The sequence below is a fragment of the Lepisma saccharinum genome, chromosome 23 (genome assembly GCF_977018435.1).
Source record: "Lepisma saccharinum chromosome 23, izLepSacc3.1, whole genome shotgun sequence".
NCBI lineage: Eukaryota > Metazoa > Arthropoda > Insecta > Zygentoma > Lepismatidae > Lepisma > Lepisma saccharinum.
In genome coordinates this window covers 55965533-56072939 of record NC_139251.1, presented here as the reverse complement: position 1 = coordinate 56072939, position 107407 = coordinate 55965533, and the positions used below count along the sequence as shown (strand labels likewise).

General features: G+C 37.8%; 1 long non-coding RNA gene across 2 annotated transcripts; it reads right to left on the bottom strand.

The window, feature by feature from the left end:
* Window positions 1–4115: 4115 nt before the first annotated feature.
* LOC146005386 (uncharacterized) lies at window positions 4116–79205 on the bottom strand. Of its 2 annotated transcripts, none has more exons than XR_014444015.1 (2): window positions 79108–79205; window positions 4116–5901 (listed from the first exon to the last, which is right to left on the bottom strand). It is a non-coding gene; the product is annotated as an uncharacterized LOC146005386 (long non-coding RNA). The 2 variants fall into 2 exon arrangements; XR_014444014.1 differs by lacking the exon at window positions 79108–79205 and adding an exon at window positions 15782–15848.
* Window positions 79206–107407: the final 28202 nt, after the last annotated feature.

Below are 107407 nucleotides of genomic sequence, written 5' to 3'. Positions count from 1 at the left end.
TACATACAGACCTTTACATTTCCAAATGTTTTCTTACAGTAAAGTACTCTACGGAAACGTGAGCTTGTATAGAGAATACCTGGCTACAGGTTACATATGAAGTCACCACCTGGGCCTGGGAAAGTACGTTAAATGTTTCAAAATTTAATTTGGAATTTTGCAAATGAGATAATTGAAGTTTTGCATATGATTTAATTTTTCCTTCCCGTCCTTTCATTCCCGGCGATAATTTGAATCCAGTACTATATTTGGTATGGAGTTATGAAGTGTTACCAATGGCCAGTAAAATCAATCTTAACGTGTTGTAAGAATTCACCTTTCTTGTGCAAGATAAAAGTTGCTGTTCACAAGCCCCAGAGAGAGAATTTTTCCGGTAGATGGGGCAATTAAGTTTAAATGGCCTCTGAACTGTCCATATCCTACTCCCCGTAACATTCTTTTGATAGTTGAAACAAAAATAAGAATCTTCACGCACCCTTCCACAAGTTGAAAACGATAATATATTTGATTCCTAAGAGATCTCCAAAAATGTCTAAATATGATATTCCCAATCTACGTATGTTGTATTTTAAAGGTTTCTATACTTGTGATTCTCTATCTGGTGATTGTCGTCGTTTTGTTGGCTCGCACCGGCAACTTAGCGATTTCTAGCCAAAGGTACCAAAATCTAGTATTATTAATTACATATGTTCCAACACATTGCACATTGAACTAATGAAGCTTATCTATAATTTATTCCATAGTTTCAATTTCAGTAAATATATGCAATGTATTACGAAAATACCTACCAGAAGTGATCAAAAGTAGTTTGCAGAAAGCGTTTCGGAAGTGTGCATGAGGGGTTTTATTTTTTATAGTCCGGAAATCTATCTAGAATATTGCCTTCAAGATTGGCAGCACTGATGTTATCTAGGGTGTAACAAAAGTACGGGGCAAGAATTCAGGAAAGGACGTGCAATCTCAACATTGGTCTAGACTTGTGTAATTTTTTGGCAACACAACACAACACACACATATCATAAATATCCAACTGTCTACTTATTAATAACCAGAACCATAGGCGTAGTTTCGTCCGTCCACTTGAAAGAGGGGGGGGGGCTAAATAGGGCTAACATTATTCATGCTTTTATCCATTATCCATTACGAAAATCATTATGGACATTCTCCTTGGGAAATAGGTGATTCCCACATGATCTTATCCAAAAGAAACGGAATTGTGTTTATGTCGAGTGTTACTTTTATGAAAGGAATATGTACACTATTATAGATGGTTCATAATTTTAAAAGAAGATATTTCTTCTTGAGGATAAAGAAGATATAATTTTAGTGTGTTCATGCTTTGAAGAAATTGTAATACTGCAAGACAAAGCACTGAGAAGCACTTGCGAATTAGTTCCGTGAAAAAAACTAAGCTATTACACAAATTGTCTTCTCTAAATGCTCTCTTTTTTTTGCCCTTCTGTATAAATTCCTTACGAATTATTTCCGATCCGCTACGGTTTCCTTTTCCTTTCTAAGTTCAATAATGTCTTGCCTCTTGTTTCATCTTGGCCATATTTTTAGACGTTTCATTGCAGAAAAAGACCGTTCAGCAGTGACCGAATACACTGACATACACTGTCGAATGTTCAACATTTTGTGCAACTAAAATGAAAATCTACCCAGGGTGCAATTTGTGGTCCCACCCCCTTGTCCCCGCCAAGTTACGCTTATGCTTCCAGATCTTAAGAAAATGTAAGAAAACGAAGAATTTCAGACATTCAGACTATTTCAAAATGTAGAACTTCGTTTTGAATTTTCGGCGACAAGTGCGCTATCCTTGGTCTCTACGTAGGCTTAAGGATAAATTTGATCATTTATTAAGAGAATTATCATTGGAGCCTAAAGAGAAGTTCTGACTTAAACAAAATATTAAAACATGCACGAATAACAATTAATAGCGTGAAGGATACAGAAATTTGGATTTTAGGTGATATATTATTCAATTATACTCTAAAACTAGACTTTTGATTGATAGATTGATTTGTTTGTTTTTTTACTTCGCTCTTCTGCCACTTTTGGCTAATCGCGAAGATATTTCAAAACGAGAATTCTCAACCAAACAACTTCTATATAATCCTGACCAGATGACTTGAAAGGACATCAAGAATGACAGTCAAAAAAGCAGGTTTTATACGATTATTTTCCACATGCATCCTTTCATTTTCTTTCCCAAATTAAATTGTCTAAATCTGTTCGCTCGACGCCTGACATCAAAGAATGATTTTCCAATAATTTCCAATCTCCATAAGATAATGAATTTGCTGTTATATAGTGTTTTCCAATAAGCATGATATGATTTTGAAATGAACTGGCAACTATGCTTCAAATGATATAACTGTCACTAGTTGTCATTTGTGTTTAGTATACTGTGAAAATTCATCATGGCTAAATACACGCTTCAAGAACGTTTGGTTATTATCCAAAAAGTTTATGAAAATAAGAGTTCTATTGTCAATACTCAACGTGCACTTTGCGAAAACTATGGTCCACATAATCGCCCTTCTGTGCTTGCTATTCGTCGTTAACAAACAAAATTGTCGTTTTTGGTGTGAAAACAATCCACAAGAGATTCACGAGAAGCCCTTGCATCCGCAAAAGGTCACTGTATGGTGTGGTTTATGGCATGGCGGCATCATCGGACCATTTTTATTTCCAAAACGAGGTAGGAGATGGAGTTACAGCGACTGGTGAGCGGTACCGATTGATGTTAACAGATGTTTGTGGCCAAATTTAGATGAAATTGATTTGGAGGGCATGTGGTTCCAACAAGACGGTGCCACACGTCACACTGCTAATGCCACTATCGACGTATTGCAAGAACAGTTTGGTGAAAGGATAATTTCAAGAAATTCAACTGTTAGTTGGCCTCCAAGAAGTTGTGATTTAACTCCTTTAGATTGCTTTTTGTGGGGTTATTTGAAATCTATAGCCTATGCAAACAGACCACGAACCCTTGATGCATTAAGATTGAACATCGAACGCTGCATTCGTGACATTAGGCCCGCGTTATTGCACAAAGTCGCCGAAAATTGGGTTCATCGAATTCACTCGTGTGCATGAAGTCGAGGTGGACACTTAAATGATGTGTTATTCAAAACATAATGTAATAAACTATGCTTCAAAATAATATAAAAAGTTTCATTGTATCTGAAATAGTTTTTATTTTATTTCATTGTAAAATCATACCGTTCTTATTGGAAAACCCTATATAACCAGCATAAGCAAATATCCTTCCACGTTAATCTTCTTCTTACCTCCATAAGAATGAATCTCTCCTGAGACTCTAAGAGATACACCTGAGATTCATAGTGCAGCATCATTAGAAGTGATCCAGAAAACTGACCCCCAGTGGGAGAGTTGAAGACAACTTTCAACTGCACCACCCTCGCACAGTGGAAAATTCAAAGTCCCGCGCATCTGCATACATATTCGTGACGTACACAAATTCCATTATCTTATAATGTTAAAAAACGTCAACTAGTCCATTTTCAGATAGGAACATTTGATTCAAGATACTGCAAAAAATATATATGGAGGAAAAAAAGTCCATCAATCAGGAAATGTAAAGGAAAGAGCTGGAAGGAAATTAACACTAAATGTCGTTACTAGTTCTTTGACCGAGTTAGTTACTAAATTCAAGAAGACACTCGTTAGTCGTTACAGTAACTGTTAGTCGAAAGAAGTAACTTCTGGATTACTTTCACAGTTCTTGAACTGAGTTAGAAGTAATTCCTTTCTTTCATCGACTGAATGACGTGTAGCATGAAACCACATGAAACTTAAGAAATAACGCATGCATGTTTCAAGAAACATCCACTGCATGACAACATAACGCCTTTGTATCAAAGTAAAGTAATTGTAACGAGTTACCATTTGAACTAAAGTAACTAGTAACTTCCTCAACTTTCTTCTGAAGTACAGCCCACTCTGTATAGTTGAATTAAACGTATTCATAAAATAGTACCTTCTGTAAGAAAATATTACATTGAACTTTAAATAACTACCCAAGATTATTTTTGTATATCCAATGCATATATTATCATCATCTTTAATATGTACAGTGCATATAAATATTTACATCTTAAAATTATATTTACAAAAGTGTTTAGTGAGGAGTAATATCAGGTACAGAGACAAAATATACATACAAAATAAATGTTTTCTTTTACAATTATCGTACAGTGAGATACATTTAAATTCATATAGTAGGGGACGAGCCAAGTTGCCATTGATTTTGTGCACTTGTATTGTACCCAGCTAAGAAGTCTGAAAATATAATGAATTCTGACTAGACTCAAAGTTATTGTTGTGGAAGTACTGTAGAACCATGTGTTAAATGTCATGAGTCCATTATGAACTTTAATTTCAACAAACAATTCCTTCCTGTGTTCAAATTGCAAGAGGTGAAAATATAATAATTATAGTTTCTGCATTAGTATTTATATTGTTCATATTTTAAATGTACTGATGAGTGTTTATCGTAGTCAGTGGTGTAGGGAGTTCAGAGGTATACTATAGAGTGGAAGGCATAAGTATTACCAAGCAAATTGCCCACTGCCATGTATATTTTCCTTGTTTTACGCACGAGAGCTTGAATCATTGGAACAAAGCACCAAAAAACCCGCTGAGAGACCTCGCACCTTCATACGTAAACATTCAGCCCTAAAAACATAATGATAAAAGTCAAGGGCAATCTGCGGTGCAATACTTGTGCATCCCACTGTACCCTCTCGAAGTTTTAGGAGTGTCATCAATCCTTCAAGCAGTGATTTTTTTTTTTTTAAAAAAAAAAAGATGAAACTTCAGAATGAAGTTTACAGGATTCTTGTTTGGGAACCTGATGATAAGAGAGCTGTAGGTTGGGAAACCTGATGGTAAGAGACGAGTAGAAAGACCAAGACGAAGATGAAGGGATAACGTTGAGATGGACCTAAAGGAAATCGGTAAGGATGGAAAAAATTGGATTGATCTTGCCCAGGATAGGGACAGATGGAAGGCATGTGTTGCTGCAGCCATAAACCTTCGGGTTTAAGAAGGCTAGAGAGTTAGTTAGAAACTTTAGAATGAGTAAAGCTGGCGATACGAAATGAATAAATAATCTATTAGCCTGTGTGGTATTTAGAGATATATTAATTGAGATTGTGTATCCTCCAGTAAATAAGCTCCCACCTCGGTCTCAAATCTTATTTTATATATGTTTGTATTTGTGTTTGTGTGTATGCTTGTATTCCTCAAATCAGAAATGTTCCTACACCACTGTCCAGACTTAAATCGTAACTGCATAAAGTACATTTTATTTTTTTCAAATTGTCTTTCTAAGTTTTCCATTGTTGTTTCATTATGTAAAACTAACATACAACATGCAGTTCGCTATTTCACAGCTGCTCTTATACAAGTGTGCTGTCTTTCTAGGCGTAAAAGAAGCGCTGCATTGTTGTATGGTAAACAATTGATTGTCTGCACGTTTATCTAAGAAATTCTTAATTGTAAAGACTAACAGGCATATAAGTATACTTGAAATTCACTTAATGAGACTAAATTAAACACTTTTTCTATATATTTTTTAGTCTTGAGCAAAAATTGAGACGGAAATGTACTTTTTCTTCTTCAAGTTCATTGAAACACATGAGGCCCTGTTAAGTTCTAATTTATGGCGGCCATTTTCCTCTCCACAGCCTCATTAAACAAGTTGTCGGCGGTCTCTTCGTCCACCCACGTCACCAAAGTGGTTACGCTTTTGTTGTCCTCTTCGCGTCCCAGCCTTCTGTCCTGCAGTGTCGCCCTCTGTGGCTCGTGTGCTGAAACTCTGGACGGAGTCACGTGATATGTCTGTCTCCTGTTCATCACTTTCTTCAAAGCCTGTGGAAGAAGAGAAGAGGCGTTAGGAAAGTAACATTATGCGCGCGTGCATACATTGTATACATGCATTGTTAGTTAGTTGATATCATTTTTCTACCTGCCTTGGTTAATAGAAAAGATGAATGATAAAAAAGACAGAGAAATATCCATGGCTTGTTCAGAATGCAATCATATGGATCCGATTTCGTCCGCACTTTTGCTCTGCTACAACGGTTTCAGCAGGTAGTGTGGAAATCGACTAGTTTGTGCGCTCTCCGGACGAGCAGCTAGCGACTGCCTTAGCAACTTAGCATATAGTTGAAGTCCTGATTCGAACGCTACTTTACTTCAAAGAAAGTTCCTAAAGATCACATCCCTCAAACAACCATATGTCAAGTCCCCTCAAACCTTTCCCGCCAATAGCGTCCGTTTTAGGAATCGACAGCAGTTGTCAAGTCCACGTGGAGTAAATGCGATGTTGCCAATTCAGTTTCTTTAAAGATTTCATAACGTGAGGTTCCGGTTATCTTTGTTCGGTTGTGTTGCGTTGTTTTTTTGTTTTTTCAAACAATGTGGAGACCTGGGGAGTTTAAAGTCGCCGCAGTTCGTGTTGGATGTCTAAACACTACAGTTAAGAGTGACAACAATGATTCTCAGAAAAACAAGTGCTGGCTCGAAACCAGATAGGCGTCCGGTCGGCTTCTTCTCGAGGTGTGTCAAAGATACCGAACTGGCGTTCGAATCAGGGCTTCAACTTTACACTGTCAGCAGTGACTGTTATGACGTCAAATATTTAATGTCTGCTGTGCAAAACACGCTAACAGCACTAAACTTAACCTGCCTAATCTATTCAAGCGTTTACTTCTGCTATTAGATGAATACATGAGTAGGTTAATGCTCCTAGTTTCTATGGCTGTCGCTATGAGACAGTCACACGGTTAACGCTTGACCAGAGGTGGCAGGATTGAACACTCACCGCCAATAAAAATGGGAGACCTAGATCCTTAAATACTCGCTTTCCTGCAAGACAACACACATAACGCATTGCAAGGAAGCGAGTATTTCAGGATCTAGGTCTCCCACTTTTATTGGCGCTGGCGGTGAGTGTACATATGACACGCTTCGATGCATGGGATATTCGATAACCGAGGTGCCTTGTTTCTTCCATCTTCTTTGGTCGCACATAAACGCAGCCTTGCAAAGAAGGGTAATTTTATGAGTCTCGTTTTCCACAAGTCTTTCTCGTTCTCGTATCCGTCTAAACAAGTCTGGAATGGTCTCCATCTGATCTTTTTTTTCTTTCAAGGTGTCGTCTCTATCGCGAAATTGTAAAACTAGACAAGATCCTTCGTTCTCCGTTCTAGGTACTTGAAACTTAATTTTGAACTTTTGTTTCAACACCAGTTTATGCACATAAAGGCTAATCGGGACTGGACATACAGTCTAAAGTGGGATCCGAACCACCATGTGCTTGCACCGGGTATCGATCGCGGGACCCCTTGATTACAAGGCGGCGACGTTACCACTACGCCATCGTGAGGCTCCTTTTATAGGTAATATCGGTGTAAAAATCCGTCCTTTCGCAACGGAGGGGCCATGAGGCAAACAGACAGCAACACGCACTCTTCTGATTCCGTGCGAGTTCCTTTGACGCAGGTGGAACCCGCTGAATCGTCCACTGACAGACGGAAATGTAGTCTCGCTAATTCCATCGTCACGCGAACCCACGTTTCGCTTAATGTGTGGAATTTTCACGCGCAGAGAAGAAATGTCCTTTTCTGCATAACTTGAACATGTTTCTCACGTACCTTGAAAGCATGTAATGACAAAGTTTGAAAGAAGACTAAGTCCTTACTACATAGAAAGGGAAAACAAGTTAGATTTATGCTCAGCCACGCATGGTGGTTTGATTTCATTTAGTTTATTTTACTTCACTTTTATGCAACTTTTGCCTAATCGCGAAGATGAGGTGAATGGTAAAAAGATGAAGGCACAATCACATAACACAAGTCCAACGGAGAATTAACAGTTGGGCTGAAAAGTTCGTTGGCTAACATAGTAAAAAATATTTTTTTGACAAAATTCGATTTTATTATTCAATATAGTTGCCTTTGAGGGCGATACAACGATTATAACGGTCATACAATTTTTCGATGCCATTTTTATAGTACGATTTCTCTTTAGCCTCAAAATAGGCCTCAGTTTCGGCGATTACCTCTTCATCAGTGCTAAATTTCTTTCCAGCGAGCATTCTTTTAAGGTCTGCAAACAGGAAAAAGTCACTGGGGGCCAGATATGGAGAATATGGTGGATGGGGAAGCAATTCGTAGTCTAATTCATATAATTTTGCCATCGTTTTCATTGATTTGTGACACGGTGCATTGTCTTGATGAAACAGCACTTTTTTCTTCTTCAAATGGGGCCGTTTTTTCGTGATTTCATCCTTTAAACGCTCCAACAACGCTATGTAATAATCGCTGTTGATGGTCTGGCCCTTTTTGAGGTAATCGATGAATATAATACCATGCGCATCCCAGAATACTGATGCCATAACCTTGCCAGCCGACTGTTGCGTCTTTCCACGCTTTGGATTCGGTTCATCACGTGCAGTCCACTCGGCTGACTGTCGATTGGACTCTGGAGTGTATTTATGGAGCCATGTTTCATCCATTGTAATATATCGACGGAAAAATTCGTGCTTATTACGGTTGAATATCGCTAAACATTGCTCCGAATCATCAAAACGTTGTTGCTTTTGATCGATTGTGAGCACGCGCGGCACCCATTTTGCACACAGCTTTCGCATGTTCAAATATTCATGCACAATATGTCCAACACGTTCCTTTGATATTTTTAAAGTCTCAGCTATCTCGATCAACTTCACTTTACGATCATTTAAAATTATTTTGTGGACTTTTTTGATGTTTTCGTCGGTAACAGCCTCTTTGGGGCGTCCACTGCGTGCATCGTCTTCGATGCTCATTTCGCCTCGTTTAAATTTAGCAAACCACTTCTCAACGGTTGATTTTCCTGGTGCAGAGTCCGAATAATGTTTATCAAGCCAAGCCTTGGCTTCAACAGTATTTTTTTTCGCCAAAAAGCAATGCTTTATTAACACACGAAATTCTTTTTTATCCATTTTTTCACAATAACAAAAGCTGCTTCACTCACAATGCTATATCTCACGAACTAATTATCCGGCAGCTGTGAAATTTATACACGTATCTTTTGAAGGTTAGTACTAAGTAAAAATCACATGGATTTAATTCTAGTAACGTTATCTATGAGTCAGCCTATGAACTTTTCAGCCCAACTGTTATACTGGTCTCGAGTCCAGACGCCAGGGCCTCGTTAGTATGTAAAAGACGAAATGCTGTTAGGCTATATATACATACTAGCTGATTACCAGGCGTTGCCCGGGTATTTATTCTCTCTCTCTCTCTCTCTCTCTCTCTCTCTCTCTCTCTCCCTCTCTCTCTCTCTCTCTCTCTCTCTCTCTCTCAAATGTCATCGTGAATGTCACCAATTAGCTTAGCGACTCCGAAAACTATGGATTCGACACTAATGAAGGTCATTTTTGACATTTTATTTTTCACCTCCTCTCATCCCCCCCCCCTGCCAATAGGTGATGAACTTGGAGTTGAACGGCATTGTGAGTGTCACTATTCATCTTAGCGATCCCTAAACCTATGGATTCCACACTAATATCGGTCGATTTCGATTATTTTTACATGTCACCCCCTTCCCACCCCCCATCCCTAGGGGTGAGAGGCGTCTTACCCGCCACAGTACTATTTCTTTCCAGATTGCAAGTGATATGTGTACCAAGTTTGGTTGAATTTGCTCCAGGCGTTCGAGAGTTATGCCGTAACAAACATACATACATACAACATTTATATATATATAGATGTTTCATAAAATGTTCAGAAAAAAATATTGAAACCGCGACAATCATTTTGATAACCCTGTGTACGGGCCAACCAAGAATATTAGTAAAGCATGAATATTATGTTCCCAAAATTGCATTATTTGTACATTTAGTTCTCTCAGAGATATCGAAGTGAAAATATCGAATATTGACTTGGATTCCTTGGTTATTAATACATATGCAGATGTACCGATCGACGTCATTTATGTCATAATATGTTATTCATATTCAACATCGGAAGAGTAAGTACAGGCCTCCCCGATGGCGTAGTGGTAACGTCGTCGCCTTGTAGTCAAGGCTTCCATGGTTCAATACCCGGTGGAGGTACATGGCACAGTGGTTCAGATACAACTTTAAACTGCAGGTCCAGTCCCTATTAGCCTTCCTGTGCATCAAGTGGACTTAAAATAACAAATCAAAGATTAAATGGCTACCGTAAATATGAGATGAATAGTTGAATCTAAACTTCATAAGAAGTCCTGTAGCGCCAAGTTTTCTTCATTTTCACTTTCTGTACAGATAGGCTAATCAGGCCTGGACCTACAGTTTAAACTCGGATCCAAACAACTATGTGCCTGCACCGGGGATAGAGCCCGGAACCCATTGATTAGAAGACAAATACGTTATTACGTCATCGCGGAGGCCCTCTCGCAGCGTTGAAACAAAGATACATGGAATGCTGTCAAAGTTTGTCGGTGGTATAGGGTAGGATCTTGTATATACTTGGATTAATCGTTAAGAGGTACAAAAGGGGCCGAACTGCATGACGGAGTGGTTAGCGCAGCGCGCTGCAACACCAGGGGCTCCGGGGTTCGAACCCCAGCTTGGGAATAGGTTCATCAATTTCATCATAACATCATTCATCGTCGCGTTTAGCCAGAATGTGGCAGAAAAGCGGCGTTAATGACAAAAATTAAAGAATCAATTAAATCAAATATAGAAAAAGGGCATTAAATAACCAGTACAGAAACAGGGAAACATTCCACACTACATAATTCAACGAGAACACGCTCCTTAGTGAGGGTACTTTCATTGTACTAGTAAGGTGAATCATCCTTTTTATGATTTCAAAAAAGAAAAGTGTTTTTTTTTACTCTCATTGAGGGACTCTAGTAACTACTCTTGAAGCACCCGGATAGTATATATATTACATATACAGCCCCCCCCCCAAATTCTCAAAATACATAAATAATTGTAGAAACCAATTGTTCATGTATACAAGTATGTATGGATATAATAACAGGTGGCGCAAAAGTCATCATCCTATTTGAAATGACCTTTATTCTGACATCTTGTTGTTTCTGTCAGTAGTGTTTTGTCAGTTAAATGGAAGATACTCACGAAATTTATTGTGTGCGAAAATGAATAAGTATACCCCACATACAGCCCGCGAGACATTAGATCTTTTGAATGACACTTTTCCGGACAGAGTAATATCCCGTTTTGATGATTTGCCATGGCCGGCCAGGTCCCCCGATTTGTCCGCTCCAGATTTTTTCCTTTGGGAATATTTGTAGTCATTGGTTTATGTGAATAAGCCAGACACGTTACAGCAACTAAAGGGCAATATCCAGCATGAAATTGAAAACATTTCCCCGCAGATTCTTTCCAACACCACCAACGCCATAAAAAAAGCCTGAATTTGCATCAGTTCGAATGGTGGTCATTTATTGCATGTTATCTTTAAAAATTAAGGACATAAAACTTCCAAGTATCAATAAAAGTTTAACACAAAAAAAAACTACTTTGTTTAGTTTAAAACCCAAGCTATAGGCTAAGAAAATCAGGTGAACTTTTGCGCCACCTTGTATTACGTCATATCAATTTAAATTGAGTTATGTGTTGCTTAGGGTAATTGTATATTTACCCTGGGAAAATTAGAATAATGGTGCTGTTAATATTTTTATCTATATGATTTCAATTTGCATTATTTCCTTTGTTATACCAACTAATGTGTAATTTATTCATAGGTATGTCTTGCAAATTAGTATTCAAATACTATAAACAGAGGTATCTGTAGTTCACTAAAATAAACATTAATATTTGACCCTAATAATGGAATAACCAAGGAGGAGTTTCTAGTGTTTAAATAACTTCTTAGATCAGGTGTTATTAATACAGAGCATGCAATTGGTGGAAGTGAAGTACCATAATAATAAAACTGTTAATAGCCTAATAATAACAATAATGGGGTCCAAAACAAAAGGTAGCCTAGGGGACCAATTTTTAACACCCCCCTTTGCCTTGTGGAAGTGTTAGCTGATAGAAATGGCGGCCAATCCAAGATGGCGGATGTTGACTTGTGAAGAAATTATTATAACTCTGACACCAATACTCCAATTTCAATGATCCCTTTTCTAAAATCAAGGCTTAAAATGTGGCCTAAGATATCTAAGGTTTTTCGATGCGTTTTTAACTGTTGAAACAATATTTCATTAGAGAGAACAGGTTACAGGCACAACCACTGACGTACGCAGGATTTTATTTCAGAGGGAGCTGGAATGGGAAAGGTGGATCCTTGGGGAAGGGGCGGAATGCGCAATGAAATCTCCGGGGTTTCGACGCAATGTTAACAATCAGAAAAAAAAAGTTAGGACAATCCGCTCAAATTTGTGCGGTTTTTGTTTTAGTTCGCGCGCGTCATGCTTTGCAGCGCTGTCGTCGCTTTTGTGAAAATGGCGTCTTCTCAAGAGAAAGCACACGCTGTGGTAAGGTTTGCGGAATCATAATCAATTGTTACGGCACAGCGTAAGTTTCGGCGTGTCTTTAAGAAAAAGCCGCCAACGGACAAGAGAATTAGGACATGTTACAGAAGTTTCCTGCAAACGGGGAGGGTGTTGAAGAAGCCAGGAGGAGGAACTCCACGCGTCTGCAGCGAGACAGTTGAGCAAGTTCGTGGCTATTCCCTGGCCACCAGTTAGCCCAGATATCACTTAGCAAAATAGTTTTTATAGGCACTATAAAACTTAATCAGTTGTTGCGTTTTTTAACGACATAACTTATTATTTGTTGCATACCCGTAAAGAAAAAAAAAGTTTAAAATCCTAAAATCCAACGTCTATTCATCACTTTGGTTTTTCACGAGTTCTCAATATTTTCTCAAAACTTATGGAGTGGCTGCAGCTCATCAACTCCCCCAGCGTACGCCATTTGACACAACGAGACATTATCAACATTCTGGCATGTTGATGTGGTACCTCTCCACCAACCTACTGTCATCTTACTGTTTCCCAAGAGATTCCGTTTTATTGAAATTTCAGAAAAAGATTCAAAGTAAATGTCTAATGTTATTGAACTTAGACGATACTTTATACAATTAAAATACCCATTCTTAACCATTAAGGAAACATTTAATTACATCTTAACTATACAAGGTGTCATTTTTAATGGCGCCCACGGACCACAGAAACGTGAAGATCACAATAAATGACAGTCTAAAAGCCAAAATCCGATATACAACTTCGTTTTGAATACGATGTTTTACCACCGTTCTTGTATAGTTGGTTTACTTCCAGTTTCCTCGCTTTGTTTCACGGTGCATAATGTGCTGGTTTCGGCCATGTAATTTTCATAGCATATATATATATGTTCCTGGCAAGCCTGGCACGCACCGCTTCAGGACAGGAAGTGACGTCACAGATGCGAGCAAATGTTGTGTTGGGTTGCCAGCATTCAGGCGGCAAAACTTTTTGTTGTTATTGTTTTTTTAACGACTGTAGCTTGTAAACGACGCACGAACGAGAAAAATGTTACTGAGAAAAGTTGTTTGTTTTGATGTCCTGTACACGTTTCTGTGGTGCGCCATTAAAAAGACACCCTGTATCATGTTGCTTTACGGTGGGGGTCGAGCTTGTTGAGTGGTCGAATTTCGATCTTCATCAATTGTCCTGTTCACTCATCCTCATCGTCGCGATTAGCCAACAGTGGCAGAGAACAATAATAAAGTGGCAACAATCGTCAAGATATTGCAAAAAAAAACGCAGCTAAATTACTAAGTATAGTGTTTAACGTAAAATTGATAGCATTAACTTGATATCTTCGGTGAAAAATAAACACAACGACGTTATAGTTACGTCATAGCGCAAAGGATAATAGTAAGTGTATAATAAGTAACGTTGTGTCTAGGCGTCCGAATTTGGGGCTCCAAATTTCATTCTAAGATTTATTTTCAGACTAATATTGCAAAAGAAAACCGTTCAGCTTTCGGAAAATTCTCGTCTGTTTTCATCTGGGCCTATTTTAGGAATGGGCCTAATGCTGCAGCATCAATAGCACCCACGTTAATCCGGCCCTGCTGATGGGGCTACAGCCCTCTCCGAAATTTTGAAAAAAATCAAAATTTTCAAATAAAATCAGCGATGTAGTAGGGAAAAACCAGAGTGGTACATGCACACCTCTCTTAAAATTGAGTTGATTTGATTTTAAAATTTTGGGTGCGTCAGCACTTAGGCTATTTTGCACCCGTCACATTATACGGGGTCCAGCCCCTTATCTTTAGAAAGAACAACTCTAACGTTGCATAAGTAAAAATCTTAAAAGCTTAAAATGTTCTGACTTTCGTTAAAAGCTGAGGCTGTAAAGGGGCACTCAGCACACACAAGGACAAAAGAACAGGACAAGACACACAAAATTATACTGGCCAGAGTGCCAGTCGCCAGAGCCTCGTTCGTCTGCAAAACGCAGTCCAGGGTGTACTAATGTGGAAGTGAGGTTGACAGTTGGGTGTACTACGTGGAAAATCACCCCTTACACCCCCTCTCTTAAAATGACACAGTTCTAATAATACGAAATATCATACAGTATATTCCTCCTCTTAAAAGGCATTTATGTACTTTCCACCTATACAATTCCAGTCCTCCCCGAAAAAAAACAACCTGGGTACGCCAGTGGCCTCAAAAAAAAATTGCATTATATTGATGTGAGAAAAGTAGATGTTAAAAACAAAATTTTGTGTGCGATAAAACTACAACATTTTGTTTTTATGCGGTTATAAATTCTAGTTAAATGTGCGCGTATTTAGAAGCCAAGCCGCTACAAATGAGCTATGAATAAGATATTTCTCGTTGTATCGAATCTGTGATTGTTCGTAGTTTTAATACCCAGTACTGGATTACCAAATATGCCCACTACGCCACCGTGGAGGCCCCTGAACTATTTTAAAATGTTAGTTAATGATTTTAATAAGCAAATATATTACAATAATAAATACAATAATAATAATCGAAATCCAACAAATTATTGGGTGGGCTGAGGCCCCACAGGCCCAAATAAGCAACCGAAAGCAACTGTGCGCTATCAAAGTATACAAAACCAATCCCTCCAGGCAGTGGCGTCGATTGTGTTCCAAAACCAGGGGGGGGGGGGCAGGTGCCAAAACTTGGGGGGCAAAGGCAGTAGATATATTTTCCTTTGTATATAATGTTTAACATAGTGCAATGGGCAAAAGTGGCGTAAAGTTGGGGGGCAATTGCCCCCCCCCTCGCCGCCACTGCTCCAGGAGAAAAATCCTGTTACAACTATCGTATTGTATTGGATATTACAAACATTGGCGTCCGGAAGGGGGCCAAGGGGGGGCCGTGCCCCCCCTGGAAAATGTAAGTCAATCAAAAATTATGTATTTCACACATAGAATTTCATTTCAGCCACAATAATATGCGTTAATTAATGCATGAACACCATAAATTCAAATTTAAGCAATTTGTTTTTAGGAAAGAACACTATTTTTGGGGAAAATGTGCCTTCCTTGCCCCTCCCTGGATAAAATCCTGCGGACGTCCATGATTACAAACCGACAATAATATTCGTAACACGTCACTGCGGCTTATTCATTGAAAAGGGTCACTGGTTACGTCTGTCAGAGCAAACAGCTGATCGGAGTCTAAAAAAAGAGAACTTGACGCAAGAAGAGGAAAAAATCGATAAGCAAAGGCCGAGACCGCATTACTAAATTAAGTGAAATTTCCAATCACTTACCCCAACGATTTTCTTGCTCGTCCTGCAGAACATCTTCTGGATGTGGGAGGCCGGTGCCATCTCGGAAACTGAACGCACGTGTGCGTGTATGCGTAGGGCGCAGGCGCTGGGAAGGAACGCACCGCTCTCTGGTCGGCAGACGAAATTGTGTGTCGTGTGCCTGGCGCGTGCCGCCTCTATATTTAAAAGCTCGCCTGCGCCTGCGCGTGGCCGCCATGTTAATCAGTGCAGGTGGTTGCGGACAGCGTTGCCAACTCACTATGTATATCACTGCTCTTGGGGATTTTTAAATCTCTTTCCTAATATGTTGGAAAATGTTCTGTTACTGCGGTAAGAGATGACTACGTCAATGGAGGCACAGTGGGCCATAGCCACTCAAACTCAAATTGGCCTTGTCAAAATATGTAAATTTCGCAATAAAATAACAACATTAAGTATGTGAATGAATGTGGAGAGACAGATAGATTTGAAGATTCGGACTCAATATATCTTATGTAGATTTTCAGCGAAAAATGCAGGCTCGACCAGGACTCGAACCCGGAAGTCTGGCAATCCGTGCCATTGCTCTACCACTGAGCCGGCCTGACTTCGCCTGACTTTTCGCTGGCGCTGTTTTACCTGTGTGAAACCCGGGTTCGAGTCCTGGTCGAGCCTGCATTTGTCGCTGAAAATCTTCATAGTACATCTCCTGTGTGTGCCTAATTTAATCAATATATCTTGTTTCGGACGTCTGTTGTATAACAGTACCTATGTTTCCGTCAACACATTATAATGTTGATGAAATTATAATTTTTAATTGTTACTGCCAGTGTTCGGAAAGTTACTATTTAAAGTGACTGAGTAACAGCAACAGTTACTTGTTGCAAGAGTAACTCAGTTCCAGTTACTGGTTCATGAAAAATATCTGTAAATTTATTTTACAGTTACTTTTGTGCTGGATATTTTCCACAATATCTTCTTTCTGGCTCAACAACCACGTTCCAAATGAATGCAGCAATCTACGAAATACAATGGCTAGACAATTATCTTACTGTTACGCTAGTTTCTTTCAAAAGTAACTACATGCAATTAGGATTAAAAAAGTAACTAGTTACTTGTATCTGAGTTAGACGTAGTTTGTTACTTCCAAACAATGATTACTAAATTATGTTGTGAAATGTAATGGAACGTAAAATTAAGACTTTTTAATATTTTCTTTATTCTAATATTTTAGCTTTGTATTGTTGGTTAATAAATCCTTGTTCGGGTCACAAAATAACAATATGTATATTAAAATACATATTTATCTAACCGAGCAACACAAGGATGTTTGGCTTAGACACAGAATTACTTGATTTCTTAAGGTACCTTAGAGGAAATGGACTTCTTTAACAATTAATATTCAAAAATATATTTATTTTCATAAAATACACAACTAGATTGAGTTCATTCCTAACGGAATTAGGCATAAGGTTAAATTTGGAATTTCACCACCTAAATATAACCTCTTCAAAGATATCAGAAATAACAATACTTACACGGACAAGTCCGATTGAAACTGTCCATTTTATATTTCTATTTTGGCTATTTCACGTCGGTTTTCTACCTCGCGGGTTAATCGCGGCGATGAGAATGAATGATAAACAGATTAAATGGATGGTCAGGTCATAAATCAAATGATTTATGTTTGATTGCCATTGATATGGCTTACTTGCCTTTCTGCCACCTTTAGCTAATCGCGAAGATGATATGATTAAATTTATGAATTAAAATTTTTAAAAAATTAAAAATGGGGTAAACCCCCGGAAAAAAATTATGAAGGGACATCCACAAAGCCATGCCCAGGCCGGGATTCGAACCCGGGACCACTGGTGTCGTAGCGTAATGTGATTTCATGTTGACAACCCGAGGAAACGGGAATACCCGTGTTGCGACATATAAAAGTTGAAAAGCTTCGTCACAGGAAAGCTATGGCTGCATATTTGAATTCAGCCTAAAAAATATATTTAACCCCCGCCCCCCTGAGCCGGGTTCTTCAGTGGCACAGTAGTGACATTTCTTGTATAAGGTTGGCAACCTTTGTTATGGCGCGTGCCCCGCGCGTGGGAAACAGCCTTGGAGCTACGTTCTCACATGAGGGTGCGCCAGCTGGGTGTACTCTTCCTGGGGGATGTGTAACATGCATTGTGGGCGAGGTTGATCCACCCCCTCCCCCTTTCAGAGGCTTTTGACTAATTCGTGTCAAGTGCCTCCCCTCCATCCGCGACTGTAATTTCACCGGCTCTGTGGAATATTGCAAATACAAAGCAATGGGAAAGCGTACTGGGTACGTTTTCCCACGCTGGCAGCAAAGAGGGTGAAGCTAAGATTGGTTCCGACCTCAAATGATTGACGTCCAAGGTTGTAGGAGTAAAGCAGCTTTCCAAACTCTCTTTTGGGGCGAGAAAGGGTTAGGTTTTTAATAAAAACGAACTCAAAAACGCAAAACTAGTGCTTTTGTATGCCAGCCAGCATTCCATGAACGATGACCATTATTTTGCCTGATGGACCACAATGCACTGGGGGACAGAGAGGTGACAAATGAATGGAAATGCGTGCTGCGGCGCTTTAAATATTTAAAAATCCCAACACGCTGACTGTCTTTTGTCTCCAAAGGGTTTAATTCCGGATTGAGACATTGTTTAAGTCTTGCGCAATACGCTCCAGTAGCGGTTTCGAATTGAAGCTTTTGTGGCGCCCGGGACAATTCAATTTGTCTCAATCAGTTGTTGGGGGGTTGTTGATGGAAGATATGTCCAATGCGTGCCAACAAGTTTTGCCTTGTCTTTGCATCATTCATTAGAGCTTAGGGGTTGGTTGACACTTGACATGACTCAACCCTTTCATTACGACTACTGATGGTTACAAATATTCTCCCGACATGTAGGTGTATTTGCAAACAATTGCCTCCCCTAGTGAAATCTAAGAAGTATTCAATGCAACCGTAGTGAATCAAGTTCTCATTCGGATCAAATTAGCAACGATTCTTTCTTATTGTCTTATGATCACTTTATTAATCAATTTCAGAGCGACATTGAGAGAACAAGTGAGAGATCTCAAGAGACCTTATCAGGCACAGTGAGAGTGGGCGCGAATGGGCAACCACCCACCCTAAAATTTGCCTCCCCACCCGATTTCACACTTCATAAAAAGTATCTTTCTCTCTGAACTCCGTGCATATTTTCCGATATATTTGTCTTTGGATTTACATTACTTTGCTGAGAAAGATGATGATGATAATAATAATAATAATAATAATTTATTTTAAGTACTGAGCACAGTAGGTATACAACCTATACAGCACTAAATAAGTCACATAGAACTCACAAAAGTAAGTACAGGGATTAAATATGCAACATGCAGAATAGTATTGCGAGAGTAAGATACCAGGTGTGCCGGTTAATAATTCTTAATTGATCCGAAAGAAAACAAGTGCATCTGGGGAGAAAGGTAACAAATGCTTTATTCAAAGTATGCGCCATCGCTAGCTATACATTTTGCCCATCTGTCCGTCAAATTGTGGATGCCCTACCAGAAAAATCGTTCACATTTTGAGGTGATCCAGTCAGCAAGCCATTGATCGACATCTTCGTAATTGTTGAAGTGTTGCTGGGAAGGTGAGCGAGACATCGATGAAAACAAGTGGTAGTCCGAAGTGGCTAAGTCTGGTGCGTATGGCGGGTGGGGCAAGAATTCCCAGTCAAGTGCAGAAATGGTGGCTCTGATGCCTTTTCGCTGTGTGTGATGAGGCGTTGTCGTGCTGCAAAATCACTTTTCCATGTCTTGTCGCCCAATCTGGATCTTTCGCATGGCATGAAGACGATCAGATATGGTTTGGCGACCAACATTTAACTTCTCTGCTAGTTGTCGTTGCGTTTGCGTATCCTTTTCGTCCAACAGTGCTTGCAATTCTGCGTTTTGGAATTATTTCGGTTGGCCCGGGCGATCTTTGTCTTTCAAGTCGAAATCACCACTTTTGAATCGTCGAAACCAACGCACACACGCGTCCTGCGTTAGGACATTGTCACCGTACGTTTCCACAAGGATACGATGGCTTACACTCGCGTTTTTCTTTTGATTGAACAAGAAAAGCAGGACGTGCCGCACATGTTCCTTATTTGGTTTGAAGGTCAACATGTTTACCACACAAACCCAATATCACGATCACTCGCACTCGGTTGCACATCCACAGCGTTTTGACAGGTACTGTCCTGGCAACACACTGACGTAACAGTTGAGACTGTGCACCAACCCTTGCTTCAGCGCCATCCAGCGACGAAATTAAGAATTATTAACCGGCACACATGGTATTTACATTTGTTATGGTCTTCGAAAAGATCCTCTACTATACCGCTAATAAATTAATAATACTGAACAGATCAATAGCCAGATTCACCACACTACAACGTCCAGTTACTACAATTTTAATTTAATGATTAAAATCATTAATAGGGCTCGAAAGTTGATAACAAATCGTCTTCTTTTCTGAATCTTGAAAACAAAGCTAAACCTGATGTCAGTCCGTTTCCCATAAGTTAGAAACAGAAAACATAACTTTTTTCTTTCATTTTTGGCCTTTTTTGGCTTTCAAGTCATTTTAAGTACTTTTTGCAGTTTTATTGCACTTTTATTCATTTTTGAGGTTTATTTTTCTCCTCCCTTCTTGTTTTGTGAATTGTAGCTATATGCATTTGCTGCATAACTTACATATTTAAATTTCCTGGCATGGCACTCTTAGCAAGTTCCCCATTAATCGAAAATCCGGTCAATGGGAAAGCACAATATTATTTCAACTGAAATGTTTGGCAATGCAGTAAATAATTTATTGTGGTAAATTTATTTTTCCTGCAGCAAACTTAAAATACTTTGGTGAAGTCTACATTGAGGTTTCCTTGGTGGTCTCTATTATCGCGTTAATATGTGGTTTTAAAGTAACATTAGTCACAATATTTAAGAAAATATTTAATCTGATATACACCAAACACAGCCGTATTTTCAGATACTGGCCGACTAGTGTATCGTGGAAGGTCACTCTCAAAGAAGATGAATGACTTACACAGAAAAACCTTGCAGTGTATTTTATGTAATCTTGAGGTAAACATAAAGAAATAAACATTAGCACATGATTGCTTTTATTCATTTGCTTCAGTAGTTTATAACAAGCGACTACGGGTTTTATCGAATTATTCAACTACTCTCTTGTCGTTTATGAAAAATCAAGCTTTCATTTTCAGAGAAAATTATTTTTAGTTTATTTTTTAAAAAATTAGGTCATTTAGGTGTTAAAGAATTTTAAGGTCATTCATTCATGACATTTTACAGGTCATCAACTTCCAAGCCCTAATCATAACACATCGTCATTCAAATGAGTGCACCACCATTGCTCCTATTCACTGAGATTATGGAATTTTGTCTAGTGTTATATTTGGGAACCTTGCATCCAGGGTGGATGATGATTTTTTTTAATTTACATCGATTTTTTTTAAAGAAACACGCTTGAAATTGCTTGTACTGTTTTGGGCACCATACATAAAGATATATCTCTTTTATAGAAAGGCTTTTCCTAGTAAACGGCTAGGTAAAATATTTGAATAATTTGATTAAAGCAAATAAAAATTACATGTAAATGTAATTTTTTTCTGTTCTGATACTGTATATATGAACCTACTATGGAAATGTTTGTTGCGAGTGTTAATAAAACTATAATAAATTTCAGTAACTTTTCTTTCAGTGAAAATAAAACATTCTGGATGTACTATATAATTGTAACTTAAAATATTATTTTGTAGTCATTGTAACTGAATTTTGTTAATTTTCTTGTGATAGTTTTGCAAAATATCAGCTTCCATATATATTTAGAGTTTAATGATAATAACACTATTTAGGGTTTAACATGATTAGTATTTTGTATATTATTCTACAGAAAATGTATGTTTCTTTTCCCATAAAAATTATTGAATTTTAAATCAAGAGAAATAAGTGTGTTTGCAGTTTACATACTGCATGTCCTTTCGTATGAGCTTCACACCATTAGTACATATATTTTGTTTCTTTTATTTTCCTTTCCTAGAGCTTAATAAACACAATTTCATGATTACAAGATTAATGTACTTTCAAGAAATGTGATTCTGATGTATACAAAAACCTTATGTACATTATTCTATAAATTATTTATTTAAATTTTGATTTGAATCAATTCACCTTGCTTGTATGCAATAGCTTTCATGAAATAGTCGCTATTGATCTGTAATGAGAGCATATTATGAAGTAATACACTTATTTTTGATTCTTCTTGAGTATAATTTTTAAAATTTAAGTGATTTCAACCACCCCTCACATTTAAATGCTCCATAACAATTTTGAGTTTTCATACATAATAATCTGATAAATAATTTCTGAACTGATTCTATTTTTTCTGTATGACATTTAACTGCAGAACTCCATAATTCACTACCATAGCCTACACTAGAGCATATAAAAACCTGAAATTTTCAATCTATTAAAAGATGTCCAATTAATTTATACAAAACCTAGCAACTTTTTAGCTTTTTTTCAAGTTTTGCTACGAAAATCGCAGCAAAATATGGTGATGGGTAATACAACAGATAAACGTATTGCAACCAGATATTGAACTCGGGTAGCAAACCATCTTCGCTCTGATTTACTGTAAGCAAGAAAGTTCTTCCAGTCACCGCTTAGAGACGCCACTGGCCCCGTTTTGCTTCACCTCTAGACCAAAACGTTTTACAGGAGATCAATAGATGGCGCTGCTAAATTTCAACCCCAGATATCCGTGTTTCAACTCAAGCGTGGCATCAGAAGATCCAATAAGGTCCTTCAAAATCTAGATATAATACGTTTATCTGTGGTAATACCTGCTCTATAGACCAACAATTAATTTCATCCCTTGTATATAACTTAAAACATAATACTTGTGATCCAGTAAATACTTCTGTGGCTACATCAAATAGAGAACACTAAATAAATTAGATCACAAGATAATTGAACACAACTGAAAAAGGTATTAAAGAGAATTAATTACTTTCGGCAATCAAGCACTTTTCGCTAATTTAGCTCTATTCAAAAGCAAATTAATATCAAAATCAGCTAAATTGAGACTCTATCAAAGTATAATAAGACCTGTAATCACATATGCATGTGGATCTTGGACTCTCAAAGACCCCTGTAAACAAAAACTCCTAACGTTTGATTAATGTTAACGCGACATAAATTATTTTGATTGACACTTCCGTCTGTCTGGGAGAAAGAGTTGAAAGTTAACAGTTGATATATTTATAATGCTTCCATATCTCCGAGACCGGACTTCTAATTACGAAATTTGGTGGGTTGGGAAAATTTTAATTTTTATGGTTTCTCAATAAAACAAATAATTAAGAATTAAAGTTAAATTCATATGAACCTTTAATAAAATACTTGATAGATTGTAACAAATTTCCCATTAATAGCTATCTCCAAACAAATTAATAACGTCTATATTGTCACTAAATTATAATTTTGTTATACTAATTAAAAACACATTCTCCAACCACTATGAACGATAAATATTTTATCATAAATAATACAAAAATACTTACAGGAAGCTACATTAAATGTAATTTCATGGCAACTAGATATCAAGCAGGTCGAATAACATTTAATAGAGAAATATACTAATTTCTTCTCTTATTTTACTGTTAATGCCACGATATTCACTCTCTCAATCGGCGCCTTTCATTTGTCTGTTCTAGTCACAATCGATACATATCGATTTCTCGGAAACTACTTAACAGTGAAACATATAATTCGATGGACGGAAACATTTGCCTAATACTAACCGAACGTGATACAAAGGACTTTTATCTGATTGTATCGATATATGTCATTCAAACAATCGATATGTGTTTAATCTTCGATATCTCAGAGCTCAATAAAGCTGCATACATCTAACTTGTTGTACTGCAAGATATATAAAATATCAACCTTATTCTAGAAAATTTTTCCGATTGGTCCGTCCATTTCTCAATGTATGTCAAGAATCGAACAATTCGATATTTGCTGATAGCTCGAAAAATGCTTCACATACAAAGCTAAAATTTCGTGAACTGAAAGAATACAATTACTGGAATAGTGGGATATTTATTATCTTGATCGGTCTGCCCGCCTGGTAGTTAATGGAAACTAATAATAATAATAATTCCGCAACTAATTAATATTTTGAAATTTTCTGTACTTTTCTTACCAGCACCATTGAACAGCCATAATAATTCTGTTTAGAAAACAATATATTTATACATTAAATGATACGTACAGTGGCGGCGATAAGAGGGCATGGGGGGCAGTTTCCCATTCACTTTCTGAGACTTTCATTTCTGCAGTGTGGTATCTTAATGCTAAGCCTTGTTTACCAAGGCCTAGCCCCCCCCCCCTACTTTCCCCAGTTTTTGCACCTAATAATAGCCACTGAATATATATCATCAATGATTCTTATAATGAAGGACATGTATGAATTTGAGTTAAACAAAAATAAAATGGGAAAATACTGCGCCAAAAAGTCGCAGTGTTAGCTGAGTGGTTAGCACACCGCGCTCCGGGTTCGATTTTTGTCCTGAGCATGGGTGTTCTTTATGAGTGTCCTTCATCAATTTCATCATATCATCACTCATCCTCATGGTCTAAATTTGCCAAAAAGTGGCAGAAAAACAATGCTAAATAACAAAAATTGAATCCAATGAAATCGAAAAAGTCGGAGCAGGTATTAAGAAAGAATGGACTGCCCCGACTAAATCTGGACGTCTGGTAATCTTGCATCAATGGTTGTAAAACTAAAATTACAAAATATTGCAGATTGCAGTCTTCTACAACTTGTCTGTCTCCATTCATTTATGTAACGACAATATGGAAATTCTTGCAAAACTGAAACGCTGTCAATGTTATTTTCGTAGGTTTTACAGGTTCATATTAAAATATTTTATAGTTCGAGGTGTGGGCATTGCCCCCCCCCCCCTCCATTCGGCATTTAGCGGCCTTTCTGTAATTTACAAAAGTAGACATTTGCGGCTAAAATAACGGCAAATTCAAGATTCACATTAGTTATATCTATTTCCCTATTTAGAAATCTATAAATTCTACAAAAATAATTTCTGTGTAATGAATTCTTATTCACATTTCTACCTTTCCTTGGGTAACCTTTCATAACCATTTTGATTGATTGATTGAATTGGTGTTTTAAGTCCACTTTATGCACAGTAAGGCTAATCGGGACTGGACCTACAGTTTAAAGTGGGATCCGAACCACTATGAGCCTCCACCGGGTATCGAACGCAGGACCCCTTGATTACAAGGCGACGACGCTACCACTGCGCCATCGGAGAGGCTTTTTTTATAACCATTTATATCTCAGGCTGGGCCATTTTTAGAAAACGAAACAAGATCACTTCACATTGTCCGCTATATACGTATTTATATAGAGAATTTTTAGCTCTGTAGTATATATAGGCTATGTTATGTTATTTCCATTAATCAGTGCGTATTCCGCTGCTCGTGCGCCTGTTGGCGGAAACTCCCGTCAAATCGCGTGTGATATCTCCGCTATGGAAACAGCTAGCTTCGAAATGACTTCAAGTTCTCAGAATTACACTTACAATAAAATAAGCACGTACCTTATCACAGGGGATGTTGGAAATGTTGTCCTCGCGCACCCACACATTTCTGGCATGTTTTTCGGAAATTTCGCGTAGCTTTCGCAACAAGACACGCTAAATGGACACTTTAGTTTCCTAACAGCTCGCGGCGCCAGAGCGGCAACTCAAACACTTGTCTTTGCGGTTTGCGCATAACTTGCGAATATCTTAACCCCCTTTCATTTCAGTAACTTCGCGATTTCGTTTCAGTCGTATTTTTAAAGTGTTTATTAAGTGTTTTTATAATGTTCCAAGTGTTAATTGGGTTTTGCTATAGTTTTAATAATGGCGCAAACGTATACATTAGAACAATATAAAGTCTATGCAACACACTCCTACACGTTAGAAGATCTGAAGGAGAATATCAGGAGAGAAACTGAAGCAATTTCAGAAGTTGAACTGTTGCGTGTAAGTGGAAATTTCCTAAAAATATACCAAAAATGTGGACAACATTTCCGACTTCCCCTGTGACAAGTTACGTGCTTATTTTCAGTGTAATTGTAACCATAATTCTGAGAACTTGAAGTAATTTCGAAGCTAGCTGTTTCCATAGCGAAGATACCACACGCGATTTGACGGGAGTTGCCGTCTGGCCGGCCGCCAACAGGCGCACAAGCAACGGAAAAACGCACGGTATGTATTGTCCTTTATATATTTATACTTGCAACGTGCCACCACTCGTAACTCCAGGGTATGGAGATCCGAATTGGCAACACACCGCTCCTTGCTCCGGCTGGTCAGTTGGGAGCACCAGTTCTCACCCAGGGTTCGGGATTAAGACGATCCACCCTTCCTCCAGGAAGGAAACCACGAAAATGCGACACGTGACAGTAAATAAAATTTAAATACCTTTTAATTAAAATGTCCAAAATCATTAATCACGAATCGCGCGCGTACATACTGATTCGCACAAGTTAAAAGTTATAATTTGTTGGGTCATGCACGCTCGCAGGCAGTGATAAGCAATTTATTTAACACGAGAGTCCGCGCACCGCCTTCACAGTTAATAGCAAGACCTCAACTGCTACCTCAAGCGCCAGGCGCAGCATAACAGATTGTTCTAACTTACAATACAAACTCATAACATAAAATAACACAAGAAAAACTGATAATTTATATAACACATCAATGTTAATTAGCGATAGTAAGCTAAATTTCAGGTTGGCAACAATTAAAAATGCCAACGTGGAAGTTTTTACATCGCCAAGAACACGAAGCGTGGTTCCCCCACTCCTAACATAAACAACCAATAGGAATACGATATTTTATTCAAAACTAGGGAGAAATACTTTGATATAATATTACAGTATTAAACTATATAGAAATAACTAAACTGATTTTATCAAATAAATCATATTTGCCCTTGCACATAAAAATGATTCAATAAAGATTTAGTTTATAACGAAGACAAATTACTTCAATCTTGTACATTGTTGAACAAAAATCGATATTAAGAAGAGATGTATTTAACTTGAGCTTGAAAAACAATGAAAACGTTGCATATATTATTTGGGATAATTATTAGCCTATAAATTCTGAATAAAAGTTGCAAAAATACGCGAATAATATTATAACATAAGATAAAACGTAAATATATACATGAATTATAAAAACAATTAAGTATAAATAATTTAATCCAAGTTCTTAACTTGAAAGTATACGAATAAGATTAATACCAATATACAACTGAAATCTGCCTAACATGACGGTCGTTACATACTTTAAGGATTATTCTGTCCTATTCACTGGCCTTTGGCCTATCGATAAGATCATCACTTGAAGGGTGGTGAAGTACTGGTTCAAAACGAGAAACGAACAGAAAGTTTAAGAGATACTCGAGAGATTTGCCCCCACCATCAGGGACATTCACACATTTATCATTCAGGACTGGCAAGCAGAATGGGATGCCGCAACAGTAGGCAGGAGACTTTACACCTTTCTACCAAATATCGAGGAGCGCCTCTCCATGCGAGGACTTATTCATTTTTTAACAGGGCATGGTCCTTGCGGTGAAAACATTGCAAGATTCAACCTCAGGTCGCATGGGTTCTTCCCAGTGATGTGCCGTAGACTATAAGTTTACGTCTACATGCGTTATCTACACGTAATCTACACGTAGATTACATTGGGTTGTAGTTTACATAGACTACGTAGACAATCTAAAGTGCATTAAAATTAATTTTCAAGGGTTTCATGAAAGGAAAGTGACATTTTCAACTATATTGGTTCCTAACGAAATGAAAAGAACCCTATTTACAACAAAATTTCTCTTCTTTTCTATCATCAACTATGGAAGAAGATAAATAGTTTGCAAAAAACAACAACAGATGGCAGTCGTGAGGCAAAAGTGGTCTTTTACCCATAAAGCACTAGAATATTTCAATATAATTAAGCCTTGTTTTTTCCATATTAAAACCAATACGTTGCTGACCAAGGCAGTTTATTAAGATAAAACACTTAACACGTAACGTTTCGACCCTGTATCAGGGTCTTCCTCAGACGAAGAACTAAAAAAAAAAAAAAAAAAAAAAAAAAAAAAAAAAAAAAAAAAAAAAAAAATTATTTTTTTTATTTTTTATTTTAGTTTAGTTCTTCGTCTGAGGAAGACCCTGATACAGGGTCGAAACGTTACGTGTTAAGTGTTTTATCTTAATAAACTGCCTTGGTCAGCAACGTATTGGTTTTAATATAGAATATTTCCTATATTAGGTTTCTTCCTAGGTGAGAAATTGTTCGAATTTGAAAGAAAGAGTATGAAAAGTTCTCTTCACACATCAGCAACTGATACGCAGTATAATTTTCTTTTAATTCCACGGCGCTCTTTGCTAAGTTATCACCTTTCGCCATGTTGTATACATAGATTGCGTAATCTACGTGTATAACATAGTCTACGTGTAGAATGTAGACTATCGTTGTTTACGCGTAGACGCACATCACTGGTTCTTCCCCACTTGTCCAGACACCCCTGACGCTCCCGAACATAAACTTTACCAATGTCCGTACACGGATGACCGCATAACTAATATCAGCGATTCCCTTCCAAATTTTAACACATACCAATTAATCCGTTCCGCTCATTTCGACAAACTGAACGCCCTCGCAGACTTGGTATCTAATGCCGAACTCTCTGCATACAAAGCAAATCTCCATCAACTTCGTCACTATCAACCCCCGCATCCAGTTGAACAGCCGATCCCAGTAAGAAGAAGCACCAGACTCAGACATCTCCAGCCGCCATCCGCACAGACGCCACAGGAACAAACACAGGAGGGAACCTCATCCCCAGGAAATGCTACCGGAAAATAACACCACTCCACTTCAACCGACAAAAAGGAGGCAACTGAGAGATGAAGAAAACTATCTTCTGTACCACCTTTCTTCCTTGCTACTTCTATAACCTTCATTTCACTCTTCATACCCATAATTCCTGACGTATACCTGGATTTCATCCTGAGACTCCCAGGAGTTCTCATTAGTACTGATGCCCCTCCCAGTACTTCTTCCAATTGCTGGATTCCAGCATCCTTCCTCAACCTACCCCCTTGTTTTCTTCTTCTTTTCTATTTACTACATTAACTATTCCTCTTCTCCTTCTTCTCTTTAATATCCGTATTTAAGCTCATATTTCTTGCTCTTTCTTTTTCACTTGTATTTATTTCACTCCATTCTCTTATTATCATATTATTATTTTTATATATTATTTTTTTCTCGAATTTCTCATTTACATAATACCTAACCACTAATCAATGCAGTGATTTATTTTATATTCGCAATTTCTAACACCTACAGTGTCTCTACATCCCCATATACTCTTAACTTATCATTTTTACTTTTTATTTGTTTTATTATTATCATTATTATTAGTACTATTAATATACATTTTGTTAACCAAATCTGTTCTGGCTTCACCAGAACAGTTCTGATTATACAATAAAGGGAAAAAAGGAATCCGTAAACGTTCTCTGAAAAGACGCTCAGGGTTTATTTTAAAGTACCTGGACAAGAGCTCATACCTCCGAATGTATTGAATGTATATTATTATTAATAAAGTTTGTCTTTTTTATACCTTTTAAATATATAGATATATAAACAGTTCACATGCTGCACTACCGCTATATTCTAGAAATCAATTCTCCAGGACGTCTTGACAACTCCGCAACGTCTCAGCGACTTTCAGCAACTCTCAATCTCGCCTGACCAAACCCTCTGTTACTCAGACTGAATACTCCAGCGTAGTGTTGATTGAACTCTGGAATTTGCTCGCCTCTGGTGTAATAGTAAAAATTTCCTTTTTTGCCAGGGAACGATGACGTGCAACTGTATTTCTGTTGATTTCAGTTTTTTCTTTTGTTGAACTCCTAACATTTATCTGATTTATTAGCTATAGGCTACGCAAAATAGTTACAAAAGTAATGATTATTCTTCTACTTTTTTTTGTTAGTTATTTTTGTGCGTTAACAAGATCCATTTACCACTTTTTAATTTACATTTTTTTCTCCGTTTAATAATTAATTGTTCTAAAACTATTTATTATATCATTATCTGTATTGTGCTGACATCTATCTTCGCATTACGAAAACTCTTTTCTCTTGTTGATTGGGTTTGTGACATGCTAATTAATTGATATATATTATCCTCATTAGGAATAAGTTGTGGCGATTAGGGGTGACAAGAGGGCAGTTGCCCCTCCCCCCTACTTTTTACCACATTTACCCAGTACGCTGACATGTTAATGCTAAGCCTTGTCTACCGAGGGAGAGTAAAATATTATTCGCACCCCCTACCGCTCAGTTTCGTCACCCAATCACCGCCACTGTTATTAATACTTTAGAAATCTGTAACCAATAAGCCAGAATGTATATGTCAATGTACTGATTAGTATCCATGGACCATAGCATAAGCGGTTAGTTAGTAAATGTGAACTTGATGTAAAAAATTATAACCCTATTTTACACCGAACGTATTTTGTCACCAGACATTTTTCTTTAATTTTTTTTTTACATAGGCCATTCCTTGAGAATTTTAGGTTATCACCCTCCAAGTCTTGTTCATCAAGTTATTCATCTATTGCTGTGGAAACAGAACTCTTTAAGACACCCTTTAGACGAAAGCCTTTTCCTCAGCACTTTTCGTAACATTTATGGCATTTCAGATGCCATGGCATATTTCATGGCATTTCTCAAGGATTGGCTCGGTCCGTAGCATTTTTCGTAGCGTAACCAATCAGAAGCGACCTCTAGGTCACGAGCGCAGTTGTAATGGCGGCCGCGTGAGATCTAAACAACGTATCACTTCACGTTTTTAAAAGCCGATAACTATTCATCTGAGAGGAATAACGTTTAGTATTAAATGTTTTTTAGGTACAAAAGAACGGCACTGCTTAAATACATACTCTATAGCGTTTACTGTACACGTATGGAAGAATATTATAGTTTTTTCAAATGTAAGCACTGTGAATCACCACAGATGGCGTAACTCGACGTGCCTTTCGTGTTGTATGTATTATACACTGTAATCGCAAAGCTAACCGAAATGTTTCATGAAATGCTTTCGTCTAAAGCCGGCCTAACAGTAGGTAAATTTGCAGTAAGTTTTAATTTTTTTGAGTATTACATTATATTCACCATAAAAATTTCCCAGTTCTTGATTCGTTGTTGTTGACAAATCAATTAAAGGAAAAATTTATCGATTTTTGCTTGAAATTGAGGACTAAAAGTAGTAAACGTTGTAACTGCCAAAAGCGAAAGTGTTGGGAAATCGCATCGTTCCGCACATCAGCCCGTAAGAACGTGCACACTAGTGACCTCTTTACACGCCCTTTGAACTACTTAGAGGACTACCAGCTACATTTCACGTTTACCACATTATCAAGCATGGCACATTTCACAATTTAACGTGGAAAATTATTGTGAATTATTGTGGCACTTACAGCGTTTACCAATTTTAGTCTTCAATTCATTTACAGCAATCTTTCACACCTATGAATTGCTTCTACACTTTTAAGATGCATACGAACAATAAGGTGGCCACATTTTTAAAACATCAAAACGGGACATTATTCATATTTTTCTGAAGGAAAAAGTGAACGGAAGATAAAAGCTCATTCGTCATAAATACTTATGATTGGAAAGTAATTAAATATATATTATATATATATTATATATATACTATATAAAGTAATTTATAAAGTAATAAACGTCACGATTGTACGAAGATAGTGTTTATGTATTAATGTATGGTGTTATACGCTAACTGTGTTTTCAAAACAGACTTCCAGGGTTCTCGAGTTCGAATCCCGGCCTGGGCATGGATGTTTGTGAGTGTCCATCAATTTCATCATATCACTCATCCCCATCTTCGCAAATTAGCCAAAAGTGGCAGAAAAAGCGAAGTAATATAAAGCATATCAGTCAATCAATGAAAACAGAACTAACATCGGTTTCTTCTTAGCAGCGCCCAGAGTGACGAAAATTACATCTTATGCTCCCACATAACGGCAGCGATGCAGACTTCTAATGTAAACCGCGATTAGTCAAATGTGAAAGACTAGATGTCAATATCATGCCATTGTTCATAGTAATAGTACAAAATGTTGTAGTAATTCTATGCCGATAAGTGATTGTCACAAAAACGGAGATTTTGGCGTTCCGTTTTACGTTTTAAAAAATCGCGAGAGAGACTCGAATAAAGAGACTGTCCTGGTTAATACGGGACGTTTGGCCACCTTAACGTACAACCAACTTTCCTTATATTTTTAAAGTAAGGCATAAATACAAATTACATACAAATAATTTGGATAACAATGAACGTCACTTCATTAAAATGACTGGGATGAGTTGAGAAATGCTTGTTTCTATTAAATCTATATGCCCCTACCCCACTAAGGAAAGGGGTTAAGTGGGTAATACTTTATTGAATATGATTCTTAATTTCAAGTCAAAAGTACATGAATCATTTTTTTATGTCTAGCCACGTAAAATGAACTCCCAAAAACATATTTCAGATTATTTACACACTTATATTCTTAACGAACGTGTCTTTTGGATCAAGAAAAAAAAAATTGTTGGAGTTTTTTTTTTTCCAGGCCCCAATGACTGACTCCTTTCCAAGTGCATTTTGTGAGATGAGTTTTGACCTTTATAAAATTTCTATAACGTTAACCTGGAAAATGAGTTGGGAGGAGTCAATTTGATTCCGAATTGTGATGTAGTTTATTTTACGTTGCTCTTCTTCGACATTTGGCTAATCGCGACGTTGAGCAATAATGGTGAGAAGATGAAGTGGATGATAAAACAATCACATGGACAACACAAGACAAACCCAACAGAGAATTTGTATGGACCGTGGGTGTGGATATAGGCGCCACCTCCTTGTCAGCCTGCAAACATACGAGGAATACAGGTTGATATTTGAATGCCTTCATGGATTGTACAGTCGGATTGGACAGCGGTGGTAGAAGCTGTCACTGAAAATTTTCAATTAAAAGCCACTTATCGCCCTTGAGTTAGGCAACACACATTACGTCTCGCAGACAAGCTAGTATTTCAGGATATAGGTGTCTCATTTTTACTGCCGGTGATTGTACATAACGCGACAATTGAATATGTTGGCCCATCTCAAAAAATATTTTCTTCAAAACTTGCTTAAAATCAATAGCTCTTGAAATTTTGATACACGGTTAGTATCAAATCACAATTTTTATATTTATTGATTTGGTTTATTTTACTTCACTTTTCTGACACTTTTGGCTAATCGCGAAGATGAGGATAAGTGATGAAATGATGAAATTGATGAATGAGCAACAGTTCCTAGATTCGAACCAGGACCCCTGAAGTCGTAGCGCACTGTGCTGACCACTTCGTCACGGACGTCGGCTAGAATTACAATTTAAGTTTGGTTCTCATGTACACCCAACAGCAAAAGAAACAGTAGACGAATTGTCCATCACCATTTTCATTCAGTCTGTATTACACAGTGTGATGATAATGAATTGAAATAATGACGTCAAAAAGCAGAGGGCTTGCTTCGAACCAACTTAGTTTCATTCCTTAAAACAACACAGGATGTAGAATAAAAAAGTAATGAAAATAGCGGTGGGCAATTTGCCTACCATTATCTTTGCCGTTGACTGTACATAATTTTATCGACATAAAAAGTTTTTTTCCAAGAAAACGGCGTTGTAAAACTATCCTCCATATTCCCGATATATAGACCGGTAATCGCTTTCTAACGATATAGCTGTATGCATCTCTAAATGCGATTTCATGTATGCCGAATCAAGCCCCCTCTTGGACCTCGTGTGTCGCCCCCTCCTTCCACCCCACCAGCTACGCAATCGCCCAGAGACCTGTTGACAATCCAAGTGGCTTTCTTTCCCACACAATGAAAGGCGATGAAACCAGGGAGTCGTAACGTACCCAATTTGCGTTACACGGTACGTTCCATTTTGTAGGAGGAAGAGTATGGTTCAGCTGCTGGTACCCATGGAACGTAACGAAATGCAATATGTTACAGACTGACGTTACAGAGAACGTCACAAAATGTATTATGGTAGATATTAACGTTATAAAGGAACGGAACGAAATGAGCACATTGGAACATAACGTAATACGCAATATGGTATATACTACCGTTACAAGGATACAAGGAACGTAGTAACGAAATGCATTGTGGTATATACTAGCGTTACAAAAAAACGTAACGAAATGCAACATGGTAGTAAATAACGGTACATAGGAACGTAATGAATGCAATCCTCCGTAACGGAACGAAGTGAAAGGCAATATGGTTAATTAACGTTACATAGGAATGTAACAAAATGTAAACCACTGTAGCGGAACGGAACAAAATGCAGTTGGGTACATACCATCTGCATAAGGAACGTAAATAAATTCAGTATGGTAGATGTTAACGTTACAAGGAAAGAACAATTCACAAATGTTTGCTAGTAACGTTATAGGTGCGTGACAAATATAATCTATTAAACATCAAGGAAGAAAAAGGAATAGCCCAAATCTCTTGCCATTCATTGGAACATTGCGAAAAATAACTCAGTATATTGTGTGGGATTAATGTTTCGTTAAAAATATGGTTGTTTGTAAATTAATGAATTTCCACCAGGGTTGTTAAAGGATCAGGAATTTTAAATCAATTCAATTCAGGTTCAGCAGGGAATATTAGCAAGCATAAATGGATCTGGACCGTAAAGAGCCTTTTTATGTTTAAGGTATTTAAATAAGTTCCAGGAACCTTTTTTCTGGATCAATTGAAATACGGCACAGGGTCCTTCGTTCCGGATCAATTTAAAGACGGTCTAAGTTCCATATTTGAAATGAAACAATACGCAACTTGGACCGAATTTACACTGTGATAGAACAGGTTCCGGTATTGTTGCGGAACCCAATAGAACCCATTAGTTGATGGGTTCGTGGACGTTTAAAAACCCTGATTTGAAAATTACATTTTTGGCTCGAAATTGAATAAACCTTCCATGTAGTGTAGAAATGAGTAGCCATAGGCGTGCGCACGAAGTCCAAAGGGGGGGTTAATGCCCCGCCCTAATCATGGACGTCTGCAGATATTTTCGACGGAGGGAGAAGCGAGGTATTTTTCCATGGGGCATATTACCCCGATAATAGTGTTGCCCCCTCAAGAAACACCACTTGAATTCGAAATTATCGCATTCCTGCATACCCATTATAATAATTAATGTAAATTACTATGACTGGAATCAAATTATACGTGTGAAATATATACTTTTAGCTGACATTCGTTTTCTAAAGGAGAGAGGTGGCCATCCGCACCCCCCTTTCAGATTTCCATGCCCCTATATTATTATACTTTAATCCAGAAATTTAGGGGAGAGGAATTTTATCGCCGGTTATTAAACTATATTATGCTCTTGAAGAAAATGAAGTATTTTTAAGCCAATGAAAGTTCACAAAACAACTACGGCTAAAGAAGGTGCAGTGGCGCAACCACAGGGGGGGGGGGGAGATTGGGCCTCAACCTTGGACGGAAATCAATTCTAAGGGGTAAGGTTGCAAACATTGAACTATGGAAAGAAAGGTTGCAGAATCTAAGAGTTGCAGGACAAAACGATACTAAAGACGGATTTAGTTTTCACGTCTTTCGTGCATTATTTCTTCCAGACGGTCAAGAGCATCTGCAAGGAGGCACAGAAGGGCAATTGCCCCCTTTCGATTTATATCTTTATACAAATGTAAATAAAGTTATATAAAATTGTCTAGCTCGTTTCGCTCGCAATATCTGCTTTTCTTACAGTCTTGTCAATTTCAAACCCTTAGCTATAGTGGAACCATGAGCAAAACAACCTGCGCAGACCCACGACTCCTGTACACCATACTCCCGCTTGTAGGGGAGGGGGAGAGTGGACCATGCTTCCTTATGGCCCGAGGTGGAGGGAAGAAGGGAAAGCTGCGCGGGGACTTTTCGTCCCAAGGTTTTTTTCCTTGTGGTCGATGTATAGGGGACGGCGGCAGTCAGCCCTGGACGCCGAACGATGTAAATAGAAAAAAAAATGTAAAAGAGAATGTCATGGGCCTCCATGATTTTTTTGCGCCATATTAAAACAATATTGTTTTCAGTTTGCAAAAATTTGGATCTAAAAGTTTTCTTGATCGCTTCGCTAGCAATTTATTTTCTGTAATGCATTGTAAATTACCAGAGGGAGAAGTAACAAGAAGTAAGTACGTCAGACTATTACAAACAGTTGAGTCTTAAATGTATGAACAATTGTTTGGGGGAGAAGAAGCGCACACATTTCAGAGGCATATTTTTTGTTGTTTGTTGTGGGGCGAATGAATTCATTATGTAATGTATTAATATAGGCTATATAAATTGTGTACGTACAATAATAGTGCCATTATTACTACTATTATTAATAGTTTATCCAAGTACTCCCCCCGCAGACAAGAATTTGTGGTTACTCCTCTGAGGGGGTGCATCATTTTCTATGTAATTGAAAACTATCGCGCTTCGTTCTCTGGCAAATTTCTTAAAAATAAAAGTAAGGACATTTTGAACAGGACACTTAATAACATAATGGCGATGTCTTCCATTCCTAACTCCCAGGTGTGGGCAGACGTTGTAACATGCACTTTTAGTGACCATTGATTTCTACCATAAATTGCTACTACTAGATAGTGAACATAGAAGTGCATGTTTGGACACACGCCAGAGATTGTGCTTATGGCAATGGTCATCGTTAGTGCTCGAAAGTTGATGTGTGTGTGTGTTCAGTAGACTTTCAGCTATGCAATTGCGGGCGCGCACTTATGTGTGTGTAACAAATTTACTTTGTTTTTATATAGTCTTGTGCAACGTACGCATACTGTACTTTAGCGAGGACAAGAATTTACATGACCCCAACTCAGCCATGCAAAAATTAAACTTTGATAGTTATTGGAGCCCATTTTAATATTACAATTGTGGGTTCAGTATTTTTGAGGTATCGATAAGACATGTGGAACGACTGATTCTAACAAAATGAGTCAAGTTCAAAAGATATGTGGATGCTATTTGTCATCTCCATTTACATTCCATGCTGTTACACGGGATGATTTGGTAGTAGAGTGATTGACTATTCGGTTTCCATTCTTCAAAAACTCATTGTCCAGAACATTAGAAAGTAACATGCTGATTTGGATACACACACAGGCAGACACGTGCGTCCATCAAGGTAATTAATGTACATTAATTTGCATTTGCGTGCGTCTTTTGATAATTATCAGATGCCATGCAATAATTACTTAGACAAGATAATGACAATGATGTTGCCATTTTTTGATATTTTATTAAGAGAATTTTATAACAAGAGAACTAAACTTAACCTTAGGAAGTAGCGTGTTTGAAAAACAAGAATTGATTTTAGGTTACATATTAGGAGGCTAACAGTAACGTCTGTTATTGAGTGGTGTTCCTGAGTAATTTGCTCTAAATGTTACATTTTGAGGTACATTCTAAAATGGCTGTCAAATTTATCATAAAAAATCTAAAAATTTACACTAATCTCTCACAAAGAAACAGATATCATGGGAATTAATACAATAAAAAAAATTAGGATTTGTTCACCAACCAAGGAATAACAATATTTGCCATATATTCAACTCCCTACAACATCGAAGCTCAATTTTTTTAAAAAAAATGTAAATATACATATATTTAAAGTATGCATTCGTACTGTATAAGCATAAGAATAGAACGGAGGTTCTGAAAAGTATATATTGAAACAGTTTTTAAAATTTTGTTGAATATCTTTATTATTCTCTTAATCATTCCAAGGTAAATTCTAAAACAAGGAAAAAAAAGACCTTATTACTTAAAAAACTAGAGAAATTTTGTATCTTTCAAAACAAAGCAAATACACTGTCATTTCCTTCAGGTGTCAATTTAAAACTAAACAGAATTCCACAAATTTGACATGAATAAAAATATATTTCATACTCTTGTATAACATCAGTATATCTGTGCAATTTTGTGAACAGGTAAGACAGCTACTCAAAACTAAATTTATTAATTACTAGGAAACATTAAACAAGTACGAGCAAAATTGTTCTTTTAATTAAATTACTTCTTATGGAACCTCTGAAAAGATTTTCTTTGGTTACAGCTACTTATGTATAATGAACTATAAGATCACAAAAAAAATCAAGTAATTATATACATTATTAATCTAGACAGTAATATTCCCCACATTTTCAACATGTTGTACAAGATCTTTCTGTGGTGTATCATTGGATTCCACAAAGTTTGCTACAATGTTTGTAGTCAATTCTGTGCTGCTATTTCTGAGATTGCTTTTTAATGAAGATTTAGTTAGATTTTTTTTCATGAAAATATAATTATTTCTAATAACAAGTATGTCATCAATAATTTCGGTTGCCATATTACACCTGAGTGGGTTTAGTATGAATTTCAGAGATGAAAAGAGTCTCTCGACACTAACTTGTGTTGCAGGAGTAGAGAGAACAATACAAGCCAAAATGTACAATTCGGGACAACTTGATTTTCTAATTTCCCAGAAATTTAGAACATTTTCAGTCCTTTTCAGTCTTCGAGTTGAAACAAAGTAAGTGTCCAATAATGACGCAATATTAAACTTTGGTGCAGATATGGTATTCCGCCGCAATAAATCTTGTTTCTTTAAGTAGTTTGTGACATGGTCACTGTCATCATCTTCAGTGCTGGAATCTTCTTGTTTCTTTACCTCTCCACACACTGATAAGGATTTCATGTGTTCAAGTCTTAACCACAACTTCTGGAGATACACCTTCGCCACATGGATGTTTTCTTCACTTAAAACAGAAAAGTACCTGGGATCCATGTAAATAGAAGCAAGAAATCCTGGATACTCAAATAATGATGGAAGTCTCTCTTCGTTATTGACATATAATGCTTGTTTTTCTCGTTTGTCCATGCCCTCTACTATGTGGCGTGCAAGGTCTGTGTTGATTGTTGATGTTTTAAGGCGACACTCCAGCCATATCCCGTAGAAGTCGCCAAGTAGAATCTATTCTTCTTGCAGCCTCTTTGTGGCTACTTTGGCTGGTTCCAGTGACGTCAAAATAGCCTCAATGTATATCCAGTCTTCTTGCTTTATTTTAACTTGCTCTTGATAGTAATCCCCTATGAACTTTTTAAGTGTAAAAAGTGACTGGAGCATATCATTTGTGCTGTTCCATCTTGTCGGGACATCAAGGGATGGTACCGGCAGTGATTCTGCATTCAATTGACGCCGTGCTGTAGGCGATCGTAAGACACGGCATGCTGCTTGACATGTCACAATAATATCCTTAACTTCAGGAATGGAATTGAGAGCATCATTCACGACTAAATGAAGAGTATGCGACGCGCAACGAACGGATTGGAGACGATAATCTTTACTCGTCAATTCCATTTCAATATCTTCATCTTCGTAAGTGTCTTGAGAAATATTAGACATCTTTGTTTCTTGATCTTCCCCAATAAGTTTCCCGGCTTTAATCATGTTTGCTCCAGTGTCTGTAGTTAAACTATATATATTCTCCACGGGCACATTATACTTATCCAGAATGTTCAACAATTCGTAACGCAAATTGCTACCTGTTTGAGACACAAATAACTCTTGAACTGACAAAGTACGCAATTGGAGAGCCCCATTTACAACAAACTGAACGTTGACACCAAAGAATGATCGTCCATTTTTCGAAGTAGAATCAACTTTTAGATGTATCAATTTTCCCTCCATTTCGCCGCGTATTGTTTCTCTGATCTGATGGGCCTGACTGAATAGCATGTTCCGTACACCTTCCTTGTTCACGATAAACCTGCAGAGAATAAAATTTGCTTTAATCCTTAATTGATAAGTTGTTTCTTGATTTTTGAAATTTTCAAGACATTTGTTTCAAACCCAAAATAGAATTAAAATTCTTAAAAATATTTTTCAAATAGTATGAATTAATTATATTATCAAGCTTTCATCAACTAGGCAAATGCTACAAATATGAGAAAGCAGAACACTTTTTTGGTGAAAGTGAAAAAGATTGTTATTTAAAACCATAATAGGTTAACCTCTATCAGTGTGTCTAGAAACTAACGCAGCTTGCATGCAATAAACAGTGTTATTTGATGCAATCAACGCTCTTTAGTAAAGTTTGAACTAATGAGGAAGTTATAACACCACCCTCCCTGGTCACAGCACTGGGCTTTGGCAATAGGTCTTTTTGCTTCATTCAGATATACCTAAGGCTGTGAAAAGGATATATGTGACACCTATATTTTTTTTATTTTCTAAAATATATTAACAATAGTATATAGGGGATATCTAAATAAGTTGTACTGCATGCTCAGTTCCATCCAGCACTGGAAAGCTACAGAATGTTAGCATAACCTGTCTCTAGGCATATGGAGTACAGTGAGTTTGTTTTGTCTCTGCGCAGAGTTAGCACGTGATATGGGACAGATGCCGGCATTTTCGTCCCGTAACGTCTAGCATGCAGACAATTATACAGTATTTATATTACATATTCCGACCTAACCTGTGTTATAAGAGTTTAAAACGAACGCACTGTATATGTAACAACTTTGTAAAATTGAGGAAAATTTGACATAATATTTGAAAACTTTATATTAATTAGTTTTGTTTGAGTGTACAAAAGTGTGTTAAATATCATTTGATGAAAAAATGTGTCTCATACATATCAGTCTTCAGAAAATTACTTTTCCAGACAGTTATACTTAGTTTACTTATTCAAAGAGTAACTGTTGCAGTTGAAATTACTCATGATTATGTCAGTGAGTAACTAGTTTTACAGTTATTTGAAAAACTAACTTAACGTAATTGCATTCCTTCTAAACATTGTAAGGATATACAGAACTCTCTACCTTCATTACATGAGGCTGGATCAATAAAATCAATGTATTTGAAGTAACCTGAAATGAATTTCTAAGGAATTCTAACTAAAGAAGGTAGCTGTAACCGTAGCAGAGTTTCATTTTTGCAATAGATGTAACTTTATGACGTTACTTTTACTATTCTTTAAGACAAATTTTTAACTTTAAAATTTGTAGCGTTGGGGGAAAAAGTTAAATTTGGCAACACTGTTTCAACTATGGGCTCCCGCGTAGCCAAATTATTAGTGATTTAACATTTGGCGCTAGCGGTCCAGGGTTAAATTCCTGGTGGGAGCCCTCCAAAATTTCAGTCCTGCCCAGCTACGCGAGGACAGTAGTTGAGCTAGTTAAGGAGTGGGTTCTGTCTTGAAAGCCAGAAATAGCTGCGATGGACTATGCGCGGACCAAGCGTCATCCTTTGAAAAATCAGCTTAGAGTTGTTGGCATTTGAATAATTAGTCTTGTTTGTATACGTCAAATTGATTTAAGGGCCTTTCTCTTAGAGGGGTAGTTTAGCTTCCAACTATTTCTTTTCTGGACGCTTTTGTTTCCTTTTTTTTTTCGGAATCTCCTACTAAGGCAAGAAAGCTGGGCTTCGTTCCATTTTGAATTTAGGACATCCACGCTTTGTTGCAATTCGTCATTTCTAGTTGCTCATTAAAACTTCAGTGTTTGGTTTAATCTTGATTGTTGTCATAATATTACAATGCGATGACATACCACAGACATAAAATCCAAAATAAAATTTCTTAAATATTTATTTTCTTGTAATTAATGATCATTGGGTGTGTTCAATTTTTCGCAATAAAATATCCAACAGAAAGTAACTGCAAAAGTAAGTTATTCTTAAATTGAGTAGCTGCACCGAACCTACTTTTTGAACCAAGCAACTGACTCTAGTAACTTTCCGAACACTGATTAAGACTGTCCGTTACTAACAATGAAAATAATTTCATTCGTATACAATGTGAACATACTAAGGAATACATGTAAAGGACAATCTGACGACATTGATGAAAATACGCACCTGTCAGAAGCTGGCATCGCTTCCAAAAGAGGATTCACTATATCTTGAAATGCTTGGTCATTCATCAGTGAAAAAGGACGTCCGTGCTCCGAGATGAGTCGGATGCAAGACTGCCTGAGGATGTCTGCGGTCATCTTTACATTTAGGAGAATATTGGCTTTCGGATTACTAGAGATAGCATTTCTCATTTTCTTCTTCTGCAGAAATGACAGCTTATCTTGATGCCTCCGCTTGATATGTTTCTCTAGGTTACCACTATGATCTCCCTATAAAGAAAATAGTTTTATTCATACTGAAAGAATTAATATCAAAGTAAAATCTATGTGCGAGTTTGTGTATTCGTACAATATACCCATATACGTAAATATATGGAGACCACTAACTGTCATTATATAACAATATGCTTAATGTATGGAGATTAGTCACAAATTGGAATCCCAGCACTTTTTACGCCTGATTAAAATACTATAGAATACCCTACACATAGTGGACCTTCCCCAATATAAAATACGTCGAAATTCTTGAACATGGGGAAAGCTAGACTACAATGCGTGTGGAGAATTTACAGGACAACGAGCTGGAGGCAACTATAGAGGGGGGCGTGGTGATAAGTGACAGAACAAGACTAATTTGCGGTATAAGCTCGCCTAACTTCTAGATAAACTCTACAGGTTATAGGGAGAAAGTTGTGCTTATGGATTTTGAGATTTTGGGAAAAATTGAAAGTCAATGATTGGGATATGCATTTGAGTTGATTTAGTATATTTTACTTCGCTTTTCTGCCAATTTTGTCTAATTGCGAAGTTGGGGATGAGTGATATGATGAATGGGCACACTTTTGCTCTTTTTACTATAATAATAGAACAAGTAATTTGATTTTGAATTTTAAAAAAAGGATGCAAAGATTGCTCCAATGCAAGAACAATGTGCGTAAAAACTTTGTTCAGTAAAGCCAATTTGTTCAGGCAAATTTGCTTTGAATTTTTAATGCTTAAGTAATAAGTCACTTTTGTCAATTCTAGGTAATTTTGAACATTTATAGTAGTTTTCTGAAGATTTTTTGTAGAGTTTGACATTTTATTAATTGAATATCTTTTACCCTTATTTTTCAAATTTTGTCATGTGATAATGTCCTCTTGCTGACTGAAGTAAACCTAGGACACACTGCTTTCAGTATCTTTCAGTTCTTTCAATGAGAGTATAGAGGAGCTTTTCCATGCTGATTTCGATGCATAAGTATTAATTACTAAGCAAATTATCCACCATCGCGTTTGTTCTGTTTTACCCAATGAGAGTTGCGAATTTGAACAAAGCGCCAGACAAGCAACTGAATCTCTACACAAGCATTTATTTCTCAAACACACGCACGATGCAAGAAAAAAAATTAACAAAAGTAATCTTTGTCAATTTCCCACACGATACTTGTGTATCGTACTGTACACGTCTTTACTAGCAGACAATCATTTTTATTTTAGAATCTCCGTCAAGTGTTTATTGATCATATTACTTCAGCTTTATTCTGAAAAGCCATTGCAACTTTTGTCTTCTGTAACAATACAACATAAAATTATTTTTTAAAAAAAATGATTTTAAATCTCACGTATTTGCCAATTCTGCATTAATCTCACTGCTGCTAACAGTGTGTATTACTCCATTTTCCGAACAAGTTGTAGTAAATTTAAACATTTTACACTTATCCATTAAATTTATCAAAAATTAACTCATCAACTGTTAAGGAATTAATAACAAATGATATATTTTTAAAATTTTATTTTTAGGTCATTAATTGCTTCGCCCTGTTATAAACGCTATTTCCTTGATATTAACCAATTACTGCAATTCAATCCTGGACATATTGGACACCCATTCAGAGGTGTGTGTTTTATAAACTACAACCCACGGAAATCTTTCCTGAACCTGATATTTTGTCTTTCCAGTAAAGTCACAATTTGATCTGAAATATTTTCATACGTTCAGTTTTGGCCCGCAACGCCATCAATAAAGCATTTGGTTTCTGACGAAATATAATGTATGTACCAAACGTAAAATTTAACTTACCACTCCATCAAATTGATCAATTTAGTCCAATTTTGCATATACGAATTAAAATAATAAATTTTACTAAACAATTCAAGTGATGGAATAAAGGTCCTACTTGGAATGTTAGAATGTAACCATCCTCCGCAATTTTATATGGATATACTAGCTAATGGATAGTAGGAATTTCCCACGATTGCTCTCTCCACGAAAACAGTCCAGTCAAAGTCTGAGCTTCCCCTTGTCTCCTCCACACCCCTGGTCCTACAGGGTTGCCACACATCTTAGCTGCTCAGTCGACACTTCGCGCGTTGTACAGTGGGATCCATGAGTATTACCGTGCAAATTGTCCATCACCATGTTAGTGCATTTTATTTGACCCAATAAGAGCTTCAAGAATTAAAAGAAAACTCAAAACAAGCTGTTGACAACTTCTGCACCAGTATACATAAAAATCCATCGCTTAAAACACATAGGATGTACGAGAAAAATAACGAAAATAGTCGGACAATTTGCCGAGCAATATTAGTGCATCGCACTGTACGTATGCGGTTGATTGCGTCAGCTGAAATTGTTGCTTATTGGTAGAAGAGGCATATATTTTTGGTAAATAATACAAAATTTCGGTACAATTTTCGGGTTCAAATGCGCTAAATAAAATAAAAATTCGTTGTTATAGCGGTGAAAAATCTGATCAAAAGTGGTGTATAAAATGACAAATTGAATATAATCCTAAATTTGATTAAAAAACTGCACTTATTACACAAAATAAGTATATCCCTTATAGTACATTCGTAGCATATCAGTTCTGTTGGAACGCTACGCATTTATGTAGTTACGAGAGTATTAAGTCTATTCTGTATAAAGGGGTCAATTTATGCTTCTCAAATATTTACAGCAGAATTAATCATTTCTCCGTGAATTACCTAACTCAGGATATTTCAAACTTCAGAAAGTATCGCATCGGTAAATAAACTAATTTTGTGTTTAGGAGTATTTCTTATTTTGCAGATCATTTCGTTACGAAACAGGGTAGGAAAATGCACCTCACCTTTCAGAAACATGAAAAATTAACATTACAGCATGTCATTTCACATTTCGTGTTTTCGTCAAAAACGAAATATGGATGTGTCTACTTACTGGCAAGACTAGGTGAGCGGCGTGACCTTGACTGAACTCTTTTCGTGACTTTAGATTTATAAATTAGCAGTTTGCACCTTTTCATTAAGTAGCCTCCTTCCTTTTTTGTCTTATTTCTACAGAGACTAGTTGAATATCTAGTAAAATGACGCGCTGTATTACAATTACTAATAGTATTACAAATTGTACACAAACATCAAAGAATGAAATACATTAGACACGAGTTTTCTGAAAATTTCTTCTTTTTCAAACTTTATACAGACGAAAATCGTGAATGGTAGTGAGCTCGCCCTGTTGAATAGGATGGGATTTCTGAGTGGAATGTTCAATGCAGCATATTGATCAAGATACAACAACTGAATTACGGCGAAGTAGGTTAGAAACCCTGCGTGCTCAAGAGCAGCTTCGATAAGGCACCTGAATTGTCTAGAGCTGAACAAGGAAATGGGCGATCTTTATTTCCCAAGGCCATTCCGCAAAACTAATGCCACAAGAAGTTTCCTGTGTGGATTTGTGAGCATGAAATTGTAGGTTGATGATAGTACTACAAGACGTCAAGTGGATTTTTTCCGTTTCGTTATTTTATATCGCTTTGCTACCTATAGAGTTTGAATAACTAATTAATCATTTGATGAGCAGACAAACACAAAGTAGCCGATCCCGTGGCAAATTAATTAGCGTAATACAATGCGAAGTCTAAAGTCTGATTAGAACCTGGACTAGAAGATATTGTCTTTATACCACTTCCATCATCTATCGCATCCTTTATCATCGCGATTAACAGTGGTAGACGCGAAATAAAAATAGAACCTTTGCAAGGACGTCCGAAAGAGGGGCAAGGGGTGGACGACCCCCCTGGAAAATGAAAGTCAACAAAAAATTATATATATATATATATATATATATATCACACATATAATGTCATTTCAGCTACAATAATATATGTTAATTATTGCATGAACATAACTTCAAATTAAAGTAATGTTTTTTTTTAAAAGACAACACTTATGGTGTAGGACATGCACCTTGTTTCCCCCCCTGGAAAAAACTACCTTGCTTGCCCTTCCCTGAAAAAAAATGCGGGCGTCCATGAACCATTGGTATCTACTTCGGAGTATAAAGCGTTGTTTCTTCAATGTATAGCGCGGAAGTAGACCGCAACAGCCTCTTATTTGACAGGAAATAGCAACACGAGAATAGGGATTCCTCGTATTTTAGATTTTCTCAAACTAATTTCAAGTATGTGGTGGAAATTCCTTCTATATAGTATGCAAATCGAGGTTTGCAGTTTGAATGGGCGTATTCCTTTTCTCGGTTTTTCCTGGAGACGATATTTTCAATTACTTTGAAGCATTTTGTACCATTTTTTATTTTTATAAGCAATTTCATTAATTATACATATGATAGAATGATCTAAACATGAAACTCATTGTCTCTTCCAATGATTAACAGTTTTCCTTGCCTTTCATTACGCTAGGCCTCTCAGTCGCTATCTTTGTTGTGAACCTAGATTAAGTGTGGGGCTTATCCTCTATGCTTTCATCATACAGCATGGCTGTGGGCTACATGCTTGACATCTTAACACAACTCCTTTCAAATATTTCTCGGGAAACGTATTTCACCTATCGTCCTACGGGAATCAGACGAACGTAACTACAAAAATGCGGTTTTCAGTTTTGTTAAAAAAAAAATCCTCTGAAGGGTATTTGAAGTAAATCGACATTTTTCCACTTCTAATTCTTATCTGTAAGACTGAGTCACGTTTAAGAGTCAGACTTTATGCACAGTAAGGCTAATCGAACTGAACCTACAGTTTATAAAATTGGATCCGAACCACTGTGTGCCTCCACCGGGTATCGAACCCGGGACCCCTGGAATACAAGGCGACGACGCTACCACTGCGACATCGGGGAAGCCGACCTTCACTTCAAGTATCGCTATCACTTTTTAGTAGTCAAGGAGTATTGCATTCATTTCAATTTGGAGTAAGAGTTCAGCATTCACGTAAATCAGCAAACTTTGAGTTTTAGATACAATGTTCAATAACAACTTATATCGTCACGGCCAACAAAATAATGGCCATGAAAAAATTAGTATCAAGACACCATACTAAAATTGCTGCTTGAAGAACACCGTAAAGACTAAAGTCGTTGCCTGCTCCGTGACTGATCAGCTAAGCTGCTATTTGAAACCCTGGCTAAGGTATGGACGTACCATTGAGTTTGTCCCAATATCTATTCAACCTCAACATAGTAAATAACTGAAGAGGTAGGAAAGCTACGTAAAATTGCCGAAATAGGAAATAAAATACTCCTCTACCCCCCACACATGCATATGCAGCCGAGTTTTGAAATGCCGAAGCAACTATTGCCCACGGTCAGACTATATCAGTTGCTTTCAAACGTTAACATGATGAAATGAACGTTTCTATATGCACCTCCATGCAAATAATTTCATAGAATCCCAAATAAAGTTAAATTAATTAATGTATTGAAACTAGGCATTTGAATTTTCCCAAGGCAAACCTGCAGACATGAAAAGATCTGCCCATAGTCTTCAAGCACCTTTAAATACGCTGGCTCATAGCAGAATGTGATGTGTGAGCAAGAGTGCACTCGTGCACAATCCTACGTGTAATTTACAAACGTTAATTATTTTCCATTTCCTTTCGCCTGCATCCTAACATTTTTTTAATCCACGACAATCAGAGCAAAAAGTTTAGTTAGTTTTTTATGATAAGATTGAATTCCTGCAGAAATGAACAGAAACTACTGTGGGACCACAAGGATATAAACCTGAGCAGACTCGCGGCTCGCGTGCACCGTACTCTCGCGTGGAGGAGAGGGGCACAGTAAAGCATGCTTTCTTATGGCCAGAGCTGAATGGAAGAAGGAAAATCTGTGCGTACACTTTTCGGCGTTGTGGTCGCTCTATACGACGTATAACCCCATTGCACTCTAAACTAAGGCTCTCCGACATTTAGACGAGCTGTTTTCAGTTTCCTTTTTCGAGACCACGTTCTCTACGTTGACCCTCACTGGCAGAACAATTGAGAGGAAGAATGTAACTTATAAGATAGAAAACACTTATGATGTTTAAATAGTAATAACACGATCAAGGTGGCTTCGGTCTAGGACGGCTATGAGATTCGACAAGTTAAGATAAGTCCCATCCTGAAATCCTAAATAACGGAATTTACGGCGAGAACTGAAACATTTCAACCTGCCCGAAGATTGCACTTACCGCAACTTTCTTTCCGCAGCCCGGAATAAGACAGTGAGATTCTCGTCGTATGTCATCAAAGGAGAAAAACATGCGAACGGGATTTTTTTCTCTTTCTTCCCTTGGATAGCGAAGAACCTTCTCCTTCCATTGTAACCAATCGTAAAAGACCGAGATTCCCATTCACGCTAGTTTTAAGGATCCCAATTTCTTCATCTACCTCCGCTGTAAAATGTAGTTCTAACCTCCTACCCCTCCCTTAAATCGAACACTGCGAATCTGATTGGCTCCATGTAGAAGCAGCTTGTGGCGTATTTGTACACTGCTGAAAAATGCAGAAGCAGAAATAGTTATTTCCGTGGGTTAAAGCAATATATATATATATATATATATATATATATATATATATATATATATATATATATATCTTGCTTTAGTGTATATATATACTAAAATGACAAAAAGGTAAGTAAAATAACCTAATTCAATTAATCATATACATATACACACCTGAACGATTATCGCCTGCACCATATTACTGAACAAATCCAAAATAAAACTTTATAATCACTCATTCCACTAAATGCCCTTGAGAACTGGAGATAGGTTGTCGTCGTCTTCTTTGTTTGGCACACACCGCCTATTAGCGATTTCTTGCCAGAGGTCCTATTTGGTAGTATTACACTTCTCTTAAGAAAAACACTTGAGGTGTTTTATCAAACTTTCTAGGGTGCACGCAGTGATTCTAATCCATTTCACCAAAAATATACTTTTGTCCCTATGGATTCATGTCTCACCATATGTACGCTTAGATTTATTTATTGATTTATTTATTTCAGATGTTACCCCTAATGAAGTTAAGGAGTTTTCATTTAATGCCCTTGCATTTTCTTTCTTGTGTCCCTCTGCTTTGATACCGAAATGCTCTTTTGTTGTAAAACACACCTACAAATACTTAAAAAAATAATAATTCTAAAACGTATTAGCTAAAAAATACATTTTTCTTGGACTTCTTTATTAGGCACAAATGTGTACACTAAATACATATTCAACAAATACAAAGTGAGATCACTTACCTTTAAGAAGCCGGGTTCGCATCCAGGATAAAACGTTCAATAAATGTTAGTATTAATATCTCCATTTCCTCTCTTCTTTTTCACTTAGAATTCCATCAAATAAACAGGCGTAATTCTGCAATTCCCCATCATTTGACATTTACAATCAGTGAATATGATAACAAAAGTGCTCACATGTCTACAAATGTCTTTATACTTCACTACCTTCGAGACGTTACGTTGTTCACGTCGCAAACAACAGAAAAACGCTTCGCTAAATAGGTAGACTCTCGAATATTTGGCCAGATAAGACGTTTTCATTTTAAGGCATGTCAGACACATTTTAAATGAAGGAACGTTAGAATTTTTTTTAAAAAAATATCTTCGGTATCGTAGATGTGTGATACAAAGTGGAACAATTTTGAAAAAATACAATTTAGTCAGATATTAAATTATGAACGTTGGACTTTACATAGCAGCAACATTAATATTCGGATACACTTAATAAAATAAGGAACAAAGGAAGTAGCTAAAAATGAGTACATAAAAAATATTACGTGGTAGAGTGGCACAGCACGCTACGACGCCAGGGGTTCCGGTTTCGAATCCCGACCTGTGCAGGAGTGTTCTTTGTGATTGTCCCTTCATCAGTTTCACCATTTCGTCGCTCATACTCATCGTTGCTTTCTTAACCGCCAGATTACCATTTCGGATGTACAGACGGGATCAAATGAAATGTACTTCCGTTTTCCTACCAACTCAGAAGCGAGTTGGAAACTCTTCATTGCTCCTGTATAGATAAGAAAGTGGGGGAGGGCAATAGCAGACAAGGCCAGCACGCAAACTTGTTTCCGGCAAAGCGTCTTGTTGGAGTCTTGGCAGTTTGTGGAAGGATTTTGTGTTCCTCCCCCACCCCAACCCCGCCTTTCTCTCTCTCCTTGAGTTTGTGTTTGTGTGTGTGTGTGTGTGTGTGCGCGCGCCGACACCTGTTTCATTTTAAGTTTGACGTATTTTTATTGCATCGACTAATTGCTGTCATGACTGGAAATGAAACAGGTTAGCAATGGAGACATAATGAGGGATCAAAAATACAAAAATTCCGGGCATGAGTACTTAGTAGTAGTAAAGGTAAGGTAAAGTTCGTCGTGCGTATAGAACCGTGCCATGAAGGCACATTTAAGGGTTTGTGGCAGTAGGGTGTCGCATATTCTCGAGTTCGGACATTTTGGAGGTCATATGACCAGCACCACGCTCCAGCCGTCTTTACTCCCCAAGGATGTAGAAGAAACGAGAAAATAAAAATGTTTTACATTCTGCGTATGTGACAAGTAATTTTTTGGATATTGTCTTTGAAGTATCTGTTAACATCCTAACCCGCAATTTTGTTTAAGGATAAAACTGGTTGAAGGCCGCGAGTGTTCCTGAGAAGTAATGAACATATCACAGAACGCGCAATAGTTTAGCTCGCGTTTTTCTGAAAAAAAGAAAGAATGATATACAAATCAATTCTACGAATGCTTACGTCATTGTGACCATGGAGTGCATTTTGCACACTAACGAGGATCTGGCGTCATGACATAAGGTCAGTATAATGGTCTGTGGGGTTTGGACTGTGTCCTATCCATTTACGTTTGTAGTTGTCCTTTCACAAATTTCATCTTAACACACCTTTCATACTTATCTTTGTGATTACCCAAAAGTGGAAGAAAAGCGAAATAAAATAAATAAACACATCGATTATTGTGTCCCTGCGTTTTTCAATCTTTCTTCATGACCGAAAATTTATGTTTCACTGATGTAATGCATCACTTTAATCATGTGAATTATTTTCCGTCATCGTTGTGTGCTTAATCATTCCTTAAAGCATAGACTCTAATGCTGTTGTCCTTAGTGTAATTGATCTTATTGTGTGGAAGTTTTGATGTGGACAAAATAATGGTGAAGAATAAATCTCAATTGATTGTTCGAAATTTAAAATATAATAACTCCGAGGTGACGCATATTAACTGTTCTTAGTTCGATGTCAAAGAACGATTTCTCCTATACATTAAGAAGGATTCCGGCCTCCGTGGTAGAGTGGTTAGCACAGCTTGCTTAAACACCGGCTTTGGCATTGTGTTCATTCGGTGTTCATTGTGAGTGTCCCTTCATTAATTTCATCATTTCATCGACCATCCTCATCGTCGCGTTTAGCCAAAAGTGGCACAAGAAGCGAATTAAAATAAAGCAAATCAATCAATCAATCGATCATAGGGTCTCCGGTTTCATAGAGCAGTATGCAAAGCACTTCGTCATGGATGCCCTCAAAATTCAAATAATAATTTGCAACAGAAAACCTGATATTAGAGTATTTTAATAGTTTAGGCATATTAACAATTCACGTCAACCAACAATAAACAATTTATTGATTGATTTTCTTTTATTATACTTCGCTTTTTGTGCCACTTTTGGCTAATTTGCAAAGATCAAACATTCATGGCCAGGCCAGGATTCGAACCCGGAACCCTTGGTTCTGAGATTTCGGCCTGTGTATGGGGTTGGTGGCCATCCACCGTCGTGAGGAAATTGAGGAGCTACAAATTAGTAGCGTGACGCGGCCATGGAAACCTGCAAAGACTGAAGACCACAGATTAGCTGAAGACTTGTCTTGTTAACCACGCGTCACCCCATAATTCCAACCTCGGCAGGTGGAAGTGAAGCCGGCAGTCGGTAGGTAGGACGTGGCCCTCACGGACCGTTGCGTCACGGGTTATTATTATTATTATTATTATTATTATTATTATCATCATCTTCAATCAAATAAAGCTTTATCGTTATATATTACCGTATTTCATCGCATAATCGTCGCACCCTGTTTTTCAATCCAAAGAGAGAGAGGAGGGGGGGAAGGCAGAACACAAAATCCTTCCACAAACTGCCAAGACTCCAACATAAAGCTTGCTGGAAACAAGTTTCCGTGGTGGCCTTGTCTGCTACTGCCCTCCCCCACTTTCTTATCTATACAGGAGCAATGAAGAGTTTCCAACTCGCTTCTGAGTTGGTAGGAAAACGGAAGTACATTTCATTTTATCCCGTCTGTAAAGCAGTCCCAATGTCTGCTCCAAGTTGCACAGCTGCTTTCAGAGCCCTTGGTTTGAGAAGGGGGTGGGGGTGAGGAAAGGGTCTTGATTTTTCATACCGAAGCTCCTTCATTTCTTTCTCCCATTTATCTTGGTTGAATTTTCTGAGATACGGAATTTACCTCATTTTGCTTTTCATTACGTTTTATTGCGTTACCCACGGTACGCTTACATGTACTTAACATTTTCAATTTCCTTGCACGTACCGACACCCTTTGGTTAGATACGGCAAATATAAATAGCTGTCGTTCGTCAAATGTTGTTTTTTTGTTTTGTTACCCATTTTTCTCGTACTTCAGTCAGGGATCAATGCAGTTACTCATAACAGATGTAGTCAGGAAGTAGCATGAATTGTTCTTTCCCCGCATTGTAGTTGACCGGTAAAAAACTATGTAACAGTAACAGAAGGCTTTCAAGATTTGTCTGAATATTAAAGTGATCTTTTTTTTCACACCCAAATATAAATAACTAATTTCAGATTTGAAAACGTAACAGGGGTGACCTTCCACGCAGTACATACACCCAATCGTCAAAATCAGTTCCACGTAGTACACCCTGGGCTGCCTTTTGCTGACTAACAAGTCTCTGGCGACTGGCCAGTATAATTCTGTATGTTCTCCTGCTTTTTGTCATGTGTGCTGAGTGCCCCTTTACAGCCTCAGCTTTTAACCTAAGTCAGAATATTTTCATATTTCAGTTATGCGACCTTACAGTTATGTTATTTGTTGTGGTAAGGGGCTGGACCCAGTATAACGTGGCGGGTGCAAAATAGCCTAAGTGCTGAAACACCCAAAATTAAAAAAAAAAAAGAAAAACGTAACAGGGAATATAGCTTTAATAAATGCGTATAAATATTTCACAATGGATTATATTTATGTACATGTTGTTAATTGTGAAATATTGTGAAGAAATGAAACAAAATGCTACGTTTCGGTTACTAATGTGAGCCACTGTATATGTAATGTTTTTATTTCATTAACAATGTACAATGGTCAAATACAACTTTGCAGACCTCCGTGGCGGAGCGGTTAGCACATCGCAATACGACGCCACAGGTCCCGAGTTCGTATCCCAGCCTATGCATCATTTTCATTTTTCTTTGTGATGTCCTTTCGTCAATTTTGTAATTTCATCACCCATCCTCGTCTTCGCGATTAGCCAAAAGTGGCAGAAAACCAAAGTTAAATATAACAAATCAAAATCAAACATTACTTGGCATGACAAAAATGGATAGGTTATTTTGAAGCTGCTGTTATTAAAAGCAAATTTTATGTAGCTTTCCTAGACAGAAGTTTCAAACACAGAAACTGATTGATTGGATAACGCCTGTGGATTCCTACTCGAGCAGAAAATGTATATGTTTCCATTTATTACTTACAACAATAGCAGACTGATTTCCCGCTAAATCAAAGAAAACTTGCATTCACAGTTACAAATTGACGTGTTGAATGATTTCTCTCACTCCAATTCTGCTTAATCGAACAGCACACCACAACGTGGGTCATTAAATATTTGCAACTTACTCTCGAGTTCCTCAACTAAAAATAAATTGACTGCGAAACAAGACCTCGTCTGCGATAACTATATACCACGTTATATGAAGAGTATACGCAAGTTGAAATTCCATCATAATAATTTGAATTCTTCTAGTAGCTACAAACATATTTTTTCATACATATTTTCTTAGCAAAATATGAAGTTCCTCACTTCAACAAGGATAACATATACACAGTATTCCACAAGAGTTTTTAGTTCGAGCTAGTCGTAATATGAATATACACGTCACTTCATTACTTAGTTTAAAAAAAGTGCCAGGCAATGTGAATTCGACGGCATGCCTGAAATTATTTGCAGTATCTCATGTATCAAGGGGGCTTTTTAAGTAAAATGAAGGACACATACCACATGCTTGGGTCAATTGAGAGTAGTAGAAACGTAATTATACTGCATGTTGCAACTGAAACAGTATCCTCGAAGCCGAAGTCGTTGAGTGATCCACTCATAAACTCTCTACCAAACATTTCAAGTTCGAGTAGACACCTGGGCATGAGCGTTTTCTTTGGTAACCATCCCTTCATAGATTTAATATGATCATCATTAATGTTCATAGTCGCGATTATCTACAAGTGGCAGAAAAGCGATACAAGAACAATACAAAAGTAGAAGAAACAAAAGAGGATAAAAGGATGAACTTAGTTAATGATAGGAAGTTTTATAAAATTACTGTTTCTTGAAGAATCTTGTCCTTTGTTCCGATTGTATTTCTCAGTCACACGTTGCTCAATGTCCATGTCGACTGTCGTTCTTACATTCTTGAAAATTACTTTAATGTCTGCCTATGCTCTTCTTTCAAACGTGGTAGGCGCTCTGTCTGTTTCTACACCAAAAAGTTTAATTCATCTCCTGTCCAAAAAGGCACGAATTACTGAAAGTAATTTTCAAAATTGTAAGCAGATGAGGGCCCTTGTAAAATACGTGTACTGTCCTTTTATTCGCTTAGTTTTGAGAATCACTCTCCATACAATTGTTGCCTACTTCAGAGTCCAAAGGCCCTGTCTAGCTACAGACCAGTTGCGCAAACGCGGTTTCATTTGTTTCGTACACAAATTCCATCCTTTATACGTATTTTCTACTTGCTAAAAGCAGCGGCGGCTCAAGGGGGAGAGCCGCCGTGCCATGGCACTACCCTCAGAAGAAATGCATACCTAGCCCCTAGCCCAAGTATTGTTAAATTAATACATTGATAGTTTACAGACAATGAGATTCGAATCTTTCAATCGGTCAAGCTGACGTGACGACCGCCCCAACCACAGACTAGATATGAACCGCCCCAACCTCCTCACTGCATCGCCAGCTGTTTCGTATCCTCGGCGAGGCAGCGGTCGGCGCCACCCAAGAGCTGGCCTAACCAAGTTGAAACGCGTGCAGAGGGTTGGTGAAGTCTCAGCGAGTAACCTTTGCACCATAAGCCGGGAAGAAGGTGGCAGGGGGTGGTGTTAGCCAATGGGGTTAGCCCATAAGACACCAGCCGTGCCCGTTTAGCACAGCGAGGGAACTTTCTCAGTGTTGACACCGTTGCCATCTTCAGAGATAAGTCGCTAAATACGACGGATTTGTACGACCCGTTGGGGAAGTAATTCGTGAAAAAGGTACTATCTACTTTTCTGCCAACATTTGGAGAAACGAACCTAGTATTTTTCCGAAGTTAAATGAACATTTTGATAATAGATAGATGCGCCTAGAGGGCCATCCAGACTTTTTAAAAATATAAAAGTAAAAATTCCTTTGGCATTTCGACAATTTCTTTTTACATCAAATGTAGAATATTTTCAACGTCCAGTTGGAATACGTGTGCATGGGGGAGGAGAAGGTGAGAAGATTTGCTTTCCCTTCCTCTTGTAATTGTGTTTTTAGTGAAGTGTCCTGTAGTGTTTAAAGATAGGTTAGTGAGTGAAGATGAATCGTATTAGTGTGTTATTACTTAAACACACTGTTTTCCACGTTACCAAACAAGGATATACATCTTGGCCAGTGGGGCAACCTCAAGGAGGGGGGCCAAGGCATTGCGGAGGTTTTTTTTCTTCGATTTCTTGATCACGTTGACAGTACCCGCCGGCCGCCACTGGCTAAAAGTGCCTTTCATATCGCCTCAGGGCGTTGTCTACTCGGATGCTTCGTGATCGAAGGTCACGTGTACAAAGTTTCAGATTTTCCGATTTGCGTGGTGCTGCTGCTATCAGTTCGGTTCGCCTTCTCAAGGTCGCGCAGCAAGCAATTATTTTTCGTCTTCCGATAGGAAAAAGCTTGCCTCTCGCTTATGTGGACGAACGCGTGGCACGGATGACTTTATGGCTCGACCATGGTTGGTCCTTTATGTTTCGTCCTTCAGCATTTTAATCTAAGAACGAATCATTCTCATCGAAAAACATAATGTATTTTTTTTAATTGATGTAACACATGTAAACCGAGAGCGAGAGATAGATAGATAGATAGAAACGTTTTCCTTCAACAAACGTTTGTTTTCCTATTGTATAAAGTGAACGCACATGTTAAAATTCATCTTGCATAGATATTCAAATTAGAACAAATTCACGTAAAGTGATTAAGTATGCAGAAAAGAAATATATTTGTGATAAATACATAGTTAGTCAGTAAATTCCGATAACCAGAATTCTGTCACGCCGAATGAAACGTTTTGTTTTACAATTTAATGTTTTCACTGACATCCAAAACGAAAATACGTATTATAACTTAATGACTTTCAAGGTGTCAAAATATTGTAATGTTACTATGCTGCCGATCACAATTATGAGAACGCTACGGGTCCCGGGTCCGAATCCCGGCCTGGGCGTGGATGTTTGTGAGTGTGCATTCATCAATTTCATATTGTTATCACCAATCTCCATCTTCGAGAATTAGCCAAAAGTGGCAAAAAAAAAGCGAAGTCAAATAAAGCATATCAAAATCAAACAATTATGAGACTTCTTCGAAAACGCCTTCGATAACGGTATTTGCTATTCGTAACGGATATGTGTATCACTTTTTCGAAACAGACTTTTGTGGAGGAAAAGAACTGTAACGTTACAAAAGTAACGAGCACAATTATACGAGAGACCTATGTTATTCTCTCCGGAACACGGCATCGGACACGGTATTGCACATCGGAACGTCTGTATGATACCAGCTATAAATAACGTTGTTGCTTTGAAAAAAGGAGTGTAACGTTTTTTCAGTAGTGACCTCAATTAAGTTACTGGTTAATTGTAACGTTACTATCACTTTCCACACACACTAAAGTTACTAGTCAATACGTGACGAACCTCTTTCTTACCCTGTAACGTTACTGGTTGCCGGCAATGGATGTAACGTTAAAGTGTCACGTGAAGACCTACTTCTTTAAAGATCAGTTATGGTTCGGTACCGTTATGCACACCTGTAACGTAATGTTCATATACCTGAGGTAACGTTTCTGTTCACGAAAAAAGTTATTCTGTTTCTGGTTGTAACGTAACGGAAACCGTAATTGAAAATACCGTTCCATTTCGTTACGTTACGACTCCCTGGATGAAACTCATAAACAGAAGCGATACCTCGTTTCGCATGATAGACGCTGTGCTTCGACTAGAATTTCCTGTTCCCACCGTCAGAGGAGCCACTGGGCAGCTGCCGCACGTAACATCTGCCGACCGCTGCAGTCTGTGTGCTAATGTTTATTATCGAGAGCAGAGGGGAAGAGATCGCGTTATCTGTGGGAAAACAATTTGTCAATAACGCAGAGGTTGTAAACCTTTTTATGCTCAGTCCTTGATGCTTTCAAGCCAGTTTTATAGCTGGGCGTGATAATTGGTTGATTTTCGATCTCACCATCGAAGTTCCCGGGTTCGAGTCCCGGCCCAGGCGTGATTGGGTGTATGTAAGACAAGGGCGGCCGCAGGATTTTTTCTCAGGCGGTTGCAGAGTAAGATATCATATCTTGCCATTCAGTTATAGACATTTTTATTATTATTATTGTACCTTATAAATGAAGGGTTCGGGTGTAAACATGGTGACACTTTGGTCATTTCTGAGTTCATTAAGAAAAAATGTTATTACGCAGGCCCCGGATTTTGATGACATTTCATCTTTTAACTGGTGCAACGTAGACATTGCTACCTAGTACAGAAATCCTGAACATCCTTCTCAGGTTGAAGAAATGTATTTTTTGGGTTATTTTTTTGTCTTTTTTTTACCATTTTTAAAATTTTTCGGTCATTTTTTAAAAATTTTGCGTCATTTTTAGATCATTTTTTAAAATTTTGGTCACTTTTTTTAAAAAAAAAATTGTTTCATTGCTTACTGAAACATAACAAGTTCAACAATTTCTGTTATGTCTGAATGTTATCTTGCGGTACTTACTCTGTGTTTAACTTCCAGCGTAACAAAGCCTGTCTGAAAATCGCGAAATGCAACATTTCGAGTTTCTTATTCACAGTCCGTACAACACACCAACGTGAAGAAGCAATTGTTAAATTGTTTGTCTTGGAATATATATACTATTTTCAATAAACAGATTGAGTATTGTACGAATTTTTGGGCCATTTTTAAAAGATTTTTAGGTAATCAAAATCCGGGACTAGAAGCTATACTGTAGATAAATTGTTTTCGTCTTGTTTACCAATTTCAGAAAGCTTCAATGAGTCCAATGCAAATTGCATGACGACATTTTCACTCGAAAATTGAAGGATGGCATATTTTACTTTGGAACTCAAAAATAACCAAAATGTCACCTTGTTTTACGCCCTTCTAATCGTAAAATTCAAATTGATTTGAAAATACCTTGGCGCTGTATACAAGTTCAGACTTCAGTTTCCTATCCAGATAGAAACTTGATTCGGGTTGCTTCCTTTCCATAAACATCTATCACTTTGTTGATTAGCAGTTCTTTGTCTTTTTGCACTTTTTCACAAAGCACAGGTATGAAACAGAGCCCCCTTAAGGCTCGATTGGACTTTTGGCAGCCGTAAGAACGAATTCTTTTAAAAAAAATCCTCTCCATTCGAAAAAACTCTTTGAATTTCCAAAATATTAAAAATTACATCAGCTTAGGAAAACTCAATAAGCTGACTAAGGCAGAAATTTATTTCATTTTCAAACATAAACTAAACGTAACGTTTCAACCTTCTAGCAAGATCTTCTTCAGACATTGTACCAAGTACAAATGAAACAAGGTACAAAACAACATACAAAAATCACTCCCCTCCAGACACAAGATTATTAGAAAGTTTTTTCTGGAACATTTCAGCAGGTGGATTTCTCTTGTCAACTGTACTTTCACCTGACAGGCGATTTAGCTAAATATTTCCTTTCATCTGGAAATTGGTTGGACTCTTTATCTCACTTCATTCCTCTTCCTTCTTCTCTCCTCTTTCGCTCTAGTCCTTTTCACACTTTCTAACACCTTCTTCCATTCTTTGTTTATCTTGAGTCCCCCATTCCAGTTCATTGTGTTCCTTGGCAGGAAGGGAGAAGAGAGTACTAGTGAGAAAATGGAAGGAGGCCAAGGAAATAGAGAAGAAAGTTGAAGAAGACACAATGAACTGGAATGGAGGACTCAAGATAAACAAAGAATGGAAGAAGGTGTTAGAAAGAGTGAAAAGGACTAGAGCGAAAGAGGAGAGAAGAAGGAAGAAGAATGAAGAAGGAAGGAAAAAGAGAGTGAGATAAAGAGTCCAACCACTTTCCAGATGAAAGGAAACGTTTAATTAAATCGCCTGTCAGGTGAAAGTACAGTTGACAGGGAAGGCCACCTGCTGGAATGTTCCAGAAAAAACTTTCTAATAATCTTGTGTCTGGAGGGAGTGATTTTTGTGTATATATATCTTCCTGTTTTGTACCTTGTTTCATTTGTACTTGGTACAGAGTCTGAAGAGACCTTGCTAGAAGGTTGAAACGTTACGTTTCGTTTGTTTTAAAATCAAATAAATTTCTGCCTTGGTCAGCATATTTAGTTTTTCTAAGCTGATGTAATTTTTCAGATTTTGAAATATCAAAGAGGATATTCGGATGGAGAGGAAAATTTTAAAACATTCGGCCTTATGGCTGCCAAAAGTCCAATCGAGCCTTACTTTCCATCATGATAACCAAGGTTTTACGTGCCGAAAGGCACTGAAAAAAAAGTAATAATTGAAAATGACGGGGAGTGAATTAACGAGTTCACATTATTTCCAGACTTTTATGTAGTAATCCCGGACAGTCGAGAAATTCCAAAGGATCTTATTTAAAAAGGGTTAATTCTTATTGTTTTCTGCATTATAAGTGTCTGAAATTTCTTGAAATTAACAGTTTTAATTCCAGAAGTACAAAAACAGTGACTGGAATGGGAAATCACAGACAAGGTATTATACATTGTCTGTGGGGAAATAGTGTGTAGAATTCGAGATTTTCACCGTCGAGAAATTGAGATTTTTCAGTTAGGATTATTAATATTTCCTTCTCAATTACGTCTCGACCAAAAATTCCGTCCCGCACAACCCCTGGTTTCTATAGTAGATTTCTAGTTGATAATACAGTAGTTCAAAGCATGGACTCTTTTCCTGCAGCAGTTGATGCACAATTTCTACTGTCACTGCCGGTGTATCAAGCTGTATCATAATGTGTCCATAATATATTAAGAATTTCTTACTTGTCCTTTTTTTCTTTCTCCAAGAAGCTACCCCATTTATAGTGTACTTCCACAAAAATATTGATTTTTACGGAAACGCAGTAAAATCCTGACATTTCCCTGACTTTTCCAGAAGAAGTAAATTCACTGACTTTCCAGGTTTTCCAAACAGATTGTGAGTAAGGAACGAGACCACAAATTGTGCTCATGAATCGAGTCCAAAGTGCAACCCTTAGTTGGAAGGGTTTAACCCAAAGGGTTGAGACTGAAGCGACACACCACACGTGTCATTTGGAAACCAATCTTCAGAAATAAATGCAACCTTTACTAGCGAAGCAACACAAGCTGCACGTGTCACGGAAGTTTCACGAGATTGCTCACGTTTAATGACGTCTCTGGCATTGCTACTTCCAAATGTATTAGGTTGTTGCACATGAAATGTAAGATTTGGTAGTGAAACTTCAAACAACAGTAACTCGGTAGAAAGGAACTTTTATTAATCAAAATAGGCGCCATTCGAGGGTATACACTTCTCCTAACGAGATACTAGTGGATTAATGCCAGTTCCGTAGAAGTTGGATGTTCTGGACTGAAGAAACTTCTCAAAGGCGCTTTTGGCAGCTGCTTTATTGGTAGACCTTGTTGCCGCCAAAAAATGGTCCAAATGCTTTAAAAAGTTATATTCAGTTGGAAAGCTATCTGGTGAGTATGGTGGATGCGGAAGAGTCTCATAGGGCAAGCTGTGTAGTTTTTGCATACATGTGGCTTCGCGTTGTCGTGTACATGAGGCATTGAAACTTCATATCTATTGACCATCAAGGCTGCTTAACTTGTATTTCATCCAACTAGGTGCAGCATTCACTGTTTTGCAAGTTTTCAAGAACGAAGAGTCAATAATACCAGCAGCACATCACCAAACAGTCACCATTTTCTTCCTAGGTTTAGAGACCTCATCAGCATCCATTGCGCAGAGGATTACTGCCCGTTTCGCTTTATTGCGTTTTCACCTCTCCCAATACAATTTCGCGTGATTTATGTGACACGAACTTCTAAAGCGAAACTGTACATCACATTTCGCCTTACATACAAAAAAAATCCCACCAGGGAATATTATCAACATGAAGGATCATTATTATTACTGTATTATTAACCTAACCTAACCTAACCGACAGGACAATGGGAGCCAAGATAGGCAACATCACAAGTTCTGCTCTCCCATTATGAATTACCCTTCAAGTCGGGACATTTTTTGTGTGTAAGGCGAAAGAGAATAAGACGAAATGGGATGTACCGTTTCGCCTTAGAAAGTTCGTGTCAACATTTGCAATTCTATTGGGGCGAATAAGGCGAAACGGGAGGACACGGCGCAGAGCGGCGCCGATTATCATATAATATCCATTTTTCGTCATATGTCACTACGTCCCTTACAGTTTTGGCGAGTATCAAACTCCCCTAGGGTTCGCAGTTCGTCATCCCGAAATCCGACATTTCATGTGCAACGACGTAATAGAACAACATAGGCACGAATGGGGTTTTGCCAAGGTTTTTTCGATAGCGGCGCTAGGCTCGTTGTGTCCCAAGAGAATTTCGTTCGTCATTTGGTTACCCTAAGCTTTACATTGGAGAGTTATAGAGTGGCTATTCAAACGTTATTTTCGCCGAAGGTAAGAGTTTCTCGTGAGAATCGATAATAAAATTGTACTTATTAAACTTTTAAAATTACGTAGCAAGTCTTATAAGTTTCCAAAAATTACACTCTCCTAACCTAAGAATTAATATGTTAAAAACGCAACGGCAGGATAGCTCGAACGTATTAAATATCGTATGTTTATGCACAAAGAGCACTAAACTTGACGTCATTTTGGTCGTCCTTAGCTGCCATGGGTCGAGAATACAGAAATTTAAATTCTACACTAACGTTTCGTTTTTGTTTTCCTGGTTGAGAGTATGAGTAATTCAACGGTGGAGGTTGGAATCGGAGAAACTCACCCAAATATCCAGAGAAAATGTAACAAGTGCGTATGCGCACGATATTTATTATTATACACTATACCCTATTCAATAATTTAACGTTGACATACGTTTTCCTTGTGTATTAAGCACGCATTTTCCCCTTGTACTTTCGTCCTTTATATTTTTAGGTTACAACACTTTCAATATATAATTCCTATAAATAAGAACGCCTTAGAGATTGCGAAACATGAAACAAAAGATTAGATGTTTTTTGTAATAACTATTTGTCTCGATCAATGTTATATACAAAACAGTGGATCGCATTCACTAGCCATGCCGAAAAGTGTGATGTCATGTAAGAAAAGAATAAGTTATTAATAACAACTATACAAAATAAAAGTACAGTCGTGCGGAATTATTGTGTATAATTTCTTAACGGACTCACAACAATGAAGCACTAAAACTGTGCAAGTTTCAAGTGACGTTAACAAATACAAGCAAATGTTAAGTTCTTTTTAGGTTACAATATCTTTTCTGTTGTTAACGATCATCTGTTTTAAAATTCTATTATTATAGTATTACAACACTGATTATTCATCTACCATGCTCCGACATAATTTCTGAAGTTAAGCTTGCAATAATAACAGCACGTTCAACATCAAATCCTCCATGAATTTAAATGGGAAAACAATTGCCCATCAAAGTTTGAGAACGTGCTGCCACCTACATTAGCTTTCGTTGGCCAGCCCCACGAAGAAAATGCAAATAAAACGTGTCGAATTTCTTTATTTATGTTAATGAACCCAACAGGCCTTCCCTGTAGGAGAGAAATCAAGTGAAAATTAAGAAACGCAAGTGAAAACTCCTGCTCCGAGTATCAAATTCCCGTCGGTCCTTGAACACCGAGTCTTCCGCTGCCCACTTTGACCCTTTCAGCGCAGCAAACAGACGATTCACACGAACAAAGGGTGAAAAAGGCGACGGTGTGCGGCTCTGCAGGTCGGACGTGGCTTCATACGTGCTTCCGTCGGCTTTCCCTCGCCTGCTTATCTGACCTTTGCAAGAGCAGCCGTGCCGCTGGGACGTGCTGGGAAAAGGAGGCTCAGGTAGCCGCGAGAAACAGACCCGGGGAACCCACGTGTCTGCACGTGACGTCTTCAGGTGCAATCTCGTTGCCTCTTGATCTCTCTCCTTGGCTTGCCGAAGACGAGACTCTTGCAAATCAACTCGGAACGTGCACTTCCCTGCCTTCTGCTACAGGGATATTCGCAGATTAAGCGCGAAAAGGATTGAACGCGAATGAATATGCGCGAGAGGCATAACCGCGAAAATTTCACTTTCGCGGTTGTTCTGGCGACCAGGATATTCTCTGCCGTCTTCGATAGCGGAGTCATAGCTAGGGAACGGAACATTATGTGCTAAAAAAAAAACTCAGAAATATTAATTTATTTTATGTGTCATAAATGTTGAAAATATATGACAAAAAAAACAAACATTTGGTAGCAAAAACAAAATATTACATGTATTTTAAACAGCTGAAATCAGTTTCTAAATGCTTACCCTTAGTGAGCTATTTTTTTTTTTGGAAAAGTAGCAGTGGATTACCATAGTTTTTTCTAAATTCTCCATTGTAAATCTGTGACGATTATGTCTAAAAAGCATCTTATATTGTGAGAAAGATCGCTCCACGTCACAACAACAATTCTTGCATATTTGAAGCACGAAATGCCACTGACGCTGAAGTTTTCCAAAGCTTCCTTTTCCTCTACTTCACCTCCTTCCAAAACACGTGCAATTTGGCACAAAAACCTTGGTTTTTCCCCAAAACTTCTCTACATTTAGACATTAGCAGTTGAGGGTTAGATCCAGTGGGGTAATATTTTCCCCCAATACGATCGTAGGCAAGGCGCCAGAAGTGTGCCAGCGAGCGTGTTCAAAGACAAAACAAACCTAATTCTCGATATGAAAGAGGTGCGGACAATAAACATTTTTCCTTCGAGGATTTCGAGGTAGCTGAAGTCAATGAGCGATTTGATGTATTTAAGATGAAAATTCGCAAAATATGTATTTACATACGGAAAACTGGGAAATGTGTTTTTATGTAAAATAAAATTTGCTGTGTTGACATATGAGGCTATGATCAGAATTTTGGCGAAAACGAGGGGTCTATCTTATCGCAGAAAAAAAAACATTTATTTACCTAAACTTCCGTTCCCTAGTCATAGCACAGCGCGCTCTTGCCTTCCAATCCCGGCTTGGCCATGGGTGTTCTTTGTGAGTGTCCCTTCATCAATTTCATCACATCATCACTCATCCTCATCTCCGTGATTAGCCAAAGCGAAGTAAGATCAACCAGATCAAAGCAAACTAATTTCTTTACAATCTGGTTAAAAATATCCATAAATCACAAAATAGTTCAAATAGTTTTATCATATTTCTTTGCTTAGATTTTCAATTATATTTCATTCCTAAATTTGCCTTTCATTCTAGTTTTATATTATTCTGCATATATTCTTATTGGTAGGGTGCGCTGTTAAAATTATTATTTGTAATTAAATATTATTCGTCTTATCTTATAACTAGTTACTCACTTTTGCCTATTTGCCTTTTTTATTCCCTAGTAGTAAAACATAGGCTTTAATGTGTTAAGTTCGTTTTATGGTGTTTGTAGCCCGAAAACGCATTTTTATAATGCCTATTTAAGAGTTAGCGCCTATTTTGCTTAATCGTGCCTAAAATGCCTATTCTCCGACACACTGGACAGCCGGTTTGTAACTTAGACAAAACGGCGGCAAATCACCCCTTCTTCATCTGCCCCTCCCCCACTCCCACCCAGCTGAAAGCTTCTAGTAGTCAATCAGAACTCATTTGCTTTGTTGTGCGTGTGAAAATAAATAAGGTGGTTGGTTATCTATATAGATGAGTGCTCAGAGTTAGTGGGGGGTGCGGGGAAGGTATCCCCGCAGCTAGCAATTTTCTTGCAAACCACACCCGAGGTGTTCCCACCAGCTGTCCCAGTATTAATAGTTTGCGAATCGTTAGAGCACTTTTCTTTATAAACTGGGATGAAAATGAATGTGAATAAAACGTAAGCAATGGTGATCGGAAGAAAGCAGAGGAAGGCAAATGTGAGTATCAGAGGCAAGAGAATCGATTAAGTAGACAGCCTTAAATATCTTGCATGCATCATAAGCTGAGGTAGTCATTTTCATTCAACCTCCCTCACCCTCACGGCTCGATCTCGCCCTCACCCTCACACACCCTCACCCTCACGACTAACCTTTCACTCTCACCCTCCCGACTCACCTTTCACCCTCACCCTCACACGCCCTCACAGCCACGACTCCACTTCGCCTTCACCCTCACACATTCTCACCCTCACGACTAGCCTTTCACCCTCATTCGCACTCACCCTCACGACTCGACTTTCGCCCTCACCCTCACGACTCGACTTTCGTCCTCACCCTCACTCGTCCTCACCCTCACGACTCGCCTTTCGCCCCCACCCTCACTCTCCCTCACCCTCACGACTCGCCGTTTCACCCTCATCCTCACAAGTCTTTGGAGGGTGAGGGTGAGGTCTGCAGTCATGAGGGTCGCCCTCCGGAGGGTGACCACTTCTAATCATAAGCAGGGATACGAGATGAAGTCAAGAAATAAAAGTAAGAATAGCAAAGGCGAAGGAAGTCTTCAATAGAAAGTAAAAAAAAAAACCTGTGGCTCTATGAACAAAGAACCGAGGAAAATACTAATGAAATGTATGGAGTGTAGCCAGTGATGTGCGTCTACGCGTAAACAACGATAGTCTACATTCTACACGTAGACTATTTTATACACTTAGATTACGTAATCTATGTATACAACATGGCGAAAGGTGATAACTTAGCAAAGGGTGCCGTGGAATTAAAAGAAAATTATACTGCGTATCAGATGATGATGTGTAAGGATAACTTTTCATACTCTTTCTTCCAAATTAGAACAATTTCTCATGTACGAAGAAACCAAATATAGGAAACATTCTAGTGTTTTATGGGAAAAAGACCGCTCTTGCCTCACAACTGCCATCTGATGTTGTTTTTTGCATACTATTTATCTTCTTCCATAGTTGATAATAGAAGAGAAGATAAATTTTGTCGTAACATTTCGTTAGGAACCAATATAGTTGAAAATGTTACTTTCTTTCATGAAACCCTTGAAAGTTAATTTTAATGCACTTTAGATTGTCTACGTAGTCTACGTAAACTACAACTCAATGTAATCTACGCGTAGATTACGTGTAGACAACGCATGTAGACGTAAACTTATAGTCTACTGCACATCACTGAGTGTAGCTCTACGGAAACATGGAGACTGAGGCAAGTGAGAAAAAGCGACTGGAAATTCTGGAACTTTGGCTACGGAGTGAATGAAACATTGCTGGAAAGAGTTGGGGAAAAGAGATCAATGCTGGAGATAATCATGAATAGAAAAATATATTGGTTGGTCTCTGGATGAGAATAAACTGTATCCTAAAGAATGGTCGAGGAAAGAACAGCCTGGGAAGAAGAAGATTCCAAATGATTGACACCAAAATAAATGGGTCGTACGCTGCTACAAAGCGAAGAGCTGAAGATCGAAGACCATGGAGGCTGAAAGGAAAGACATATCCCTGGGCAGAAAACAATGAATGAATGAACTAACTAACTCTTAAGCCCTCCCAAACCCGAAGGTTCATGGCTGCAGCAACACAGGCCTTCCATCTCTCCACATCCTGAGCAAGATCTACATGCTCTTTCCCATCCTACCAATTTCCTTTAGGTCCATCTCAACATTATCCCTCCATCTTCACCTTGGTCTACCTACTGGTCTCTTACCATCAGGTTTCCCAACAAGAATCCTGTGAACTCCTCTTTTCTCCCCCATTCGTGCCACATGGCCTGCCCACCTAAGTCTTCTTGATTTAATCATTCTAATAATATCTGAATATGAATACAAATTATGTACTTCTAAATTATGTAACCTTCTCCACTCACCTGTCTCCTCATCCCTTTTAGGTCCAAATATTTTCCTAGGGATCTTATTTTCAAATACTCTCAATTTATGTTCCTCTTTCAATGTAAGGGGCCAAGTTTCGCATCCATATAATATACACATGAATGAATGTAATGCTAAATGATAAATGGTAATTCTGATACAGTATAACTGTGCCTTTGAAGAAGAAAATTGAAATAAGTTCATGTTCAATGTTCTTTTATATTTTAGTGTCTTTTTAGTATTATTTTATTTTTTTTTTATTTATAGTGCCTTATACGTACCACATCTCATCATCTTGTTGCCTATTTACGTGCATATTTCAGAGTTTTTTATCCCATAAATCCGCACCCTAATTTTTGGCATTGACCTGTTAATATTATCTTGTAAGAGAGAGAGAGAGAGAGAGAGAGAGAGAGAGAGAGAGAGAGAGAGAGAGAGAGAGAGAGAGAGAGAGAGAGAGAGAGTAGGAGGAAGCGCGAAATCATAGGAACACCCACATTCCCTGTGTGCATTTTCAATATTATCCTTGATAAGGTTACAATTCAAATCAAAACGAATTTCCTATTTTTGTTGTTACAACTAACACCCTTCCCCATGAAATTTTTGGTGGGGGGATTTTTTAGGTCAAGACAGCTGGTAGGAGGAAACCCCCGCCCCTCCCCATGATGTTGCACTCTGCCGCACTATCTCCTAACACAGGGAAATTCTATGGATTGGATGATTCATTCGTTTTGAACGGTTCATAATGTGAATCGTTCGATGTGAACGGCTCGGTGCGAACAGTTCGCGACAGAACCGTTCGTGGTGAACGATTCATATTCGAAGCTGATTCTTTCAAAGTGATCAACCCTGAGGTTTGTGAGTATCATTACTTTGGATGGCACAGTGGTAACGTCGTCGCCTTGTAATCAAGTGGTCCGGGTTCGATGACCAGTCTCGATCAGCTTATCTGTAAATAAAGTGGACTTAATCTTCAAACTTTCATTGGATAATATACCAATATCTTACACACGTAACTATGTCCCGGATCATTGGGGGACGCGTCCTCCTGTTCCCCTCGCTAACCGCCGATCTCCGTGGCGAAGTGGTTGGCACCACGCAATACAACGGCAGGGGTTCCGGGTTCAAATTCCGGTTTGGGCGCTCTTTGTTAGTGTCCCTTCATCAATTTCATCATATTATCACTCATCCTCACCGTCGCGATTAGCCAAAAGTGGCAGAAATGCGAAGTGAAATAAGCCAAATCAATTAATTCATTGAGGTCGTAACAAATAATAAAGCACATTTTGTATTTTAATTTTGCATTCCAATTAAAGTCATGTAAATCCATTGGCATCTAGGTCGGCTGCTTGCTTAATGAAAATTGCCAATCATTGCTTTTGTACCCCTGTACGTTAATCGCGACGATTATGATTGGATGAATTTGCTGCTGCTCCTGTGCCAAGTTCCTTGAGCCGGCCCCCGTGGTGAAGTGGTTAGCACATCGCGCTAGGACGCCAGGGGTCCCGGGTCTCGACTTGTGCATTGATTTTTCTGAGTATCCATTCATCAATTTCATCATATCATCACTCATCCGCATCTTCGCAAATTAGTCAAACGTGGCACAAAAGGCGAAGTAAAATAAACCAAACCACCTTGAGTTGTCGACTGACAATTTCATCACTGTAAATTCACTGTAAGTCAGTGATGTGCGTCTACGCGTAAACAACGATAGTCTACATTCTACACGTAGACTATTTTATACACGTAGATGACGTAATCTATGTAAACAACATGGCGAAAGGTAATAACTTAGCAAAGGGCGCCGTGGAATAAAAAGACAATTATACTGCGTATCAGTTGCTGATGTGTGAGGAGAACTTTCCATACTCTTTCTTCCAAATTCGAACAATTTCTCACCTAGGAAAAACCTAACATAGGAAATATTCTAGTGTTTTTTTGGGAAAAAGGCCACTCTTGCCTCACGACTGCCATCTGTTGTTGTCTTTTGCATACAATTTATGTTCTTCCATAGTTGTTGATAGAAGAGAAGATACATTTTGTTGTAAATAGGATTGTTGTCAGTTCGATAGGAACTAACATAGTTGGAAATGTTAATTTCCTTTCATGAAAGCCTTTAAAATTAATTTTAATACACTTTAGATTGTCTACGTAGTCTATGTAAACTACAACCCAATGTAATCTACGCGTAGATTACGTGTAGACAACGCATGTAGACGTAAACTTATAGTGTACGGAACATCACTGCTGTAAGTCCTGTGTTGGGCATGCGTGTTTATTTGTGAGCAGTGATGAATTTATGATGTGGCCCTGGGGGAAAAGTTCCCCTCTCGTGAAAATTTTAATAACCTGGCACGGCATTCGAACAATAGATAAGAAATTTGGCAACAATATTCACTTTTGGCATTCCTTGGTTTTGATTTAATGTAGAATGTAAACTATAAATACGTCATCAATTCTCATTTCACCAATCTTCTTGAAGGAATAAACATTCAACTTTGAGTTGTTTACATTTTAAATATTTTTTTATATATATACTTAAAACGGGTTTTCATAACCAGAAACGCTAACCACTGAGCCACCGTGGTCGTATTTTTTGTGGCTGTTTTTTAATACTGATGTAGTCTTCTTCATAATTAAAAGTCAAAATAATGATCTAATTTAAATATCGTCAATTTTTAATAACTGCTAAATATAATATTTAATAAAATTGCGTTTGGTTGAAACTCAACAGAGAACACGCCTATACAGGGATGGTGCAATTTGAACTTCTATTGTTGTATTGGATTTCAACTTCTTGCAGCTATGTTAATGGTTAGTCAGTCAAGAATTTCCTGTGGACTGGTGGTGAAAAGCTTGTGCAGTCTTATCTAAATTTACACGTAATTTAATTTAATTTAATTACATATCAGAGGCAAGCAGAAATTTAAAATATTAGTATTGTTTTATTGGTATTATAATTTGATGCGTATGAGCCCCCTCCCCCCCCTTTACATGAAGTTTGATACACTTTCAGAGGAAAGTGACTGGATTGAATACTGTTTATGAGCGCCTCTCTTGTGAATTCATCTAATGATCACTCCATCGTTGTTCTTAGCCAATAGTGGTAGAGAAATCACTCAAAATACTATTGCACAAAATAGATGAAATTAACCTCGAGGCTCGAATCGCTCACCAATATGGAATAGTTCAAAATAAGTAGTAATTATTGTTCATAGATGGCAGTGCACTATGAGAATCGTTCATGTTGATTGGTTTCATGATGAACGGTTTATAATTGGAACAGTTCGTGGTGAACGGTTCGATGCAGATGCTGCTCATGGTGAACAGTTCATATACGTAACTTTTAGTAATGAGCAAAAACTGGAAGAAAAAAAAGGTACACTTATAGGATGTCTGTCTATCTGCCCGTGTCAACTCTTGGCATTTCTGAAACAATAATTACTGGAGTTGAAAAGACAATTTCGTGGACTGATACACCGAGGGGCGACTCGAGATAAAATTTTCATCTGGGCGAGGCGGATTTTTGGTGCCCCCTTACTATCCACCCTGGCCCCCCGCTCCTACTTTCCACTCCCAATTAAAACCTTCACCATGTTACATATATACGGTTTTAAAAAAGAAAAAATAATAGCCTTTATTTGAACTACTTTAAGTATTACTGTAGCATATGTTTATTGTAGGTATGCATTTATTTAATACCTACGTAATGATATCAAAATAACAGTTAATTTAAATGTCTCAATGATTTGCAATGTTACTGTCTTAAAGTTAATTTAACTTTATTATACTTCTTTATGCGTGTCAATTGACTCTAGGCTTGAACTTGTTGGATGATAAAAACCACTTATATTTTTTCTTTCTATCTATTTCCTACTCTTTGCCAGGCATTTGGGGAGAATGCCGTGATCAAACGCACTGCCAGGCATTGGTTCCAGAAATTCCGTTCAGGAGATGTGAGCCTTTCGGATGAACCTCGCAGTGGACGACCACATGTGTTGGATGATGAGGCCCTGAAAGCAACCATCGAGGAGGACAGTGGTCTAACATGTGATGAACTTGCAGAAACTTCCATGTTTCCGCTGAAACAGTCAGACTACCTGCATGGGATAGGGAAGTCATACAAGTTAAGCAAGTGGGTACCCCACACATTGTTGGCAGCCAACAATGAACAACGAGTGACAGCCTGTTTGTCCTTGCTCACTCGGCACCTGAACACACCCATATTTGATCGCTTGCTCACTGGTGACGAAAAGTGGGTCCTCTATGACACTCCCAATGTACCAGACATTGGTTGTCGCCACGTGACCCTGTTCCTTACACATCGAGACCACCTATGCACCCACAAAAGGTTATGCTCTCTGTATGGTGGAATTGTCGGCATGTGGTGCATTACGAGCTCCTTCCTCCTGGTCAGACCATCACTGCTGACCTCTACTCTCAGCCGTTGCAAAGGGTGCACCGTGCATTGCGGCAGAAGGAGCCGGCATTGGTGAATCGCAAGGGTGTGCTGTTCCTGCACGACAATGCAAAGCCACATGTGGCAAAGGGGACCCGGGAGACCCTTCAGGAACTTAGCTGGTAGACACTGTGCCATCCACCATATTCACCGGACCTTGCACCAACAGATTACCACCTGTTTCATTCCTTCGACAACCACCTCCGTGGGAGATCCTTCGCAAATGAGGGAGACCTGCGGAACGCACTCACGGACTTCTTTGCATCCAAGCCCACTGAGTTTTATCACCAGGGTATTGTGCATCTGCAGGAACGTTGGCAAAAGGTGTTGGATGCTGATGGAGATTACTTAGAAACCTAAAGGTACGTACTCTCCACTGTATTGCTCTTTGTTTATCACTGCTCTAGAATGGCAAGAGCTTTTTTTTGTTACCTTGTATTTCCGTAGTCTATAGCTACATGTATGTAAATAACTATACAGGGTAAATATAAATGATTCATCAGGTTTTTTTTGACCAAAAATTGTTACAAAGAAAATATTGTTGGTCTTAATGAAAGGTTGTGCGATAACAAGCTGAACTAGTCTTGCGCGAGCAGTAGGCTCTCTTTGTGACAATATAATCATTCTTTCTTTCCATCAAAGTTGTTTATCTTTGTAAAAATTTCCCTCGCTTCAAAGCAAGTACGATATTATAACAATTATATTTCCAGTTTATACTTACATATTTGTATGTATTGTGTACATTTTTGTAATTTTTATAATCTCTTGTTCTTTTCTTTGCAAACTTATCCACAAATTTTCTCCTCCAATTTACCATTCCTAAAAATTTTCTTAACGCTTTTCTATTTGTTGGAGTAGGATATTCAGTTATTGCTAGATTTCTTTCTGGATCTACAGCGATGGTTTCACCTGATACTATGTGACCAAGAAACTTCACTTCAGTTTTACAAAATGTGCACTTCGATAATTTGATGGACACATTTACTTCTTTCAAAGTTTTCAACACGTAGTCCAAATGTTTTAAATGACTTTACAGTGATGATGAAAATATGATAATATCATCCACATACACTATAAGAAATGAACTAGTATCATTGCCAAACACTTTATGCATTCTGTCGACAAAAACACATTCTTAAAATTAGATCTTGTAAAATTAGTGTCCGAACATTTTCTTTGTGCGTTTTTTTTTCTTGTGTAGTGGTTGTTATGTGTTTGTGTGTCTTGTGCAGTAGTTGTGCTGTGTAGTGTATGAGTTTGTCTTGTGTAGTAGCTGTGGTGTCTAATGTGTTTGTGTTTGTCTTGTGTAGTAGTTGTGGTGTGCTTGTATGTGGGTTTGTCTTGTGTAGTAGGTGTGCTGTCTAGTGTGGTTGGGATTGTCTTGTGTAGTAGTTGTGCTGTCTAGTGTGTTTGTGTTTATCTTATGTAGTAGTTATGCTGTCTAATGTATTTCTGTTTGTCTTGTGTAGTATCGGTGATATGTATATATGTGTCTTGTGTTGTAGTTGTGCTGTCTAGTATGTTTGTTTTGTCTTGCGTAGTAGTTCTGCTGTCTAATTTGTTTGTGTTTGTCTTGTGTAGTAGTTGTGGTGTGTAGTTTGTTTATGTTTATATTGTGTAGTAGTTGTGGTGTGTTTGTGTTTATATTGTGTCATAGTTGTGATGTGTTTGTGTGTCTCTTGTGTAGTAGTTGTGCTGTCTAATATGTTTGTGTTCGTCTTATGTAGTAATTGTGCTGTATAATGTGTTTGTGTTTGTCTTGTGTAGTAGTTCCTCCATTCATATTGGGGGTTAGGCGTAGAGCTGACAACTCTGCACTGTAAAAAAAAATGTCAAGAAACAGCAATATAAGGCCATGGATGTTCCCAAGGTAAAATATTCCGGAGGTAAAATAGTCCCCCGTTCGGATCTCCGGGTGGGGACTACTTTGGGAGGTCCCTGGACTAAGGATAAGATCTACGTTAGGAATAAGGATATTAAATTAGGCACCTGGAATGTTCTGAGCCTTTACCGGCCTGGGGCATTTCAGTGTACAGTTAATGAGATAGTTAAGTATAAATTAGATGTAGTAGCTGTCCAGGAAGTTAGGTGGCCAGGAGAAGGGAATTGTAAAACTAAAAATTATACTTTTTTCTATGGTGGTACTGAAAATCATAATTTTGGAACAGGCTTTTTTATAAATAACAGAATTATCTCGGTTCTTAAAACAGTAGAATTTATTAATGATAGGATATCATATGCAGTTTTACAGGGTAGGTGGTGTAAAATTATTTTAATAAACATACATGCACCAACGGAAGATAAAGATGATAATACTAAAGATGATTTTTATACAGAGTTAGAACAGGTCTTTGATAAATTTTCTCAGTATGATATGAAAATTCTGTTAGGTGACTGTAATGCACAGATTGGCAAAGAAGAGACATTTAAACCCACGATTGGTAAAGAAAGTCTTCATGAATTAAGTAATGATAATGGTATAAGATTGATTACTTTTGCAACCTCAAAGAATTTAATTGTGAAAAGTACCACTTTTAAACATAAAGATATCCATAAATATACCTGGTCTTCTCCAGATGGTAAAACTCATAATCAGATAGATCATATTCTCATTGATAAGAGAAGGCATACTAGTATAATTGACGTTCGTACACATAGAGGTGCTGACTGTGCCAGTGACCATTATTTAGTAATTGCTAAATTAAGAGAAAGGCTCTCAGTGATAAATCATAAGCAACAGAATCTAAAAGTTCTAAAATTTGATACAGGAAAGTTTACTGATGAAAGAATTAAGAAAGATTACCAAATTAAACTGTCAAATAGATTTGATGTTTTGCAGGATTTAAATGATGATGAAAATATAAATGAAACAGACATAAATAAGAATTGGGAGCACATACGTAATGCAATAGAATCAGCAGCTAAAGAAAGTATAGGATACCATAAACCAAGAAAAAGTAAGCCATGGTTTGATAATGAATGTCATAATCTAATAGAAATAAGAAATCAGGCTAGACTTAAGTGGTTAAATAACTCTGATGATACAAATCTAAACAATTACAATAGAATAAAGCGAGAAGTTAACCGCACGTTTAGAAGTAAAAAAAGAGATTACTTGAAAACCAAAATTAACGAAATTGAAACAAACAGCAAAAATAAAAATATCAGAGATTTATATAAAGGTGTAAATGAGTTTAGAAAGGGGTGGCAACCTAAAGTAAACTTGATAAAAGATAAAGACGGTGATTTTCTAGCTGACCCAGGCGATATTCTAAATAGATGGAAGAACTACTTTAATGACCTTTTAAATGTCCACGTAGGAGATAAATCAGAAGTAAATGAAGTACACACAGCAGAACCTTTAGTTCCAGAACCTAACTTGACTGAAGTTAAAGATGCTATTAAAAGGCTAAAGAATAACAAAGCACCTGGCATTGATTTAATACCAGCTGAGTTAATTAAATATGGTGGAAATTCATTGATATGTCAAATTCATAAATTAATTTGTTTAATATGGAATAAAGAAGAAATCCCTCAACAGTGGAAAGAATCCATAATTGTTCCTGTGTTTAAAAAAGGTGATAAAATGAACTGCAATAATTACCGTGGAATTTCTCTACTCTCAACAACATACAAAATATTGTCTAACATTCTTTTAACAAGACTAACTCCATATGCTAATGAAATTATAGGTGATTATCAATGTGGATTTAAACGTAACAGATCAACTACAGATCAAATTTTTCACATCAGACAGACACTTGAAAAAAAGTGGGAATATAATCAAAATGTCCATCAGCTATTCATTGATTTCAAAAAAGCATATGATTCGGTCAAAAGAGATAAATTATATAATATATTAGTAGAGTTTGGAATACCTAAGAAGCTTGTTAGTATGATAAAAATATGCACCAGTGAAACAGAAAGTAAAATTCGTGTGGGTAATAATATGTCTGATCTGACAAATTTACAATTCATGATGGGTTAAAACAAGGAGATGCATTATCTCCATTGCTCTTTAATTTTGCCTTAGAATATGCTGTTAGGAAGGTAAAAGAAACTAAAGAAGGACTAAAATTAAATGGTGTGACTCAGTTGTTAGCATATGCAGATGATGTAGACTTACTGGGGGATGATGTGAATACAATTAACAATAATGCTAAAATATTTTTCAAAACTGCTAAAGAGATAGGTTTGGAAGTTAACAAAGAGAAAACTAAATATGTGGTTACAGGCCGAAACCAAGTGTTAGGTAATAATCAAAATCTAATTATTGATAACAACTCGTTTGAACCAGTTTCCAAATTCAAATACTTAGGAGTAATATTAACAAATGAAAATTATACGCGTATTAAAGAGGAAATAAAAAGTAGGCTTAATTCAGGAAATGCATGTTACTTCTCTCTTCATAAACTTTTGTCTTCTCGTTTAATATCTAAGAAAGTAAAAGTTAAAATATACAAAACAGTAATTTTGCCTGTAGTATTATATGGATGTGAAACTTGGTCCCTTACATTGAAAGAGGAACATAAATTGAGAGTATTTGAAAATAAGATCCTTAGGAAAATCTTTGGACCTAAAATTGATGACGAGACAGGTGAGTGGAGAAGGTTACATAATTTAGAACTACATAATTTGTATTCATGTCCAGATATTATTAGAATAATTAAATCAAGAAGACTTAGGTGGGCAGGCCACGTGGCACGAATGGGAGAGGAAAGAGGAGTTTACAGGATTCTTGTTGGGAAACCTGATGGTAAGAGACCTGTAGGAAGGCCAAGACGAAGATGGAGGGACAACGTTGAGATGGACCTAAGGGAAATCGGTAGGGATGGAAAAGAGTATATAGAACTTGCTCAAGATAGGGACAGATGGAAGGCCTGTGTTGCTGCAGCCATGAACCTTCGGGTTTAAGAAGGCTAGGGAGTTAGTTAGTTAGTTATCTATTTCCTACTCTTACACATTGCCTTCATTATTTCCACACTTTCTAATCATATTTTCTCTTTAACTGAATCGACACTTATCCTTCAACAATGCACTTATGTTCTCTTCCTATGTGCTGCCATCTATGTTTCTTTCCGAAATTATTTTTGCAACGGTCATGTCTGTGATCGATACAATTTAGTAGAGGAAATATACGGTTTCACCCGGAAATAATTGCAACACAAATGAATAAATAATATATTAAAAATCCGCTATCCAAATGTTTGGCGAAAATACGCCATCTTGGAAAATGGCGACAAAAATTCAACTTGGAAATTAAAAAAAATAATATCTCGAAAACGCTGCATTGTACACAAACAGTAAACATAACCAAAATGAAAGAACAGAAAATTTGCTAAATTATGGTTTTTGTTTGATATAGCTACCTTAAATCTTAATTGAATTAGAAAGATTCAAATATTTTCCTTAATTTTTAGAATTGGCGTAAAAGTTGGTTTCTCACACAAAAAACAGAAAATATATAAGAAACTATGTAATTTACGTCCTAAAATCGCTGAACAAAATTCATAGCTTATGATTTCCTCTAGAGATTGGATTTTGTTTCGTGACTTTAGAGTCAGGGGTTGAGGAGATATGTAGTTTAATGCAGAGTCATGTGTTTCCCTAAATTTACGTGTTCCATTTCTTATGATATTGGTTGATTGGTTGATTGATTGATTTGATTTTTTTACTTCACTTTTGTGTCACTTTTGGTTAAATTGCGAAGATGGAAATGAGTGATGATATGATGAAATTGATGAATGGACACACAAACATCCATGCCCAGGCCGGGATTCGAATCAGACACCCCTGGTGTCGTAGCGCGATTATGGTATTGGTGAGAACGTAATGCATTGTTTTATGCAGTGTTCCGTTCACGTGGCGTTTGTTACTTACATGTATTTTTATATTCTACCACTTAATCCAAAGAATAAATGGATCCACAGCTCCCAAAATGTGTAGTTTTCTTTGTGAGAAGTCACACAATACAAACTTTATGAGTAAAATTTAACCCTATCTTGTAAAGGCTTTTTTTTAACGTAATGTGTAAAAGTTAAAAACAAAATACAATAATTGTGAATGTCAGTACACTAACTGTACAAAATGTAAGAAAAATAATGGATGGAGTAGAAAAGTCTCTCCATTTATACTGGGTGATTTTTTTAACCTGAATCATTTGAATATCTTGAAAAAGAATCATCCTACAAAAAAATGTTCCAAATAAAAAGTTGATAGTTTGGAGGGGGAAGTTTAGTGGTGCAACAAAAAAACACCCCCTCCCCCTCTTGTAGTGTAAACATTCAAGAAATGAAAATTTGTCGATTATAGCGCCATCTATTACGAATCGAAAAAAATGTTTCAGACAAAACTTATGTAATTATTTGTTTCCGTACAATCCGAATCTGTAATAAAAAATAGGTGTTTCTATTTGAAATTTCAAAGTTGCCCTCCGCCCCACCTACAAGAGGGGGAGGGGGTGTTCTTTTGTTGCACCACTAAACTTCCCCCTCCAAACTTTTTATTTGGAACATTTTTTTGTAGGATGATTTTTTTTCAAGATATTCAAATGATTCAGGTTAAAAAAATCACCCGTTATAATAATAATAATAATAATAAAAATAACAAAAATAAATTTAGATTAAAAGTGGTTTATGTTTAATAACTTATAACAGTTCTTATTGTAAAATGACAATAATAACCGAGGTAATAAGTAAGTATACTAAGTAATAAGTATTATTAATTATTTCTACTAATCAAATTTTATCAGTGGCCTGCTCCCTTTACAAATATTTCTGGCGACGCCTGTGCTGATAAAGGATGAGCCCCTCCCGAAATAAAACCCTGGCTACGCTCCTTGTTTCAGTTAGAATTTCTAAAATGAAGTAACAGTTACTTGCAACTGCGTTACAAGTATCTATGAGATGCTGCTCGAATCCACAAATACACACGCTTTCGCTTCGCCCAGAGCACGTGATTTTGTTTCCACTTGGGGAAAAAGTACGGAAGAACTTGTGTTTCCGGAAGAAATTATATGAAAAAATGTGCTGTTTTCACTAAAAATGTAATACATGCTTTTCAGTACTAACCTTGCACTTGCAATATCTTGTCATTGCTGGTTCCCGCTTACAGAACTTGTACACAGCTAAACATGTGAAGAATTACGAACTTCCCTTCATATGCAGTGTTGACGTCACCGATCATGCAATCCCTGCACTGAATACGGTTCCCCTTGTACCATTTCTTAACGCATCGACTTTACTGATAAACCATGAAGGGGCAGTTCTTTATACAGTGCATGTAACCTTCCTCAAGGACAGGGCTTTGGGAGGAAAAAGGGCATAAGAGCTGTTTGTTCTGCAAGGAAAGTCACGGTGTTTTTCCACCGAGCACATTTTCAGCCAAGGAAACCAACGTTCCCACGTTCGCAAGACGCATTTACAAATATCGAGCAAGTCGCCGAACAGCACGCTTGAGTTTCCGATTCCCGCCGTCAGGGGGGAGGACGTGTGCCGTTCCTGGGAAACGGGGAAAAGAGGCACGCGACCGGCTTGGGAACAATTGACAAACGGCATTCGCACGCGTCTAGGCACGCTTCCCACATGCTGTTATCAGGGAGTTCTTTCTACAGCCTGATGCACGTCGAGATTTTATGACAAAGATTCTGTATGAGTCACGAGTGTAGAAGCGACGGCGTCTCTAGACTATCCAAACAAAAGACTGTCGAAAAAAAAAGATGTGGGGTCGGATCTTATGGATTAGGGTAAGTCCAGGCTAATTGACTCTCCCTGTCTGCCGCCTTAATTATGCTTGAGTAATAATGGCCGAGTGGAGCATGAAAGCAGAGATAGATGCTTGTAACCGTGGCGCGGCCATCTACAAAATGATTCACAGTTTATCAATCGGTTGTGGCGCCGAGTCCCTTGATAGCGCTTTTCGTTTATACAGATTTTTTTTGAAGGGATAACAATGTTCCAAAGTTGACGCATGAAATGAATGTTTCCACGGGATAGATGCTCAACTAAATACAAATATTGTACACAAATAGGATAATCGGGACTGGAACTACAGTTTGGTGGGATGGCAACGAACTACTGTGTGCCTCCACCGGGTATCGAAACCCCTTGATATCAGGGGTCTCACTTATTGCACCACAACACTTGAGCAACCTTGTGTTCTGACGTCAGACGAGGAATGCATACGAGGTTAGGTTCCATTAGCATAGATACAATGGAAAATTATTAGTTAGGCTAAGAGAACTGAACCTAGCTAGCCTTAACCTGACAACGTAGGCATCTAGCCTAAAATTAAAAATCTTTCTCCCGTGACGCCAGAACACAAGGTTGATCAAGTGTTGTGCAATAAGTGAGACCCTGATATCAGGGTCACGATCGCGGTAGACCTAGTGTGATAGGATTATAGAAAGAGACATGAAAGAAACTATGGTGGGTGAGAGAGAGAGAGAGAGAGAGAGAGAAAAAAAAAAGAGAATACAAACGATATTTCGAAAGAGAAATAAACAATGTGGGGAGGAATTCCTGTATACGTGCCTGATTAACATGTACGATTTTTTAAATTCTCAAACGTAATACTGTTTGTACCTTTTCTTCATGATTCAAAGTATACTTCTTCATGTCCTATTAATGTCCTGGGATTCTTTCAGACTATTATACTGTACATTATTATACCTAAGGTACGAAAGTTTGAGGTATGTGATGCATGCTTTTTGGGCCACTCTATTTCTGAAATTAGCACATGTGAGTTTCTAAAGAACACCTCATTTTGTTTCTCATGCAGAATTTACGATCAGTTGCACACTGTAATATTTTGTAATGTTTGGTATTGTTAACAAGTTATTGCAAGAAATTTATAAATCTACACCACTGCAAAGCTTTCCACAGTAAATTCATTTGCAATTACACATGAACGTGAAGGTTAGGGAAGAATATTTACCTAGATATTTGACGAAAACATGCAATCTTTGTGATTTAATTGTAAGTTAATAATTCACTCGATACCAGAAGCAGGTGAAAATAAGTATTACTATTATTATTGTATTGTTTGAACGTCCCTAACCTATTCACCAAAATAATTACCCATTGTTTTTGGAGAAGAAGCAGGTTTAACCGACTAGTGTGAACAGTGGCGGGAAAGTTATATATATATATATATATATATATATATATATATATATATATATATATATATATATATATATATATATATATAAAAGTAAAGTGCTCCCCTGTGCTTAGCACCACGCCATGAAGGCGTATAGGGGGTGTGGGGGTAACGCCCCACACTTTCTTGATCCGGTCATGAGGGGGGTGATGTGATCAGTATCACGCCCCTGACCGCCTTTACCCCCCTGGGTGGGCGCCGGGGCCGCTTCCAATGTTAGAATAGTTCCCGGATTTGAACCGGCGGGGATCGAACCCGGGACCTTGAGCATGGTAGTCAGACGCGTTACCGACTGAGCCCCGCGGCCACTTTATATGCATATATATATCAATCATTAGACAGGTTGGTTTTTAAAATAAAGCACACTGTGACATATCATGGCGACGCTACACTCGACTTCTTTTCGAATGAAACCAGGGAAATATATATGTCGGTACATTAATATGGCTCAAAGTATTTTTCCCCCTTTCCTGGATACCAGAAAGAGAGAAACAATATTATTTACAATCCAAATTTCGACTAAACATAGCTAGGTTTCGTATAACCATGCTATTCTCTTAAATCCATGTTGTGAAGGACAATATTGTATCTTGACATATTTAAAGTGCACCAAAATGTCAAACTCACTTCCCTGGACTGCATTTTGCAGACTAACGAGGTCCTGGTGTCTGAACTCATGTCCAGAATAATCCTGTATGGGACTTGTGTTTAGTGCTTATCCCTCCATCTCATCATCTATCATCCTCATCTTCGCAATTAGCCAATACTAGCAGAAACGCAAGGTAAAATAAATCAATTCAATCAATCAATAAAGGAAACCTTGATGTTAGATCCACAATATCGGTCAAAACAGGACGCACGGTCACCTTAACTATCCACATTTACAATTCCAGCCCCCCCCCCCCAAATAGAAAAATCCTGCGTACGCCAGTGTCTCCTGTAGAATTGTGATTGTAAAGAAAATTCACGTAAGCGCAAGTACTGAGATATACAATTTATAACAAAGCGAATTCTAAGGAGGAAATTGGTTGAGAAATTTGAACTTGAGCCAGGAACATTACCGTACCGAATTTGTTCAGTAGACCATATTTGCTGATCTTTTCAGTCAACATTGATCAAAGTGTAATTATTTTATACGTTCTACGGTTCTCTCATTTAATAATTTGTGAGAAATTATTACAGCAAATTGATTAGGCATTTAGGCTTATGGTTTCTCTCTAAAAACAAGAATATTCTTTATTGTATCATTGGGAAATGTTTTATGGTCCTGTTGTAGTAATTTACTGTAAGAATCGGTGACAATTTGTAAAGGTCCTGTGAAAACACTGTAACGCACGTGGTGTGCAAATACAGAAATATTTGTTTCCTTACCCTGATTTCGTCGTAGGAGAGATCTTCATTCAAACCGTGTCCTCCCGTTTCGCCTTATCCCGTTTCGCCTTATTGCGTTTTCACCTCCCCAAATACAATTTCAAATGAATTATGTGACACGAACTTTCTAAGGCGAAACGGGACATCCCATTTCGCCTTTTCCAGTTTCGCCTTACACAAAAAAATTCCCACCTGGGAATAATATCGACTTGAAGGGTAATTCATAATGGGAGGGCAGAGCTTGTGATGTTGCCTACCTTGGTTCCCATTGTCCTGTCGGTTAGGTTAGGTTAGGTTAGGTTAATAATACATTAATAATAATGACCCTTCATGTCGATAATATTCCCTGGTGGGAACGATAAGCGACTCTCCGGATGGTGTAGTGGTGACGTCGTCGCTTTGTAATCAAGGTTCGATACCCGGTGGAAGTCCAAGAGGTTCGGATTCCACTTTAAACTGTAAGCCCAGTCCCGATTAGCCTATCTGTATATAAAGTGCACTTAAAACGAAAACTCAAAAACTCAAAATGATAAGCAGCTAATGTTGAAATTATGCTAAGCGATTTCTGCTTATTCTAATGATTACGAATTCCTGTTACCCAAACTTTAGGGTACATATCGATTGAGCATAAAGGTAAATGATGACCGCTTGTATGGTTTTACTAGTTAGAATGCACTTTTGACATCACGTATATTAATCAGTTTCTTCTCAAAGTGCAAAATGGTGTCTAGTTGAATATTGTCCATTACAAATAACAACAGCTGTGGTCACAAGTGTTTGGCCTAATAGCCTATATCCACAAATGTGCTGGACTTGCGTTGTTTCATTAGTGGGTAACATTGATTTCAGGCGATATAGTTATAGCTGCACAATCTTAGTTTTTATTCCACATGCCTTGTTATAAAGCAGAATCCTACAGTGTCGAAACTTTTCTTCACGCCATTTTGGAAAGATTTACTTCAGATTTGGATAACTGGTGTAAATCATATTTTATATGGTGATTCCTTTATCACTAGAAAATTATCATTAATACTGCACCGAAAAAATAGTAACAAGAAAGTCATTTTTGCACTCAATAACTCAACAGTTTTGACCACCATTATTCATTCAAATTTGAACTTTAAAATATATTTAGAGTACATAATTGTAGATTAATTATAAGTATCTGCATATCTAATTCATTTTAATCTAATATTAATTCCATTGTCATCTCCATTTCCATTATACAAATAAAAAAATTGAAGCATAGCGTTTCGAATCCCGGCCTGGGAATGGATGTTCTTTTTATGTGTCCCTTCATCAATTGCATCATAGCATCACTATTCAGATTCGCAATTAGAAAAAAAAGTGGCAGCTAAGCGAAATAAGTAAACCAAATAAATCAATCATTTCCAACCGACAAACACATAAGCACCAGAGGAAGTTCAACTATTCTACAAGAATGCACGTTGTTATTTAATTTACATATTTTTATTTATTTATTTTTAGTTTTTCCATATGTACCATGTGCTTTCATTTCATTTCAGTTTGCCAGCTTTATCTCACTTACTGATAAAAGTAACATTTATTAAGTGCCAAGCTTCTTTTGGCGGGAAGATATATTTACACTTGCAGTCAGTTTATCCAAAAGCTTCTTTGTGATAAATTGTGTCATATTTAGAACGTCACGCGATAGTTTTTTTTTGTATATATATTTGCATGATTCGGCATTCGAAATGCATAACAGACGTCACAACGTTCCCAGACTGATCGCACTTGCATAGAAATTGCGAGGTCCTAGGTTGAATGCCCGACACCCAACTTCACTGACATATTCTCGAGTTTACCTATCCCACCTGGCTAATCTTACCTCACAAAATCCAGTACAATTTACTAGTCTAACTCGTTGTTAAGCACAAGTTACAAAACGTCGAGGAAACACAACACTGCTTCCACTTATGCCTAACAAATTAACCTTCACTTTTCAGTGATTAGCCATGAAATCCTGACCTAATGCATGAAAATGGACTATATTTTCTCTTCGGCGCATCAAGAAATATAAGAATTTATAATTTGGCCTTATGCAGGTTAATGCCCGCTTCAGGCGAAACAATTTCGTTTGGCATCTTTCTTAACATTTATAGCATGACCAAAAAGCTAGCGTGTAAAGAAAAAAATCTTATGGCATTTCAGATACCATACTGATAGGCTCGGTTCGTAGCATTTTTCGTAGCGTAACCATTCAGAAGCGAGCTTTAGGACACGACCGCAGATATAATGGCAGCCTCCTGAGATGCAAACAATGTATCATTTCACATTTTTAAAACATGATAACTGAGAGGAATAACGTTTACTATTAAATGTTTTTTAGGTACAAAGCAATATAAAATAGCCTATACAGTAGGCTACACGTATGGAAGAATATTTTGTTATTTCAATTATAAAACCGTGTACTCACCATACATGGTGTAACTCAACGTGCCTTTTCACCCTTTTCTTACGTCACAGCCACATTTTCCTTAGACATACTCGTACAGTGGGATCCGTAAGTATTACCGTGCAAATTGTCCATCACCATGTTCGTGCACTTTTATTTGACCCAATAATAACTTCAAGGATTAAAATAAAACCCAAAACAAGATGTTGACAATTTCTGCACCAGCATACATTAAAATCCATCGCTTAAAAATCCATAGGATGCAAAAGCAAAATTAATGAAAATAGTCATGGACAATTTGCATGGTTAGTTGATTTGGCGTTTTAAGTCCACTTTATGCACAGTAATGTTAATCGGGACTGGACCTACAGTTTAAAGTGGGATTCGAACCACTTGTGCCTCCGCCGGGTATCGAACCCAGGACCCCTTGATTACAAGGCGAAGACGCTACCACTGCGCCATCGAGGAGGCCCAATTTGCATGGTAATCCTTATGGGTCCCACTGTACAATGCTAAACAAACGACAATATTGTCCCAGTTACCTTATACAATTGACATAAATCTGGAAATTATTGTAAACTTTAATTGTAAAAAAGACAAGACAACTTCCCTCAATCTTTACATAATTACTTCTGATGTACAAAAGGAAGAAAGAACGTGTTAAAGCATAGTTAAATATCGACCTCAATTAGAACGAAACATTTTTAACACTACGGGATATTATTTCAAGTAAACGTGTAGCTAACTCACATTTAAAGGTAAAAAAAGAATAACGTAAAAAAAATACCTATTACAGTATAACCTTGATAGCTCGAACCTCAACATCTCGAATTCCTTGATAAGTGGAATTGTTTATAATTCCCTTGAATTGTCAATAACACTCAATACTAATTTTACCTCAACAACTGGAATAAAACCTTGATAAGACGAATTTTTGTACAGTTTATGGGATGCCGTTCGAGCTCAATAACTCGAAGGTAGACTATGGAAAACCTCTATGAGTCGAAATTAAATTCCAGTCACCTCTATAACACGAAGTTTTAGTCTCACGGACCTCAATAAGTCAAAGTGTAGGATGCGTACGTACAATGAATGTCAGGTGGTCAACAATCGTGTCGGGACTTGAACTCCCCCACCCTGCCGTGTGGTGCCAACAGTCAGATGGGTCAATAAACTTTAGACCTCAATAACTCGAATCTTGGTTATTCGAAATCCTTGATACCTCGAATTTCTTTCTCTTTCCCCTCAAGTTCGAGTTATCAACGTTCCACTGTATACGAATTCAGCCTCAAAGCGATAGTAAATACTCTTTCTTGCAAAGCTAAACGACTTAAAATATTTAATTATTACGACAATGACTTGTGGCGTATAATGAATTACTGAATGATTTAGGCAGAAACGTCTGTATAACGAAGAAATGTTTCATAGTTGTTTCTCATATCTAAGTACGTAAGAAATTATCAGAAATATAATTCCCAATTAGCTTTCAAATATACTGTTCTCATACATTTTGTCTTATATTCACACTAGTTTTATATCAGAATAATAACACATTCAAAATGTACAGAATAGTTATTCGAGTACAATTTTAAGAGATTTCTCCAATAACAAATAATGGACCACATGAAAGCATTAATTTACTTGTTGGTAGAAGAAAATATTAAAAAAATACAAAATGCTAGAAATAGTATATAACCAGAAAACTAAATAGACAATAAGAATATCGTTAATAAAAATATTATATCTAATGTAAATAAATAGCCATTCATTAAATAACACAACAATTTAATATCATTAGAACAAATGTTCATAAAATTAACAATACACAAGCAAATTAATGAATAATAATATTTACCAAGAAATTACAAAATGTTGGTGTACCATCACAGATTTTATCTCTTATCTGAAGTTCATTTCCACGGAACAGAGTTATTCTGAAGAAAGTACATAATGATATGCCAGGTGAAAGGATGCATTTACGTCATTAGCTTCTCCATCACTTCCATCAGGCTATAGGGTCGAGATCCAGCTTTCCATTTCAATATAGTTGCAATTGAAGCCATGTGACAAAAAAAAATTGTAAGGTCAGGAGAAAATTTTAAACACATTTCAGGTGCCAACAGCAGCCTAATGACCTTCTTCTTCCTCCGTTGCTCCACCTTCCTTGTTTTAATAACATCCTGCCACTGCAAAACCATTCCAATAACTTGAGACATAATTGTAAGCAATCTCTTGTCAGTTCATATACAAACTCTTATGTGTATATTGGGAATCAAACAGCAGGATTACAATCTCTTCCTCTTCAAAAATGACAAGTCTTCGAGAAGGTAACATAGATAGGAGTGCGTTTCATCTAATTCCTCTTCTTCCTCCGTTTTTCCAGGCTCTCTGATTTACTACTATCCTCACATTGCAAAATCTTTCCAATAATTTGAGACTGAATTGTATTCAATCTCTTCCTCAGTTCGTATAAAAAATCTTATGTTTATGTTGGGATTAATACAGCACAATTAGCATTTCTTCCTCTTCACTAACGATAGACCTTCGAGAAAGAAACAAAGTGGGGCAAAACATCCAATTCCTTTCAATCCTCAGTTGCTCCAGGATCCTTGGTGTAGAAACATTCTGCCAATGCAATTTGAGACATATATCTCTTAGTCAGTTCATTTACAAAATCTTATGTTCATTTTGGGATTCATAAAGCACGATTAGAATCTCTCTCTCTTCACTAACAATAGGCATTCGAGAAGGAAACTAAGATGTGGGCAATACTTCCATTTCCTCTCTATCCTCTGTTGCTCCAGACTCTCTGATTTGCTAACATCCTGCCAATGCAATGTCTATCCAATAATTTCAGACTTATATCTCTTGTCAGTTCATAGAAAAATATCTTATGTTCATCTTGGGATTCATAAAGCACAATAAGAATCTCTCTCTCTTCACTAAAAATAGGCATTCGAGAAGGAAACTAAGATATGGGCAATACTTCCATTTCCTCTCTATCCTCTGTTGCTCCAGACTCTCTGATTTGCTAACATCCTGCCAATGCAATGTATATCCAATAATTTGAGACTTATGTCTCTTGTCAGTTCATAGAAAAAAATCTTATGTTCATCTTGGGATTCATAAAGCACAATTAGAATCTATTCCTTTTCACTAACGATAGGTCTTCGAGAAGGAAACAAGAATGTGGGCAATACTTCCATTTCCTCTCTATCCTCTGTTGCTCCAGACTCTCTGATTTGCTAACATCCTGCCAATGCAATGTCTATCCAATAATTTGAGACTTATGTCTCTTGTCAGTTCATAGAAAAAAATCTTATGTTCATCTTGGGATTCATAAAGCACAATTAGAATCTCTCTCTCTTCACTAACAATAGGCATTCGAGAAGGAAACTAAGATATGGGCAATACTTCCATTTCCTCTCTATCCTCTGTTGCTCCAGACTCTCTGATTTGCTAACATCCTGCCAATGCAATGTCTATCCAATAATTTGAGACTTATGTCTCTTGTCAGTTCATAGAAAAAAATCTTATGTTCATCTTGGGATTCATAAATCACAATTAGAATCTCTCTCTCTTCACTAACAATAGGCATTCGAGAAGGAAACTAAGATATGGGCAATACTTCCATTTCCTCTCTATCCTCTGTTGCTCCAGACTCTCTGATTTGCTAACATCCTGCCAATGCAATGTATATCCAATAATTTGAGATTTATGTCTCTTGTCAGTTCATAGAAAAAAATCTTATGTTCATCTTGGGATTCATAAAGCACAATTAGAATCTCTCTCTCTTCACTAACAATAGGCATTCGAGAAGGAAACTAAGATATGGGCAATACTTCCATTTCCTCTCTATCCTCTGTTGCTCCAGACTCTCTGATTTGCTAACATCCTGCCAATGCAATGTCTATCCAATAATTTCAGACGTATATCTCTTGTCAGTTCATAGAAAAAAAATCTTATTGGGATTCATAAAGCACAATTAGAATCTCTTCTTTTTCACTAACGATAGGTCTTCGAGAAGGAAACAAAAATGTGGGCAATACTTCCATTTCCTCTCTATCCTCTGTTGCTCCAGACTCTCTGATTTGCTAACATCCTGCCAATGCAATGTATATCCAATAATTTGAGACTTATGTCTCTTGTCAGTTCATAGAAAAAAATCTTATGTTCATCTTGGGATTCATAAAGCACAATTAGAATCTCTCTCTCTTCACTAACAATAGGCATTCGAGAAGGAAACTAAGATATGGGCAATACTTCCACTTCCTCTCTATCCTCTGTTGCTCCAGACTCTCTGATTTGCTAACATCCTGCCAATGCAATGTATATTTAATAATTTCAGACGTATATCTCTTCGTCAGTTCATTTACAAAATCTTATGTTCATTTTGGGATTCATAAAGCACGATTAAAATCTCTCTCTCTTCACTAACAATAGGCATTCGAGAAGGAAACTAAGATATGGGCAATACTTCCATTTCCTCTCTATCCTCTGTTGCTCCAGACTCTCTGATTTGCTAACATCCTGCCAATGCAATGTCTATCCAATAATTTGAGACTTATGTCTCTTGTCAGTTCATAGAAAAAAATCTTATGTTCATCTTGGGATTCATAAATCACAATTAGAATCTCTCTCTCTTCACTAACAATAGGCATTCGAGAAGGAAACTAAGATATGGGCAATACTTCCATTTCCTCTCTATCCTCTGTTGCTCCAGACTCTCTGATTTGCAAACATCCTGCCAATGCAATGTCTATCCAATAATTTGAGACTTATGTCTCTTGTCAGTTCATAGAAAAATATCTTATGTTCATCTTGGGATTCATAAAGCACAATTAGAATCTCTCTCTCTTCACTAACAATAGGCATTCGAGAAGGAAACTAAGATATGGGCAATACTTCCATTTCCTCTCTATCCTCTGTTGCTCCAGACTCTCTGATTTGCTAACATCCTGCCAATGCAATGTATATCCAATAATTTGAGATTTATGTCTCTTGTCAGTTCATAGAAAAAAATCTTATGTTCATCTTGGGATTCATAAAGCACAATTAGAATCTCTCTCTCTTCACTAACAATAGGCATTCGAGAAGGAAACTAAGATATGGGTAATACTTCCATTTCCTCTCTATCCTCTGTTGCTCCAGACTCTTTGATTTGCTAACATCTTGCCAATGCAATGTATATCCAATAATTTCAGACGTATATCTCTTCGTCAGTTCATTTACAAAATCTTATGTTCATTTTGGGATTCATAAAGCACGATTAGAATCTCTCTCTCTTCACTAACAATAGGCATTCGAGAAGGAAACCAAGATATGGGCAATACTTCCATTTCCTCTCTATCCTCTGTTGCTCCAGACTCTCTGATTTGCTAACATCCTGCCAATGCAATGTCTATCCAATAATTTCAGACGTATATCTCTTGTCAGTTCATAGAAAAAAATCTTATGTTCATCGTGGGATTCATAAAGCACAATTAGCATTTCTTCCTCTTCACTAACGATAGACCTTCGAGAAAGAAACAAAGTGGGGCAAAACATCCAATTCCTTTCAATCCTCAGTTGCTCCAGGATCCTTGGTGTAGAAACATTCTGCCAATGCAATTTGAGACATATATCTCTTAGTCAGTTCATTTACAAAATCTTATGTTCATTTTGGGATTCATAAAGCACGATTAGAATCTCTCTCTCTTCACTAACAATAGGCATTCGAGAAGGAAACTAAGATGTGGGCAATACTTCCATTTCCTCTCTATCCTCTGTTGCTCCAGACTCTCTGATTTGCTAACATCCTGCCAATGCAATGTCTATCCAATAATTTCAGACTTATATCTCTTGTCAGTTCATAGAAAAAAATCTTATGTTCATCTTGGGATTCATAAAGCACAATAAGAATCTCTCTCTCTTCACTAAAAATAGGCATTCGAGAAGGAAACTAAGATATGGGCAATACTTCCATTTCCTCTCTATCCTCTGTTGCTCCAGACTCTCTGATTTGCTAACATCCTGCCAATGCAATGTATATCCAATAATTTGAGACTTATGTCTCTTGTCAGTTCATAGAAAAAAATCTTATGTTCATCTTGGGATTCATAAAGCACAATTAGAATCTATTCCTTTTCACTAACGATAGGTCTTCGAGAAGGAAACAAGAATGTGGGCAATACTTCCATTTCCTCTCTATCCTCTGTTGCTCCAGACTCTCTGATTTGCTAACATCCTGCCAATGCAATGTCTATCCAATAATTTGAGACTTATGTCTCTTGTCAGTTCATAGAAAAAAATCTTATGTTCATCTTGGGATTCATAAAGCACAATTAGAATCTCTCTCTCTTCACTAACAATAGGCATTCGAGAAGGAAACTAAGATATGGGCAATACTTCCATTTCCTCTCTATCCTCTGTTGCTCCAGACTCTCTGATTTGCTAACATCCTGCCAATGCAATGTCTATCCAATAATTTGAGACTTATGTCTCTTGTCAGTTCATAGAAAAAAATCTTATGTTCATCTTGGGATTCATAAATCACAATTAGAATCTCTCTCTCTTCACTAACAATAGGCATTCGAGAAGGAAACTAAGATATGGGCAATACTTCCATTTCCTCTCTATCCTCTGTTGCTCCAGACTCTCTGATTTGCTAACATCCTGCCAATGCAATGTATATCCAATAATTTGAGATTTATGTCTCTTGTCAGTTCATAGAAAAAAATCTTATGTTCATCTTGGGATTCATAAAGCACAATTAGAATCTCTCTCTCTTCACTAACAATAGGCATTCGAGAAGGAAACTAAGATATGGGCAATACTTCCATTTCCTCTCTATCCTCTGTTGCTCCAGACTCTCTGATTTGCTAACATCCTGCCAATGCAATGTCTATCCAATAATTTCAGACGTATATCTCTTGTCAGTTCATAGAAAAAAAATCTTATTGGGATTCATAAAGCACAATTAGAATCTCTTCTTTTTCACTAACGATAGGTCTTCGAGAAGGAAACAAAAATGTGGGCAATACTTCCATTTCCTCTCTATCCTCTGTTGCTCCAGACTCTCTGATTTGCTAATATCCTGCCAATGCAATGTATATCCAATAATTTGAGACTTATGTCTCTTGTCAGTTCATAGAAAAAAATCTTATGTTCATCTTGGGATTCATAAAGCACAATTAGAATCTCTCTCTCTTCACTAACAATAGGCATTCGAGAAGGAAACTAAGATATGGGCAATACTTCCACTTCCTCTCTATCCTCTGTTGCTCCAGACTCTCTGATTTGCTAACATCCTGCCAATGCAATGTATATTTAATAATTTCAGACGTATATCTCTTCGTCAGTTCATTTACAAAATCTTATGTTCATTTTGGGATTCATAAAGCACGATTAAAATCTCTCTCTCTTCACTAACAATAGGCATTCGAGAAGGAAACTAAGATATGGGCAATACTTCCATTTCCTCTCTATCCTCTGTTGCTCCAGACTCTCTGATTTGCTAACATCCTGCCAATGCAATGTCTATCCAATAATTTGAGACTTACGTCTCTTGTCAGTTCATAGAAAAAAATCTTATGTTCATCTTGGGATTCATAAATCACAATTAGAATCTCTCTCTCTTCACTAACAATAGGCATTCGAGAAGGAAACTAAGATATGGGCAATACTTCCATTTCCTCTCTATCCTCTGTTGCTCCAGACTCTCTGATTTGCAAACATCCTGCCAATGCAATGTCTATCCAATAATTTGAGACTTATGTCTCTTGTCAGTTCATAGAAAAATATCTTATGTTCATCTTGGGATTCATAAAGCACAATTAGAATCTCTCTCTCTTCACTAACAATAGGCATTCGAGAAGGAAACTAAGATATGGGCAATACTTCCATTTCCTCTCTATCCTCTGTTGCTCCAGACTCTCTGATTTGCTAACATCCTGCCAATGCAATGTATATCCAATAATTTGAGATTTATGTCTCTTGTCAGTTCATAGAAAAAAATCTTATGTTCATCTTGGGATTCATAAAGCACAATTAGAATCTCTCTCTCTTCACTAACAATAGGCATTCGAGAAGGAAACTAAGATATGGGTAATACTTCCATTTCCTCTCTATCCTCTGTTGCTCCAGACTCTTTGATTTGCTAACATCTTGCCAATGCAATGTATATCCAATAATTTCAGACGTATATCTCTTCGTCAGTTCATTTACAAAATCTTATGTTCATTTTGGGATTCATAAAGCACGATTAGAATCTCTCTCTCTTCACTAACAATAGGCATTCGAGAAGGAAACCAAGATATGGGCAATACTTCCATTTCCTCTCTATCCTCTGTTGCTCCAGACTCTCTGATTTGCTAACATCCTGCCAATGCAATGTCTATCCAATAATTTCAGACGTATATCTCTTGTCAGTTCATAGAAAAAAAATCTTATGTTCATCGTGGGATTCATAAAGCACAATTAGAATCTCTTCTTTTTCACTAACAATAGGTCTTCGAGAAGGAAACAAAAATGTGGGCAATACTTCCATTTCCTCTCTATCCTCTGTTGCTCCAGACTCTCTGATTTGCTAACATCCTGCCAATGCAATGTCTATCCAATAATTTCAGACGTATATCTCTTGTCAGTTCATAGAAAAAAAATCTTATGTTCATCGTGGGATTCATAAAGCACAATTAGAATCTCTTCTTTTTCACTAACAATAGGTCTTCGAGAAGGAAACAAAAATGTGGGCAATACTTCCATTTCCTCTCTATCCTCTGTTGCTCCAGACTCTCTGATTTGCTAACATCCTGCCAATGCAATGTATATCCAATAATTTGAGACTTATGTCTCTTGTCAGTTCATAGAAAAAAATCTTATGTTCATCTTGGGATTCATAAAGCACAATTAGAATCTCTCTCTCTTCACTAACAATAGGCATTCGAGAAGAAAACTAAGATATGGGCAATACTTCCATTTCCTCTCTATCCTCTGTTACTCCAGACTCTCTGATTTGCTAATATCCTGCCAATGCAATGTATATCCAATAATTTCAGACGTATATCTCTTCGTCAGTTCATTTACAAAATCTTATGTTCATTTTGGGATTCATAAAGCACGGTTAGAATCTCTCTCTCTTCACTAACAATAGGCATTCGAGAAGGAAACTAAGATATGGGCAATACTTCCATTTCCTCTCTATCCTCTGTTGCTCCAGACTCTCTGATTTGCTAACATCCTGCCAATGCAATGTATATCCAATAATTTGAGACTTATGTCTCTTGTCAGTTCATAGAAAAAAATCTTATGTTCATCTTGGGATTCATAAAGCACAATTAGAATCTCTCGCTCTTCACTAACAATAGGCATTCGAGAAGGAAACTAAGATATGGGCAATACTTCCATTTCCTCTCTATCCTCTGTTGCTCCAGACTCTCTGATTTGCTAACATCCTGCCAATGCAATGTCTATCCAATAATTTGAGACTTATGTCTCTTGTCAGTTCATAGAAAAAAATCTTATGTTCATCTTGGGATTCATAAATCACAATTAGAATCTCTCTCTCTTCACTAGCAATAGGCATTCGAGAAGGAAACTAAGATATGGGCAATACTTCCATTTCCTCTCTATCCTCTGTTGCTCCAGACTCTCTGATTTGCTAACATCCTGCCAATGCAATGTCTATCCAATAATTTCAGACGTATATCTCTTGTCAGTTCATAGAAAAAAATCTTATTGGGATTCATAAAGCACAATTAGAATCTCTTCTTTTTCACTAACGATAGGTCTTCGAGAAGGAAACAAAAATGTGGGCAAATCTTCCATTTCCTCTCTATCCTCTGTTGCTCCAGACTCTCTGATTTGCTAACATCCTGCCAATGCAATGTATATCCAATAATTTCAGACGTATATCTCTTCGTCAGTTCATTTACAAAATCTTATGTTCATTTTGGGATTCATAAAGCACGATTAGAATCTCTCTCTTCACTAACAATAGGCATTCGAGAAGGAAACTAAGATATGGGCAATACTTCCATTTCCTCTCTATCCTCTGTTGCTCCAGACTCTCTGATTTGCTAACATCTTGCGAATGCAATGTCTATCCAATAATTTGAGACTTTTGTCTCTTGTCAGTTCATAGAAAAAAATCTTATGTTCATCTTGGGATTCATAAAGCACAATTAGAATCTCTCTCTCTTCACTAACAATAGGCATTCGAGAAGGAAACTAAGATGTGGGCAATACTTCCATTTCCTCTCTATCCTCTGTTGCTCCAGACTCTCTGATTTGCTAACATCCTGCCAATGCAATGTCTATCCAATAATTTCAGACGTATATCTCTTGTCAGTTCATAGAAAAAAAAATCTTATTGGGATTCATAAAGCACAATTAGAATCTATTCCTTTTCACTAACGATAGGTCTTCGAGAAGGAAACAAGAATGTGGGCAATACTTCCATTTCCTCTCTATCCTCTGTTGCTCCAGACTCTCTGATTTCCTAACATCCTGCCAATGCAATGTCTATCCAATAATTTGAGACTTATGTCTCTTGTCAGTTCATAGAAAAAAATCTTATGTTCATCTTGGGATTCATAAAGCACGATTAGAATCTCTCTCTCTTCACTAACAATAGGCATTCGTGAAGGAAACTAAGATATGGGCAATACTTCCATTTCCTCTCTATCCTCTGTTGCTCCAGACTCTCTGATTTGCTAACATCCTGCCAATGCAAAGTCTATCCAATAATTGCACACGTATATCTCTTGTCAGTTCATAGAAAAAAAATCTTATGTTCATCTCGGGATTCATAAAGCACAATTAGAATCTCTCTCTCTTCACTAACAATAGGCATTCGAGAAGGAAACTAAGATATGGGCAATACTTCCATTTCCTCTCTATCCTCTGTTGCTCCAGACTCTCTGATTTGCTAACATCCTGCCAATGCAATGTATATCCAATAATTTGAGACTTATGTCTCTTGTCAGTTCATAGAAAAAAATCTTATGTTCATCTTGGGATTCATAAAGCACAATAAGAATCTCTCTCTCTTCACTAACAATAGGCATTCGAGAAGGAAACTAATATATGGGCAATACTTCCATTTCCTCTCTATCCTCTGTTGCTCCAGACTCTCTGATTTGCTAACATCCTGCCAATGCAATGTATATCCAATAATTTGAGACTTATGTCTCTTGTCAGTTCATAGAAAAAATCTTATGTTCATCTTGGGATTCATAAAGCACCTTAAGAATGTCTCTCTCTTCACTAACAATAGGCATTCGAGAAGGAAACTAAGATATGGGCAATACTTCCATTTCCTCTCTATCCTCTGTTGCTCCAGACTCTCTGATTTGCTAACATCCTGCCAATGCAATGTATATCCAATAATTTGAGACTTAAGTCTCTTGTCAGTTCATAGAAAAAAAATGTTATGTTCATCTTGGGATTCATAAAGCACAATTAGAATCTCTCTCTCTTCACTAACAATAGGCATTCGAGAAGGAAACTAAGATATGGGCAATACTTCCATTTCCTCTCTATCCTCTGTTGCTCCAGACTCTCTGATTTGCTAACATCCTGCCAATGCAATGTCTATCCAATAATTTCAGACGTATATCTCTTGTCAGTTCATAGAAAAATAATCTTATTGGGATTCATAAAGCACAATTAGAATCTCTTCTTTTTCACTAACGATAGGTCTTCGAGAAGGAAACAAAAATGTGGGCAATACTTCCATTTCCTCTCTATCCTCTGTTGCTCCAGACTCTCTGATTTGCTAACATCCTGCCAATGCAATGTGTATATCCAATAATTTCAGACGTATATCTCTTCGTCAGTTCATTTACAAAATCTTATGTTCATTTTGGGATTCATAAAGCACGATTAAAATCTCTCTCTCTTCACTAACAATAGGCATTCGAGAAGGAAACTAAGATATGGGCAATACTTCCATTTCCTCTCTATCCTCTGTTGCTCCAGACTCTCTGATTTGAGAGAGAGAGAGAGAGAGAGATCCTGCCAATGCAATGTCTATCCAATAATTTCAGACGTATATCTCTTCGTCAGTTCATTTACAAAATCTTATGTTCATTTTGGGATTCATAAAGCACGATTAAAATCTCTCTCTCTTCACTAACAATAGGCATTCGAGAAGGAAACTAAGATATGGGCAATACTTCCATTTCCTCTCTATCCTCTCTTGCTCCAGACTCTCTGATTTGAGAGAGAGAGAGAGAGAGAGAGATCCTGCCAATGCAATGTCTATCCAATAATTTCAGACGTATATCTCTTCGTCAGTTCATTTACAAAATCTTATGTTCATTTTGGGATTCATAAAACACGATTAAAATCTCTCTCTCTTCACTAACAATAGGCATTCGAGAAGGAAACTAAGATATGGGCAATACTTCCATTTCCTCTCTATCCTCTGTTGCTCCAGACTCTCTGATTTACTTACATCCTGCCAATACAATCAATATCTTTTCACTAATTTGAGAATTAATTCTAACCAATGTCCTTGTCAGTTCATGTCGAAAATCTTATGTTAATGTTGGTATTCAAACAGCAAGATTACAATCTTTTTCACTTCACTAACTATAGGTCTTCGATAAGGAAACATAGATGGGAGTGCGTGTCATCTCGTTCCTCTTCTTCCTCCGTTGTATCAGGCTCTCTGATTTGCTAACATACTGCCAGTGGAATATCTTTTCAATAGTTTGAGAATTAATTCTAACCAGTATTCTTGTCAGTTCATGTCGGGAATCTTATGTTTATATTCGTATTCCAACAGCAAGATTACAATCTCCTCCACTTCACTAACGATAGGTCTTCGATAAGGAAACATGGATGGGAGTGCGTGTCATCTCGTTCCTCTTCTTCCTCCGTTGTACCAGGCTCTCTGATTTGCTAACATCCTGCCAATGCAATATATTTTCAATAGTTTGAGAATTAATTCTAACCAATGTCCTTGTCAGTTCATATCGGAAATCTTATGTTTATATTGGTATTCCAACAGCAAGATTACAATCTCCTGCACTTCACTAACGATAGGTATTCGATAAGGAAACATAGATGGGAGTGCGTGTCATCTCGTTCCTCTTCTTCCTCCTTTGTACCAGGCTCTCTGATTTGCTAACATACTGCCAGTGGAATATCTTTTCAATTGTTTGAGAATTAATTCTAGCCAGTATCCTTGTCAGTTCATGTCGGGAATCTTATGTTTATATTGGTATTCCAACAGCAAGATTACAATCTCCTCCACTTCACTAACGATAGGTCTTCGATAAGGAAACATAGATGGGAGTGCGTGTCATCTCGTTCCTCTTCTTCCTACGATGCTGTAATCTCTCTGGTTGGTAAAACTCTGCAATTTCAAATTCATTCCTGTAATTAGAGACTTAAATGTAGTGAAAGTATTTTTTTGGTGACATTGAAATTCTTAATTCCTCTTCTTTATGTTGGTCCTTCCTGTAGGAAAGAAATATGTGTTCTTGCTTGCTTGAGAAGATGCTAGTTATAATTTCAGATTTTGTTACAATGTTCAATTCTTTTGTGATTGAATGAGACAAATATTTTATGATAGTTTCATTTGTAATATTGCTATTATGATTTTTATTTAACATTAGTAATTTTTCGCCAATTTGCGGTATTTGCCATGGGCAACATGTTTTGGAGGATTTATATCTTAAGTGTTATTTTATCATCCATGTTTTTGTGCATGTCGGTTTTTGAAATTTTGTATCACTATTTGAAATAGAGTAATGGAATCAGAACACATCGTACGTATGGATTCGTGACAGATTGAATATGATACGTATAGTCCTAGAAATGAAACAACATGTATTAATTAGATTCTATTGTATTTATTTGTCACTAGCAATGCCAGTTGAACACATCCACCAGTTTTATTTTAAAGCATTGTGCATTAATGGAAATTGCGCCAAATTTTCTTCATTTGGGAGTCCATATTGCTTCAATCTTTTATTCCGTAAGATGAAATTTATGATAAATTATTATCCCACAGCGAAGCATGTTGTGAAAGCTCTCAGTGTTTTCATTCTTCGTCGGAATCGACAGCTCTAGCTGTTCGTGTTCACTAGGGAGCAGAATTTTAGGTGTTTATATTTATAATATAAAAATATACACATCTTTTGTGTTAAAATAATCAGAGTAATGTAGCTAAACGTCAAACCTTGTAATCAAGGGATCCAGGTGCAACCCCTGGTAGTGGTATAGTATTTTGGTTCCCACCAAAAATTGTAGGCCAGTATTGCAGTGTCATTGTAGGTTCTGTAGCAGTAGTGACCGATTTGATGTGGAGTCCGAAAAGGATAGTAGTTTAATAATTTACCACGTGGTGCATATATTTTTATACATTAACTCCAAAGAATGCTTTTACACAAAAGGAAAATTTCGGTTGAAATATTTAAAATATATATTTTTTACGTTCTTTCCCTAGAAATATGTGTTTTATGTGATAATGCTAGAATTATAAATTTTAGGTGAAATAAGACTTCGCAGATTGCATTGCAACCATATTACTGGCACTCCTAACGAGTAAGGCCTACTTGCGAAGCAACAAAGGAAGATACTGCTGTGTTCTTACCTAAACAACCTCTCCCTAGTAATTAACTTCGATGATATTTTGGCATTCACGAACATCACATATTGTCTTGAGATCGTCTGACTCCATTTTGCCTTGTTACCTTACACGTGAAGCAGTAGGAGACAAATTGCATTGGATCTAGACTTAGGGTTAGCAGAGTACAATAAGTAGTGCCTTAATATGTTCGACTTTAAGTTAAATGTACGTCACAACTACATTTTCAGTATGGCAGTATGAACTATTGGCAAGAACTGGTTAAAGGTATAAAAAATGTGTGTTGCTATATTTATTATGCGTCATGACATCAGTTGCTTTCGAAGATAATAGCATACAGTTATACAGGGTGTCTCAAAAGTAACAGCGCAAATTGACACAGGTGAAAGTACACGATAATACAGAAGGTCGTTTCACGTCCATGGTAACAAAGTTAGAACCCACCTCACCTTAAGAAAAACTGTGACGCCACGAGCGGTGGTGCTCCACGTGATACCCCTGTCTTGCAGCAATGGCCCTGCACCGGAGTTTCCATTGGAGGAGACTGCGTTGAAGAACACATTGGTCCAAGCGATCATATTCCTCCTGACAAGCTTTCCAAAGACCCTCAATTGTGCGGGGCCGTCTGCTTCCCAAGGCTCGTTTCAACAACGGAAACCCACATACTTTTCCGTATGACTGGATGCCTTGTCCTGGTGGATGACAACACGAGATGTGTCGCTGCCATAGAGAGAAGGAATATCATGCCTGTAATGTGGCTCCGAAATATTCGTCTGGTAATAGGCTGCATATATTTTAGCCTTTTTTCCACTCTGCGCAGTGGTAGTTTGCTGTTATGGCAGTAACCACCAACAACCATGAACCCGCGTGGAAAACTTTCAGCACATTCACGTGCCCACTCAGATCGACCTCTTGCATCACTAAGACGATAGTAGATGGCCCTTTTTTTTTTACCACAACCCGACCGATAAAAACATGCTTCATCCAGGGACACCACATACTTCCAGCGGTCCCCAGCCAGATGGCGTTCGTAGAGCTTCCGACTGTTGGTCTTCCTCTCCTGGACATGTGAGACACGCAACTTATGAACTTGAGCCTTGTGCTTCCGCACAAGTTGTAAATCTTGGGCTATGATGCGATTTACAGTTGCAGGGAAACATTGCACTGCCTGTGCAATCACTCTTTGCATTGCAGGGTTTTCACATCGCACCAAGGATCTCACTTTCCGCACAACATCGGAGGAACGCTTGGGCTTCCGATATGTCCGAGGCCCACTTTGACTGGTTCCAGCAACAGTTACGGTGCAAGCTTTATGGCGATTCAACACTGCATTGATGCCCTTCTTTGACACATGGAATGCTTTCATGTGGCACTGTTTAAATATCTGGCTATAACTATAACCAACGTCGGAAAGGGCACAGATGTACCCCTCGAAAAAGACTGGAACTTTTGGTGCCTAATAAACACTCACTCACACACCAACCATCGTCTTTGCAAGTCAACACACAGTACTTTCGTCCTACTGGCTCTGGCTGCTCTGTGCTGTGCCTACGTGCTCGTCCCTGGTGATCGAAATCGTTACCATCAACGTGAAACAACCTTCTGTAGAAGCAAAAAGGTCTCAGTAAACATGGGTCTGCAAACGAGTCGTTTTCGAGATAATCGCGAATGTGTGATTACAAGCCGCCACTGACTTCATTGTTTGTAAACGTCGTCCTAGTTGGTAAAGTTTTGTAATAATGTGTGCGAATGTGTGGGCACAGGCCGTACCACTTCTCGGAAATGTTCTGTTTGATTACAACGCCACCTCTCGGAAATGTTCTGTTTTGTAAACAAAGAGCATACCCCGGACCGCGCAAGGAGTAAAGCACTCGGTGTTTACAAAATGCAATCATGACGACTTGTAACCACACATTCGCACACATTATTAGCATTTTACCAACTAGGACGACCAGAGGGAAGGTGTCCGGTCATCGGGAGATGTGGCGATGACCAAGCAAAATAATTAAAATATTGCATTTTATATATTTTAGAGAAGCAGTAAAAATAATGTCAGAATTTTCGCATATTTGTGCGAAATAAGCTAAGCGACAACATGAAACAGCTCGGAATACGCAAGAGATTCGCTAATCTTAGCGCATCGAAATGTGGCCCCAGTACAGGACATTCGGTATAGCTTGAGCTCTGGCCTTGAGCTGCGCAGAAGCCTGTCGCTCAGTGCGACGATGCGACAGTTCCAGTGAAAACAGAGTTGCTAACTGCCTTAACAATTACCTATATCTATAATCTGACTTCAGAGCTTATTGGTAGGTGTGTTCGGTACTTACTGTATTTATATATATATTTAAAAAGCAACAGAAGAGAAGATGATAGTTCAAGGAAAAGAGTGACAGCTGATTCTTTTTGTCGGTGAAACCTCCATTGATTAAGCCCCTCGGCGAAAGAGGCATCCTCCCTCTCCTCCTCTTCCTCTCGGGAAGGGGGGTGGGGGCAGATCGTGTTACCAATAGTAAGATGTTTGTTGACCTGTGTTGCTTAGGGTGTTTTATTCAACGGAATCTGAGGTGAAAACTGGAAAGAATATTGGAGAAAGCAAAGGGATTCATAGTCAGAGTTGAGAAATTATCTTAACGTGCATAAGTTTATGAAGACAGAAGGTGACATTGGTCTTGCGTTGAACGTGAAGCAAGTGCAGAAAAAAGTGATGTGGACGAGTTTGACAAGTGTGTTTTCGTAGAACAAAATTGATGATTTTCACGATCGTGGAGGACAGCGTGCTACTTTAGATTCGTAACTATTTTTTTTTTTAATGAGACAACAGCATATAACTTTGCCAGTTTCGTGTCCAGTAGAATTGTAACTTCCGCGTATTGCAACACTGCTCCAATGAGTCACATGACGTCATCTGCAGACGACAAATATTTCCCGCTTTGCGCATGCCAGAGCTCAGGCTAAACCGAATGCGCTGTACTACTCCTCGCGCCGAACCCTCCCGCCAAGTTTCCATATTGAAGGCAATGGTGTTCGTCGGCCCAGCCCATCTCAGAATAGTACGAATCTCTCTGGTCTCTGCCTGTGCCGAGAACAGCCGAACGCTTCCGAACAGGCAGACAGGTCCAACGACCTGTACTTTCCCCCACTCTTGAAGGTCTGGGTCATAAGAGGCCCTTTTTTCAGACTCCATCCCCATGTTTACAACACGGCAGGGTTTGTCTGGAGTCATCAAGATTCTTCCGAGTGTCCAGTGTCGTGCTCAAGGAAGAGTGGTGAGGATCATAATTCTGCTTAGGCTCAATATTCTTTGAAAAAAAAAAGAAGAAAGAAAGGACAGTAATGATGGCAAAATGAGAACTTCAGGAATGCCTACTAAAAAGTACACTTAACGCCCCCCCCCCCTCTTCGAAAATTCTGGGCACACCACTCGAATGTCAACTATTTCCATTTGTTAAGAGGAAAAGCACAAATTGAACGATATAAATCTGTTTTTCATTATCAAAACAACAATTGGCGTCGAACCATAAAGGTTCTTCTTCTTACCATTAAACGCGACATTTGAGATGTTTGCATTTCAGTTTCCATCATATTTAATAATTCTCGTCGTATGGGATAGAATTATGTATCTTTTGTAGTCGTAAGGTCTGTGGTATGAGCTAATACATTGAATTGGCAATGCCCTTGGCGTTTGTCGCAGAGGCCTCCCCGATTGCGCAGCGGTAGCGTCGTCGCTTTGTAATCAAGGGGTCCCGGGTTCGATACCCGGTGGAGGCACATAGTGGTTCGGATCCCACTTTAAACTGTAGGTCCAGTCCCGATTAGCCTTACTGTGCATAAAGTGGACTTAAAACACCAAGTCAACGTTTGTCGCAGAGAAATATTGTGGCACCCCCTCTCCGTTGAAAGATAAATCCTTAAGTTTGGAAAATCTTGCGATGACTACGTGAAGATGTCACGCTTCGCCACTGAGGACGACGTTTACAAACAATGAAGTCAGTGGCGGCTTGTAATCACACATTCGCACACATTATTAGCATTTTACCAACTAGGACGACGTTTACAAACAATGAAGGCAGTGGCGTCTTGTAATCACACATTCTGCCTGATCCACACGTAATGCTTTGTCGTCAGTCTTGAATGATCATGCCACACTACTTGTGGACGGGAAGTTTGAAGTCTTGCATGAACGAATGAGGTTTGATGAACGCTCGAAGGAAGGGATTGGCTGGAGCTTTGTTTCCAAGCAAAACGATTCAACTTTGCATATTTCTGCGAAGGGTCTCGTTGATGTTGGATGAATGATGTCCATTTTTTTAATTTCTGAGGTATCTAGGGTTAATAATTTTCAATTAATTATGCCTATCCTCATGTTGCTGCCGTAAACACGGAGCAAATTGATATGTGAGAACATATCTCTTTTATGTAACCAATTTCGAGACCACAGTGAATGATGCGTATTCTTTTCATTCTCACCTTACATACTGAAATTAAGAAGTGTCAATGGTGCTTCATCCATGTTCTTTTTTCTTCTTTATTGAATGACTGAGAAAAAGACAGGTATAGCATGAACAGTCTATCCGCGTATTATGCGCCAGTCTTATCTGTCAAACGTCCCTTGTCACGCAAGACTTGACGACGAAACATTACGTGTGAACCAGGCTTAAAGTAACCCACTCAGAGACCACCGTGAGGGATATGCGAATTTTAATCCGACCCTTAGTTTCATCTTTGCATGTGTTGTGTTGAGGAAGTACCCTTCCGAAAGAATTCATTTCACTTGCGCGTGACCACTCGCCACACAGAGTTATCTCAGTCTTTTTCGTAGCGTTGTCGATTTCCGTGGTGAAGTGGTTAGCACAAAGCGTTACGACGACGGGAGTCCTGGGTTTGAATCCTGACCATGGACGACGGTTCTTTGTTAGTGTCCCTTCATCAATTTGATCATATCATCACTCATTATCATCATCGCAATAAGCCAAGCTTGGGAAAAGAGAGACGCTGAATAGCAACAATCAAATCATATCATGTCACGTGAGGTGGTTTCTGTTTGGGAAGGACAACATGTTAGACCAGGCACAGTCTAGTGGCAGTGTTATGCATATTTACCCTTCTCAGTCATAATTCTCGATTGTGTTTCAGTATTGTAACAGCAGTGACATAAAGGTTAATGATTATAAGATGATTGAAATAACCTTGAACTTCATTTAAACATCCAATGTGTTGCTCACCACATAAGACTTTTGCGTTTTGTTTTCGAGATGAGACTCGAGACAGGCAAACTATTATTTTCGATACGGGATACAGACAGACCAAAGTCTCATTTCGTGAGCAAAGATCTAACTTCTGTTAGACTGGTTCAACAAAGAATGAGATATTCTCCTGAGAGAATTTAAGACACGAGACTAATGTAGGCCTACTATGTAAGAGACGTAAGGTAAGGTGAAGTTCCCCGTGCATATTGCACCGTACCATGAAGGCATATTTATGGGATGTGGGGGTAGCACCACGCTCCGGCTGCCTGTACCCTCCAGAGTTTCTCCTGGTACCCATTGGTTTCTAAGCCACAGAACCGCTTTACAATCACTGTTATGCACAGATGTGTTATTGGGACTGGGCCTACAGTCTAACGTGACATTCGCACCACTATGTGCCTCCACCGAGTATGGAGCCCTGTGCACCTTGATTATAAGGCGACGACGAAAACACTACACCATCGGGGAGGCTTAAAAAGTTCTTGGGTATGATAATTGTGTGGGAAGAATGGTGAGGTATGACTTTCTCGCGGTGAGGTAGAGTCCCCTCCCCTCCCCACGCCAACCCTCCGCGGTCTATGCTGCTTAATTGACAGTCATTTTTCTGGGAGGAATCGTTTGACGCTGCAACTGAGTTTATAGAAACACGTTTCCACAAAAAAGTGCCTGGCCTTTAGTCTTCACAGTGCAGAGAAGAAGATCGTGCATTACACTGCTCGGAGCATATGACTAGGCTACCAGTACGAACCTCTGTAGAAGTGAAGAATTCAATTCTGCCAACATTCACCGGTGTTCCTCTTCGTACATCTTCCAGTTTCTCACTTACCTTCGTTCTTCCCATGTCCGTATGTCACAATCGGAGCTCCAACACGAGCTTAATTGGTGCTAGTATTCTTACATCTAACATATCTACAAAGTCATTTCAATCTCTCAGAAGACTGAATTAACCCTTAGAAGGCCAGGCTGTTTTCCGCGGGATTACCCTCGAACGCCGGCGTGCTTTTGGCGCGAAATTTGAAATTATTCACTGCTTTAGTAATTTAATATCTTGTAAGCTACAAAAGTTCCAGTTAAACTTAATAACGTATCTTGGTCTGGCTAAAATAACAGTCCCTTAGAATGCAATCCGCACTCTCAATTAGAAGAAGAAGATTAAAGTGTAAAAAGCATTTTTACAAAAAATGAATTTTAACCACCCCTCGCCCAAAACACCACTCTCCAACTACCTGCCCCCCTTGGAATGATTTATCACTCAGTTGTCGAAAGGAAACTCCGTGTATGTCTGCACGTTTGATTGATTGATTGATTTGGTGTTTTTAAGTCCACTTTATGTACAGTAAGGCTAATCGGGACTGGACCTACAGTTTAAAGTGGGATAAGAATCACTATGTGCTTCCACCGGACCTCCTTGATTACAAAGCGACGACGCTAACACTGCGCCATCGGAGAGGCCACGTATGTCTGCAGGCATGAACACATAGAAGGCGACCGGTGGTTAGAACAGCGCCCTACGGCGCTAGGGGTTCTGGGTTCGTATCCATGCCTGGGCAATGCATTCTTTGTGACTGTCCTTTCATCAATTTCATTACATAAGAAAGTCATCGTCATTGTCGCGATTAACCAAAACTGGAAGAAAAGCAACGACAAATAACAAAAATAAAATCAAACTATGGACAGTTAGTCTGATACTTGCTAGTCTATAAGATTATTAAAGAAGTGGATACATAGTTTTTAACCCGTTACAGAAGAAATGTAATCTGGGGCTACCAGCCCCTTACCCCCTCGTATAGAAACTATCAAATTACTGGCGGCACACTTCAAGCAACATGAGCAATGGCAACATGACCTCCAGAATACTATCGGAACAAACAAAAGTTCTCAAGGTCACAGAATTCATGACGTCACTGGATCGATCCTACGTGGTATTCTAAGGGTTAATGCTAAATTTTTCGTCTGTTTGAAAGAATTGTCTGCGACTCGAAATTAAAGATTCCTATGATTCTCGAAAGGAAGGGAGCTTTCAGACCGAAGCGATTCAGTTCACGGATTTCAGAGAACGGACCAGTCCGATCGACACGCAAGCGACAAACGACACGTTCCGTTTGTAGTGTCGCTTCTGTTCGAAAGTTCAATTTATAACAGAGGGATTCATTTCTTAACGACATCTGTCGTTTGTAGCTTGTCGTCTTTCGTGTGCTGCTTCTCGCTTCGGTCTAGCGACACGGGGTGGAGATGGAGCAAAATATTTGGTTTTGTAGGGTAGAAAATGTGTTGGACCACAATTTTTTACCACTATATATCGACATTCCATGACGTGTTCCTGTCTGATTTTTCTTCCATTAAAGCTTTATCCACGAAGAATTAATAAGTGTCCAGGATCTCCAGAATCTGGTCTTTACATTGATGTACGATACACACAATCTTTCTGTTTCCTAACTCCTGTCACTGTAAGGAAAGTAACGCCTTCGAGATCATTTGCAATCCCCAAGCATAGCGGCTTAGCCACGTTAAAGTTTGCTTGGAAACATACATCCGGGACACTGTCTCTGGTTTCATATTTCCGGCAAAGAGATTCAATCCTGCGTTGAAAACATGCC